Below are 144179 nucleotides of genomic sequence, written 5' to 3' on the forward strand. Positions count from 1 at the left end.
ACTGTGAATACAGAAGACTATTTTAACTTTCTGCTTGAAAGTACAGCTTTCCTCTATATTGTTTAATCATTATCAAAGGCACTGCGACTGAGACAAGTTATTCAGGTGTGTATTTAGCTTTAATATTGCATGACAAAAGGTTAACACTTCTTGGGTAATATTCTCTTTAATCCATTTTTCTAATCAAGACTGTTATATATTATTTTCTTTGATTTCCTCTTGGAATAATACCCCTACAATTCTTGTCTTTGTAAGATTGTTCTTTAAACAACAGAGGGTTTGGGAAATATGTCTTGCTAATGGAAGCCTGTGTTAAAGTCATCCTGTGAAGTTTTATTTCCGTATATGAAAGAGAGAGTTTCTAAGAGTTTCTAATTTAAGGCTATATAGTAAACTTCACTCACGGTCAACTTAATCACATTTCCTGGACTTGATCATCTTGAATTCTAGAATAAAAACAGATATAACCATTCACATGTATTAGCATTGTTTTTGTCATTGCCATGTTTCAGAACATGTGCTACCATACTCTACACAGAAATGTTAATAGATAAAAACACCAACTTTCTGCCAAGCAATTAAATAATGAGGCAATCTAAAAGAAGATGATAATACCTTGAACTGGGGAGTGATTTATTTTTTCCTTGGATCTGAGTAGAGCAACTGCAGAATGCAGCAGGGAACAGTCAGACTACATCGGGGGTTAAAAGATCAAATTAACTTGGAATGTCATAACGTGGTGCTAATTATACCATAGTTAATTAATTTCTATTTTAAACTATTATGCAAATATGCCTTTGTAAGTTTGGCTGGTGTGATGGATTGGTTAGCTATTCCTGTCTTGGCTCTGTGATTTAGCGGTGCGTATAGGTCACAGAAAGTGTTGTCGTTGACACGGATGAATGCTTGGTTCATGTGAAAAGAAGGCTCGTTCTCGGTCTCAGGCTGTGTGAAACTCTAATGCCTTTCACCATCGCTGTTCCTTTCTCATCCAGCTGTGACTGTGCACAAAGTGCGGCTCTGGCTCAAAAGATGGCCGACGCCATCAGATATATCTTTAATTAAATCGGCATAAATCCAGTAACTGTTTGCCTAACTGTGGAAGGTGCATGCTGTTGTCTGCCTAGCTGTAAAGACCATTTCTCGTATGGCCTTTTACACCTGTACAAATAATAAAGGGCTGTTCCACCAGGGGGCACAATTGAATGGGTAGTCTTGTCAACTGTCTGCTCTGGATCTCTCTGTCCCACATTTTATGCCCATGAGGCTGGGCTGTCCTGTCCGTTCAAGGAGTGTGCCCAATTTACAAAGCAAATGTGAACTGATTCTTCCTTCACTGAGGTCAAACAACAGCAAATACTTTACAGAGTCGCATTGGCACAGTGCCGATCATGCCGACAGAATCTGTATTGAGGTGTTCAAGTTTAGTTACAGGTGTTCCGCTTATGCCAGTTGAATTTAAATTTAAATAAATAAAAAGACTATGTAATGAGAAGGCATTGGCCATGTGGCATCTTTCTTCAGTTTCTGTATGCACCTGCATGGTTGTTTATCCCAAGCACACTTCAGTGCATGCCTCAAACACACTGAGGTGTCATCGTCTTAAACCAATGAAAGAGAAAGTAGGTCAGGGCAGTGTATTTTCCAGTAATTGTTTTTCCTTTCCAAGGCTTTTGGGGCATGGCTGACATTTTGAAGCATCCTATATTTGTATTTGTGCGACCGATTCAAGGTAATAATCTTGACATCTACAAATTCTTGCTCTGCATTGTGCTTTGCATTGCGTAGAATGGCTCAGTCTCTAACAAAATACATATCTGATGTGTGACCTGTCAAAACGAGTCATTGTAACAGCATTGTAAAGTGTATTTGAGAAAAAAGTAGCTGTGGGGGTGGGGGGTAGGCACTTCAGGTATATAAAAATAGACAGAAAAGGAGAATGAATTGGAGTTTGGAACAAAAACACCTTTGGGAAGAGCCTGGCCCCGCATAGGAATGCTGCTGTGATAAATGAGTATGTATGGAATACTAATAAGGACTATTGATCAAAACCGCCTTCTCCTCGATTTGGGACACTACTCTTTCTAGCTGAATTTCAGGCAATTCTGTTGCTGGGCCACATCGGACAGTAACCGTGTGCACAGACCCTCATAGTACCAAACACATCCCATGCCACTCCAAACCCGAGGGAGCACCATATCTACTGACCTGTGAGAGCTCTGTGTGTGTCCAGAGAAAGGGAGTTTCAAGCCAGCTGCAAAAATCTTAGACTACTACTGGATACTACAACTAAAAATAAGTCTGGACAAGACAGCTGAGACATTTGTAACGCAGTCCTTTTAGGGACAGTTTCACATGAAAATATTTTGAATGCAGAACAAAGGAAAGGTGGACAAAGATCATCTGAATTTTGTGTTTTAAGTCTCAGGTAAATAAAACTAAAGCTATTTTGTGAATAGTCACCTGATTGTTTTGTTCATTTTTTGGTGGTATTTTAATTTCTCCCGATGCCCAAAGTGTTGTGACACTACCTTGAGAAACCTCTAACAAAGGGGGGAGACACGAAAGTAAGATAGTGGTGACAGATGTGATAATATGAACATGTACCACCAAAGTACACAGGTTCATTACAATTTCATTAGTGTATTTATAGAAGTGTATTTTATTGCCATTATTATTCCTTGCTGATACTTGAGGAAAAGTGTTAGTCAAACATGTCCTGGATGCATTATTATATTCCGAAGAAGAGGCTTCTCGCAGGTTGCAAGTAAATTGTTGGATTAATATACGGACAAGGCTGGTTATTGTCCCAGTAGGTAGCTGTATTTTCAGATGGGATAATGCAGGGAGGTGTGTGTGTGTTTGTATGTTTGATGGGAAGAGTGGAATAAAAGCATATTATAGGATTGCTCTTATAAATAATAATTTGAAGGTGTGAAAGAAAAGAAAAGCACATAACAAAATGACAGTGTGTACAACCTGGCATCCACAAAAGAACATTAGAGTGTGACTCTAAGTAATGTTATTTTTTATTTTATTTAGGTTGTTTTTTACAACAACAAAACACAAATACAGTTTAATGTCTCCAACATTTCACATCATGGGAGCACTGGCCAGCGATGTCAGTTTGCTTCTCACCTATTAGTGATAAGTAGCATTTTGACAAAATGTTCCAGGCTGCACTCATTAGATACATTTTTCCTAGAAGCGTTGTTCAGAGTGTTTCATTAGAAAAGTCTGCATGTCTGTTCGTTTGACTGCTTTGTTCAGTGGGAGTGAGACTTGATAGATTTAATTTAGCTCCCTGATCACTTGGCAACCTTTTCTAGTCTCTCCTGCCACCTCCACACAGCTGAAGCTTGATATCATAAATATACTTAGGAAAAGCTTAGAGGGCAAAAATAAACTTTGTTTTTTTAGAAACAATGACTCCTTAATCCTGTTTTTAGGAAAAGAATAGCCTTTCAAAAAATAAAGACTCTCCAGTATGCATTGTAACGGATACAGTATATTGTAAAATTAACATATACGTTTCTCCCATTACACTCACCCATATTGAGCAATTAACTAATATGCAGCTCAGTACATCAGCCCCTGCACCACTGGGGAGAGATAAAGACACCCTCATTACACATACTCTGAAATGTGCACTGACAACTACATCCGCATTTCTTCCACCGTGGAACTCTGTATTCAACCAGCTTTTCATTCTTGCTGAGCAGATGAGTGACACAACAAAACTTTGATAATGCCCAGACTGGCAATACTGGGTCTCTTGTCTATCAGATTTTCTAGCACCATCCCATCCAAAAACATGGCAGAACTAAAATAAATTATGCGCACACCCCGCTGGCAGTTCCCAAACACAATCAGCTAGTGGTGTAGGGATTTGAACAAGCCAACCTCCAGGCTGTATGGCTCTGTAGTTTCTTCGGGGGAGGGGGGGCACTTAAGAGTCTTTTTTTGAGCCACTTAAGAGTAATTTTCCTGGAGGGCTTTTGACTACTTTAACAATATTGTAGAATTCCTCCGCCTTCACTGAATTTACACAAACACATAACTTTAAAAGAGAGATTATTGCTCTCTGTTGGATTTCTATTATTATCAGTAGAGTGAATATTCACTGGGTTTGCAAAAGTGACTATGAAGAGGATGCAATCAGATGAGAATAGTTTAAAACATCACGGGTCCCTGGGTTTCTTCAAGAGCAGATGAGATGAATCGGCTTTCAAAGTAAGATTTGTGTCGCATTTTTTTTTCTCACTCATGACCATTTTAAATAGCTTTTTAATTTCCTTTCCAGAGCTGCACTCTTGAAATAAAAATCTTTTCACATGCACTGAATACTGGTTTCACACCCTTATAAGGCTGATAATAAATCAGCTTCTGCAACACTCTTAGATATCGCTAATCTGAAAACGAGTCCATTCGCCAACAATGTCTGACCAAGATACCTTTGATAATATTTTAATTAAAATGTCACAAGCAATAAAGAAATCATTTAATTCAACTGAATGTGACAGAGCATGTTTTCATTCTTTCTTTCATTCTTTTTTTATTTGATTCGCTAAAAAAGTCCTGTTTAGTATTCATTGCATGCAGTGTGAACCAATGATTTAAAAGAAAAAATATGGAGAATGCATACTTAGGGTGCCATTTACATCTGCATGCAAGCCTTCCCATGCGAGTTTTATGATATAAAAACATTGTTATATGTATAGTTCATTTCCAATTACATTTGCACAGTGGGCAACCAGTGCTGTTGCCAAGAGAATTAAAGATCAAATATATTAAAACAAAAGGGAAGTGACACACAATAAACACAATCCATTAAAGCTAAGGGGATATTAGACTGTCTCTGCAGAACTGGAACGTGAAACAGCTATGAGATTACCTCTCAGAACACTTATAGAAGGATATGGGAGATACTGTTAGCCTGTTTATGAGGCAAGGACTAGAGATGTGTCACACCGGCTGTATTTTAAGAGCCATGGCAACAGCGGGAAGTGTAACAGATTTGTGCCACCATACAGCAAAGCTGTCAGGCTGTGGTGTGTATTTAGTTTTTTTTCTTATCTGTGTATTATAAAACCTCAGATATAACACTGATACCCCCCCACCCCCCACCCCCGCCCACAGGTCCTTAAACATTACTGGAAGATTGATAACTGTAATTATTCCACAAGGACAGTGTTCAATATATTTTCTGACAGAAAATTGAAACAGAAATAACACACCATGTTCCATGGCAGAGCCAGTTAATTATACGTTCTAATTATGCATCATCTTTAGAGGCATGTAATGCCTGTAATTTCTCAGTCATTAAGCCTTTTGAGATTTCGAAAGGTTTAATTTTCACATTGTAAAGCCACCTCACATCTGGCTACATAAAAGAGGACGGGAAACCTGTTGTCAGGCAAGGCCGCAGCTGACGATTCATCACAGGGTTAGCCAACAGTGGCAAGTGAGCACAACTGTCCGGCTCCGGTTTGGGTTTTGTTGCTGTTGTTGTTTCTGTTAAGTGTATTACAGGCAAGCAGGTACCACTTCATCAATCTGCATGAATTCGGTCTGAGAGTGACAGCAGTGACATTTGGCTCTCTTATACCTTTCATCAAATTATCCCTGTGCAAAACATTGTGAGTTTAGTCTGTTTAATTTAAGCTTGATTAGTTACCTCCCACAACAAGGCTGTTTAACAACTTAGTTTACCATTGTGAACTAATGGAAACATTATTTCCTTCCATTCTCCTTTTTTTTTAAAAAAGCAACTGATACATATTCAAATTATTATGAGAATATTATATGTATAATGATATATTTGAAATATTTGAGCCTATACAGTGGGGGAAAAAAGTGAGAGACAGAATAATAACAAAAAAATCCAGAATAATGCATTGATTTGCATGTTAATGAGGGAAATAATGAGGGAAATAAGTATTTGACCCCTTCGACACAGTACTTGGTGGCAAAACCCTTGTTGGCAATCACAGAGGTCAGACATTTCTTGTAGTTGGCCACCAGGTTTGCACACATCTCAGGAGGGATTTTGTCCCACTTCTCTTTGCAGATCCTCTCCAAGTCATTAAGGTTTCGAGGCTGACGTTTGGCAACTCGAACCTTCAGCTCCCTCCACAGATTTTCTATGGGATTAAGGTCTGGAGACTGGCTAGGCCACTCCAGGACCTTAATGTGCTTCTTCTTGAGCCACTCCTTTGTTGCCTTGGCTGTGTGTTTTGGGTCATTGTCATGCTGGAAAACCCATCCACGACCCATTTTCAATGCCCTGGCTGAGGGAAGGAGGTTCTCACCCAAGATTTGAAGGTACATGGCCCCGTCCATCGTCCCTTTGATGCGGTGCAGTTGTCCTGTCCCCTTAGCAGAAAAACACCCCCAAAGCATAATGTTTCCACCTCCATGTTTGACGGTGGGGATGGTGTTCTTGGGGTCATTCCTCCTCCTCCAAACACGGCGAGTTGAGTTGATGCCAAAGAGCTCGATTTTGGTCTCATCTGACCACAACACTTTCATCCAGTTCTCCTCTGAATCATTCAGATGTTCATTGGCAAACTTCAGACGGGCCTGTACATGTGCTTTCTTGAGCAGGGGGACCTTGTGGGCACTGCAGGATTTCAGTCCTTCACGGCGTAGTGTGTTACCAATTGTTTTCTTGGTGACTATGGTCCCAGCTGCCTTAAGATCATTAACAAGATCCTCCCGTGTAGTTCTGGTCTGATTCCTCACCGTTCTCATGATCATTGAAACTCCACGAGGTGAGATCTTGCATGGAGCCCCAGACCGAGGGAGACTGACAGTTATTTTATGTTTCTTCCATTTGCGAATAATAACACCAACTGTTGTCACCTTCTCACCAAGCTGCTTGGCGATGGTCTTGTAGCCCATTCCAGCCTTGTGTAGGTCTACAATCTTGTCCCTGACATCCTTGGACAGCTCTTTGGTCTTGGCCATGGTGGAGAGTTTGGAATCTGATTGATTGATAGCTTCTGTGGACAGGTGTCTTTTATACAGGTAACGATCTGAGATTAGGAGCACTCCCTTTAAGAGAGTGCTCCTAATCTCAGCTCATTACCTGTATAAAAGACACCTGGGAGCCAGAAATCTTTCTGATTGATAGGGGATCAAATACTTATTTCCCTTATTAACATGCAAATCAATTTATAACTTTTTTGAAATGCGTTTTTCTGGATTCTTTTGCTGTTATTCTTCTCTCACTGTTAAAATACACCTACCATTTAAATTATAGACTGATCATTTCTTTGTCAGTGGGCAAACTTACAAAATCAGCAGGGGATCAAATACTTTTTTCCCTCACTGTACAGTATACAGTATTGTGCAAAAGTTTTAGGCAGAAGTGAAAAAATGCTGTAAAGTAAGAATACTTTCAAAAATAGACATGTTAATGGATTATATTTATCAATTAACTAAATGCAAAGTGAGTGAACAGAAGAAAAATCTACATCAAATCAATATTTGGTGTGACCACCCTTTGCCTTCAAAACAGCATCAGTTCTTCTAGGTACACTTGCACACAGTTTTTGAAGGATCTCGGCAGGTAGGTTGGCCCATTGAGAGCAACCAACAACTTTAAGCACTTGGAGATTGCTAAATTGCATTGGCACTTGGATCCAGGTCCTATGGTCCTGAGGCCCTTGTAAAGGTCAACGGCATTATGAACTCTACCAAGTACCAGAATATTTTAGCCAATAACCTGGTTGACTCTTCCAGAAGGTTGAAACTTGGCCACAAGTGGATCTCCCAACAAGACAACGACCCCAAGCACACATCAAAATCCACAAAGAAATGGTTAATTGAACACAAAATCTGCAATTAGCAAAATCTGCATTTAGCAAAATCAGCACTTTATCTCAGATCTATCCACAAGAAAAGAATAACGCTGTAAACTACAAACGCTCTGCACAAATAATTACCCCAGTGCCCGAGAGCTCTCATTTGAGGTGTGATTTATACATGCACGGCTTCAGGGGGATTGTAGCACCGGTGTGATAAGTCACATTGCCTTTCAGTGTTGTTCCCAGCATGAAAGTCAGCCTGCTTTGGGGAATGACAGTGAAGTTGAACTGTCCAATTACAGGAGGGGCTCCGAGAACAGGGAGGGAGAGAAAGCAGGAGCTGGTTTATCTTCACGGTGCAGCTGGAGGGCTGGCGGAGATGTGCCTCTGCAATCAGGGTTGATTGCAAAAAATTATATATTCGGTGTCGTAGGCAGCTGCTCCGCGGTGCCTTCTGAAGAGACTAGCACAATGTTCCCGCCAGCCGATCCCTTCACCCCGGGCATGTCTCAGAAATAACAGCGCCACTGGAAGGCACTAGCGGCAACACATTGAAGGCCACCACAAAGCTCTCCCACTAGGATACATTTCCTGCATTTCAGATTCACTTTAATCCGAGGCCAGCCTGTCTTAAATGCAGCAACCTCTTTTATTGTGGGTCACATTTTTAATCTCAGCCGCGGCATTATTATTATTTTTTAATATTCCGTCGATGTCGCGCACTGCTGTGCTGCAGTATTTGATCTCAATCCGCCTTCCCTTCTTGGGAAAACAGGCAGCGCTCTGCGTACAGCGTCCTGATGTGTCATAAGGGTGCGGTAAAGCCTTCCATGCTGGAATAGTGTCCCAGTGTCATCTCCCAAAGAGGAGTTTAATATATTGTACTTGATGTTCGGCTTCATCGGCTGTCACTCCCCAACCTTCAAAGTGGACTCTTTTCAGGGAGCACTGACAACTGACACTGTCTGGATTCTAAACTTTAAAAGCCTTGTTAAAAGTTATGAAGCAGCACCGAACACAGCGTAGAATTAACATAGGAGCACTAATTCTACGCTGTGTTCGGTGCTGCTTCATAACTTTTATGCAAACCCAATAAGAATGTAACATTGTAGTCTTCTTGTCATCTTCTTTTTTGTTGCTCTGGTTCTCACTATTATTACAAGGCTTTTGAAGATCACTACGTCTTTAAGTGTAGTCACCAAAGCGATTTTAAGTGTCTTTAAGTGTAGTCACCAAAGCGACTATCATTAGTTCTTGAAGAGTTAAGGCAGCACACTGATTCCCCCCCCCACCCCCGACACTGTGCTGTCTGTCATACTGATTGAACGCTTTTGATTTATCTTCCTGTGACTGATTGTGCGAATTGCCTGTGAGGACATGAGAAATGCCTAACCTCTCTGCTCGGTTATCAGCGAAGAGAAAAACATGCTCCCATTTCATGGTTTCCTGACAGGATACTCTTTATTCACATTGATCTTCCTGACATCCCCTGTTCAGCTAAACACCTTCCTGTTCCGACTTTTCCAATGCCAGTTTTCTTTGAAATTTCAAAGAGAGGGAGAGAGGGCAGACAGCGGGGGTGTGGAGAGGGCAGGCAGCAGGCTAGGGAGAGGGAGTGGGGGTGGTTTCGGGGGCGTGGGCTAGGTGCGGCGAGGCGTTGGGGTCCAGGTGCGGCGAGACTTTGGGGGCCTGGTGCGACAAGGATTGGAGGCTGAGAGAGATGGTGTTGCAGAGCAAACAGCGGACTGGCCTTTGAAAACACAGGACAGGATCTGCAGACGGGAGAGCAGAGGGAGGTTATTACTGCTGCAGTGCACACTGACGCCAGCAGGGGGTTTACAGAGCTGCTTTTCTATTGATTGCATTTCTTATTGTATTAAGATTTTAGGTTTAAAAAATATTCTGTGAAATATAGTAACTTTTCAGCTGGACTACTCAGGTGAGGGTTACATGTATCTCTATCACTCACCATGTTCGCTGTCCACAGGCCCACCGCCATGAGAAGCAGCCAGCAGGCGGGATAGAGCAGCGCTGGGATTGTCTTCGTGTCAGGGAGGACTCCCAGTACAGCGGTCCGCAAGAACGACGCCAACAGAGCCCCGGCAGAGCGGAGCCAGCGGGCCAGAGCCAGCAGTGGGTCTGTGGATTGAGGAGCTGCCGCAGGCACCAAGGCGAGCCGTCCATCTCCCGACAGCGGGTCCGACTCAGGCAAGTACAGGCTCGATTGGAGGCGCATGTGGATCGGAAGGGGGGGCTGCGCTCTGGAGTGGTATAGCAGCCAGGTGCAGCTAAGAATCACCAGGATGCAGACTAATCTAATCCTCCGCAGCATCTTGTCTCGCCAGGTGCGGCGAGTCTTGGAGGCTGAGAGAGATGCTGCTACAGAGCGAACAGCGGACCAGCCTTTGAACACACAGGACAGGAGCTGCAGACGGGAGAGCAGAGGGAGGTTATTACTGCTGCAGTGCACAGTGACGCCAGCAGGGGGGTTACAGAGCTGCTTTTCTATTGATCGCATTTCTTATTGTATTCTTAAGATTTTAAGCTTAAAACCATTCAATTACAACAAGATCCAATGAATAAAACATTCACTACTATGTATTCCCTTCCCAATTTGGGACTTATAAACTCGTGGGGAATCTGCTTGTTTTATCTGTAAATGCAATTTACTTTTGTTTGGTTATTGAACTACACATTTGTCCATATACTGTACTTGAATGCAGGCTCTTCCTATAAGAAACTACAACTCCCAATGTCCTCTGGGGTTTTTAAATACATGCGGAGAGGGACGACCCGCCCACTTCTACTACAGTCTCACTGCAGCGGATGGAGGAGACTCGCCGGCCAGGACTTTTTGGAGCATCTGCTCAGACTATTTCTGTTGTTTTTCCTCTGCGACTCCATTAATTTGGTCGCTCCCACAACGCAACAAGCGCCCCTTCTTACAGACGGTAAAACAGAGGCCGTCATTTTGAAAATACTGCAATTGCCGGTGTACCCGGATTTAAAATGTACGTTTTGTTTTCATTGTTGTTGGTGTCATGTTCTGTTATACTGTTAAAAGTGAGTGTAGATATTTAACACAGTGGGCACTGCCTGAGTGGGATGTGTGTTTGTGTATTCCCAGAAAATGTTCTGGTATTTGTTAATGCTCTTTGAAATTGAAAATCGAATTGATCTTGCAATTCGAGCTGTGAGTTTAGAAAAAGTATGTTATATAAAAAAAACATGTATAACACCTTGTGGCTACAGTTGCGGTTCTGTGAAAGTCACTTCTCAGGTGGATATGCGGCGAGGGTTAGTGTATCTCTATCACTTACTGAGTCCGCTGTCCACAGCACCGCGGCAAGGAGCAGGATCTCCCAAAAGGCCGTGTAGAGCAGCGCCGCCGGGTCCAGGCCCGGGTTGGAGCCGCGGACTGCCAGTGCAGCGTCACGCCAGAGTGACCTCAGCACAGCCTCGGCGCAGCGGAGCCAGCGGCCCAGAGCCAGCAGGCAGAGCGGGTCCTGGAGAGGAGCTGGCACAGGCACCACGGTGAGCGGGAAGGACTCGGAAAGGTTCAGGCCCGGAGGGAAGCAGGGGCCCGGCAGGGGGGGCGGCGCTGGGAAGCGGTGGGGCAGCCAGATGGCGAGGGCACGCTGTGCCCACTGAGCCCCAAGGAGACGTATCTCCTCCGCGAAGGGCAGCCCGAGGTACCACGGGTGCCCGACGAGGTTAGACAGTTGATCTACCGCCGTAAAAATCGCCAACAAACCGACAAACAGCTTCAACAGCAGAGAGAACATGTTGAGCTTCTTCACACCTCAGACGTCAATACGGAAATAACGCGCGTCGGTCTCCGTGCGCAACAGATCTCTTGACGCCACACGTCATAGACCAGATGCGGTTCTGAGTGTGACGTCATGTCCTGACTTCCCTTCCAAAGGTAGTCATAGAAACGCCTTTATATATTATAGGCTACTTCATATTTTTAAAAATGCTGCATCTCAATACACGTTCTCATATTTTTACCAAATGTTTACGATGTTTTACCATGCTTCACCATAGTACACACCATATATTACCATGGTGCACCACACTACCCTTTACTACTTTTAACCACAACTTTATCCTTGGTAAATTATACTTTATAGATTTACTTCTAAGATTTTAGAACAGTACAATATTATCAATAAATGTATTTTACGCTGAACAAAAATATAAACGCAACATGCAACAATTTCAAATCATAGTTCATATAAGAACATCAGTTCATTGATTTTGAATTTGAGTGTCAGAGTGAGAGAGTGACACAGTGTGTGTTAGTGTGTCAGTGTGTGATGCGGTTTGGGGGTCTGACTGCCAGCCCGCACTACATGAACGCACACACACTGAGAGAGGTGTCACATTTTATTGAGCACAGACAGCATCAGAACAGTTTCAACAGCATCACCAGTACAGAGCAGTGTTTAGATTAAATTACTCACACACACACACACACGTTCACACACACTCTCTCAGACACACACACATACACACAATAACATCAGGTAATTCCTGTAAATTCTACACAAAGCACTACAAATGTGATTGACAGCATATCACAGACACGCAGCGTCGAGCATTTTTCATGGTCTGGCTGTTTAAAAAAAAAATTGACACATGTAACAGATTCAGTTCCACATCCCAGCCCATTTCAATATGCCCACACAGGAGATTCAGTTCCATGCAGAGCCTTGTTAATAACAGATCAAAAGCCAGACTTGCATCTCAACAAAAATGTCTAATAGGTTGTAATTGAATCCACTATGCATTTAAATAATATACATAGTGGAACTGAACTGCAGATCATCAAGCACATGACCAATTAGCGGCAGGACTCGTGTAGGGTTCTCCTTCACTATGACAACCAGACATTGCAAGATTTCACTGCGAAAGTCTCACAGAAAACATAAAAGCCTTGATAAATCTAAATAATTATTACATTTTTATTGATTGATTTAATTAATCTCATTGAGAAAACATAATACTGGTATCAAAGAACACAAATACAGTATATAATTTATGTCAAGTCATGTGTGGTACAAAAACATACAAACTTTTCTCATGATTTTCTGACTTAAGTCATACCTCAAGAAAAGTGGACTTTACTTTTCATTCACCTTTCTTTTCTATGTCTCTTCGTGTCAGGCTGTCAGAAACTGTTTTCAAATGGAAGCCTGGCTTGTACAATAACCCTGATATAAATCTGTGTTCATTTTAACAATGAAATCATCAATTTGTTCGTAATGGTTTTGATTCAGTGAACAATATAGTATTTTAAAGCTCTGAGCTTTCATTCACTGTGATGCACTTGTAATGCGCTGCCTGCCCCAGGCCAAAGGCAAACCCAGTCTATTTCACCGCTTATATGTCTCTTAAGTGAGCATGCTAGGAAGTACCTCCATAAATACCACTCCTTCATTCACTACTGTTATTTTGTTCTTAACTGACATTGCTGAGGAGCTGCAACAGGTGAAATTACTAAAACCAAATACCAAACCTGCATTACATTATTTATTTTAAATAGATATGCCCAATCCTGATTTTAAGATGATGACAACCATCAGAAATCAATCTTAACTGGAATAGGTACACTAAATGTACGTTACAAGTCTCAAAGACCTGCTACACAACCTTATGACAAGTCTCATCTTTAGACGCATTGTGTAAGAGATCATACCAGTTCCCTCTTTATTAATCAAAACAATTAACTGTGCTTCTACCCAAGACACGCCAGTGACGCCCTCTCGCCTTGCCCACGCTCTTTCACTTGGAATTGATCTTGCTATCTCCTTATTCTCTCTCACACTGTCATTTAACTCCAAACCTTTCTATTTTATAGGTTTGTAGCAGCATGAGGTTCCCTGATTATTTGCAGGTGCCCAGCACACAGATCAGGTCAGATATACCTCCCAGCACAATACGGCTCATAGAGAATGATATTTTCCTCAAAACAATAAGCAAATTATTATGTAAACATCTGTCTTTCTTCTTCTTGTCTTCTGTATTATTCACATGAGCCAAATTACGTTTTCTTCCTTCATTTTCTATTACTGATAAAGTTTCCATTATGACGCAGTACCACACTGCTTAAGTAATGGCATTTATTTTCAATTACTATGCAACAGTGGAAGCAGCTTCACTGAACATGGAAGCAAATACAATGGGCTGTTTACTTTTAATTGCTCTGTAGGTACTCTGGCAATCAGCACATTTCACATCATAAAACCGCTTCAAGCTGAGAGGCACCATGTTACTCTGCACATGTTAACTGTATGAGTTTTCAAAAAGTTAACAGGTCATGGAAGTTATATGTATGTATATACAGTGAGGGAAAAAAGTATTTGATCCCCTGCTGATTTTGTACGTTTGCCCACTGACAAAGAAATGATCAGTCTATAATTTTAATGGTAGGAGTATTTTAATAGTGAGAGACAAAATAACAGCAAAAAAATCCAGAAAAACGCATTTAAAAAAAGTTATAAATTGATTTGCATGTTAATGAGGGAAATAAGTATTTGATCCCCTATCAATCAGCAAGATTTCTGGCTCCCAGGTGTCTTTTATACAGGTAACGAGCTGAGATTAGGAGCACTCTCTTAAAGGGAGTGCTCCTAATCTCAGTTCGTTACCTGTATAAAAGACATCTGTCCACAGAAGCAATCAATCAATCAGATTCCAAACTCTCCACCATGGCCAAGACCAAAGAGCTGTCCAAGGATGTCAGGGACAAGATTGTAGACCTACACAAGGCTGGAATGGGCTACAAGACCATCGCCAAGCAGCTTGGTGAGAAGGTGACAACAGTTGGTGCGATTATTCGCAAATGGAAGAAACACAAAATAACTGTCAGTCTCCCTCGGTCTGGGGCTCCATGCAAGATCTCACCTCGTGGAGTTTCAATGATCATGAGAATGGTGAGGAATCAGCCCAGAACTACACGGGAGGATCTTGTTAATGATCTCAAGGCAGCTGGGACCATAGTCACCAAGAAAACAATTGGTAACACACTACGCCGTGAAGGACTGAAATCCTGCAGCGCCCGCAAGGTCCCCCAGCTCAAGAAAGCACATGTACAGGCCCGTCTGAAGTTTGCCAATGAACATCTGAATGATTCAGAGGTGGAAACATTATGCTTTGGGGGTGTTTTTCTGCTAAGGGGACAGGACAACTGCACCGCATCAAAGGGACGATGGACGGGGCCATGTACCGTCAAATCTTGGGTGAGAACCTCCTTCCCTCAGCCAGGGCATTGAAAATGGGTCGTGGATGGGTATTCCAGCATGACAATGACCCAAAACACACAGCCAAGGCAACAAAGGAGTGGCTCAAGAAGAAGCACATTAAGGTCCTGGAGTGGCCTAGCCAGTCTCCAGACCTTAATCCCATAGAAAATCTGTGGAGGGTGCTGAAGGTTCGAGTTGCCAAACGTCAGCCTCGAAACCTTAATGACTTGGAGAGGATCTGCAAAGAGGAGTGGGACAAAATCCCTCCTGAGATGTGTGCAAACCTGGTGGCCAACTACAAGAAACGACTGACCTCTGTGATTGCCAACAAGGGTTTTGCCACCAAGTACTAAGTCAAAGGGGTCAAATACTTATTTCCTTCATTAAAATGCAAATCAATTTATAACTCTTTTTAAATGCATTTTTCTGGATTTTTTTGTTGTTATTCTGTCTCTCACTGTTAAAATACACCTACCATTAAAATTATAGACTGATCATTTATTTGTCAGTGGGCAAACGTACAAAATCAACAGGGGATCAAATACTTTTTTCCCCCACTGTATTAAAAATGCAAAAGCAAAACATTTCTTTCTCGGTTTGTATTATTTGGAAATTAAGATGAACAGGTTTAAAAATGTGTGCATTCAGACATAAAAAGTCATAGATAAAGTGTAGTGTAGACAATGGGTGTGATTCAAAAGTCAATCTTAAGAGGTCAAGAGTATAACCTTTATTATGGATTGTCACCTATTTGCCATTTTGTTTTAAATTATTATTATTATTATTGATGTTGTTATTATTATTGTATATATTTCTGTGGTGTTTTTATTGTTGTTGGTTATAGAGTATTGTTTTGGAGATTGTTTAAAACAATGTGTTAGAAATGTCAGGATCAGATACCAATGCAAACAGCTCGATCCAAAATGTGATATGTTTACGCATTTAAGCATTTGAACAATTTGTTTCCGGTTCTGACTTTTCAAATCCCAGTTTTCCTTTTCATGGTGCACAGCCAGTGATTTGTTTTTTTCCATCAGGCTTTTAAGTCATAAAATTGTTATACAAACATGGCATTTTATATGACCTCTGCTACCATAGAAACATTGCTACTGACCCACAATTTTCTTTGTATTGAAGACCATGCATTACAGTGTCTAACTATACACTATATTGCATTAAAAATCTGATCTAATCCTTTAGAGTTCATCTTCGAGCGGTTGCCTTGCAAATTACAGTTTGGATGCTGCTTACACAAATAAATACTGTTGTTGCCTGGATATGATTGGACTAATCTCAGCATGAACTTTCCCAACATGCCTCTGGCCCTAATGGCTGCAATTAAAGTGTCATGATAGGAATATAAATATCAGAATATTAGAGTAGGATGGGGGAATCATGTTGCTTATTATTTCAATATGCATCTTTCTAATTGGCCTTCATGACTTCTGCCAGAAAAAGACAGACTTATCCTTATTATTATAATTCCAGTGTACTTTAAGCCCTGCTAGTTTTTTGGAACATTCTGGGAAAAATGTATGTCAATCATAAGACATAGGTTTGAAGCCTACAGCAAGAAGCAGCAAAGGACACCAGTTCTGAACCCAAGTCCATCTACACAGACTCTGGGGAAAGCCTCAGGGTTTGGAGTGAGGCATGGGGAATGTAATACTGTGAGACAGTTACTCTTTTATGTCATCCCTTTCCAAGTCTTGTGATCTCTCACAATAAACACTGTCACACTTATGGCGTGACGCATCCATCAGTGGGGTTTAGTGTCTGGAACCGCAGTGTGCTGACTCTCCAGTGGTCTATGCTGGACACTGATGGAGACATGCTGGGTGTTCATGATTAACTCATGTTGAATGAAGTTAAGCGCTATGAATATGGAAGTGTGGAAACGACTGCGTGTGATTGTCAAGTGTGGAGCGGCATCGGTAATTCACAATACAAACATTCCATGATAACGAGAAGAAGATACGCACATATTGTTATCGTTTGATTTATATTAGTTTACAATTAACCAATAACATCACATCCAATAGCAATGGGTGAAATTTCAAGGCAAGCCTAATCTTGTATGGGTTCTAATTAATTTTTTCTTTCTTTTTTTTGCAAAGAGAAACTTCTGAAAAGACTGTTGGGGGAGCACATCTAAACTAACATGTTGTATTGCGTAGTGTACTTAAATTGTTACAGCACAGCTTAATTGCATAATTTGTTTAAAGGAAACTAACCTTGTGTAATTACAATGTAACAACACACGTTGTTACACGCAAAAGTGTGGATTCATACAGAATACCTGAAATGAACAAAACTAGTTGTTGGTGCTGCCTCATATATTTTTTTCTCTTTCAAACTTTTCCACTCTTACATTCTCAACTGTCACTCACTGCTATAACCCTCCCACCCTCACAGGAGAGATGTAGCCAGTGTACACATCCTCCACAGCAAGCTCTCACTGTGGCTCCACAGTCAACTAGAAAGCTGTTGAGCTCTTGTGCAGTTAGCCAAACCTGGACACAACTCGGCACATCACAGCAGCACTCTGAATACAGCGGCAGGAATCTGGATCAGCGATCGTAAGATGCTGGCATCCCAGCGGTACTGTGCCCCTCATGACTGCATTGGGAACAGAGAATAGGGTGTAGTGCTCAGTCTGGTAGGGGTGACTAAGAAATGTCTGTTTTCATGCAGCCACACATGAACTACATACACTCACCTAAAGGATTATTAGGAACACCTGTTCAATTTCTCATTAATGCAATTATCTAACCAACCAATCACATGGCAGTTGCTTCAATGCATTTAGGGGTGTGGTCCTGGTCAAGACAATCTCCTGAACTCCAAACTGAATGTCTGAATGGGAAAGAAAGGTGATTTAAGCAATTTTGAGCATGGCATGGTTGTTGGTGCCAGACGGGCCGGTCTGAGTATTTCACAATCTGCTCAGTTACTGGGATTTTCACGCACAACCATTTCTAGGGTTTACAAAGAATGGTGTGAAAAGGGAAAAACATCCAGTATGTGGCAGTCCTGTGGGCGAAAATGCCTTGTTGATGCTAGAGGTCAGAGGAGAATGGGCCGACTGATTCAAGCTGATAGAAGAGCAAATTTGACTGAAATAACCACTCGTTACAACCGAGGTATGCAGCAAAGCATTTGTGAAGGCACAACACGTACAACCTTGAGGCGGATGGGCTACAACAGCAGAAGACCCCACCGGGTACCACTCATCTCCACTACAAATAGGAAAAAGAGGCAACAATTTGCACTAGCTCACCAAAATTGGACAGTTGAAGACTGGAAAAATGTTGCCTGGTCTGATGAGTCTCGATTTCTGTTGAGACATTCAGATGGTAGAGTCAGAATTTGGTGTAAACAGAATGAGAACATGGATCCATCATGCCTTGTTACCACTGTGCAGGCTGGTGGTGGTGGTGTAATGGTATGGGGGATGTTTTCTTGGCACACTTTAGGCCCCTTAGTGCCAATTGGGCATCGTTTAAATGCCACGGCCTACCTGAGCATTGTTTCGGACCATGTCCATCCCTTTATGACCACCATGTGCCCATCCTCTGATGGCTAGTTCCAGCAGGATAATGCACCATGTCACAAAGGTCAAATCATTTCAAATTGGTTTCTTGAACATGACAATGAGTTCACTGTACTAAACTGGCCCCCACAGTCACCAGATCTCAACCCAATAGAGCATCTTTGGGATGTGGTGGAACGGGAGCTTCGTGCCCTGGATGTGCATCCCACAAATCTCCATCAACTGCAAGATGATATCCTATCAATATGGGCCAACATTTCTAAAGAATGCTTTCAGCACCTTGTTGAATCAATGCCACGTAGAATTAAAGCAGTTCTGAAGGCGAAAGGGGGTCAAACACAGTATTAGTATGGTGTTCCTAATAATCCTTAAATGCACTCTGACTAACACTAACGTATTTTACATAAAATAGCACCTGTTCGATGATTTCTGGTTCCCAGACTGTTTTGTAAAAGTGATACCCTTGTATGTAAGAAATAAACTAAAATGTGGTGGCATTTTCCGGTATTACATGGTCAAGGATGAATGTACATGCACGTGTCATCTTTTCATGTTCGGTAAAACTCAGAAGGTTTCCGAAAATTGACAAATATTGTCATAACATTCACACGACAAAATAAATGTGCCAAAATTATGACGTTGTGGGAAAAATTCAATTTTAGGGATTTTGTACTTAATAGACATGCATGCAAAGGGTGTCTTCCCGCATTGTGCATCTATTAGGATGAACACGATACATATAGCAATAGAGATAGTGAAATATAAATATATAGATTTGGCAAGATTTTCAAACTCCTGTGGTTTTTGTTTCATACAGTAGCTATCACATGTCAACAGTCATTAACTTTTTCTTTGGCTCTCCATTACACAAATTTCAACAGATGTAGCTAACATGCAACCAAGGAATATATATATATATATATATATATATACACATTAAAGCTAGGCAGATAATGTGTTCAACTGCCTGCTTGGACAGCTTTGCCCCCTCACTATGAGAATCATTTATATCTGTGATTGAAATATGAAAAAGATGACAGGAGCAGATACACTGACCTCACCGAGCTCCGTAGCACACTTCAACTTTAACCCTTTATACTCTGGTACCAGGCAGCAATGAATCCAAGTGCCCTTGTTTGAGAAGCTGTGCCTTTTCCGACTCCCTGTTGTGTGACGTGTCAGAAGAGTCACACACACCCAGGCTGGGAAGCTGTGTCTTCCTGTATCCCAGCATTCCAGACTGTCCATGTCACACCTCACCTGTGTAGCCAATCCAATTGATCCCTATGAACTGATGGTCTGCAATCCAGACCTGCAGGACCCTAGTACAGTTAATTGGAAAAGTCACCGTGAAATTGCCAAATTTAAAAAACTGGGAATATGTTTAGTCCAAAAGTCTTCATAAAGTCAATGTTTCAGGGTAATGTATATAGTCCGCTGGTCTAGTGCTCTGCAGAGCCAAAGGCACCTGCTGTAAAATGTACGTTGTCTTAAAGGTACAATCTCGTTAAGCTTTTCTTCTTTTTCTTCTTCTTCTTGTTTATTGGACATTTGCCTAGAACGTGTGGGAAGTGCAAAATTGGCATCTGTGATCTCCACTGGAGAGACTTCACTGACTGGCATGGTGCCACGGCTGTTGCTAAGAAGCAGCCAGCTTACAGGCCAGGTGGAGATTCTGTTCAAGTTGAGCTCAATCCTCCAGGGCTCAGATATCTCCCCCTGCTGGGTTTTCTGGAAGAAATAAAGAAAAAAGAATCAGCTAGAAGAGTGAGAACAGAATGTTTCATCTGCTCTTCAATCACCTCCGTTTAGTCTGCACACCCTGGAGAGGACGGTCGGGTCAGTATGGAAACGCAGGAATGATCAGGGAGAAAACCAAACAGCAAGACACAATCTGCAATGTTCTCTGCCCATGCCACGGCACTGCAGACTGCAAGACAGAATGCTTATTTAACAGCATGCCCATCTAATCAACGAGGCTCCACCAAAATCAGTCCCTCTAGCAAACAGGCCAGAGTAGCATCTTTCTGGTGTATTTCAAACTGCCTTCTCAGACATACCTGCATTCGAGCCAAGCAGCCCACGGGAAAGACAAACCCACTGTGGCAAAAGACCAGTCTCTCAGTGTAGGGGTTTGTGTAGTCCGAGGGGATTGACACAATGACAGGCCCGAAGTCACAAGGAGGCCTGCTTCACTGTGTGGGTAAAGAGATCAGAGAATAAAACGTGGAATATTGGAATTGGAATTGGAATATTATCTTAGAACTGGTGATTCTGAATGAAGAAAAATATTGAATTGGAACTATGGAACATTTCTGCAAATGAAGATGCGTATTATTGAATTCACTGCCAGAGAGCATTAATATATTTCAGTTGCATTGTTTTATCTGATTCTACAGTGTGCAATATAGTAATAGATACAATTATACTGTATATGGTATGCTGCAAACTATCAAAATGCAATTGTAATGCAACAATACAGAAGGAGATTGTGTGTCTAAGAGAGAGAGAGAGTCAGTGTGGTTTTCAAAGTTTTCGGCATAGTAAAATGTCATCCCTACATTTCTGAATGTCATTGTAAATGTAAATCCGCAAGAGAAAAAGGAGGTGTGGAATAGATTAATAAAACATGTATTTTGTTTTTCCATTTGTATAATTTTAGCTGATTTGTTTTCAATAGAGACAGCTTAGCAATTATTTTGTTGAACAAAAGCCCAAAAAACTTTGCAAACTGTCATCTAAGTACATGTGTGCATTTCATCTACAGGTTCTGTCACAACAACATCATCCACCAAACTGAATATTCAGTAACATCATATATCATGAATTATGAATGTGCACTTAAAAATATAGAGATAGAGCAAGTTCAATGAAATGGCACATCTTGGGTAAGGGCACATTTATGACTCACGTTATGTGTGTACTCCAAACAAATCTACAGCATAAACAATCTTTTCAGTTCACTCGCTCCTGGGAAGGGTATACTGGGAACTGTGCAGCACCCCCCCCCCTGTTTTCACCTCATGGTCAATAAACAACTCACATCAAAGCCCACAAGCCAGATTGTCTTGTGAAACTGAGGGAGGGAGAATAAAAAGCTTAATGTTGATGTTGTTTTTATATATGAATGTTGTGTGAGGCACAGGAAAGGTTTTATATGCTAGTTTATAGCCTCTCATTGCTTTTTGGAGTCACACATATCAGTTACATTTAGGGTTTCATACAGTGATGTTCTATTGAGAGAAAACAAACAAGAAACAGCATGAATTACATTTATATTTTTAAGAAAGACTACAACATAGAAATCTCTGAATAATGTATGCAACACACAGGGAATTAAACTGCAATGTTAAAGGGATGGGTTTGATGAATTATATATATTAGCTGGTGGGAATTAAAAGGTAGGGCCTTCAAACATTAGAACACAAAAGCTTCCTTGAACCCATTGACAGGATTATGAACACGACAAATGCTCTGTCCTGGATGCCGAGGGTATAAACTCTTGGTCACACAAGCATGCTTTCCACATCTGAGCCTTTCACATCCCCAGTACTGGAGAAACACTACCAGTCAAGCTTTTTCATCTGCCCAGTGCCTAATCATTTATTTTAAACTGTTCGCTGTTTTACATCACGTGCGCAACACCCCGGTGCCCTACATTTTACAGTGAATGCAAGCATGCGAGTCTGTCGATATGCAGTGTGAAGTAGTGCAGATTTTAAAACGCACAAGACGTGGCTGGTTGGATGCAAACCGTGGGCTGTTGCAGGCAGTGGACTGGAGAGTGGAGTTCAGGGATTAATAGATTAATTAAACATACAGCCTCTGCTATTCCTGCATATCCCACTTTCTGAAACTGGCCTTTTTCAGTGTGAAGAGTTTGCATATGTTGGCTTTCCCAGAAACAGGTATTGTTGACCTACTGCTGTTGAAGGGTGGGGTCCAGCCATGATGACAGTGCAGTGTCTTTTCAAGTTCCTGTTTGTATCAGTAGCTCAAGAGTGGGAGCCTGGTCCGTTCATTCCTCGTCTCTTTGATGTAATAATGGGATTTCTGTCAGGGCATGTGGCTCCTCTTGCCAAGCTTGAGAAGCACAGAGGAAGCAGTGCTGGAGGGTTAATTGGGTGTTAGGTAAAGAGATGGGCTGCATGCTTATGAAAAGTGACAGGGGCAGGGACTTTCTTATAGATACATATTAGTCTTCTCAGTTTTATGCAAATATTATGTCAAATACAAATTAAAAAAATAAAAACAATCCCAATTTAAAAATAATGTGATACTTAAAATATGCCTGCACACTGAAAGAAAATAAGGTGTAATAAAAATAGCAACAACAACTCTTATTATTGTAGTGCTCTGGGACTGTTATGTGGAGAGACTGCAGTCTGTGTCTGTCTGTCAGTCCTGTGTGTTGTGGGTGGGGCCGATCGTTTGAGGATCTGATTCAGTGGGCGGGAAACTGTGCAAAGGTTTGCCCTGTGTGGGAATAGTGGGGAGTAGTGATTGGGGATCACAGGGGCAGGGGGATAAATAGGGCTGCCCCAGCTCTCGCCGCAGAGAAGTAGTTTTGAGAGAGACTGAACTCAGTGTATACTTCTGAGAAATAAATCTGTTGCAGAAACCCAGACTCTCTCTTATTATTTTGTATTTGTCATTAGTGAATCCAGTAGATTATGATAATAACACATGGTTCATACTTTTAATATAATTTAGTGTCACAGCAAAGGGTGGGTCTTGATGGCAAACTGAAATCAAAGCAACTGGAAGACAGGCAGGGAGCTACACAGAGCATCTGCAGTTCATCTGAACCCAGCTCGGGATGTGGGATTGATAGAGGGTGTTTTTCTTGGTCAGAGACGCAGAGCCCCTGGTTGTACTTAATGCACAGTGATAGCTGTCCAAATGTTTACCTGAAAGACCGCAGAGAAACAGTGCTCTTGATCTGTAAGGCATAACAAACAGCTCTACGACATCTTCCATGGTTTTGACATCTTGAAACGTCATCGTTGAAGCACATGGACAGTTAAAATACCACACTTTCCCTTTGGTTGTTTTAAAGCGATACGTGGGGGTTTTATAGAAGCAGACTACATTTATTTTGCATTTGTTTCACTTAACATATGGTCTTGCTTTCTGTATTGTACCACAGACCTTCCTGTTTTTGTTGCAATAGAACAAATGAACTCCTATTTGACTATGACCAAATGCATGCCTAGCTCAGGGACAAAGATCACTATAGCTCTCCTGAATGAAAATAAAAACATGATCATGTAAAGTATTATCTGACTGGATTCTGTGGGGCAAATAAATGAGCCGCAGCTCTAAAGTGATCCAATCCACATATAGTCCAGTCCAGATATAGAGGGAGATCATAGATACAATGCCATTCAAGACTCTACATCCATGGAGAACCTGTATAAACTGCTCTTTATTATTCAGCTTCAGCCTTCTTATCTTGTGTGCGCCCCTGCTGGGTTTATAGGCCAGATTTATGAAGCTAGTAAAGAAATAAAGAATCCTAAGGGAGAGAATCATCATTAAACAGAGACTGTACCCAGTGGAAAGGTACATTTTCTCATCCATATTAACATTGTTGCTCCTGTTCATGATCTTTCCTCAGTCCATAAGGAGATCCCTTTAGGGCATGTGGGCAACAAATTAACAACGCTGTAAGCAGGGCACTTACTTAACCTTTTCTGAGTCATACATTCTTCTTTTGAAGAGCAATCTCCCAGTGCAATACAACGAAACCTAACAAATAATACATAACCTTTGCATGACTCTTTCTGGAATCAACATGCTATGTTATCCCCACAATCAGGTGAGCTCTTTAAAATCTTTATAAATGTCTCCAAGCAATTTCAGTTTTTTCGTATTATTATTTTTTTAATTGCTTTTGGTTAATACGCTTCATTCACACCGTATAAAGACAGTACACACATGAGCACTGCGGCAAAACTGATCCTGTCAACTAATATGCACGGAGAGTCACTGGCTGCTCTGTAATTATCAAAATTACCTCTGCATACAAATCATTACATTATCATAAGCTCATGTTCCCATTGTGCAAAGCAGCCAAACTCTGGAGCAAAATAACAGGATGTGTCTCTATTAATATAAAAGGAGGATAATAGGAATTCTACAAAGTACATTGTCATAAGACCTTGTTGATTATTACCCTTTACGTGATCTCTCATTTACTGACCCCTCCCCCGAGCTTCACCCCAGGTGGAGACACTAAAACTAGTTAGTAGAAGCTAGTCTACACTGCAACACAGCCTTTTTTGGTGTACTCCATCGGAGCCTTGTGCTGGTGTCCAAGTGAAATATTTGAAAATGGACGGTCCTTGAAATGCACATGCTGCCTTGCACTGAATTAGCCTTTCCCAGTCATTAATTTTTATCTAAAGATGGAATAATTTGATTAGTGTTTGATAGATGAGAGCTATTTATCCATTTCTTGCTTTTTACGCAACGCTAGAGGCAGCGACCGTGACAATGAAAAGTGGCTCTGGTCTTCGCACAACGTCCTTCTTTAATTCGATGAGCATTCTTCAGCGGCATGGCTTTACATAGCCAGCCCGGGTTTACCTTTTAGCTGAGCGTCTGAATTCCCCACTTCTGCATCCTGTTACCTTCTGAAAACATGATGCTGCTGGGAGTGGAAGCACAATTATCTGCTTTATATGAACGGCCAGGGCAGAAAGAAGAGCTATTAAAAAAGAAGACAGAAAGACAAGGAGTAATTCTTCACTGAATGGGAAAAAAGCAACATGCCTAACTGAGCGCTACGTGTAGCCAGTGAAGTGAAACAGAGAACCAGAGAGGAGAGGTTCATGTCTGCAAGAGAGAGGGAACAAAACATCTCAATGGAAATCTTGTACCAGTTACCAAGAGCATATCATCCCATCAACACATTTAAAGCAAAAGGTCACAGTTCCTGTTGAGGATGGCAACAGCACATTTTTTGAATTAATCCCTAATTGTTGAATTGTTCTTCATATTCTATTATTAAAGGAGAAAATGAGTCAAGAGTTTAAGCTGCATACAGCTACCAGGAACCAAAGAAAATAGATTATTCAAGGAGGAGCAGATATGCGATTTCAAAAGTTAACTCAGTATAAAATTGGAACTCAAGAAGATAAGTGAATTGTCACTGTTCCACTTTACACAAGGAGAATACCTGGAACTTCTAATAACTCACAGATCTCTGTCGTGTTATTGCTCATCGAGATACATCTGTCTGCACCGGAGTCTCACAGCCATTTCCTGGGATTTATGATACATTAAACACTACAACAGCATTCAAGGACTTCACTATAAATGAGATGTTGCAACAGTTTGTAATAGAGATAAATGTCAAGATTAGATAGATAGATAGATGGTCAAATAGTTTTGTTTTTTTAAAGAATGGAACAGATATTCACAGGGAGCTTGTGATTTCTGTGCAGTGAGAACCGTTAGGCGCTATCCGTGTCCAGTATTTCATTTTTTTCTTCAAATCTTTCCCGTCAGATACTGCAATGCATTGTTGGAATTTAAAACTTATTACAGCTGTGTAATAAGCCAACCCCAGGGCCTCAGATTGATTTCAGCGTCTTGATATGAGATTTATTCCGTTCTTAACGATACAAATGCAGCCCCCTGTTGTGTGGGTTTGTGATTTTCTGATTCGGCTATTAAATTAAATGCCTTTTTCCATGTACGTATGGTATCCGTCATGTGTCCCACTGACGTCTTCCTGTAGCTCAGCTGTAGTCTCATCTACAGTCCGTGGATTTGTTCAGCAAGGTTGAGAAGAAGCACTGATTAAGTGATGGCAATGGAGCCCTGATTAAGATGAAGATCACTCTGGCATACGTATGCGTGATTGTCTCCTGAAAGGGGGCGTAATGGTCCACTACACTTTCTCTTAAAGGTGTCAACATTACAGATAAAATGCTTCATAAATACCTCCTAAAATGTAGGCTAACTCTCTGCTCCTGCACTGTAAACATCACCTAGTGCACAGACATATCACACAAGCATTTGGGACTAAAAAGCATAATTGAGTCCCTGAATAGAAATGTGTGTTTGTCCTGAACCTGTTGAACCTCCACATCTTACACAAGACCTAATAAGGTGTTTAAAGTTCTTGGGGTGAACAAGTCTGAATAAAACTGTCAATAACCTCAACATCCTTCTTCACAAATGTAATGGTCAGTGTCAGATTAATGCAAAGTAAACTGCAATGTCGTGCAGAACGTCAGAAAGTCCACCAGAACAAAAACATACACCCTCTTTAGTGGCTCTCGAAAACATGTTCAAAAGACTTCTTAAAATGTGGCAATTGTATTGTTTCTTGTCTGTATTCTCACTTATGTAGGAAATTGTGCTTTGCAAATGGCACGTTAATCATCACAAAAAAATATTTTACTAGTAGGAAATACATGAAGCAAGCTTAGTGAGGGATGTTTTGTTTTTAGTCTTTATTAGAGACAACAGAAAATGAAGGAGTAATTGCTGTTTCTAAATTCACATCTGCTCTCTCTCTCTCTCTCTCTCTCTCTCTCTCTCTCTCTCCACCTGTAATATTCTACAATACAAATCTCATAAAGACAGTGAGTGCTGCTTGTCAGAAGGAGGGAAGATCAAAGACTTTCTCTAAACCCTTTTAAACTTGCATCAGTGCAAATCACGCTGTGTGCTGTACCTGCTAGATTATAAATAATGTGCTTCAATACAACACCGTCTGACAAATCCTATTTCCAATTTAAGTCTGAAGTGAAAATTAATGAATAAAATAACTCACTGCTTTTATTACACTGGTTCCCTGGTAATTAGTACAAAGTTCAACATGTCACATTAAACAAGTTCTCACACTAATAATAATAGTTTGGGATTGTGAGATAGAGGACATGGAAATATAATCAGAGACTAATACTACTGCCTGTAGCTCTAACCTCTCTGTTAGTTGCATATACAGCAGTTACCAGCAGTTACCCCGTATGAAAAGGAAAGCATGGAGTATTTGTTGCTTCTTTATTTTGAGTCTCTTTCCTTCTTAAAAGGTTCATACAAGATGAACATCTGCCCACACACAATTCCACTCCACCTTCGCTGGAGTGGTCAATAACAAGGAAGGTCACATGCCTGGTGTGGTTTGGAGAGCCAGCAACACCTTTTCTCCATTCTGTAATGAATAAATACCCATGGATGGACAAAGATATAAGCGTCCATCAAAACCACAATGTCCGTAGTTGAAAGATGCAAAGAAGAAGAGCAGCAGGCACTTTGCTCAGTCCATCTGAAGATGCTCAACTGAAGTGTCACATTGCTGGTTCTAGTTCATGCTTAAATACCAATAAGCTTTACTGACAGCTGATTCTCAGAAATGCTCAAGCTAGTATTTCCCTTTCAATGTAGAAGTCTACACTCACCTAAAGGATTATTAGGAACACCTGTTCAATTTCTCATTAATGCAATTATCTAACCAACCAATCACATGGCAGTTGCTTCAATGCATTTAGGGGTGTGGTCCTGGTCAAGACAATCTCCTGAACTCCAAACTGAATGTCTGAATGGGAAAGAAAGGTGATTTAGCAATTTTGAGCGTGGCATGGTTGTTGGTGCCAGACGGGCCGGTCTGAGTATTTCACAATCTGCTCAGTTACTGGGATTTTCACGCACAACCATTTCTAGGGTTTACAAAGAATGGTGTGAAAAGGGAAAAACATCCAGTATGCGGCAGTCCTGTGGGCGAAAATGCCTTGTTGATGCTAGAGGTCAGAGGAGAATGGGCCGACTGATTCAAGCTGATAGAAGAGCAACTTTGACTGAAATAACCACTCGTTACAACCGAGGTATGCAGCAAAGCATTTGTGAAGCCACAACACGTACAACCTTGAGGCGGATGGGCTACAACAGCAGAAGACCCCACCGGGTACCACTCATCTCCACTACAAATAGGAAAAAGAGGCTACAATTTGCACAAGCTCACCAAAATTGGACAGTTGAAGACTGGAAAAATGTTGCCTGGTCTGATGAGTCTCGATTTTCTGTTGAGACATTCAGATGGTAGAGTCAGAATTTGGCGTAAACAGAATGAGAACATGGATCCATCATGCCTTGTTACCACTGTGCAGGCTGGTGGTGGTGGTGTAATGGTGTGGGGGATGTTTTCTTGGCACACTTTAGGCCCCTTAGTGCCAATTGGGCATCGTTTAAATGCCACGGCCTACCTGAGCATTGTTTCTGACCATGCCCATCCTCTGATGGCTACTTCCAGCAGGATAATGCACCATGTCACAAAGGTCGAATCATTTCAAATTGGTTTCTTGAACATGACAATGAGTTCACTGTACTAAACTGGCCCCCACAGTCACCAGAACTCAACCCAATAGAGCATCTTTGGGATGTGGTGGAACGGGAGCTTCGTGCCCTGGATGTGCATCCCACAAATCTCCATCAACTGCAAGATGCTATCCTATCAATATGGGCCAACATTTCTAAAGAATGCTTTCAGCACCTTGTTGAATCAATGCCACGTAGAATTAAGGCAGTTCTGAAGGCGAAAGGGGGTCAAACACAGTATTAGTATGGTGTTCCTAATAATCCTTTAGGTGAGTGTATAAAACATGACCCACCAGTGGTCAGACACAGTGGGAATTGGTCACACGTTCAACAGTTGCAGATCCACACACACACATACACTCATACACATAGTTCTACTTCAAGGACCATAGGACGTGCTCCTGCCTCAGACTTGGCTCCTGAGTGGCACACAATCCCCTCAGGGCACCATCTCTTTACAGTTCAAAGTTTTTGTTTCTCCAGCTTTGCGATGAAGCAATGATTTCCTGTCAATTGTCAACAAATGTCAGATATGCTCCGAGAGTGCGTGTCACTTGCCTCCAGAACGCACTACTTTCCCAACCAGCAGTAACCCTTCCTGCATGCAACGACAGACAGAGATCCAACTGCTCTGCTGACAGTGGGACTACGCTGAAATGATGCCGCGGGCGACAGCTTTAAGTTCAGCCAAATCAAAATTTCAATAATGTCATCATGCACAACTTGGTGATAAATATTTCATGTGTGGTGCTTTCATAATTTGCTGAGGGGAAGGGGGGGGATATTTTGTTATTAAAATTATTTTATTTAAAATGAAAAAGTTTTAAAAGTCATTAAATTATGGACGGATAGGCTATATATTAAAAACATAGACTGTTTCTGAGAATAAACACAATAAAAGAGGAGTGACTTCACCTTTTTATTGTTGTTCTCCTATATGTGTATATGTGTATATGTGTCTTAGTACGAGCACATTATGTTCATGTCAGGTTGTGTGTGGAGTGTATTTTATTCTACACCAAATAAGATTTGGGTGCAATTTTAATTTACACTCTCAAGATGGAAGGGGTCGTGTGCTCAGACCGCTGAATTGATTCAAGTTTTACATTCAGCAAAGAATCAATTGTTATCCAATTTGACAGATGTAATTTCCTTTAAGTCTGGAGCACTAATTCAATTTCTAATGTCTTCCTGTGTTGGAGTATTGTGTTTGTTGGTGGAGCCCCCTCACTCGCCTGATAACTGATAGCTGATAACATGAACCTGAACTCAGGTATTTTGTTATTCTAAAAAGAAGAACAATATGTACTGGGTTCTCATATTTTTTGTCCATGTAGAGAACATTGATTATTTATACATTGATCCCTCCTTTCTCTTTTTCACAAAATGCAGGCAATTATCTTCGTTTCTTTCATTTTTCGTGTATTTTCAAAATTCATACACAAAGAGGTACACAAACCTTACATAGTTGCCATTTCTCCTTGTCATTTTCCCATTACAAACTCCTAGGTTTAGATTCCAAATTGCTCATTCTTTTAGGTAGGTAGTGGATCCCAAGTCATTTAATCTTCAGATCTAGAAGTTGTATAATGGAAAAGCAGGCCAGGCGTACTTCAATAACAGGGAAAAACTAAAGCTATTCTCAAACTATTTCCATCTTGAAAATCAACACTGACTTTAGTGCTAAAAGGGAAGGAAAGAAAACAGCGCAAAACAAGACCTTCTCCAAGGACACAACAACTCTGTTGCAAGAACTGAACTATGAATCACATTAAACTGGATAATTTACTAGCAGATATATATATATCCTGACTGAGAGACACTGAGGTAAATTCAAGAGAACCATTTGTCCCAGAAAAGTACACGACAATAAACAATAATATGTTTCTGTTTCATATGGTGAACAAAAGGGGCGTAAAAAAAAATATATCTTCGTTCAAATCACAAACTGTGCCAGCTTTAATAATTCATATTCTTGCCAGTGTAAAACTATGGGAAACAAAAGCTGTATCTCGACAGACATTTCAGCACCACATTTCACAGGGTGAATACTGGCATTGAATTTTAAATCAGTCTCTGAGGCCTAAATCAACCTTTGTGGTTATTATTTTTCACAATGGAAGCCAACCCCTCAGCATGGCTAAACGGTAAAACGCAGGGCGGCGAAGTTTACAGTAACCTTACAAGGAAGCCTGACTCACATTCCCTGGAGCAATGGCGGCTTTGCTGTCTGGCAGAATGGCTTTGAACAGAATGTACCTCATGTAACCTCCTATTTATTTGGAGCTCTGCAATCCTAAAATAAGCATCAGCCTCTTGGGAGCTCAGGAACGAAAATGCAAGTGGTTTTATTACACAGTTACTACGTAGTTGTCATGTTTATTCTTCCACAAACTTACTTTAATTTGTACAAGTTCTAACTAACTTCTAAAATATAGATTCTAAAATGAATATTCCAGAACACATTCCCTCTCCTGACCCCCGTCTCCTAGAGAATGAAGGGCACTGTTTAAAAGTTATGTACCTGTCACTGCAGCAACTGAGGGCACTGGTAAACACACATCTGTCATCAAGTACATTGAGACAGAGCTACAGTTTTATCAGAGCTAGCCACCTCTGCACAAACCTCCCTTTACTGAACTGGATTGTTGTGGGTGAAGAATGCTATAGCTCAGGAAGTGACATCACCTCTGTGTACCTGCTCGTGCTAGCATTGCAACCGCTCAACAGCAGGCCGGCGTGGGAGACCAGTGTCATTAGCATAGCCGAGCTCTTGTCAGTGTAACAAATGGCAGGCCTTGGGCAAACGCAAAGTCAAATTGATGTCGACAGAGGCAGAGAGAGTGGAGAATGGTAATAGCTCCTCAACCTCAAGGACAAAGCATAGTGTGTGCATTTAATGAAAAATGGGGATACTTGATTAACTATTCATATTGTGGATTATGTTCACTATATTATAAATCTCTTTAATTCTCTCAGACACCCCTTCGCTTTTCCTTTGGCATGGTCTATGAAAAGCATCAGCTTGGCAATGTGTATTGATCTGAGAGGACATCTCACAGTGAATCTGCAAAGTTAATCTCATCTCTAGTGATATCGACTGCTCTTCACAATTCCAGATGTGTTTGCTACCTTCATTTCCCAATCAGCCTTAGCAAGGAGGTCGTTCTGCATATTTATCCCCCCAACACACACACACACACACACACACACACACACACACACACACACATATATGTCACTACCCTCCCACCTGCTTCTTGGTTCTCTAGGGCAAGACTAGTGGCAAGACAGTGGCCTCTCAGGTTCAAGCTACAGAATACCTGTCATTATTTCTGCACGGCTTTCAGCAAAGTACTAAAATACATTTACCAGTGGGGTGTTGTCTTGAGCTTACAGTACAATCTGTCGAGAGGCTAATGTTCTCGTTAAAGGTTCCTCATTTTCATCTTACCCTTGGAAAACCAGTGGGTTGGTGAGAGGCTGCCAGCAATTACTTAATGTGTAGAACTTCTACAATTGGAAAACAGCACGGAGATCTTCAGTTCAAGTCCATTAATGAACAGTTTAATTAAGCACATGACAGCAGTTTCCATCAACAGCTTGCTTTAGACCGTAAACCTGATGCTACCCTTGCTTTTTCTACTGTTTTGTTTAAGCATTGTATTGATGTCCAACCGTGGAAAATGAATGAAACCTGTGAGGGGGAACATTTTTTAATAAACCATGAAGTATTACATTCCATAAACAGTTCGTAAACCGTACACTACTGCTGAGGCCAGGAGAGCTGAAAGTGAGTGGAGGTCAGTTTGCAACACACGTCAACACACAGACACAGTCCTGCCCTGCTACTATTTTGGTCTCCTGGGCTAGGCCTTTGTAGACATAGAAGATGGGCTTTTTCAGTTCAAAGTACAGGAGGTCGGAAGCGGGAATTAGGTTGCAGGCTCCAGTCGGATCAGACAGTCCTGACATGCCAACACTTAAGCAATTTTGCTGCGAATGCAGACAGCGATTGTGTCGCCAGAGATTAAGTCTCCAGCAGAGCTGCAGACCTGGGGGATCTGAGCATTTTATCATGGCAAACTGCAATACGAGAACGATGAATGAGGAGACAAGAGCTGTGAAGCACAAGTTGTTATGACCTTTTGAACTTGTGGCAAATTAGCGTTAATCTATTGTACTATTAAACTGATTTTTATCTAGGTTTTTTTAGGGAGGGGGGTTGCCTGATGAAATGTCCATAGCATTAGCTTTTATTATTGAACGAGTCATGCCAGAGAAATAAAGTTGAAACTATGTTCAGACTAGTTCAAATGTTGTTTTCCATCTGTCTATCTGCCTGTAATCATATTTATTATAAATTAACATGCAACTAAGTTGCGGCAGAACTGGGATGTGGTGACAGACTTGCCCGTCATTAGAAACACTTGATCATGTGTGGATATGTGGCTGTGGAGGTGGGGGGGGGGGTGTTAGCAATGCTAATAAATACTGAAAATAAATGAAAAAATAAGCACAAAAGCAAACATTCCCTGTCTCTCTCCATCTTTTTTTGTGCTCGCTCTCCACGAGTGCTGTATATTCTGGTTGACCTTTCCGAAAGGTGAGTCACATGACAGCACATCTCCACAAGCGGAACTTCTTGACATTCCGTCTCCGTGCTGCCATTTCCACAGTGGTTCTCAGACAAACACATTACCTGGTTACCAGCAAACACAGATCTTCAAATTACCCAGCACAATCTCTTCCCAAGGCTGCCTTTGCCTGCCACTGGGTTGTATAAAGATAATACATGATAGGTTAAAACAGGGATCCACACCATACATACAAGTCTAATGATACGATGATTGAGACTTTCATCAAATATCCACAGATAATTTTTTGCTACAACAGCACAGTAAGACATCCTCTTTCATGAACTTGTATTTTGACATTTGTTTTGTTCCCTCTCTCCCTCTCTCTCGCTCTCACTCGCTCTCTCGTGCTTTCTCTCTGTCTTTCACCCTAAGACTCCAGATGCCGGCTGATGCAACAGTGCCATAACAACCACACCTGCCATGCGTGTGCAACTGCCCGCCATCCCAGGAGGAGTGAGGAAGCTGTTGCCGTGTGGGTTCTGGTTATTAGTATTCAGGAAAAAGACGAGACACCGTTTCTGACAGAATAACAAAGGAACTAAAAGCGAGACTCACTCTTTTTTTTCACTGTAGCTGAAAAGAATTTGTTTCCTATAACCTTGAGCAACATTACTCTATTTGCGATTCATCATGCATCTGGTTTATCATCCAAACCATCCAGTGTCTTCATTCTCACTTTAAAAATAACATCTTGGCTATTAAGTTTTCCTTTCTCTGTAAGTTCCTCATCAATAATCATTACATTTAATGTTAAATTAGGCATTACATCTGTTCTAGTTTTGCTTTGTTCTATCGTATGCTTCCAGAATAGGTTGCCATTGAAGACAGAGCTTACATTCATTAAACAAACTTAAAAATGTTCTGCAGTCCTTAAAGTCTCCTGAAATCAAAGGTTAATCAGCACTATATGTCATCAAACCTGAATGTATTTTGTAGAAGGTAATTACACATTGTCAAATAAGCATAAGAACCCCCGGAACAAATGATTGTGCAGAACACACACACACAGGCTTTTAAAACATAGGTGAAACTGTATAGTTAAAACATTAAGTGCGAATTAACCAGAATGGGATCCCTCCAACCATATAATTACAAATTGCCCTTTGGTGCACAAGCTGTACATTTAATTAACCAATCAATTTAAATCAATGCCTGCTGTTTCACTCAGACAGAGCAACTGAGAATTAAAAGAAAGAGTTGCTGAGCCACTGAGTACTTTTCAACAGCTCTGCTTAAAAATAAAAATAAAAAATGTCACAGAAAGTTTTAAATATGTACTGTATGGACTATATAGTGTAAATGATTAATGTTTTTAATGTGTCTAATGTTAACATTTGGTTTTGTGTCTACATTACAGGTCATTTTATAAATGTTTACCTGTATCAGCTTCCACAATACAATGCAGCCATCTCTCTGTGCTGATGTCCTACTTGCAGACACTTCGCACTTCCTGCTACACCTTGCAATGTGATACAGGTTCTCATTCACAGCTTCAGGAGCGTCTCCTAGGATTGAACCGAAAGTGTTTACAGCAGAGGTGATGTATATTTACAGCTCTCTGAAGAACCCTCACCAGAAAGGGGGGAAAAGAAACACATTTTAATGATTTTAAAAACAAAAGGGTCAATAGTGATTGACAGGGGGAAAATAAGTCATATAAAGTAATATATCGAATATGGAAATTGAGAAATATGAGCTGCGCTGTACAATTTCTCTGGCACTGTAAGCTGGGAGATGTGCTCGCCATGCCTATCTGGTCAGTAGATAGTGTTCTAGTTCACATTTGGGCTGGCAGTCCCCGCTAAGAGCGGAGGGATTTATTTTATAAATCGCCACTATGTGATTTTAGAGGTTGACGCCTCATTGAGAGGCACACGTACTTGAAGATAGATTAAAGTGGTTTAAAGGAGAGGTGTCAAGCAATAGGTAGGACAATTATTTTATTGTATTACCCCTCCAACAACAATCTTGCTGTCTATATTCCAAAATGGAAAATTCTCTGTTAGAGGTACAAAATAACCCCAACCCCCAAAAAAGTTCCAATTAAAATGCCATTCACCGCCTTTTGCATTCACCTTTTCCTGTCAAGACAAGACAACAACAAAAAATGTTGTGAGAATCCTGGGTCCCGAGAAAAAATTACTTGACAGCTGTCGAATGCATCAATGCTGTTTGGAGAGAGAACCAGGGGGGAGAATATTCGTAAGAGCTGCCAAAGCCCAAAGTATGAGCCCATTGAAGCCTGTTAACTTAAAGAAGCTAAGAAGATAAAGCGCTGTTTGTGTGTGGGGGGCTCCTGGATTAATACTAAAGTCTTATCCACCCTTTGCTCAGCTGTGTGCAAGCTGTTATGACACATGGAAGAGGATTTGATTTAGTATTCGCTGGCCGTGTTCTTGTTTGTTTATCTGTTTCAGTGCCACTGTACCAGGACACTGTGTGGGGAGCCCAGTCCGTCATCGTGTCATCTGTTTTGTCAATCCTACAATAATTTTGGACGTGTGGCCCGAACAGTCCCAACCCTGCTGGTGGGTGCAGGTCGGCCTGTAAATGGCGCCTAGCATCTGAAAGTGTCTTATCAACGGCAGCAGGCTTGTGGTGCTTTAGACTGTGAGATTGCTTTTCTTTTTTGTTGCCACAGAGCTTTCCCCAGCCTGTGTCTCCCGCGTCGGTGAGCGTTGTCTTTCTGTTCCCGATCTTCCTCGTAGTTGAGTTATTGTGGTGGAGAACAACACAAAGTGCTGAATCTCACTGTTCTCTTCTGCAGAAGGAAAATGATTCGAACTCCTTCGATAGGTTATGGGTTAATCCTATTGTAACACATCAAACCACCTCTGTTCTTGTCCATATTCTTATTCATAATAATAACAACCATCACAGTGGATTGCTTGACATTGAAGACTACAGTATGGGACTTCAGCTTCAACTTTGTCAGCCGGGGATTTGCAATAAATAACCAAACACCAGTGAATATAGACAAGATGTGACAGACTCGACAGGTAAACCTCCCAGTGGCCTCCCCCTCTGTGGGCGGCTGTTGCCTGAGATTGATTGTTACAACGCAGCCGGCCTGCTCTCCTGTAGCGGCCAGTCGGAGGAGCAGATGGTCCAGGGCTCGGCAGAGGAGCCATCCATCTCCAACCAGTTGTCTGCAGCTCCAAATTAAACCTCGGTGCTGACTGGCAGGGTCAGGGGAGGAGGCCACAGAGAAGGACTGAGATGATATCTCTCGTTTTCGTTTTTTTTCCCCCGTTTCTGGCCATGGCTCCTAACAGAGATCTATATTACACCCTTGATTTCGAATCCATTAGTGGAGACTGTAGAGTACTTATCTGTTATGTTCTCCTCAACGCATCTCTGATGAAAAGTTATTTTAAAAGAAGGCTGTGCTCTGGCCTACTCCAGGGCATTTTTCACAGCACTGACACGTGCGATTCTAAATGCCGGCTCGCTTGACATATAAAATCGAAGTGTGTTTTAATCTGCTATTAGAAACAGATAGGAGCTTAAGCTGTAAGAGCTACTGCTGCTACAATAACAGGATGTAACCAGCTGAGCAGACAGTATTTTCCCCTTCAGTGTTGATACTGTACATAAAGAGAGACGAAGAAATCCGAACCAGCGAGTGGGAGCCAAATTTGTCATCATAAATTCATGCACTGCAGTTTATTGCTCACTTTGTCCTCCAGCGCAGTCTCCAGAACCACAATCATTCACATCAACAGCAGAATGGCACAATCCATTTGTGCGCCGTCCTGCTTCAGCAAATTCTGGGTTTTAATTCTACTTTGTGGACGACTGTGGGGACGGTTTTGATATGACTTTGTTTTCTGTTACCTGGAAGTGCTCGAGTCATTGGCTGTCCCGGCACATCAATATATGTAACCTGCGAAAGCAATGCCATTTTTCCATTCACTGTACTCCCCCTAGGAAATTGTAAAGATTTTAAGTCCTAGTCAATGTAGGTGGCGGTGGGTGGGGAACATAACTGCAGGATGCTGTGTCCCTATTTTCAATGCCTGCTTTGAGCACACATAGAGGCCTTTTCCTTACAAACTAGTCCATAATCTTCCTTTGCTTACCCACTAGCTTCGGCAGGTCTCCCCAGACATTACAGCTCACTGGGCTGCTGACAGAGGGAGCTGCGTTAAAGGCGCCTACAGAACGTCCCAAATGCAAAGCCTTCAGTTCTAAGTTCATAGATTTTCTCCAGGAAACTCTGGTATTTTATCCGATCGGAAGGCTTTTTAGTTCCTCTGACTGTAAGTCATTATTACTGGGCCGCCTGAATTATTGATGTGTCTTGGTTAATCCCCTCATTGAAGGGAGTTTTTATGGCTTCATCTACTGACGGCTGTATCCCTACACATTGCTCACATGGAAATGAGGAGAAACTCCACACGACAAACCCTGCAATAAGGCACGGCGTCCCAAAGGGCTGCTGTTTGATTTATGTGGACTAGAGGCTGCGTTTCATGCTTTCCTTGGATTTAATCACGCATGGTTTTCCATTCTGAGCTAGCCTGCCAGCCACAGCAACTACACAGCTGGGGAGGGAAAGAGAAGGCAGAGCACTGGAGGTCAGAGTCTACTTCATTTTGTTCTTCGTCTGTGGCTTCTTAATTGGAAGCGATTGGAGTTTGCAAGTGGTAGTGAAGGCCACACAGCCGGAGAACAAAGTAGACTCATATCTGAGAGCACTGGCAGAGTGAGCTATGCTGCAATATTCACTCCTGATGCGAACATGTGCAGAGCAGATATGACATTAGCCCGCTAGATTATGCATGGTTGTCAACAGATTAAATTATTGCCTGTTTTAAGATGGTGGATGAACTCCAAAAGAACACAGGCCCCCAGCATGTGTATGGACAATCACTGTTAGCCTTGGAGTCATTAACTACTGTGTGTATGGAGCACAATGCAGTGTTACAAGTTATCATTTAGCATATCAGTCTCATATTGTATTATCTACCTCTCTTGCCCTCAAAGCTGCTCTTCCAGGCTAGTCTCCATGCCAGTGTGGTAGTAGAGGTCTCTTTCTGGCTATTATTGGATGATGTTGTTATCCATTGGTTAGAATAGCTGCCAATAACATGTTCTATGCAGTAAAGTAATATATTGAGTCAAGAAACTTGCCTAGGGCTTTGGTTGTTCCATATCACCCTACTTGCACTAGAGGTTGTTTTGTAACTTTTGGATAAGATTTGGAGTTTGCTGTTCTTCTTCAGCATGTCACATGCAATAATACAAAAATAAATCAATTACTCTAAAATGAACTGCTGAGGAGTTTATGAAAAGGCTTTTATGTGAACCTGACATGTAAGTGGGTTCTGCAGGCTGCCCTTTTCTGAGAGAAACAAAGAAAATGGTTTCAGTATTTCGGCTGTGTTTTCATTAGACTGTCTGTCTAAATCAATTTTAACGGGTCAACCCTGAAGCTCCTGTATCGAAGCCAGACACATTTCTAAATAATTCAATCTTGCTTCATTCTTTAAATATTGCAAACTCTGAAATAAAAGTGTGTCCCTCAGCACGCTACACAAGATAAGTGCCAGACCAGCCAGGCATCCGTCATAATTGGTCCTGTGAAAGTAGGCCATGCTTAAATTACTTCCAACTGACTAGAGCTGCTCAAGGGGGTTCGAAGAGTCCTTCTTTGTACTACAAAAACAAGACCAATAAACCTGAAGCTTTCCAGTCCCCCGGTAGCCTCGGATAGCACAGTGGATGATGGAAGTGTTTTGCACAGGCTGCTAAGCACTTACCAAGTGGAACGCTACTCCTGTTAGACAGTCAGGACGAAAGGGCAGTGCATGACCCAGTATGCAAGTGGATACTGGGAAGGTACATCCAGTAGCTCAGTGAGGTGTCTGTGCAGCAGGAGAGCAAATGCATGTACTAAATAACAATGACACGGGGAAGCAACAGATCTGGCAAGTGGAAAGCGTTGTTTGGTTGATATGCAAATGACTCACATACCTTCTCTGATTCCTACTTGTTTGCGCGGCGCAGACAGTTATGTTACATAGTCTTTAAAACTCCTAACTTAAGTTTTCTAATAAATAACACACCTAATAGAATCCATCTGCTCATTAAATATTTGTAAATAGATAGATACATCCATACACAGACAGAATAAGGATGGATGGAGAATGGGGTAAGGTCTGTAGTATCTGTTTCAAGCCAATTAAAATTCACTTAGTGTTGTCTGCAACAGTGCCAGGTTTTCAGATCAGAATGATTTTCAGTCAATTTATTCTCCAGCAGACTGGGTGCCAGGTTACATTTGCAGAGAAATACATTAAAGGATTTGGCATCTCTGGCTTTGTTGCTGTGCTAAGCCCTCTGTGTTAACACCGCTGCTGTACTAATCGGAGAAGAGAAAGAGGAGCATCTTGTACTATTTGCATTTCAGGATACATTTAAAGATACAGATATTTGAACACGTACCGTAACAAAAAAAGCATGTTTTCAACAGCCACTGCCTCAGACTGTGTGTGTATTTTGTATACAGTTCATACTATAGGAATTTAGTGACACAAGTTTCAGCTGGACTCCCCTGCGACTTCTTCACAAAGTCAATATGAAGTGCAGTACAGCTTGGCCCAGTTTCATCAGTTTATCTCCTCTTGGAAACATTGACATCAGGGAGCATTGCCACTCTGCCGTGAGCTCTTTCACGGCTTCTGTTAGCCTGAAAAGATATGTGTCGTGATTAAAAATACAAATAAGAAACATAAGAGTGCTTTTGTTGTCCTTACTATGCTTGACAGCTGATTTTTCCAGCTGGATGAGAAGCCCTTTCTGCTAAAGGAACCAGGATGTAAAGCATAGGCCCTCAACCAGCAACACTTTGAACCCGCCCACAGTGGCACCGGAGAGTCCCCAGGGCCACGCTCTCAGAGGGTAAACAATTCAGCGGGCTGTATATCTTCATTCCAAACATGTGCGGCCAGAGTAAAACAAAATAAACAAGGGGGGAAACCTTCTCCACGGACTGCCATGTTCAAAGAACTGCAAATGCATTATGCAGGTTGACAACTGCAACTGCGAGTCTGTGAGTCTGTGAGTGTGTGTGTGTGTGTGTGTATGTGTGTGTGTCTCCAAGGGAGTTCAGTTGTGGAATAATTATACCAGGCATTTGCACGACACAAAAAATGATCTGCATAGCTTTTTACACATTCCGAGAAAATGCAGAGAAATTGTTATGCAGTGCTGTTTGGATTCAGCAACAATGAGCAAGCAAACAGAAAATGAAAAAGTGCAACAGAAATATATAAAGCCAATTAAGGTGTGGATCAAAATTTCAATGTGCTGGCTTATTGTAACAGATGGTTCTTCCCTCAACATCAAGTATTTGAATATGCAATCAAGTTGAAATGTGCTGCAGACCAATAGTCATAGCGAATGATAGAACTTTAGGGTAATCAATAACAATGTATACATGTGTAATAACCAGCTATTAACAATGAATTATATTACAGGTGTGTTATTTGGAAGAGCAGTTGAGTTTTTCTTCATAAAATGCAATTTATTATTCATAGAGTTATCAATAATATATCTAAGCTTTCTGAATTTATTTTTTAAATATATTCTGTAAAGTCTCTGCACGCTTTATATTCTCACCATATTTATATCATACGGTCGACACAGATGGATACACGGAGCACCCATTTCTCAGGGCAACTTGCAGGGCGTTTGCTGTTTAGTTTTGAAAAACCTCACCATCAATCTGGAGAACGTGCTGATGTCATGGGAGAACAAAAGGGCTTCAGTCAGCGCATGGCACCCCCTGTAAAAGCAAGGAACCACAGGGAAGTAGGGTTTTTCATATTTCATTGCAGTTCAAAACCTCACCTCCTGCCAACGACGTCGATGAGGAACTGCTTTCCCCCTGACAAGAAGGCAAGAAAGAATGTACACTTAATTACTGAGGATCTGTCGACAAAGGCTGATTTGTGAATGGCTCAAACACCATTAAACCTGTGCAGATCTGCCTTCATGGCACCTCGAGGAGAGGCTAGTCTAAGAGAGAAATGCATCTCCCATTCGCCCAACAGTAAGCCGAGTGTGCATCTCTAATTGTTGTTTCCGAAAAGCTGCGGGCTCAGATCTGGGCGTATCAGCCTGGCCACAGCGGAGGGCTGCCTGGTAGAGTGTCTGCCGTGTGATGAATGAAATTCACTCCAGATTAGTTTTGTTCATGCTGCGGTCGAGGCAAATCCAGCCTGAAATGTGCCTTTTCCCACTGTGCTTTGAACACAATCCTCTTCTAAGTCCAGCTCACACATGATTTCCCAGCTTGGCCTACATACCTAACGGCGAGGTGTTTCTGTTCGCTCAGGTTGAAAAACCCAAGATCATGGATGGCTTTTCATTTCCTGCGGGGAGTTTATGAGGGCCATCACAGCCCTTTGGCTATTTCTATTGGTTTAATGCTGTAACAGGTTACAAAATGAGTATGGTTTTCCAAATATTCATTCAGAGCAAATAAGGTCTTCAGTAACAGGCAGAAGAGGAACTGAACATCCAAGGAACAACAGTGCAGATGATTGTTAAGTATTAAACGTGATTGGAAAGCGTGGGGCAGTTAGTAGGGGATGAAAGATAAAAAAAAAAGTGATTACTTTTTAACTCTCTATGGGAGACACTGTGGTTTCCCTAAAATACAGTTTTTATCCACAGATATTCCGACAGTTTGTTTGAGGGCATGCTGGGAAAGAAATGGAATATCACTGTGACACCTTATGGAGACATTTCCACCCTTCACCTTGACACTTTTGCCACCTTTACTTATGAAATTACCAGAACTGTGCATGAGTGTTACTGTGCTTCGCTGTTCATCATCTTTGATATCACCTCTCTTTGCAGGCTGTAACTCAATGATAGCTGTGTATTAACGTAACGATCAACATGGACTTGAAAATGACCTATATAATACAAAATAATGGGTCTTCAGTCACATTCTTCATAAAAATAAAAAAATAAAAGTGTCCTGTAAAGTCTACCATGAGTCTCAAGCATGATCAGTATTTGTTTATCAATCAAGCAATCAAAGGTCAATCTAAAGGAACGCTCAGCCCATTTCAACCCATCAGGCTTAGGGGTTGAGTAAAACAAATTTCTCTCTGGGACGAGTTGAATATCTGAAAGCTGATAAACACTGCACCATTTAAAATAACATGTTATGACAATGTTTCCACTGTGTAAAATTAGTCAATTCTTTGTTGTGTTAAGTGGAGCGAACAATGGCATGTGTTGTTAAATATTAAATGTGAGGCACATGCAAATCCTAAAGACTTAATGGATGAATAGTGTCAGATCTGTTTATTGGAACATTTCCAGATATTAAGACTGACACGTACTGTATTGCTGTTCAAAAATCTATATTCTGTTAAGATACGTTTACTGTATACTTCAAAGACAGATCTTGGGTTTTTTTTGTCATCATTTGCTAATACTTCCGTAGCCACAGATATTGAAGTACACAAAATAAGAAAAGATCGATGGGGTTTATCTGCAGACTTCCATAAAAACAAGCTTCAAACAAAGGTCAGACACAGCTTGCTTTATTTTAGTTTTGTCAGAAAACTAAAGGTAGCACACTCAGAAATACTTCAGGCTTTGCTAAATATTGACAAAAGTACACCACAAAGATTTAAAAAGTATATATTTTTTTTACAGCTGATGAAAAAGTGACATTCTGAAATCTCTTTCATAGTTTTTGCTTCTTATGTTTCGAAGAAAATAAAAAAAAAATTGGTTGCAGTGACGTCTAACTAAAACGTGTTTCTAAATATCACAGGAATGGGGCTTTGGCCAAGCCAGTGTTGTCACATCGCCAGCTCTCACATGTATTTTCCACATTAAAAACGTTATTTGTTCACTATAAGAAGTTCTGCAAATTGTATACAGCATAGATGGACTGTGCAAATTAAAAAAATATCCCTGCTTTTCGCTACAAATCTGGTCACTCTAGTCACACAAACTCCCTCAGAAACATTCAAGGTAAACGTTAACAATAAAGGTGGTTGTTAGTGAAAAACAAAATGCCACTTGTTTGTGGGTTATATACAACTTGGACAAGAATTAGAAATCTAATCTACAGAGACATGTATTGAAATTGTTTGTGTTTAAAATAAATAAATAAATAAATAAATAAATAAATAAATAAATAAATAAATAAATGAGTTTCTTCATCTTCCATTGGTCCTAGTCACATTATACATAGGGCATAGCTCAGAATGTCAATCTGATGTTGTCTACAACAGCTTTAAATGTCATCAATGCTTGAAGATATGTATAAAATGATACTAAATGATTCTGAACCAGTTTTTCATCATAATTATAAACAATTACTTTCTGTTTTTTTATACAGCGGAACATTTATGCACAGCGATTTGAAAACAAACTGCATCATTGTATAATGAGTATCTTTATCCTGGATTCAGCTTCCACAGTTTGTTTGTGTTTGTCTTATATTTTTAAATCAATAGTGCATGCCTTGAATTATGTACTGTAGAAACACTGAACCGTGAATCCAGGTCAGCACTGGTCCAATTTATTCTAAATTGTATCCAAAATGACTTTAAAACATGAATTTCACCAACATAGATCATGCCTTTGTACAAATGCTTGTTATTCATATCAAATACAAAACAGCAATAACAAGAAAAAACTGAAAACATATGTCAGATGACTTAGAGATCATCTCCTCTCACTGCCGGAGCGCTGTGGATCTGAAATAAGAAGCTTGTCGTTGTTTTATTGTCGGTTTTTTTTGTTTGTTTTTTAAAAAGAGTATCTTTGCCGGAGACTCAGTGGCCCTCGGTATTAGGAGCTTTGGCGTCGTGGTCGGCGGCGCCCGCGGGGAGCCAGGGGGAGACGGAGCGGGAGGTGGTCTGCTTGGCCATGCTGTAGTGGCTGATGACAGTGTAGAAACGGCCTCGCGTGTTGGAGTCCTGAGCAGAGTAATAGGCCTCAAGGGAAGCAGGGATACAGCGCTTGTGCTGAGCGACAGAAGAGAGGACAATTACAAACTGACTTCCATGTCGGTTGTGATGATTTCCCCCTGTTTATTTCATGCATTTTTATTAAGATAGGCAGCTCCAGTTAGAAAGATAAAATAGTAAAATAATAAAATGTTTTGAGTTTGTGTGTTCAGTTTATACATTTGTTTATAGAGCGGTTTGTTCATGCACATTATTTACCTGTGTGAAGTTGATTCACTGAATTGAGCAAATTCATAAACTGTATGCACAAATTAATAAACCGTGCACACAATACACCGTGCAAATTACCTAATAAATCATTAGGACAAATGTATAAACCATACTGATGAATGTATAGCCCATACGTTTATAAAGTATGTGCACAGTTATGCAGACTTTTTTCCTGCAGGCTTTATTCTTACATTAGTGTGTTCTGAGCCACTGTTGTGTTTTAATAAGGTGAAATTCAACAGTCACTTTTAATTGTTCCCTGAAAGTAGTACACAGTGGGGAGTATTTGAGGTCTCCTGTGCACATTAAGCAGGTCCCAGCCTGGAGAGACACGGCGGATCACCTACCTTGTACACAAATCCGTCTGGGCAGCTGTGATCATAGGTGAAGGCCTTGTATACCACCAAGAACACTATACAAGCAAGGAATGCCAGGGCCAGGAAAATGAGGATCGTGACCTGCGGACGAAAGAAGGGAAAAGCAGGACCCATCATTCATGGAAACACGTCTTCCCATTTCCTGTGATTGTGGAATAAGGGGCGTGTGCTGCTGTCTGCTCTTGTTTGTTTTTAGATTTGTTTCTTTGTTTTGCATAGGAGGACATTTCAGCTACTTTCGCACAATCTGTTCCCAAACCTGATGTTTTATTTTTCTCTTTAAAATCATCAGGTGCGTGATAGTGAAGCCGCCTGCTGTTCCCTTGTGTACAACTCAGCTAGCTAGTGTAACCAGGGCAGCATTGCTGTGAACGCCTTCACGGTTTAAGACAATACAACAATATCTACCAAATACTTCCAGCTTCCAGATATTTAAATAGAATACAGACCCATTTTAATTAAAAGCACCTACACTGTTCTGAGTTTTTCCACCTTTGCCAAGATCATACAATGAAAACTGCAGTTTATGCTGTTAGATTTGAAAAAAATATGTAGATGTACATACATTTCGTAATGTTTTGTAACCCACTCCCTTTTCTGATTTTCCATTTGCGACAATCAATACAGCCGTTGCGTGGCAAACGGCTCTGAACGCAACACACAGACAGTAATTACAGACAGTCCATTGTGAGGTTTTGCAAAGGCAGGTATGTGTTCTATAAACACCATTAAAAATCTTGTGAATTCTATGCGTGTGTGTGTGTCTGTGAAGTAGAAGCTGTCTGGGATGTGGCCCAAATGACCTTGGTAGGTTGAGACTTTATACATTTCATCCCCCCAGTATTCTGCTGTAAATGAAACTGTAGCTGCTGCACCATTTACAAATGCTTTATAGTCAACACAGAAGAGCCAAAGCCTGGAAGTTTTGTTTCACACCCTTTGATCAAGGCACAAATAAAAGCTTTTTAGCTTGTCGGTTTTTGTTCATGTTTTATATAAAAAAATAACAGTTTTGTTATGGGAGACACAGATGGTCTTTCATGAGGTCTAAAGCAGAACAGCTTAAAAGGCAGTGAATTATCTGTCACTTATCTCCACTCACTCTTTTCCATTTTGGCTCCTGCTGCATCTTAGAACAGAGTGCAGTTTTTGGACAAGAACTAAAAGCAAATACTAAAAGCAAACAGAATATTTTCTGGCACCAAGAAAAAACAAAATGCCGTGTTAAGAAGATGCAGGCTTTCACTGATATCTGTATCAACTGCATAACATCTCAGCCCACAGCCCCAAACGTCTACTTTATCAGAATCTGTTACCCTGCATCACTAAGCCTTTTGTTTTCTACTATCCAATTAAGATGATAAGAGAGGCAAAATAATCTTTAATGACACTAATGTATTAAAATTACTGTCACCTACATGCCCGATTTTGAAACACAACAATTTAATCTGTCAGAGAGCAGTTGTTACCAAAAAAAAACACCACGGTAAGATGCAAATTAAACATTTTTTTTTCTCTTTCTTTCTTTTTAAGTTATACAAATATATCAAATTAAAACTGTAATATGTATCCAATGTGACCTTTCCCAAGGGCTTTATGAATAACATTTCTAAGGATAAAAGGACAGATTTCCTAATCTGTCTTCCAGTAACAAACTTTGGTTTAGTTTGTTTCTAATGTTTTGAAGTTTTGAACATTTTCTGTTTTTGAACATTGTCTATGAATAACTATTAAGGAACAGGTGTGTCTAGGTTATTTACAGATTTTATCTAAACATCTCTGTAGTGACTCCTTTATCTACAATTTGTAAGCCTTGCAATATTTCTGTCACTCATTAATTACTTGATTATTACACTTCTGTAATACATTCCTTTATAAACCTTTTACTGCACTTTTACTAAACCCAAGGTACTGATTCGATTGTTGTAGTCAGTCTGTCCTTTTTAACAAGTCTGGGAAGAATACCCACTCCAGGTGGCTAATTGGCTGATTGATCCTGCCATGAGCCACGGCACGTGGTTCCATTCTCATGCAGGACGATGAGCCAGAACTGACGAGACGCAGTTGCATCAATGAGGGAGTCGGGGCCGGGCTGGGAAGCAAGTGCATCTGTCATACTTGTTTAGACCACTTGCCATGTTACGGGTTATTATATGCACATGAGCACTTTCCTTTCCTGGGGCGACCTCACTGCCTGGCAGCCATACATCCCAATGGGTTGTTATCACCCCGCCGTGCTGTGTTGAAGCAATATTGGTTTCCTAATTGAATCATTGATACCTGACAATAACAATAAAAATCCCCAGTGTTGTCTTGGCTTGGCATTAGTGTAAGATGAGTGTGCAGCCTTCATTAGTGTATGTAACTGTACACATAACCTAAAGTAAATTCTGATTGTTTTTATCAGTAGGGATGTATACAAATGTGTACAGAGGATTTTGTATGTATGCTGGCAATTCTTACCATGAAATGTCCTTTGTCTGAATTAGTGCAGGAATATGTGTATTTGTGTTTTTCCAAGAGGATTTTAATTAAATGGTTTAGTTAAAAGCCACTTATGGAACACAAATCATTTTCTCAGCCTTTCTTTCTTTACAAAAAACAACAACACCTCAATAACAGTTTGTGAGATGTTCCCACTGTGTGGCCAATGTGTGTGTGTGGGGGGTGGGGGGTAAAACATATCCAACTTATTTATTTTTCTTACTTTCAAAACAAAGTGTGGGAAATTTACTGCAGGAACAGCGAGAGCTGGGCCATTGATCTTTTTTTTTTTAAATCTTTTAGACCGGGGGTGGAAGATGGCACTAAACCCTCCAGAGAGCCATGCATCCAATCCATATCACTCCAGAGCACCTCACAATGTGTGAACCCAGGAACCCTGTGTGGTGCCGAGGTGGGAAGCAGGGATATCTGTCATGTGCAGCAAAACTCGAGTTGGCTCCCAACCCCTGCACTTTAAAAGCCTTGGAAAAAGTGTCCTAACTTTTATTGTCCAAGGACAAGGTAAACATCTAGAACTGGATTCATATGTAGCCGCTACATTTCTATAGATTGTTCTGGAGCATATCCTAGGAGCCAATTTATGTGTTTATATGGAGGTATTGTTGTTCTGCTATTATAACGAAACAGATCTATCTACTGTTCACATTGTGTAAGGCCTGACATCTGGCAGCACCAGATCTGGAACATAATTCATATCCAGTGATGCAGACTAGAGCTACCAAGAGCACAGCAGACCTATTTGTCGTACCTTTAGGTGACTCTTTAGAGAGACCTGTGGTATTTATGATTTCACAAATAAAACGGCTTAAAACAGAGAATTATAGTCTGAGCCTAGGCTTTAGAGGGAAGCACGTCTGATTCCCAATTCTATAAGGAATTACAGTGCACTGCTACAGTACACACAAACATGTCGACAATACGTGAGGGGGCCATGCATCATACTTTGTAAGTTTATACTTTTCCAGTACTGCCGGTCCAAATTCAATTGTCAGTAACCTTCATTCAAGAATGGGGGGTGGAAATCCACGTTAATTCGCTGCTTCCTACAAGCTAAACTCTACGTGGGCGTCTTCACATTCTAGAGAAGCGAAGCATTGCCCTATCATATACCTTGCTTGCAATTTGACAGCCTAACGTAATAAAATAATTGTTCTTATTTATGAACTCATTTGCTGCAAAGGCCACTGTGCATTAGATGTCTTTTCATGATACCGTGGGCAGCCCACAATGTTTCTCCTAGAGGTAAAACTTGATTATTTTTAGATAAAGTCAAAAATATCCTGTGAAGAATGCAAACTCAACTCTGGGTTAGCATTCCACATATCTCATACTTCTCAGTGGAAGTATATATCACACCGAGCTTTTCTGTTTATTTCAAAACCCAGAGTCAGAACGAGCATTTCAATAATATGTCACTCTCGGCTGCTGGTGGATGTCTGCATAATTAATTGCTTCCACTGCACATTAAGCTCATTACCTTGTTAGGCTTCAGCAATGAGAATCACTAGCACAGATGAGGCCTGCTCAGTGCATTTCCTTCTTGTTTGTTTGTTTTAACTAATCTTCCCTACTGCAACAAAGGTGTCTGTATGTGTTTTGCAATCAGTCTCCAGACATCAGAGAAAGCGATTTCCATTCATGGCCGCCCATCGCAATAATCCGCTGACTCAGTTCAAAATGCTGAATCCTAAACCACTAAAACCACAGTCTGCATAAATTAGGTCAAAGATCTATTAATACAGACGGCAATGGCATGTTTTCCAAAACAAGGAGGCATAACATCTAAATCTGAAAGTAGTATCCTTGATTTTACATCGTAATTAGCACTGCTGTGATTTTTCTGAGAGCAACCAGAAGGAAAGCAGCCAAAGCTAAGTCTCTCTTGCATCTTCATTTTGCTCTGTGATCTGATCAGTTGCGAGCACCAGAATATTTAAAACAGATTGTTTCTGACTCAGAGTATTAGATTTATTTAGGCACTTCTGTAGCAATGTTTCCAACGTTATTATGGATGTTTTCGTGTATATAATAACAGACACCCAGCTGACGAATATTGAATTTGACTGCAATTCAAAACCTTACTGTGAGATCTGATTCTGTAACATTTTTAAGTTCATCAAAATAGTAAATTGTTTTTATTCATTTTCACAAACATTATGGAAAAGTTACATTACATACCCCCCACCACAACCCCCCCTGAGCAACATACGCCGAATCCGTCCCTTCCTCTCCAAGTACTCGACACAACTGCTCATCCAGTCCCTGGTCCTCTCCCGCCTGGATTACTGCAACTCCCTCCTGGCCGGCCTGCCTGCAACTACTACCCGCCGCTCCAGCTCATGCAGAACCCTGCAGCTCGTCTGGTGTCTCTCTGCCCCGATTCACACTCGCTACTCCACTGCTCCGCTCCCTCCACTGGCTCCTGATACCGGCATGTATTCACTTCTAGACACTGACCCTCACCTACCCCTGTCTCAACCACACTGCACTGAGTTACCTGCAGACCTTTGTATCTCCATGACCAGACCTCTGCGGTTTTCCAGGGCCAGAAGACTAACTCTGCCTCCTCTCCACTCTCTGTCCTCCAGAGCCGCTCCTTCTCATCCCTGGCCCCTAAATGGTGGATTGACCTTCCCACTGAAGTCAAAACAGCAGAGTCTCTGACCTTCTTCCAGCGATTACTTAAGACACATCTTTTCAGACTGTACTTGTAATTTTGTCGTTTATTCTCCTGTAAGATTGCACTTATACAATGTTGTTTCATACTCTTTCCTTTGCATTACTAGCACTTGTATTGTTTATTTTGATTTCCCCTATGCTCCCTCTCCCTTAACTTTGACTTAACATCTTGTCTGCACTTATCAGCTTTTACATTCTGGAATATACACTTGGTATTGCTCTTATATTTTGTAAGTCGCCCTGGCCAAGGTCGTCTGCCAATAAATTAATAATAATAATAATAATAATAATAATAATAATAATAATAATAATAATAACACACACAAACACACGCACACACGTACACACACACACACACACCTGCTGAGTGTTTACTTTCAGAATACAGCTCCCTTCTTGCTTCTTATTGCTATAAGCTATCCTAAATCATCAAATTGGTAAAAGTACGACATCTTATCAAAAGGAGGGAAGGAGGCCAAAAACAGTGCCGCTACTGTTTGTCAATGTAAGCTCTTTAAAACAGAATGTTAGTGCCAATCATATTTAAAAAAGATTATCTTTTGAGTCAAGCCCTGGAGAAAATTACTAATATTTTGTTATCCTTTCAAATCTTCTTAATTTTAATCGTCAACACCGATATGGGCCTAGACTTCTTTAATTTTGTTTTGGGCAAAATACAAAATTGACAATGTGAGTGTGGTCAAGCACATGGTCTGGGGGTTGCAAAAAACAAGTATGTGTTTTTTTATTTTCTCTTTGTTTGCTTTTTTGTCGTTGTTTTGCTGTTGTTTTTTGCTCTACTCTAGGACTCAGAGTCTATATTAACCATAACCAGAAGTCACATAATTCCTATGAGGAAAATTGTATGGGTCACAGCCTCTAATATATAAATTCATTGCAGAGAAGAGGCATAGTAGATATGGTTTTACAAATGTCAAATACAAGGTACGAGTAGGGTAACATCATAGGAAAATGACATTTTTGCGGCTTTTGTCATAGGATATTCAAATTTGTAGATGGGTAGACAAACAAAATGGAAACAAAGCCATAGGATTGTTACGAAATAAAGGGTTAACTATGCTATTCATGACACAAAAAATACTACTTTTTGGGAGATATTTAAAGGTTCACCTTTTATCAATGTTCTATAGAAAAACTAATTGGGCTAAAACAACAACAGTAAACCCCAAATCAGAAAAGCTATGACTAAATTATTTTTTTATTTCAAGAAACCAGAGAGAGAGTAAAAGAGAAAAACAATAAGTTGTAAAGCTGGCAAACTTATTGCACCATTTCCTAAGTTGCGGATGCAGAAAGGCCAGCCAATCTAACACCACCTCCAAGCCTGCTCTCTCACTCGGCACCACGAGCCCACTGGGGCCACAGAATAAAAACACAAACCTACAACAAACAAAAACTAAAAAGAAAATAAAAAAACGCTCTGCTTCTATTTTGCGAGCTCCCCACACACCCTGCAGGCTGCGCCACTCCCGCGGCACTCGCCTTGAACTCACTGGTGGCTCTCACAGCTGATCTTGTACCTTCTCACCAAGCAGATGCCAGAGGGCTCTGTTTCCTTTTCTCATTTGCTTGTTTCTTTTCATCATTTTCAAAAGTCAAAGCGAATCTCACAGCACCATCAAGGAAGGCGGCAGAGTGAGAGTGGGGAGACAGACATGAAAAACAGAAATACTCCAACTCGAATCTGGAATCCTATCTGGTTCGCCGGGAGCCCATGTGCACGGCAGCCGCTCCAAACCCGGGCGCTTCCTTTGATGATTTCAAGGTGCTTTTATGCACGGTACACATGGGCCAATGTGATTGCTTTGTGAGTCGTGCCGTTTTTGGACTGCTCTGTAACTTAGCATTGTCTTCTTTGTTTGATCTTTTTGCTTGTAAGTTTATTTTACTTTAAAGATGACAGATGTTTCTAATGACAATGATTTTTGTTTTCTAGTGAATCACTGCTGCCAGTCAAGAGTAAGCAAATAAAAAATACATAAACCACTTGAAATGTAAAACAGCTTCATAATTTAGTGAAGAAAATGATTCCTGTATTTAAATCACTCCCACTCAAATACTATCCATTTTCAAAACCTTCCCATGGTTAAACAATGCTGTAAAACAATGCTGTTTTTAAAAATTCCCACTGCAAAAAACATGGGTGCGCAGGATATAGAGTAATAGGAATCTGTTAAAATGGACAGAAGGCTGCACCTCCTTGTGGGAAAGAGGACCTGCTCTCCAAGGATGAAATCTGCCTCGTTAGCAGGCAAACATTTTGAAATGGTCCTTGAGATTACAGACTCTGGACACCTTGTAGATGAAAATAAAATACAAAATAAATAACATTTGCTTCTGTCCAGGACCTCAGTTCAAAGTCTGTGAGATCTTTACATGCTTTTCCCTAAATTGCCCTTCATATCTGCCTACTGATATACCAGCTTGGGTTGCACTTTGCATTTTCGTCCTTGATTATTATTTTCATCTACAGAACAATAAAATGCACAGAATGATGCACAGATATTTCTCCATGATGTTCCTTTAATATCCCTCCAGCTTGGTAGCCTTAGTCCATTATCCCATGCATTTTCAGATTATTTACCACATGAAAAACGATTTACAATGTGCAATGCCCTGTGCATATGCCTTCTCAGAGCTAATCTTTGTTTTCCTTCTGTGTGTTTTAATTTCTCCCGTCAGACATTCACCCACTCAGACTGCACAAGATCACAGTTCTCGAGCCATATGTATGCTGTCACTCTCACAGGAGTAATTCCTAAACCTTTCATCCCTCCATTTTGGAAACAGACAGAGGCACATATGCACTAACATCGGGGGGTACAAACAGATGAGTGATAAATAAATAAATTCAAAAGAAAAACTGAGGGAAAGAAATGGAGTCATGTCGTTGATAAGACAGCCTGACCTATAAACAAACAGGCCACATATTCCTTTAAAAAGGCAAACCATGAGAGACACAACAGAAATTAAGCCTGACTATCTCCATCAGGGTACAATGTGTCAGCATGCTGACAATGACGCAGGTCTACGCAATTATGTATGCATCTTCACTGTACAAAGAGTAGTTACTATCTCTTAGTGAGAGGAAAATCATGTAATTTTATGATTGCATTTCAAAGTATGGTAATTAGACTTAATTAGGCCAAGCCTATCTGGAAACCACACAATAAAGGGCAGAAAAACACATTTTCACTCATAATTAAGAATCTACATGCCTGATCCTTATGAAAATGTAGGAATACAATCTGGCCTATAATTATGGATAACACATTAAAGAGCTGTAGTAATTAGAACTATCAGAAAGAGGGGGGGAATTGGCAGAGGAAGTATACCATTGAAGCCCATAAAGCATAACTGCAGCAGGTCAAATCTCTATGGCACTTTTTGCAAAGGCTAATGACATTTGTTCTGTGACAAATATAAATGAGCGGAAACCTGGACTTCTTCCTTGTTGGAGAAATGCACTGCTAATGAGGCTCAGAGGGTATGCAAATGGGGTAAACAATAATTAATTGTTGCTAATTAGCTGTATTATTAGGAATGATGCTATTGAAATAATTAAAAACATTAATGTCAGAAGTTATCCCTTCCTACTATTTCATGCTGAAATGCAAAACCCAAGATATGACATTACTTACAACTGTCATTTCAAACTCTCTTTGCTTCTGAGTACATAAAATTCTCTACTGCTCTTCAGCCGTCATCTATCTGCAATCCACTTAATAGTTCCGATGACTCTTATAATGAAATGCTAGGAATAACAATCCTTCTCTCCTGGAGACCTTTCTCACTGCAGAGGCCTCCTAGTGAGTATCTGCCATAGGAGTCCTCCTAATGATGCGCAGTGTGAAAAATCAGGTGCTCGAGAAAACAGCACGTAACAATTAATTGCTTTTACAACTCCCCCAGGGACTCCGGTGTGGACTAATGGTGAAAACCACCGACCAGTAGTGGAGAACCAAGCACTGCTGAGGATTACAACCCTTCTTCAAATCTCAGCATCTTTTCCATCCCTATGGACAATCTTGTAGGACTCAGACGATTTCGGACTTGTACGTCACTTGTATGCCAGCAGACTGAGAAACTCACACTGCTTCCAAACGGGTTGAAAAACACACCATAGTACATAATCGCTTCACCACCATGATGGCCTGTCTGAGAGTTTCAGTGGGGTGAAATGATTTACTAGGCAGCCTGCAAAGAAGATTACGCACAACTCTGCAGCAATTTGTCCGACTTTTCAACTAAGCCTGGTGGCCTGAAAAAGCTTGATTTGTGATGTTTCATCTCAGTACCCCTCACTCTCAACATTTATGGCAGCTTTAAGAGAAGAACTCTGTGCCATTTTAATTCTTTAATCCAAAGCTCACCAACAGAACACTGCATTTTTAACTGGTTTATGATTATGTTTTAGTCTGTTTACCACATCTGGATTTATTATGGAAAAATTGTTGTGTTTTATAAGTCTCCTGATAATGTCTCATAGTTGGTTTTGTTCAGGTTCAGAATTCTCATTCCTTTTGTTTCCTTTCAGTGGTTTAATTAGATTACAGAGTTGATCTGGCGATATGCACAAACAGCTCCAACCTCCCTGAGCCATTGATTAGCATTTTCAGTGGGCGGTTCACTGACGTTGTGTTGATTGAATAACAAGCGGTGGGCTGCACCAAATGCAAAATGAGAAATTAATCTTTCATGCCACTGACTTTTCCACTGACCTGCTGGAAATTGGTTTCTCTGGAAGTTTAACTAAAAAACACAGAACTCTTCACAATTAAATTGAAAGCACATAATTATATGTTAACTTGAGGGTAAGTATATTCAGTATTGCTCCCTCAACTACATGCTTTTGTGAAACATTAATTTTGCAGCAGGTTTAAAGGACTATCATTTTTAGGGGTGAGACAATTAATCATGTGTCAATGAAAAGCAATATTTCTCAGTACGATACAATACACCATCTGTGTATCGTGCATCGCAATATTTTTTTAATTTCTTAAATATATTTTATATCATGAGAAATATTTGTTTCAAGTGTTTTAACAAATGGAAACATGGCTCAACTCAATTATGATGATGAGCTTCCCAAACTTGGAGAACCTTTGGTTGCGGAGATGTCATGTGGACGTATACCATATCATGATTTGGAATGTTTCAATTCAAGAGAAGTCAACGAACATAACTTTTATTGTACACTAAAAATGCTCTCTTAATGTAAAGGGAATAAGGGGTATTTTAATGAAAAGAATATTGATATGGTGAAGTCATGATGTAGATAGTAATAGTAGAAAAGCAGCATTTGTTTTTAAAGCCATGAAAGGAAGAAACAAATCTTGTTTTCATAAATCATCGTGGTGTTTCTCTTATCGTAGTTGAATTATCGGGTCCCGTTTAAAAGACGAGAATAAATTCTGGTAGGACTGCTTTAGCAAGCCCTTCGTTTCTCACCCCTGTCATCAAAGCACAAACATCAGGCTGCTATGGGGACACCACAGCGTTTCAGCATGAATAGAATAGCCATACAGTCCTGTTTGTTCTGTATGAACTGCAGACCGACCAGTATCTGTCTACATTTAATGGATAATACATGTATGCAATAACAGAGAGCACTAACTATGTCTACGTCTAGTTTTCAGTGGCATTATAACATATCCTAGTTATGTTATGGTAGTCTGTCTCATATCTGACTTGTGAGTAACTACACTTGTAACAAATGTATCCAGGTATTTTAATGTAATTTATTTTACTGTATGTTAACACATAGATTTTTCTTAATTTCTGACCACTTCTGCAACTGGAAATTACAGAGTAAGTGTGTAACATTACAGGTATCACAAAATCTCCTACCGTTTCTCCATGTATCTGTATTTTTAAGAAGAATACTTCCATGCAGATGCTGAAGGCTTACAGCTCCGTTGTAATATCAGTAACTTTCCAAACAACATCAACACAAAGTGCCCAACTGAGAAAAGTGATCAGCTATAAGAATTACACAAACTGGTCATTAATTAAATGGCAATAGTTGCAAATGGAATGTAAGGTCAATTAATTCAAATATAATGTATAATGTATCAGTATGAGTCATGTGTGCATGGATTGTAATTGCAAATAACTGATAACTGTGCTTCTACAGCAAAGTCATTTCATGGCCAGGAAGATAATAACTATTGTTATTAACAAGCATTTTTAATTTAATGCAGGTTCCTATTTGAAGGATTAATGACCACTTCATAGTATGGCTGCCTGAAGTGATTAATTTCTAATACACACACACACACACACACACATATATATATATATATATATATATATATATATATATATATATATATATATATATATATATATATACATATACAGTGAGGGAAAACAGTATTTGATCCCCTGCTGATTTTGTACGTTTGCCCACTGACAAAGAAATGATCAGTCTATAATTTTAATGGTAGGTGTATTTTAACAGTGAGAGACAGAATAACAACAACAAAATCCAGAAAAACGCATTTCAAAAAAGTTATTAATTGATTTGCATGTTAATGAGGGAAATAAGTATTTGACCCCTTCGACTTAGTACTTGGTGACAAAACCCTTGTTGGCAATCACAGATGTTTCTTGTAGTTGGTCACCAGGTTTGCACACATCTCAGGAGGGATTTTGTCCCACTCCTCTTTGCAGATCCTCTCCAAGTCATTAAGGTTTTGAGGCTGACGTTTGGCAACTCGAACCTTCAGCTCCCTCCACAGATTTTCTATGGGATTAAGGTCTAGAGACTGGCTAGGCCACTCCAGGACCTTAATGTGCTTCTTTTTGAGCCACTCCTTTGTTGCCTTGGCTGTGTATTTTGGGTCATTGTCATGCTGGAATACCCATCCACGACCCATTTTCAATGCCCTGGCTGAGGGAAGGAGGTTCTCACCCAGGATTTGACGGTACATGGCCCCGTCCATCGTCCCTTTGATGCGGTGCAGTTGTCCTGTCCCCTTAGCAGAAAAACACCCCCAAAGCATAATGTTTCCACCTCCATGTTTGACGGTGGGGATGGTGTTCTTGGGGTCATTCCTCCTCCTCCAAACACGGCGAGTTGAGTTGATGCCAAAGAGCTCGATTTTGGTCTCATCTGACCACAACACTTTCACCCAGTTCTCCTCTGGATCATTCAGATGTTCATTGGCAAACTTCAGACGGGCCTGTACATGTGCTTTCTTGAGCAGGGGGACCTTGCGGGCGCTGCAGGATTTCAGTCCTTCACGGCATAGTGTGTTACCAATTGTTTTCTTGGTGACTATGGTCCCAGCTGCCTTGAGATCATTAACAAGATCCTCCCGTGTAGTTCTGGGCCGATTCCTCACCGTTCTCATGATCATTGAAACTCCACGAGGTGAGATCTTGCATGGAGCCCCAGACCGAGGGAGACTGACAGTTATTTTGTGTTTCTTCCATTTGCGAATTATCGCACCAACTGTTGTCACCTTCTCACCAAGCTGCTTGGCGACTGATAATTTATTTGACAGTGGGCAAACGTACAAAATCAGCAGGGGATCAAATACTTTTTTCCCTCACTGTATGTATATATATGAAGCACAGTTTCTGAATGGGGGTTTCTGAATATGTATCTGTCCTCCAACATTCTCCCACACAATGTGTTCCTGTATACTACCACTACGTCCACCTGCATAGGAAAATTGCATTCCAAGCTTACATAATATACTGTAGCAAGTTGAGTTTTACTCTAATATTTACTCTTATTATGTCCTGCAAATTAGTATATTTTCAAAGATGACAGATTAGGTTAGTGAAGATAATATATATATATATATATATATATATATATATATATATATATATATATATATATATATATATATACACACACACACACACACACACACACACATACATAATGTTAGCAATCTATCTTATTTTCTTTTAACAAAATGTAACCTTCATTTAAATCATATGACTGTTATATATTTTATTGGTAAGGACGTAGGTACAGTGATAATATCAGGGTAATTTAGACTCTTTCTTTGTCAGCCTGCAAAATGATTTGTATCACTACAGCCGTAACTGTTACGTATGCTCACATCAGCAATGTACGGTAATGTGCTGCTGCTCAGGTTTTCACGAGACTGAAAGGCGGACAAATTTGACAAGACAAGATTTGTGGATAAGAGAGCTTCCCAGGTTATTCTTTCTTTTTGTCTTCAAGAATAATATTTGATCAAAGAAACCCGCAATATATTAAGGCAGTCTCTAAAATCTCATGAGAAATTAAAAAGAAACATAATAATAATAATAATAATAAAAATAGTGAGAACAGAATACTTCGTCACTCATGAATGATACAATTGAGATATCTCTGGCATACACTGCAGAGAAACCAATATCTGACTTTTTTCATTGCAATCTGAAAGTCATTGTTATTCACTTTAATCTAAGAGCTGGGAAGGCGGCCGCTGAGGGGAGGTCCTGACCAGGCGAGTTAAAAGAAAGATGTGAATAGAAAACAAATAAACACACAATAAAAACAATGTAAATACCTAACCCACCCCCACACCTCCACCCCCACCTCCACCCTCATCTCTCTTTCTATCACCCCCCCTTCTCTGACAGGCGGATAAAAAGGGAAAAAAATACCCTGCAGGGATCTGGACTTATTGTTGCGTCTGTCAGCTAGGTTGCTGATAGCAGCGAGTGTAGGTCCCCTAAGGTTAAAATCTAACCTCCTCCTCTCCTGCAGCTTCGAAAAATTCGCCCCATTTAGTTCTGCAGAAACCCACAAGTCTTTTGATTTAAATGCTTCTCAAGACTACTTTGAGGGCTATTAGCACCGGACCGCACAGGACCGCACAGTCTGTGGGTTACACACATGGGCAAACGCTGAGGGCCTGGTGTCACTGGTCATACATAACCTGATTTTGCTGTGTGGCTGTTACTCCTGGAACAACATTACAGAGATGGTTAAGGTTAGACTTAGGACTCGGTCTGGGTTATGTTGTTCCAGGAACGACAGTTACACAGCAAAATCAGATGCTGTCACGGGTCACACTGTGCTGCCTCACCCAGGAATGTGACACGGACTTCCTGAAGAGGAATTGATGGAGTTTCAAATAAAGTGATATATATTTTTTTTTAATTCTGTACTTTCAGCCTGATCAATCCATCCATGAAATCTGTGAAGAAATGTCTCTAGTTCTTGGAATGTGTGACTTATAAAAAGTAAGACAAAAAATTGAAATGGAATTTAAGCAGAATTCCATAGAAATAACACCAAACTAGTTAGTCACCAGAGGCTGACCAATCAGACAGCAGCTCTGTTGTATGGATGTTGTTCAACAGCAGCAGTCAGTCCAGCCTACCTGCCCCCCCCATAGGTTAATTAGCTGAGCAATTTCACCCCTGAGGTGTTGCACTTCTGTGGGGGTGACGTGAGTCCTCTACTGCCTGGGATCCTTTGGGATGAGAGTTGCTATAGAAACATGAAGCATTATTATTATTATTATTATTATGAGGCCATATTAGAGGTGATTGAGCGATCATGACCGTGACTGCGCAAGTGACACTTCATTCTGAGGAACTGTGGGAATAAAGTGAAAAGCCCAATTACTTTATAAATCTTTTTTCTTTTTTTAAACCTGACAGTTAAAATTGCGACACGGCGTTCAGCCTAACGGAAAGTGAAGACAGTCAAGCCGCACAAAGTCCCTCCTCTTGTTCTGCAGTGCGATATTTTAAGTGTGTTCAAAGAGACTCAGAAGACAGAAGATTTGAAAAACAACAACAACAACACAGATCCTTTTATGTTAAACCTGGTTGTTGATTGTTGACCAGTTTGGGTCTATAGAGAGTCACCCTTTCTATTGAGTCGTTTGTTACAATGAGGCTCCACGTAATCAAGCAAAATCGGGCAGCAATCAATCAGCAATGGAGCAATACAGACAAGCCTGTTAAATCTGGTCAGTAATGTAGACCATTTTGCTTTATAATGTGCAAAATGTAACCCGTGGGTAATTACTGGATAATTGCTTTTAAAGGCAATTACGAACATGTATCCTCGTGAGTTCCCTTTGTGCCAAATTCCAGCTCAAAATGCCAGGATGTTTTCAGCGAGGCACAGCCATATGTCCGATGGTACACAGACCAGGCACTTGATCACGCCCCAAGCTTGGAGTGCTCTTTACACCAGCCTGTGTTTTCAGGGCAACAATGCTTTGCTTCCACAATAGAGCCATCCAAGTTAGCTAGGCTGTTTATCCTTATTTTTTTCTGTGATATGTTAATCAGTTCTGTTGCTCTACTTCAGATATCATGAGACTGTTTTCTTTCCACTTCTGTTTTTTTGGTAAATGTTTAATGAAGACAATATTCCTTTTAGTCTGAGGAAATAACAACTGGGGGAATTCCCCTACTCTCACTGGCAGCGAAGTCAGAAAATAGAAAAGGGAAATATCTAATGATATTCCGCAACTCATGCAAACAATCCAGCTAGCTAGTCTACCAGCATTCACAAACGCAAAGAGGTCTGTCTGATGAAGCTGACACTCAGTCTTGACACACGCTGGGCATCTTAACTTCCACATCAGGTTATGTCTGGAAGAGCTTCCTGTGTCAGAGAATGGGGTTTGACACACTAATGAGTTAAACAGGCTTTCAGCAACAACAACAAATAAGCAGCAGGTAAGATGTTTTGTGCTGGCTGGCATCCCTTTCTTCACATATGACCATATGATCCCTGAGACTCGGGCCCAGATTAAATCAAAACATCCAAACTACAAATCCTGTGTTTTATAGGGGACGGGTCTTGTTTTCCATCTTGCTTGTACCTCATGGATGCCTGCCACTAAGTACTGGGATTATCATTTGCCACTGGTAGGTGAAACCAGGTGTTTCTTCATTCCTTCATTATTATTTTGCCTGACACATTAATCCATTAAACCCACTGATACGGTTGGGCAAAGTACCTTGATCAGGAGGTAGAACAGCAGCTTAAGTGGTCTCTGTTTGAGCCCTTTTGTAATGGGGGCTGATGTCTGCATCACAGACAATTAACTAGTGATCCAAACTTTGTGAAATGAATATGGACTCAAATTGGAAATCTTATATATTGCTGTGAGTTGGTCTGCTCTCAGCTTCCTGTTTCTAACCTTGACGTTTGTTTTGGAACAATAATGCAAGAAGCCAGGTGGTTAAAAACACAAATTAGTAGTGTGGATTTCTCTCATTTATCGTCAAAAAGTCCCACTAGAGATGCAGATAAAATTGGTGCAGGTAATACAGATAATATGACATTCCACTAGTTCTGTGTGCTAAGACATTGGTGCTGGCCTATCCCACGCTATACATCCTGCATTTACCAACATAGTGATCGCCCCACTATGTTCAATCAAAATAATTTCAGATTTCTAGGTCAAGGCTCTCACAGTGACTAGGTTTTTCTTCCCATTGCTTATCTCAATATACACTCACCTAAAGGATTATTAGGAACACCATACTAATACTGTGTTTGACCCCCTTTCGCCTTCAGAACTGCCTTAATTCTACGTGGCATTGATTCAACAAGGTGCTGAAAGCATTCTTTAGAAATGTTGGCCCATATTGATAGGATAGCATCTTGCAGTTGATGGAGATTTGTGGGATGCACATCCAGGGCACGAAGCTCCCGTTCCACCACATCCCAAAGATGCTCTATTGGGTTGAGATCTGGTGACTGTGGGGGCCAGTTTAGTACAGTGAACTCATTGTCATGTTCAAGAAACCAATTTGAAATGATTCGACCTTTGTGACATGGTGCATTATCCTGCTGGAAGTAGCCATCAGAGGATGGGCATGGTCAGAAACAATGCTCAGGTAGGCCGTGGCATTTAAACGATGCCCAATTGGCACTAAGGGGCCTAAAGTGTGCCAAGAAAACATCCCCCACATCATTACACCACCACCACCAGCCTGCACAGTGGTAACAAGGCATGATGGATCCATGTTCTCATTCTGTTTACGCCAAATTCTGACTCTACCATCTGAATGTCTCAACAGAAATCGAGACTCATCAGACCAGGCAACATTTTTCCAGTCTTCAACTGTCCAATTTTGGTGAGCTTGTGCAAATTGTAGCCTCTTTTTCCTATTTGTAGTGGAGATGAGTGGTACCCGGTGGGGTCTTCTGCTGTTGTAGCCCATCCGCCTCAAGGTTGTACGTGTTGTGGCTTCACAAATGCTTTGCTGCATACCTCGGTTGTAACGAGTGGTTATTTCAGTCAAAGTTGCTCTTCTATCAGCTTGAATCAGTCGGCCCATTCTCCTCTGACCTCTAGCATCAACAAGGCATTTTCGCCCACAGGACTGCCGCATACTGGATGTTTTTCCCTTTTCACACCATTCTTTGTAAACCCTAGAAATGGTTGTGCGTGAAAATCCCAGTAACTGAGCAGATTGTGAAATACTCAGACCGGCCCGTCTGGCACCAACAACCATGCCACGCTCAAAATTGCTTAAATCACCTTTCTTTCCCATTCAGACATTCAGTTTGGAGTTCAGGAGATTGTCTTGACCAGGACCACACCCCTAAATGCATTGAAGCAACTGCCATGTGATTGGTTGGTTAGATAATTGCATTAATGAGAAATTGAACAGGTGTTCCTAATAATCCTTTAGGTGAGTGTATAAAGACTTCAACATTTGTATGGGACCAAGACATCAGCCTTCAAGCCCTCATCTTATACTGAGAAGTAATCAAATGAATTCAGACTGGCAGTCACAGCCTCACGTCTGCAGGCTGCTGACATCCTGTGAAACACACAAGCGCTGATTTATTTCTCACTGGCTGTCCTCAGTCGGCCTTCACCAAAAGTCTAACCCCTAAATCTACAGTTCTTACTCATGTAGATTTCATGTAGATTTCGTTAACCTGCCAATTACTGTAGAAAGTCACTGATGAGACGGACAACAAATCAGAGCCATCACTTCTCCCTGTGTGTGCCTGTTACCAGTTGCAGGTCTGGTTGCCTTGGCCTCTGAGATTGAGACCCTCAAGAGAAAAGTGTTCAAATAAAGGGTACAAGTTCAGTATTGAGTGTGCCTGAGAGAAACTGCCATGCTGTTGTTCTTGTCTTTCCACTTTGTTTCTCATGTAGCAAATACTTCCAATTATATACTATGCTGTTCTGGTGAATTTAGCAGTTTTCTGACAGATTTGCTGCTAAATGAAAGATTAATATGGTGGCAGAACACAAACTGAGCTCTTTAATTAGGTTAAGCTGTGTTTATGATAGTTATACAGTAGTATTGCTCACAGATACCATCATTATAATCCGTACAGCAATTTGACGTGCAAAACATGGCATTCCAATAACTTGTGGTTTTCAAGATGAAATCTGATATAATTAAAAGGATGGAGCTTTCATCCAGCATATCTATGGAGCACAATACTGTGGAGTAATGGAAAACATTTGGACCTCCAAATCGATTGGTTGGCCATAAATTGAATGGTTCCTGTAATATAGCTGTAATATATTGGCATGATAAAATTGCAAGAGGCTTCTGCCATTACAATACTCTATATAAACCCCCAGGATTTCTAATCTCAATATTTATTTATTTGTGTTTTCTTGTCCCCCATCAAAAGGACATAAAACCACTGGCCTAATCTTCTGTGTTAGTAATGGATGTGGATGTCAGATAACGTCAAGGTAATTTCATTATCCCATGATTCTGTGATATTCACTTAACTAACTTTTACCTTCTTCCATCAATGGACAGTGTAATGTAACTTATTTTTTTCACATTTGTATCTGGCATTTGATTGATTAGTAAATAATTGGTATTCAGTGTTAAGAACACAAGAAATCTGAAATCAACTACTCCTACATATTCCAAACACAAACCTTTCCAGGCAAAATTAGACAAGATTGTCCAGATAAATACAAACTTTACACAATATATTTTTCAAATTCAACATACATCTGCACCTTGTGTGTTTTTAATTTTATTATTTCAGCTGAAAATTGGAATCCTACCTTCAGTCTTTCTGACACGCCATCGTTGAAGCTGATGGTGAATTCTTCAATCTTTGGCACCTTCAGTTTGCCCTTATTTTTTTGGTCCGTCTGGTACTCAGTTCTTGTTTTAACAACAACCTACAGAGATAACACAACATCAGTCTGCAAGCAAATCCACATAAACAACAGACATTTTCACTGTGAGTAATCTGATGACACGGTCTCAAAGACATTACTGTCTGATTCCAATGATGATTATTACGTTTGAAATTAATCCCAATGGGACCATTAAAAGGACAATACATTGATATTCACTGAACTGCATCAACATAATTGCTTTTATTTTAAGCTTCCATTGTTTTCATTTATACTTTCACAAAAGTACACACACAAACACAGATAGATAGACAGATAGATAGAATGTTTTTTCCATTTATTATTTTCCCCACCCCTGTGATGAGTATGAGTCACAACATTCAAATCAGGCAGTCTAGCTGGCGTCATCAGGTGACTGCCAGGATGCATCACAGCCAAACATCTCATCTCCACTCTGTACCTCAGGGGACCAGAGAAGCCATACATTAAACCAGCGATTGTTTTTCCTTACCTGTTGACCTGGTTTCAGGAGGGATATACATTAAGGGATTAAAAATGTGGTTTAAATAGGGCAATTTATATCTTCATTATCTTTGGTACGTGTAATTTACTTCATATATTAAAATGTTAAATCTACCCAAAAATATCCTTGAAAGAAACACTTGCAGAGGTAAATTCAAGGTCATTTGTTAATTGCCTCCACTAGGAATATACATGTTAATATCCTCCCACCTACGCTATTTTAATGATTTCTGTACTTATGCAAAATGCAGTTGATTCTCTTGGCCAAGCTCTTTCAATCTAAGCCAGAAAGAAACATAAAGATACATCAAGGAATATGTTTATTAAATGTTTTCATTCCAAGCAACTTCTATTTATTTGTTTGATTATAAACTTGCAATCAATACACTCTAACCTTGACCTAATCTTGACCTAATCCAAGAAATCGCTATTTCTAGTCCATATCTATTAATTTAATCCTTCCAGCAAATTATATATCTGGTGGTTTCCATTTCTCTTAATACATAGCGTTTTTTTACATTTGTACTTGAGCAACTGGAAAGTGTTATTATCATTAAGTGTTCCTTTTTTTACCATAAATGATAAATTGCAATAAGATTGTATCTGACAGTGATGATGAAGGAGCTCTGGGGAAATTGAATATTTCATTTATTCATTTAACTAATTGCTAGTCGACTCATAACTCAACCAGCTGCTTGCCCATATCAATTGGAAGGTTTTTCCTTTGTGACACCCCAAGCAAATCACTGATCCCAGTGAGAGGCATTTTAAGGCAGCTGGGAGTAAACAATCAGGTCAAATGCACAGCACCCCCTCAGCAGAAATTTCTTATCAGAGGAAAATAGACCTCCCCTTCAGACAACACACCCTACCTAGAAATCCCATTCCCCATTAAGATATTAACTTAAGCCCCCACAAATTAGGCACACGTATGTCCACTATCATGTGTTACAGATTGGGGAGGGTGTTACAAAAGTAACACATGGCAAGATGGGCGAAGGAGCTTCATGCAGTTATCCAATACTAATGTTAGCAGAAACTGCAAATAGAATCTGGCTTCAATGAAAGTGCCCAACGTTTCTGTGGCTGTAATAATCACAGAAGTAATAATACTTGCACCACAGCAGTTATAACTGATGGTGCTGTTTTTGGGGGTGCAGAAGTGTCATCAATTAACCTTGCGATTCTCACCACTACCACAGCAGGAGTCGAGAAATAAAGATAAGTTTAGAGTTGGCACAGCAGTAAACATGAATAAATGGAGAAACACTTGGTGATTTTCAACTTGTAGAGCAGTGCAGTTTTTCCATTGGAAGCACAGCTCACTTCTCAGAGATAGAGGCTTCCAAGACAAATGAGAAATACAGCACTGCCCACTGCAGATACAGGGTTTCCAAGAATAATTAATTCATACATTCATGGCATTCAAACCAAGGCTTCCTGTAGTCTTAAATGCATCTTAATCTAAAAGACCACTAACTCCTTTCTTTGAAAAATAATAATAGATGAAAAAAGCAAAAATAAACCACAACTTCTTATAATTTATTTAGAACGTTCCGAGTAGGTGGGGCTGGTAACCAGGTGAAGAATTATCTTTCAATCCCATGATCATTACAGTTGAGGTACCAGCATTCTCTCACACAGACACACAAGACACACATCAAATATGTCTAATCACTTTTTCTGGTTGTTTTTCTTCTAATATTCAGTGGTCTACAAATCAGAGGTTTACAAAGGATATCCCTCTATTTTTTATTTTATTTTTATTTCACTTGCTATAGTACACTGAACAGCCACTCAATAGCCCATTGAAATATGGTGATTTTCCTTGATAGCATCCATTCACAGAACTCATTTCAGTCCAACTGGATTTATAGCCAAAGACTGCTGAGGCAGAGAGGCGGCTTGTAGTGCACTATAATAACCCATATTTGGGTGTACTGAACTCTTCTATTTTTCCTGACAAATAAGCATTAGTCTCCTCTAGAGATTAGCCTGTGTAGTATGACAATGCAATCTAGTTAGCTTGTGTGCTCTCTAAATGCTGCTCACTTTACAGGAAAACCTAGCACTCCTCTGAAAGCCCTAGTCAAATGTTGTTGTGTATCATTCTGTTGGCTGCTGCACACAGGAGAGACTTGGAGATGTGGATTGTCTAGAAAAGGTTCTTCACCTATAAGCTGAAGCTGCTAATCACTCAATATAGAAATATAAATATACGAATGAAGGAATGGATGAATGCATGAATGAATATTTCTATACTGGCACTCACTTCAGCTCATCATAAATATTACATTAATGCTGCATTTTATACACTGCGCAGAGTACTCTTACTGTATACAATGACAGAATCCCAGTTTCTTTGGCATTTAGTCCTAAATGATTAAACACCTAGGTTTTCCCTCCGGACTCTGCAAACTGTGTAAGAAGCCGAGCAGGTGGAGGTTTCATCTTGAGACTGGTGGGGGGGGGGGTTCTCAGGCACCCCAGGAAACAAGGAGTTTTATTCATCTGTTTAAAATGTCTTGGTTCCTTTTGCAGGATTGCAACCATGAAAACGGTTTATGAATTTCAAAAAAGGATTAAATGTATACATTCCTTCTAACAGTAGATGTTACTATGTTTTTAAGCATGGCATTACACATATAATGTATAGTGTGTCTTAACAAATCCATAACTATGAATAAGCAATGTTAAATGTGCTATATCAAAACTATTAATTAAACTACATCACTAAGCCTTCAAGCCAGTGTGGCTTTAGGAAGTCACAAAGCACTAGTAAATTAGTGAATTTAGTCAAATGTACATTAAAAGATGAATACGGACATGAACACACTCATACACATGCATATTCATGATCATCGGGAGTGAAACAACGCAACACACCCCATCTGTGAAATGCTGTTAGGTTCTATTAAGACCCGTTAATGACTCTACCTCCTCCGGGAATTGCTTGCATTCATACAAAGGGTTAATATAAACCCCATCAACCTGGGGTGGAACCGGGAGGGGGGGCATCTCGCAGGGGAGATCTTGACACCGTCTGCTTGTTCAGGTCTTCCCTGTTCAGTGCTAAACTCAGCCGCGATTCCAAGCGAGCAAAAAAACTATAATTGATCAATGTGAGCATGGGTTCGTATTCAATGCATAATAAAAGCCCAGACGTAAAAGCCCTAAAAGTGCCCCCCAGCAGCAGAGCCCCGGCGCTACCTTGTCGGGGGCGGGGTACTGCAGGTGATTGACGTCCAGCGGCGTGATCAGCGGGACGTTCTGAAAGCCATCCTCGACGCTGGCCGCTTTGGTGCCTTTGTCATGTAAATTACTCCCCAATTTCACCATCTTCACAAATCCCCAGTACTTCACTCCTCACCCTTAAAAAAATAAACCAATAAATCAATTAGATTCAGAAAAAAAAAGGTTTTTACAGTTTTCCAGTCATCTAAACATCTGACATGTGAGGCTGCTTTAAAAATGTAATATACAATTGAAGAAAATTGCAATGCAGAAAGGGAAATATTTTAATTTGGATCACCCTGTTTTCTTATTGACGCCTTTACCTTCAAATGTATGTTTTATTGATACGGTGGAGGACGATTAACAGATGTATTTCTGTTAAGCAGACAATAATTACTATTCAGGCTTCCCACACAGCCCTATATATACAAGAAAAACAGTGTTTCAATGCTGATTTATGGAAAATGTACTAACAAACCCCTAAAGTGACGTACAAATCACTGCAAACAAATAAACAAAGCAAAGTTTATCTTAAGCAGCGATGCTGTGGAAGAAAATTGGCAAACAATTACAGTACAATTATTAACGCGTTTTAATTAACACTGGTGCAACAGTCAAAAAGGGAACTCATACATGTTGTAAACAGGCATATACCTGAACTTAAAATCAAATCACTGCAGTGTGTTTTATGTAGTAATTACACGTTTTAGCATTTGTCTTAGAGGCATTGTGATGCACAACGCATTGTCTACAACTGCATCTGCTGCGCTCCATCCTTCACACACGCACCAAAACATCATACCTATTTCTGTGACAAACAAAAGATAGATGTGCATTAGAGATACTTACTGGAACTGAGAGTCTGGATAGCCTGCTTTCTTTCCCTCCTTCTAAAACTGGGTGTATTTGATCTCTTCCTCTTCACAGAAGACGCAAATGAAGTAAGCGGCAGCAGCTTGAGCTAAAACACCCAGACTAGCGGTGCTGAGGAGACTGAGAGCAGGCGGGCAGAGCGCTGCTGAACACGACAGTCCGAGGCAAATCCAGCAGCCCGGCTCAGCGCCACTGTGCGCGCTGTCCGCTAGGGGGCTTCACATCTGAGCTGAGCGGCTGCGTTTGTTTCCCACATGCGATGATAATGTGCTATTTTTTATTGTTGTCTTTTCCGCCACCTGCTGGTCCCAGTCTACACTGTCTGTTCTTCAATACACCCCAATGCAAAAAAAGAAACCATGCAACACTGGCATCCTTCTGTCAGCATGTATCTTGATCAATGTGTTGGCATTTTAAACTGATGAAGACAAATGGCGAAACAATTGATTCCAAGTTTACTTTATTTCGACATAACTGTGTGCCTGTGTAGAAGATGTGTTGAGAGGAACTGTAATATATATTGTTTTATGAATCTTCATTTTCTATTATTTAATTTCTTCGTTTTTTTTCCAACACAGCAATATTTTTGCCAATTATGTCGTGCCAAAAGCAGTCAAAGTGATTACTACGACTTCTACTACTATTATGATTACTGACACTTTCACAACACAATTGAAAACAATTTTATTTTTTTATTTGCATATCCCTAAATCCCAACAGAACAATCCACTGAGTATATAAGTGAATCTAACAGATTACATACAAGATCATTAGAAAATATATTTACACATATTTCTCTCTAAGAAGAGAACACATACATTCATCGTTGTTTAACATGACAATATTCAGAAAATAACAACAGAAATGCAAGAACAGTATGTATCAGAACAGTGAGAAAACATGAACCAGAGCAAAACGACTCCTTTTGCATCAGATTCTACTACTTCCGTTCCCGTCAACCCACCCAAACAGAGGTCCTTCCTAGTTAAGCAAATAAACAAACAAAACAATATTTAGCACAGATACCTTCTGGCAGGTTGCATCGCAAAGTGTATCTCATCAAAATCATTGGCTTACATCAATCATTAAAGATACAATTAGTGGGAACGACTGGTACTACAAACAGAAATCACCCATTATCATCACATCTTATTGCATCACAGGTTATTGAAGTTAACTGAAGAATTATACAGTGGGGGAAAACAGTATTTGATCCCCTGCTGATTTTGTACGTTTGCCCACTGACAAAGAAATGATCAGTCTATAATTTTAATGGTAGGTGTATTTTAACAGTGAGAGACAGAATAACAGCAAAATAATCCAGAAAAACACATTTCAAAAAAGTTATAAATTGATTTGCATGTTAATGAGGGAAATAAGTATTTGACCCCTTCGACTTAGTACTTGGTGGCAAAACCCTTGTTGGCAATCACAGAGGTCAGACGTTTCTTGTAGTTGGCCACCAGGTTTGCACACATCTCAGGAGGGATTTTGTCCCACTCCTCTTTGCAGATCCTCTCCAAGTCATTAAGGTTTCGAGGCTGACGTTTGGCAACTCGAACCTTCAGCTCCCTCCACAGATTTCCTATGGGATTAAGGTCTGGAGACTGGCTAGGCCACTCCAGGACCTTAATGTGCTTCTTCTTGAGCCACTCCTTTGTTGCCTTGGCTGTGTGTTTTGGGTCATTGTCATGCTGGAATACCCATCCACGACCCATTTTCAATGCCCTGGCTGAGGGAAGGAGGTTTTCACCCAAAATTTGACAGTACATGGCCCCGTCCATCGTCCCTTTGATGCGGCGCAGTTGTCCTGTCCCCTTAGCAGAAAAACACCCCCAAAGCATGTTTCCACCTCCATGTTTGACGGTGGGGATGGTGTTCTTGGGGTCATTCCTCCCCCTCCAAACACGGCAAGTTGAGTTGATGCCAAAGAGCTCGATTTTGGTCTCATCTGACCACAACACTTTCACCCACTTCTCCTCTGAATCATTCAGATGTTAATTGGCAAACTTCAGACGGGCCTGTACATGTGCTTTCTTGAGCAGGGGGACCTTGCGGGCGCTGCAGGATTTCAGTCTTTCACGGCATAGTGTGTTACCAATTGTTTTCTTGGTGACTATGGTCCCAGCTGCCTTGAGATCATTAACAAGATCCTCCCATGTAGTTCTGGGCTGATTCCTCACCGTTCTCATGATCATTGAAACTCCACGAGGTGAGATCTTGCATGGAGCCCCAAACCGAGGGAGACTGACAGTTATTTTGTGTTTCTTCCATTTGCGAATAATCGCACCAACTGTTGTCACCTTCTCACCAAGCTGCTTGGCGATGGTTTTGTAGCCCATTCCAGCCTTGTGTAGGTCTACAATCTTGTCCCTGACATCCTTGGACAGCTCTTTGGTCTTGGCCATGGTGGAGAGTTTGGAATCTGATTGATTGATGGCTTCTGTGGACAGGTGTCTTTTATACAGGTAACGAGCTGAGATTAGGAGCAGTCCCTTTAAGAGAGTACTCCTAATCTCAGTTTGTTACCTGTATAAAAGACACCTGGGAGCCAGAAATCTTGCTGATTGATAGGGGATCAAATACTTATTTCACTCATTAACATGCAAATCAATTTATAACTTTTTTTAAATGCATTTTTCTGGATTTTTTTGTTGTTATTTTGTCTCTCACTGTTAAAATACACCTACCATTAAAATTATAGACTGATCATGTCTTTGTCAGTGGGCAAACGTACAAAATCAGCAGGGGATCAAATACTTTTTTCCCTCACTGTATTACTAGATCGACAACTTCCAGTCATCTTTCAGACTAAGCAGATCTGCAGTTTTATTATCAGATTGTGATCTCATTATCGTACAAACACAAACACAATGCCGTGAGACACAAAGCAACACGTCTCCTCTTTTATTCTCTTTTATATTGTTTTGTCTCAGGTTAAAGACTGCAATCCTGGAACACAAACAGCAGAGCTTGAGTGTCAAACAGAGGACAGACTCAGCAGCTCCGCAGGGGACCAGCCAGCAACAAGGAGCCCCTGCCGTCTCCAGAGCCCACACAACACTGGCTGTGGTCAGCTAGGCAGAGCTCCCAGGCAGTCGGCGCGGGCTGCATCCACCCCGGCATCTTCAAAGGGCCCAAGATTATTAGACTCTCATCAGGGTTCACTAAATCAGATGTGCCACTCAAGGGTGTCTCTTTCCCAATCAAATACACTTTATTCATATTTTCTGGCCTTTTAATTAAGCCCACTAATGGTAGATACCAGGCACAAATCTGACTGTAAATAGACCCTCTTGAGTCTTTACTTACATTGGAAACTGTCTTGGCATCATGCACTTCCACTGTTCTGTGATCTGTGGATATAGATAAATAATATTAATAATAATAAAACAAACAGTTGAAATCAAAGCCACACCCATGCAGTGTAACAGGGCACTGCTGATGTCTTCACGCTACAGTACCTGTGTGGCCAAGCTGACTGTTAGTTATCAGCCTTCTTCTAATGCATTCATTTTCTTGCAGCATTTTAGATATTGTTTTGAGAACAGCATGTTTCACTCCAGGCTGCAAAACGAATACACAAACAACTGTACAGTTAGTCTATTAACAAGGTTTTCATCCATTACTTTGGCTAAACGTCTACTGCATTAGTATATGGACTTAGTTTCATATTCATAATACATCTTGCAATAAAATGAAAGTTTATTAAAAGGCATTAAGCAAATGATTATTGTACCACTCTGCAGCAGAGCTGGTAGATCGTAACTTAATAATAATAAAAATACATATTGAGAATAGGTACACTCATGAATGCAATGTTCATTTCACGATCACCTAAGTAATCACAATAATCATTTAGCTCTGTTTCATTACAATTAGACATAAGCTTGACAGAATGTCTTTTCAGCTAGGCTGTTGTTCTCAGTACCTTCTTTGTGGGTGTCAGATCTCTTTCATGTGGAAAGCTGAAAACATCTTCACCCATCTTGCAGCGGCTTGCTACAATATGTACAAAAAACAACTAATCAGCATAGAGAGAGAATTATTAATATTCTGGTGGAGGTCTGATAGTGTCTATTTGCAAAGTACAAGCTGGCATACACACACTGACACTGACAAACACATGACACACTAACAACTGACAAGCACATGACACACTGACACACAGACCAATGGTGCAGAAGTAAAATATGGGCCAAAGAAACCACTATTGTCCCCTACAGCACTGTGTAGTCTATATAGCATTTCTGTGCTCAGGTATGACATTTGTGGGTCAGGTATGTTACTTATTGCTCCCGTGGGACATTTTTTGGTAGCCTATGACACTTTTTGTCCTGCATGGTACATGTTTCCTCCCGTGTGCAATGTATGTGTCACGTATGGGACTTCTGTTGCCATATGACGCTTATTGGCTGCCTGGTAACACACTTGAACTGTCTTGTATTTGTATGTTAAAGGAGATATTATGTAGAAATTGTTTAATTAGTCTTGGGGGGAATCCTCTATTTTATTTTTTCAGGATTGTAGTGTTATATAATACATTGTAGTGCGGTTTTCTGTAGGACAGTGTGGTACTGTCTCACACATACTGCTGTATATTATAATCATTGCTTATGATACAGGCTACAGTACACATACACCGATCAGCCATAACATTATGACCACCTGCCTAATATTGTGTAGGTCCCCCTTTTGCCGCCAAAACAGTCCTGACCCGTCGAGGCATGGACTCCACTAGACCTCTGAAGGTGTGCTGTGGTATCTGGCACCAAGACGTTAGCCGCAGATACTGTAAGTCCTGTAAGTTGCGAGGTGGGGCCTCCGTGGATCAGACTTTTTTAGCCAGCACATCCCACAGATGCTCGATTGGATTGAGATCTGGAGAATTTGGAGGCCAAGTCAACACCTTGAACTCGTGATTCATCAGACCAGGCCACCTTCTTCCATTGCTCCGTGGTCCAGTTCTGATGCTCACGTGCCCATTGTAGGTGCTTTCGACAGCGGACAGGGGTCAGCATGGGCACCCTGACTGGTCTGCGGCTACGCAGCCCCATACGCAACAAACTGCGATGCACTGTGTGTTCTGACACCTTTCTATCAGAACCAGCATTCACTTTTTCAGCAATTTGAGCTACAGTAGCTCGTCTGTTGGATCGGACCACACGGGCCAGCCTTCGCTCCCCACGTGCATCAATGAGCCTTGGCCGCCCATGACCCTGTCGCCGGTTCACCGCTTTTCCTTCCTTGGACCACTTTTGATAGGTACTGACCACTGCAGACCGGGAACACCCCACAAGAGCTGCAGTTTTAGAGATGCTCTGACCCAGTCGTCTAGCCATCACAATTTGGCCCTTGTCAAAGTCGCTCAGATCCTTACGCTTACCCATTTTTCCTGCTTCTAACACATAAACTTTGAGGACAAAATGTTCACTTGCTGCCTAATATATCCCACCCACTGACAGGTGCCATGAAAACGAGAATATCAGTGTATTCACTTCACCTGTCAGTGGTCATAATGTTATGGCTGATCGGTGTATAATATGTATACCTAAATAGCGGCCTACATGCTTTTACTACAGCTACTAACTTAATTTACATACTATCACTTATCTGCATACTACTACTCATTAATATCTTGCATACTATCATACAAAATACATAGAAGCCTGTTCAGAAAAGTAACTCGCATACTACCTTTGAATATCGTATTAAATTCTTCTTATTGGCATAGTTAATAATAAGCATGGGCCCTTACTGGGAGCACTTAAGCAATATTGCTGGCATCCTACCGTGCTTTCCTGCATGTCTTCCCTGGTCTTGGGGATCCCTGCTGTCCTCCCTGGCCGAGGCCCGGCTTCTGCTCTGCGTTTTCACACAACCCAGCTTACGTGCGTTTCGCGGGAAGACGAGCCTCACTTTGAATTTTCCTTTACTCTTAGGGTGTTTTTTCGGTCGTTTAGCGCCCATTCCCGCCTCAGCTGGGGTTGTGGTGGACAGGACAGGGGACATATCACGCTGTGAACTAGTCTTCCGGGGAAGGGGAATCGTTTTGTTGGCTGTTTTTTCTGCACGGTGTTTCTTGTTTGCCCTGGCCTTTCGGGTGGCGGTTTCTTCCGTCTCATTCCGGGCCTCTTCTTCGCGGTTGAGCGGAGCCGGAGATGCGGCCTCCTGGACCGGGGCCCTTTTCTTGCTTCTCATCGCGCCCCCGGTTTCATAAACGAAGGAGTCCGAAGAGTGTCTGCCAAACTGGCCAACATACACCACCCTGAGCGGCTTGGGTTTGGTTTTGACCATTTCACACCTGAGCCTCTAACGCACTATCTCCATTACATAGTTTCTCCGCAGTTCCTGCTCTCTTCGGATTGGTTAAGGAAAAAACGAGTTTAACTAACTTCTCGCGGTACTTGACCACAGCGCACGTCATTCAATATGAAGCGACACTGTCCCCGGATTGGTTGACGTCAGGTTTGTGGGCGGGTCTTGTCTGTTAGTATGGGGGGAATGGGGGATTTTTCTTTTCATCTACAGGGGAGTTTTGAGAGAAGGGATCCGGCTGCTGTGTGTGTGTGTGTGTGTGTGTGTGTGTGTGTGTGTGTGTGATGTGTGGCCAGCATTGCAAACATTTCACATTGAATTACAACGCTCACTGACAGTGTGTATCTTGCATTTGCAAATGAATTGTAAAGACACGCACGTATATCATTAGCAATGGCATGACATTTTGCGTCCTTGTGGGTCTTACATCCTGGCGTGAGTGCAGGCAAACGCACAGGTCTGGATTGTACCGCCTCCCACACAGGAACAGCCCACGTGTAATTTCAAAGCAATCAGCGTAGGTTGAGAGACTCATTCTGGTGTTCAATGTGTTCATGCCTTCATTTTGTGTCCACATGGCTCTGAGACTGAGCCCTGATCTGACAGTGACGAGACACTGACTAGTGCGCCACTTACATTGATCATTGTCACATATCTTATTGTGTGAGGCAGGAGGAGAGAAGATCACCTTTGATGCAGTTGAATCAAGTCAGTGGCAGAGAAGAAGCTCGGGTCCCAGCTGCTGCACAATTGTGTGCAAATCTCATCTCCTGCTCATGCACAACTGCGCAAACGCACACACTTCTCTCAAAGTAGACAGTCGAGTCATTTAAGGTTTTTAATGTGGGATGTTTTAGCTGCATGACTCACACAACCTGATACCATAAAATAAAAAATAAATCTGCACCAGGTATAATTTCTCCATAAGTTATGAATGATGAAGTAATATGAATAATCATACAAAATATGTTAACACATAACATTGTTATAATAATTATATTATATTATTATATTAATATTTTTGATATTTATTAGGCAGTCATTTGTTCAATAAATAAAATATTTACTGGAGAAGTTATTAACTATTTCGCTTACTTTTGAAGTGATCAGTTTAATGATTTTACTGCAGTTCAGATGGATACACTTTACTATCTTACTGTTTTTTTGTGTTTGTTTGTTTTTTACAAATCTGTAATGTTGTGTGTCTAATTGAAATGATTTGTATGCTTAGTATACATTTCAGAATTTGATGTGATTTTCTGTTGAAACTAACCTTGGAAATTAACTGAATCCAATTAACAGTGCTGCCTCCATACAACCACAAGCAAGAGAATCAGACTCCTATATTTTTTCCCTTTCAGCAAATCAAATCAATTGAACGCATATGCTGAATCTATTTACTAACCTGAACTTAATCAATTAATGAAAGCATTCAGTTAAAGCAATCGAACTGGCCCTCACTAGGTACATGTGGAACTTGTGCCACTAGAGGGCGCTTTACAGTTTTGACTGTCGAAAGCAAAAGATAAAGCTGTGTGCAAATCAAATCAATGAAGTACTATATTTTAATAAAAATGTGAACTTAACACATATTTTGAGTCTCACTCCTTGAATCAGACATCTATATTGGCAAACATCTGTCCCCGCTCCCTCTCCCAGAGGCTGCTGTACACACTGCCAAACTGTATTTGCTCAGCAGAACCTTTGTTTTCCCTAACACAGAAAGGATGCTGTCATCAGAGCTTTTTATCTCTGCCCTGTGGAGGCTATTATCTATGTCAATTTCCTGCAGACGGACGGGCAACCCACCGTCAACTTATGCCGCAAACCTTTCACTTGGCACCACAGTGGTAGACACACAGCCAGGATGACAGAATCACATGGAGACACAGGGAAGCATGGGATTTGGAGTCCATGTTGGAAATCTGAGGAGCAAAGGTTAAGGTTAATGCAAAGAGAATACAAGTACATCAGAACTGGATGTACACGTGACCCTTATGCAGCCTAGCCAGATTGAAATGGACACGCATAGTAAAAAGTTCACCCCCATTCTTTTTGGTTTGAAACTATTCCCTATTAGAACATAGAACATAAGAAAGTTACAAACGAGAGGAGCCCATTCGACCCATCGTGCTCGTTTGGTGACCATTAATATCTAATGATGCAAGGATCCTATCCAGTCTATTTGTAAATGTTCACAAACTTTCAGCTTCTACCACATCGCTGAGGAGTTTGTTCCAGATTGTGACGACTCTCTGTGTGAAGAAGTGTCTCCTGTTTTCCGTTTTGAATGCCTTGAAGCCCAATTTCCATTTGTGTCCCCGGGTGCGTGTGTCCCTGCTGATCTGGAAAAGCTCCTCTGGTTTGATGTGGTCGATGCCTTTCATGATTTTGAAGACTTGGATCAAGTCCCCACGTAGTCTCCTCTGTTCCAGGGTGAAAAGGTTCAGTTCCTCAGTCTCTCAGTAGGACTTTCCCTTCAGACCTGGAATAAGTCTGGTTGCTCTCCTCTGAACTGCCTCTAGAGCAGCGATATCTTTCTTGAAGTGTGGAGCCCAGAACTGTACACAGTATCCAGATGAGCTCTAACTAGTGCATTGTACAGTCTGAACATCACTGCCCTTGTTCTCAATTCTACACTTCTGACAATATACCCTAACACTCTGTTTGCCTTTTTTATTGCTTCCCCACACTGTTTGGATTAAAACATATATGGATCACCCTATACATTAGAAAATTTGCTTGACCCCTAGATCATTAAACTGATTAAGACATGTATTACAGTGGAGCAATTTAAATAAATAACTGAAAGAAGAAGTAATTGAAAGGCGAGTCCAAGCGAGATGGCCACATTAAATTCCAGGCCACCATGTCACATGACCTCATTATCACTGTGTATAAACGCCAGGTGGCAGTGTTGAGCTGAGGATTAGTTGAGAATACTGGCGTGTCATTGTAAAGGTTTTCGTCATAGAGATTGTTGCAAAGACATTCTAGGCCTCTTTGTTGTCCGAATTCCCCATTGTGAAACAATTGTCAATCTCATAGGCGAAACATTATATTATAGTCCCGGATAAGGGCGTCTGCCAAGAAATAAAAATAATAATAATAGTCACTTCACTTAGAAAGGACGTGAAATATTCGATTTTAGATTATTGAAATGCAGAATAATATTTTTTTTTTTTAAATGTGGGTACTTGGGAATGATCTATGCAAAATTAAATACATGCTTACCGTGGTAGGTAACAGATCAAAGGGTTTCTAGACTCCAAAACTTGATCTTGTTCCGATTGTATTTGATGTTTCAGAATGAATGTTTTATGTCTAGAGAGGATTCTAAATTGCTTTATGCATGCCGAGATAAAGACAGCAAAAATTAAATTCTCTTACACTAAAAATACTCCTGACCTGATTTAATTCTGCAAAGCCAGAGATGCTTCAAATTAAATCTGAGTTAGAACTGCTGGAAGCTACTGTTGTCTTGCACTGTTACACAAAGAGTCAAACCCAAATATGTAGTAGTAGAATTCAAAGGGACTTTTTCCAATTAAGATTTCTGACTTGGAATGATATGTGATAAAGCCTGTAGACATGTTTTTTTTTTTTTTAAGACACTAAGAAGGTGGTCTATTTTAAGAGACATTCAACATAATATGCATGTAGAAGTAATTACCTGAACATTCTTTAATTACATGCATTTAGTTAAATTATAGTATGACAGGCTCTGTCAAGCTTTTCATACTATTTGAAGACACACTTTTTGAATAGGTTGTTTATTATACTTGTTTTTTGTTTTTTTGAAGGCGAGGGTACACTCTAACCAACAACAGAAAAAACGAAGAGGTTAGTCCTGAAATAAAGAGAATGATCTGAAACTATACACTATAAACCATTAGGGCTATGGCCTGAATTCAATTCAAATAACCCATCTGACAATCACAAATTAAAATTCCAGTCATTCAGGGCAGTTTGGGGTTTGCATGGAGCTTCTTGCATCTAATCAATGGAAACCGAAGCGCTAGCTTTCAGAATGGTGCATCGGTGGGCGTCTCCAAGCATGATTCATTCTAGGCCTCAACCGAATCACTCGAGTCCCCCGAGTCCAGTTTAAATGCCACTTTACTGCATGGATAATCATTATTGTTAGTAGTAGTGTTATTATTAATACTAAAAGTAGTTTATAAATTAGAACTACAATGTTTATTATAAATACATTTCCCTTTCTAGAGCCAAAAAGATGAATGATCTAATCAGTGAAATAGGAGTGTATGAAATTCCCTTAGAAAAAGCTATTGCCAACTTTGATTTTCCGATCTACTAAGGAAGAAAACGCTGTACTATAAATTAACACTCTGTCCAGTTTTTCACAGTTAAGTTTTATTCATTCAACATTTCACATTACAAATATTTAAAAATTATGCATACTGTTATAAATAGTTGGCTGCAAACAATTAAATAACATTAGATTTTTTTTTTTTTCCACACTAGCACTTCTACAGACCAACTCTAGAAATATGGACATTTGTATTACATAACTTAATTAGAAAGAAAAATACAAAAATAGGAACTTATAAATGTGAAATGACATAAAAATTAAGGTGATATCTTAAGTAAAAAAATGCTATTAATAAATACAACAACCTTCCCATACACAGTTAAAAACTATTGAAATTTTGCCATTAAGTAACATCATTAACAGACAAATATTTAAATATCTTTTCCTTCTGAAAATGTGAACCATATATTGTTGAGCACAATATAGCAATTAGTAAAAACTAGACACTTTAACATATTAAAAGCTTCACCTCAAAAATATAACAAAAAATCTGATCAAAATTATAAAAATGAATTATACATTCCAATTAAAAATATACCAATTAACTGCTAAATACATTTTTGACCTAATAATTACAATGCTATCAATCACAGTAGCTTGAAAATAAAGTAACAAAATAAGCAAATGAGCACAAAACTTTTAATGTTTTAAAAATAACTTCAATTATTTATATTAGTACAAATAGTTTGATTTCTTTTTTCTCTTATTTTTTTCTATTTTTTTTTTTTACAAACACCAGCATGAAAAGGATTACAATAACAGTAGAAAATGACTGTGAAAAACATATTAACATCATCTTTAAATGTCTGCAATTAAAAATGGCATTAAAGAATTACATTGCAAAGATTATTTTCTGAAAAAAGTTCAAAAAAAGTATTGCACATAACAACTCGAAGTTAACTTGCAACATTTACCACATTCAAGTCTTAAATCCCCTTTTGTGAAAGGTTTAGCTCTTCAACAGAAAGGGGGGTGTATTATCAAGTCTTTCCAACAGTGTCCTATAAAATGCTCAAATCCTGCACTGCAAAATTTATTTTAGAGTTTTATTTTTGCATTCGGCAGAGGTCTGTGTATGGAGAAGGCATATAGAGTAACACATGGGGGTCCTTAAGAAATTAAAGTTTATAAACACGTCGGTATCACAACCACAACAATAATTTTAAAAGCTAATTCCTGTATTTATTTATTTATTTTTCTTCATGCATGCTAAGGATTACAATATGAGCTAGTTGGCAGTTCAAGAATATATATTTTAAATTTAAAATATTTAAACACCTAACATCCATTCTTGTGATACGAGGTACAGCCTAACATTTACCAAATCCGTATTGTTTATATATTTCAGCTACCATTACTGAGGGAGCCTGAAAATTGTTACTTTTTTATTTCTAGTATAGCCATGTGCTGAATGCATGTTTAGAAATATTGACATTAGTTTAACGACAACCTATTCTCGTCATGCTTTAAGATCAGATTTATTTAGTTTTTTTACTTTTAGTTAATACAGAAACATCTAGTGGAAAAGATATAAGATCTTTAGCAATACACTTTCGCTCTCTTCTCTGCAGATTCAAATTCACAACACCAGTGCACGCTTATATAGTTAAAAAGTTTCCTCAGCACTGAAATGTATAAAAAGCAGAATCGAAAATAATATATATTAAAATCATTCGATTTTTTTTTTCTTTTAAATGAAGTTTACCATATATGCAGATCTCTCAGTAACAAAAGTACAAAAGCTACCTTTCACAATGTGAAAAATTGAGGTATTGCAAAAAGGAGTTTTTTTCCATTTGTGAAAAATGTGCCTAAAATGACTGTTGGAAAAAAAGATATAGAAAAGTAGTGCATAATAAATGTTTATATGTGCATGACAAAATAATTTAGCTAGAAAACACTGTACCAAAAAATCAGCAGGCCATGTATAAAAGAATCTTTTTTTTTTCTCAATAACAGCAAATTCTTCAAAAAGTGTTATACTACTAAAATGTTAACCCACCACACCCACAAACTTAAGTCATGGTAGCACTGGTGTAACAGTACACCATCAAGCCAAAACAAGGATCATTTCTCACTACTATATTAATAAGTTATATTTCAGCACTAAAATCCCTGACAAGTTATATGTAAGCAAATTCAGATACTACTGTAATTACCTACACTAGCGTAAGCTTTTGTTGTCCAAAACCTGTTCATAAGCAAGCTAATGCAGCTTCCTCCAAAATATTCAAACTGTCTAGCAACAAATGTCTCCATTTTGACCTTTGGAACTTAGTGAATTTATTATTTTGAGAAATGCCTCTTATCTCTTTAAAATAATGAAGTTGTACTGGTATCTTTCAGGTCTCCGACTGCTTTAACAATTTGAGGCCAATCTTTGGTTTGCTGGAGCCCATCTGAACATCATAAGAGAGAGGAGAGAAAAAATAAAAATAAAATAAAAAGGAAACTAACAAAAAGATGGAAAAAAAATAAAATAAATTAAAAATCTAAAATAAGTAATGAGTCATCCCTTGCAGTTGCACAACCATCTTTGGCTGTAGTTCCCTAAAGTATCTAGGTATTACCTTATTACCTCTTTATTGCAGTCATCATTTGAGTGAATAACTTGCAAGTGGCTAGAAATATTAAAAGCCTACCTGCTGAACATGCAGCAACCGGACTATTTATTGTGCATCACATGCTATACGTTAGTTGCAATAAAACATGCATTAATCGTGTTAGTTGACATTGGTGATACAGAAGGGTGACGGGGAAGGCGGGGGGAGTTCAAATTTCTCTTAATCGTATGTTTTCACGTCTCTCTCACGCGCACGTTCACTCTCCTATGGTTTGTGTGTTTTCTGCGATGTATAAATGTCAACTAAAAACAATTGAATTAAAAAATTAAAAACCTGGGAAAGTTGCATTAATGCGCACTGGCGAAGGGTTCGATTTGAGCAGTTTCCGATAAGCACTGTGCTTTACAGTTTATGGTGGGTTAATAAAATAACTTTGTTTTTCTATTTTCAGCATCGGCTAAAATTTCAACACAGTAGCTATACTTTTTTTTTTTTTTTTTTTAATTTTCAAGATGAAGACGACAATGTTAATTTCTAACCCTGCCAACATACAGAAAGAAAAAAAAAAACACTGGAAATGCGCTTCTAAAATAGGTACCTTTCGCTGATGCCTTTTTTCCCTTTGTCTCTTACCTTGGATAACTTTACAAGGGGGAAACAGCTTGTTTTCTATACCATATTCAATACATTAGCAGCAAAGCTTGAGGTATTAGGTTTTGCTTGTCAAAATGGAGAACAAACGCTAACAGCTGTGATGAAATTAGTATTATCAAGTAACCTTAAACGTTGGGATGGTTTAAAGAAATGCACGTACTGTACTCTAGGAAAAGGAAACACCAGTCTGCAGCCATTATTTTTAAGCCAATTTTGATCAAGCTTTGGTTAACTACTGGGAGAATTTATTTCAAATCTGCATCTTAAAGTAAAGAAATAAGTGCACCCTTCTATAGCAAGAATCCTTTTGTAATCACAAGCCAATTGGTTGGAGCTACACTTGGTTTTTCTCCTTGAGAAACCAGTTTTAAATTGAATGATTTCCAATGCCCAGTCCAGGTTGAACTGTGAGCAAATGCTTTTTTTTTTTTTTTTGTTACAGTCGTATCAGACTCTGAAACATATGAAAGAAAAATAATTTGCATCATACTATATGTAACGTGAAACGCACACCCAGCACTGGATACAGAGTGCACTTTCACTTCACTTTTAAAGGGGAACTTACACATACAAAGATTTAGACGTGTTCTACTTTCATACATTTCATAGGTATAGCACCCCAGAATTGGGTCTGGAAGTTACACATTAAAAATGCAATTTTTATTTTATTAACTGAAAGAATATAACTCTTAATGCATTAGTTTCCATGTGCACAAAAAAAGTAAAAAAAAAAAGTCAAAGAAAAAAATGTTTACCCCATTTTCTTTCTAAATGTGTTCACTAATATAAAGAATTCCAGTTTTCAAATAACTTAAAAAAAAAAAGTAAAAAAGATAAATTAAAAACTAAAAATTAAAAAAGGAACCAGCAACAGAAAAGTGCATTTATTTAGTATGACATTTGCAGCTCAAGACGACGGTGCCTTTTCAGTTCCAGCGGAATGAAATGTGCCGGGGACGATCCCCCCCCTCCTTTACCAGAGGCTTGTGGAACTCCCTGCCAGCGCGGGAGTGGATAGCAGCCCAGCAATATTCACAGTAATACTGAAGACAGGTTACATTGGCACAGAAGAACGGGGCGAACTTCCCACCACAGCGGGTCCCCTGACATTCATCGCACAGCTGATCGTCGAGGACATATGGCTTCACTTCCACCTGGAGGACAGGAGAGAACCACGGACACCACAGAACAGGACAAAACACACAGCTGGTTAACACTCGGCTGGGTCCAAGGTTACTTAAGCTTACTTTAAACAAATAGCCTAGACTTTGCACAGCAGCACCTGAAGATGCCACGAGCAGCTGTACAACACTCAAGCTTATAACACCAGCAGTGGGTAATCGTGGCCATGGTGCATAGTCTGCTAAGCTTTTGTAGGAAACCGATAATGAAATGCATGAACTATGAACATTCGCATTCAATTACAAATCAAAGCGACTCCACATTTTAATACAGTCCTTGGAGAACTTTAAAAATAAAAATAATAAATAAATAAAATCTGGAAAACAGCAGCGAACTACTGTGGCAATTTTACATAATAAGCAAATACTTGGTCTTGGGAAGATCTACTGGTTTCTGCCTAGATAATTTCTGTGCAATGCAAAATATATTCAACTGCAATTAAATAAAGGAATATTCTGCACCCAGGGGATAAGAGTTTAATGTATTGGAAAGCAGTGCTTCAATTTTCTTCGACACTTTGTATATAGCAGGAGTTTGTGGCATTGTAATGAATTCTGAAGATAAATTAAGCCATTATTTCACCGTGATGAATTCTACAGTAAAATAACTGAATTCAGGAAGCAGATGAGGAGTACAAGCTGATCAATATCTGTCCGTGAGAGAGACGTAATTTTTACAAAAGTGTTAAAGAAAGGCCTGCATGCGTGCCTTTGACTTGCAATATTTGCCTGGCAGGAAATATCTGATCTGATCAATTAGGTCCCACGCAAGATTAATGTGAAATGCCGGTGGAACGAGAGACTCGATACATTGTTCCTATTTTGTCTAATGAACCAAGCAGGAGAGAGACTTTCCTGTTCATGTAAACAAAAATAAAGAACCACTAAATCCAGCAAAAGCCATGCAAACACATTTCAGGAGATTCCAACATACAGAAGAGAGCAATCTACCCCTCAGTGCCCAGCTGTTACTGACAGACAACCAAATGATAAAAGTAGCTGGATCATGCCAGATCGCATACGGCTCCAGAAAATAAGAATTCCTCGTCTAGTCACACACGCCGATAGCTAGAGTGACTACAGAGCCCCTCCCATCATATCTTCCTGCCATCATGTCTGAAGCCGCCCCTGTAGCGAGCCTGTGCTTCTCACATGAGTTTGGCCTGCGCTGGTCTGCACCAGTGTCTGTCCGTCTATCTGTCTGTGCAAGTGTGAGAACAGCCGGGCCGTGGACAGGAGCGCTGCACTCACCCGTTTGTCGATTTCTCCGTGCTGCAGCTGCACAAAGCGCGCGCTGATAGCAGCAATGTAGCTCTGTTGATTAGAGAAGGCGACCCGTCCGGCTCCTTTCGGGTATTTGAGCTCCGGGTCTGTGTCGATCCCTGCGTAGCAAACCCCTCCATACAATCGGTCCATAATCATGGCGAGCTCCACTGAAAGGTGAACCACATCAAAAGACAGGAATCAACAGGACTCTCGACAGAGGTCACACACTGTGTACACAAACTTCCTCGGCCACAAAACCAACTCACTGTTCAACTTATTCCATGTTAATGATCACCGAGAAGAGGTAAACTAATTGCACCTTGTGCTTGTTAGCAAAAAGAGCTGTAGATATGAATGTCAAAAGGCCAATTTCATTGCATACGTCTGATGCCGATTTAATCTCATTAAAGTTCAAAGGCATACAGTGCAAAGCGTGTTTGTAATGTATGATCAGGCTAAAGCTTAAACTGCTCAGCCAAAAATAAATAAAAAGACGCTAACCTTAATGAAGCCTGACGTTATTCTGTGTAATGAGTTTTAATGTATAATGAAATTACTCCCAAACAATTGCAGACATGTAGTGCAAAGCAAATGTCCATTGAGATGCAGAATCAGAGCAGGACTTACCTGCGCGCAGCGGTCGTGGAACACCACCAACAAAAATAGTCTTCCTTGGGTCTAGAGGCTGGGAGCCATCCATCACAAAATCGCTGTCATTGAGATTCCACGGGCGAATCTGAACCTGTCAGCACAAACGCAGGGTTAGAGTACACAGCAAATCAAAGGAAAAACAGAACAGCAGTGTGAAGCCCTCCGTGCCAGAACAACAAGTCTAGAACCCAGATTGATCTACTTATAGGAAAGACACCTCTTTTACCCCCAAAAAGATGAGAAGCAAATAAGCTTACTGCACTAAATGCATTTCTATTGTAAATGTATATATATACACATATACATATAAATGAAAATAAATAAAAAGAGGACAGAGGAAAGAATGGCTGAGAGAAGAAGTTGATCACTGGATTGACCCTTACTGGTTTATCTTTAATGGTGGGACTGGAGACGCAAAGATAGAGTTTGCCATCTTCCTCAATACAGGCGTCAATCAGGGCCTGGACAGAACTCTCATCTTGGAACAGAAGGAATGCATAACCTGGGAAACCAGCGATGAGACAGACGTCAGACACACAAGGCCTGCTCTCACAGCTAAACTGAGGTATTAGTAATTGATCCGGCTCACTTCTGCAAAGCCATCCAAAAAAAAGGTTTAGTTTAGTTTCACTGTGACCTATAAAAACTGCTGATTACCCCAACATCACTTGGTTTCTATCTGGTCATAAATGGTTTGGGGATTTTGACAAGGTGTTAAAGCCTCGTTTACGGATTGCTTACCTTTAGGAGGAAAGTAAGATTTGCTCTCTGCTTTGTGAGGCCAGTCCACAAAGAGATGTCCAAAGCGCCGGAAACTAGCAGTGATTTCATCTGGAATGGAAAATAAAAATACAAATGCATATTATGATATAGATAAAATACAATAACTGGATCCTGTCTCAGGTAATGCATGCCAATGTTAAAAGCAGTCTACATAATCCATTTGAACACTCTTATGATAGTATTTTAAATTGCTTTATTGTGATACAAGGTACTGGAGAATAAATGCATACAAAACAAAACAAACAAAAAACAGATCAACTGTGCAAGGGCAGCAAGATGAACAAAAGCACTCTTAAAATGCACACGTCATTCATTCCTGTGGTATGATTAAGATCTCAAAGGTACCGTTTCCGGGGATTTAGCTTTTCCAGGATATCTTTTGAAATTTCTATTACAGTTCTATATTTAAACTCAATCCCACTGTCGTTCTACTTTACTGCGCACATATAATTCAAAATCAGCGCTCTATCCAGAAAACAATATTCTATCTAAGACCCCACAACCCTGCTGCAGTACAGTCCTCCTTGCGGTTATATATATTTAAAAAAAAAAAAAAAAAAAAAAAACTAAAAAACTAAAAACCTATCCTTCAGTATACCTACCCTGGAGGAATGAGACAAGTTTCAACATCAGTTTAACTGGAGTCACAGTGATGTTGTAACGACTGTCAAACGCAATGCAATTTCACTATTTTTGTAAAGGTATGTGCAGATCTACAACCGCAGTGTCGTAATGAACACAACTGACTGCATGCTGGCATATTGTATTGATCGATACTTCAAGCCCTGAACAATGAAAAGAAAGAAAAAGGGAACATTAAGGACAGACACTGGTGACTGTCCCGTCAGATCCAAGTCTTGTCCTAGTCCCCTACATTTTAAGTTAAGGATATTTCCATCTGAGACACAAAGTGCGATGTACAAACTTGTTCTAGCCGATGTGCATTAATGTACTTCATCATAATAAGGTTTATAGAGAGTTAATAGGAAGCACAACGTATAAATACATACATTTACTTCATTATTTCAATCTATCCGCAGCCATACCTTCATCGATGTCTGGAGGGAGGCCTCCCACGAACACTTTGCGTGAGTAGCGCTCCACACGTTCCCCATTCTGGTGGGGAAAGCAGTGCGGGGAGCCCAGACCAGGCAAGCCCTGCTCAGGCCGATCGTCATCCGGGAAACCATCCTCCATGGGGAATAGGGAGGAGTGTCCTGAGAGAAGACACCACCGCACATGCTTAGTGAGTACACAGCTCCCACAAAGAAGCCCTCATTCCAGGGTGGGAGTAACATATCCAATATAGTTAATAATTTTTTACATTTTCCATTAAGAGAGAAGATGGATTTTTATAATTAACTGTAAAACCCTGCAATGTATAATTACCTATATACAGTTAATGAAACCAATACATTTCTGTTGACCACTATGCAATGAAATGTGTAGTGTTTATGGTAAACCCAGAGGACGGAGGTGGAAAATGAGGTGAAGGAGTTGAACAGGATTTTTAGAATGTACTATTAGTGGATCATTTTGGCTTGGATTTCTAAATTGTTTTTATTGGACACAGTTTTTTAACCCTAACTGCAGTAATTCTTGGCATTGTGTGAATGCCACAGGGATTTCACTGGCTTGAGTTATTTACTTCACATAAAACCCTTATCTTTTACAATGCATTTTCAGCTCTGCCTGTATTTCCACAGAAGCGAGCGTCAGTCTGCACAGCAGGACTCTGAATAGCAAAAAACGGTGGCACTTCTGAGCAAACCCGCTTTCCCTACAGTCCCATAATGATTTCCTCACATAGCGGTAATGCATTTTTACAAGGACTGAACTGACACATCTGCCTGTCACAGCCTCTGCAGGGGTTTGTTATTTAGGGGCGGACATCCTCGGGGTAAATAGCTACAGTGAAAACTGTACCTATAAAGATTAAATACCCAGCTTGTTCACATTAGAATCAGCTCACGGCCAAATTTCCTGTCATTTGGCTTCTGCCAGCATGCAAACAAATCTGTGATTGTCATCTGTACACCTACTCAGACAACCTTATTAATGCATCTAGGGAACAGCCACAACTTTTTCCAAGTGTCTCTTGCCATCAGTGAGGAAGAGAATTATTTATCTCCCGCCATTTCCTAAATGATTGCACAACAAACAGGATACCACTTCACAAGATCTAAGATGCTCTACAACACCGTTAAAAGGGTGATGACAGAGGATTACAAAGTGCTATTTTCTCCACTGTCTCAAAGGCTGTGTTAAGAAACAAAAGCGATTTTCCTTCGACAGAACCTTTGGCGTCTTTTCCCCCCAGTTTAACCTTGGCTTTCTCGAATTACTCCCATTTCAAACCGAAGGGAGCAATTCACACTGCCACAGTGTATGTTACGTGCTTGGCTTTTAGGCCGATCCCTCTGCTTCCCTATTCTACTGACCTTGTGATTGTTTTTGGTATTAAGTTGCTTACCATTATCAAAGCCCCAGCTGTTTAATGCGTCGCCTTATTATTGATTAAGTGGGGGGAATGAGAGAATGAATTCTATAGTTTAAGCACAATAAGCCTAAACTGGCTGTGACACAGCCTTTGTCTCAATTTCAAATGGGTTCATTCATAAGAATCTCACACTCAAAAGTGTAGGATAAAATAAATGCATATTTAAAAAGGTTTAGCTGAAGTCGTAATCAATTAATTGTAGAAGACGGAATTTTATCACTAATCGTAAATAGCTTTGGATAAAGGCGTCAGCCAAATTAATACTGCTCTTGTGAACAGAATTGTACTGTATAAACAGCACATACAAAGCAACAATTCATGATTTTTGTCTCCCCCTCCCCTCCCCCATCCTAATAACTGAAGTGCTTTATCTGTTCACAGACTGCTTATCTTGTGTCAGGAAAGCAAATAAGTAGTTTTTCTTGGAATTCTAGTTCATTTTACCAGCTTAACTATTTTCCTTGAAGCATAAAGCTTAATGTCATAATATGCACTGAAGGGTTTAGGGAATATTAAAAAATCTAAGTTGTTGTGCTCTTTATTTTTTTTTGTAAGTTCAAGGATTACCGGAAAGTTTGTCACCACTGTTTTGTATATGTGTCAGACATTATTGCCTCTGATCGGTCTGTAACATGTGACCGATCTCTTCCAGCCAACTGAAACATGGCACCGTCTCTCAAACAGGCCATTAAGGTGAGCTTCCTGGATTGTATTATTGCACTGCTTCCATCTCACCCTGTTCATGTCATTAAACTGTCTGCAGACACCATGAGAATGAGAGTGACTTCAATTAGCCAATGAGGTGCAAAGATGTGAGGAAGGATTGATGCAGTGTTGTGGTTTTTAAAGGAAAAAAAATTAATAATTATATATGAGATTGTGATAAATATATATTCATGCTATTAAACTATTTTTTAAAATGTTTATTAATTTACATATATTTTTTTTTTTTTACCTCGTCGCCTCCCATAAGTCCTTGCTGCTTGTAAAATAAGACAACAGAGCTGGTGAGGATGTGGGCCACAGTGTGGATGTAGTAAATGCATGACTATTAAGCAAATACATCAAAACCTCAATACTTACATCGAAATGCTTCAAACAGAGATCTCAGATTAAAACAACCAACCACAGTACTAGTCTACAACCAAAGTTATTGCTCTGAACTTTTCTGCATTTAAAAGTATAGATTTTCAGCCTTTGATTAGTTACTTATTACAATTATGTTCGCTTGCTTTCACATGAAGGTTGAAATATGCAACATAAGTTGTCTGTCTGTCTTCCAGTCTACTCTCTAGTCACCTACTACTGCAATCATATAAGCTGAATCTATATTGTTACAAAATAAAATGTGAGCACACACATCACACAAAAACACAAAATAATATAATATTACTCCATACCATTGATGGGCAAAGGACTGTCTCCCCCTGGATGCGAGAATCCTAAGCGACCTTTAATGAAGAAAAGGAGAGAGAAATTAATAAAAAAACTAAATAGATAGTGAAGGCCTCTTATAAAATAATTGTGTGGATCTTTAAGTCTCATTTGTACCCCTGTTGCATTTAATCAGAAACAGGCATTCAGCACTAGCTTCCAATCATGCCCAATCGATCAAACCATTTAATTATTTAATTAGCATCAATGAGCTCTATGAGCCCAGCAAGGAATACAAAACTCAAACAACTTAGTAATAGGGGCAGGATGCAGCTCACCCCCCACCCCCACATTGCTGTGCAAAGTACATACTGTACTTTGAGAGAGAAAGAATTACTTACACACATGTTTAAGTATACACATTGCCATACAGAGATAAAGGGACAACCCAACACCCACCCTAATCCAATGCAACCCCCACCCTGCCTTGCTGAGATGACACTGCTGGGTGCCAAGAGAATTTCTCTCACACTGCTCTGAATTGGGCAATGCTCAGGGAGTCTCAAACAGGTGGAGTTCTCGTCTTTCGAGATCCAGGGTGTGGTGGTGTTTTGGATGTGATACAGCCCCAACCAACCCAAGCCAAGCACCCCCTTTCTGACACACCCAAGGTGGCCTTAAGTAATCTTAGGGTGGTTATGTCTCTGCAATTACCTGCAGGGCTGTCTGTACAAATGCTGCAGTACAAGAACACAGTCTCTACAATTTAGCAACCTCATGCAAACTTCCCAATTAAATTAAAATACATACATACAATCACACCCATACTTGTCAAGGAACAACTTCAGTAACATCCACATACTCACCAGGCTACTGTGCTTTTTCAGCTGTTTAGTTTTCTTTTTTTTTTTTTTAACGATCAAAGTTGTTTTAAGGAACTGACAATACACTTGATTTCTGGCCTGGCAAGTCACTCGGCAACAATATACACTGTCAGTATGGCAGCACTTCCCTAACTGACAGCAACCACACAACAATCTTTAAACTTAAGAAATCTGTGAAACATCCCAAAGGTCTTAAATGTAAGCAAATGTATTGTTTTGTATTAATCTGATTAGATGGGCTAGTGGTTCAACAAGGACACATTTCAAAACCTTCACCAGATTCCAATGAATCAACGTTTAGAAAACTCAGATTAGGTTACAGATGTCTTGACAGTCTCTAGGAAGAAAAAATAAACTGTCAATATGGTCTGACATCAATTCAGAGAAACACGCAAAGTGGTATGTATATTGAAATTAGCGTAGTCTTCTCAAAGCTTTAAAAGGGCACAAAACAGCACTTCCTGAGAAATATATATAAAGAATGCTTCCTTATAATTTACATCTCGCCTAATGTATGAGAAGATCTATGACTAATTCTTAAAAGATAATGCAGTTATAGCATAATAATCTTACAGCTGTTGTGACTACAAAAAAATAAATACTTGCAGTCAAGGGTCTCCACCCCCCACCAGAATTTTCACCATATATGGTACTTTAATTGAGTAAATCTATAGCATAGTAGGCACTTGCAGAAAACTGAACTCAGTGTCCCTTTTAACAGCCAGATGGGAAAATAAAAGAAATTCAGAAGCATGGCATTTCCTATACTCCCATTGTCCTCAAAATAATACAATCATAAAATAATCTTCGCAATCTCCTATTCACAAAATAAATAAATCAAGAAAGACGTGACAAACATTAATTGTGGAGTACTACACAAATAATAATCCCGCCAGGGAAATAATAAATTGGTGTCAACATTAAGCCGTAAACCACGACAAAAATAATAATTAACCTGCATAAAACCACTGTGCTAGCATTTAATAAGGGAAACAAGGTTATAGGCTTATAATACCTATATGTAGCCTAAACTATGATATTAGGTGAAGCCATCGTACTGATGTCCATTGAACACCCCTTGTGGTTCTGGTATAAAATGCTCAGTATCTAGAGCATGATGTGTAGTCTACAAATCCGACGTCAGACACACCCACAGGTGCCACCAAATGCTTTCAAATGCTCATCAAGCTATTCACGTCACCTACTGAAAATACAGCTGATGTTCCACATTTAGGATTTTCAGATACAATTAAAGGTACACTGGAAAACACCAAGCAAATGCTCAAATGTAATCGTATGGAATATTCAAAATGTCTGAAAGCGAAGAGCTGGTAGTTTTAGAGTCAGTGTTGGGTATTTTAACAGCATCTACACTAAGTGCCAAAGCCATTTACATCCCTATTCTGATTAAATGGAAAAAAAGAAAATAAACCATTTTGCTTTTGCCTAGCTGTATAGCTGAATAAACCTCACTCATAAATTGCTTTACTATTAATAAGCTATAAAATTACCATTTAACATTCACTTTAAGATAAAGCCACACTACAAGTACATACTAAACACGTTTGACATTTAATTTTTGTATCATTTATCTTTAATGAATGTGGTTGGACTCTCATCTCAAAATTGTAGCAAGGGCTTTACTGATAACACAAACTACTCCATTTCAAATCCCATATATAGCAGCATCCTAACAATGCATGATGTACAGCAGGCCCAATTGCGTTCCAGTGACACTGAAGGGAGTATTGGCTTCATCAAAAGGATGCATACCTTTCAGCGAGTCTTGCTCAGCCCTCATGATGTCAATCAAGGAGTTCTCCAGAGAGTGCATGTTGAAGCCATCAAATGATCTTGTTCGCTCCTGCTGGAGGGAACAAAAGACACCAAGTTTATTTAAAAAGAAGGGTTTGGAATAGGAAAAACTATAGATGCTTATTAAAATTTCTTTCCAATAATTCACATTACTTCACACACAATAAAATAATAAAAGGCTCCAAAGAAATTAAGAAAATACGAATGGTGCCAACATTATACCTGAACAATAATAAAGTGCAATGCTGACATGCACCTTTCGACTCTCACCAGGTTTGGGGCTTTTTCCTTAGTTTGAATTAACAAACAAGTCCGAGGGCAGGGACAACGGAGGAAAACTAAATTCAATAAAACGCAATGGGCATTTGCATTAATGATAAAAAAAAAGTTTCTACCATTACATCATGCAGGATCTGCAAACTGCCTACACTGCACTACTGCTGTGAAACACCTCATTAACTGCAGAAAAGCAAAACCCAGTAAAGAACATTACAATAAGTGGAGGGAGGATATCGCGATCGACATGACCTTTCAATTCCCAGCTAACAGGAGGAAGAGCACAAAGGGACCATCTGAAGCTAACAATGCATTTTTGCTGACGTAATGTGCAGCGTCAGCCCCCTTCCAATGTCACCGTTTTCCTCCGCAGTCTTTACAAGGATAGGATGTGCTGTACAAAATTATGATGAAAACGCACAGCTGTAAGCACTGCGTGTACAAACCAGCACTGTCATGTGCCGTCTCAAGATACACCAGAGAGCCTCAGAAAATGTAAAGGCCTCACGTCGTGACACCACGCTTTTAGTTTTGACTTAAGCCATTACTTTCTCACAATTACTCTGATGTAGGCCAGGGTGAAAACACAGACCTGTGTTCTTCCAAGCATGCATGAAACCTGGTGACCGAAAGCTTTTTTTGGCACTGCTGGAAATAATTAACAGTTTTATGTCTGTGAAGCTAAACAAGGCCTGTAATTGCCATGCAATGCATACACAAATAACACACTTTTGAGAGCAAAAGATCATGTCATGATTCAATAACAATGTAAAACCAAGCAAAACAAACAGACATGCTCAGATTAAGTTTAAAAAATAATTGTATAAGATAAGTCAACTTGTAGAAGATCAGTTCATAAAATGGAAGCTCTACCAAAAGCAAAAGATTAAGATGACAAAACTTATAAGTGTACAAAAAATGTATTCTGTAAGTAATTAACTACAATTATTTTTCTTTGAAACCCCACTGAGATTGCATTTCAGTATTACTCAACTTGTCAAATGAAATTAACTAATAAGCATCCTAAATCAAATGACACTGCGTAAAATATCTGGAGGTTCAAATAAGGATTTTACCCAAGGCCACAAACTGCAAACCTTATGCAACAGGATTGTGCTGGGAAAATTCCAAGTGACATAGGTAACGCTCAACAAAAGCCTGAAGCGTCAGCATCTTGTGAGAACAGATAGGTCCCAATACCATACAACTCAATACAAAAGCCTTTCTGTGTGTACAATCTGCCAAGCACAGGAAAAGGCTCACCCTTAGTTATTACCTTGAATAGTTGTTACACACCTTTATGACCACCACAAGGTTCAGAGCTGTATACAGAGTGGGAACCCAGTTTTCCATACTGTACCTGGGAGCAAATGGGCCAGTGGAGAACCCAGTGTAGTGCAATAACAGCCAACAGAGACAGAAACCTACTTCAACTTCCTAACTTTTCTAACAATCCACACAGTCTGACATTTTGCAACCAGCCAGATCAGCAAAAGTTAATAATAAAACAAAAGTTCATTGTGCTTTTTTCTTGGGGGGGCTGCAGGAATTGGTGTTAATAAAAACTGACAACTTTATTTTTCCTGCAGAAAACCAAAAGCATAAATGTGTTCAGTTAGGAAGTTACCAGTGTTTTTCACATCACCATGTTAGATGTGTAAGCTGCAAGGAAATGGCAGCCTTATAGCTGAAGGCTTCACAGCAACAGCGGACTGAGATACAATGTTACTGCATGCAGCCAATAGACACAGAATATCTTTCATTTGCATAAAAACTACCATGCACACACGACAACTACAGACTGTCCCAGTGAAATCTAGCAATCCCAAGCATGTATGGCCAATGGTAACCCTTTGATTAAATCTTATCTACAGTTGCTAAATGTCTCTATGTAGATCGGCATGGATCATGATTAGTAATTGTTCAATGGGGCTGCCCACTATCATTGATCCAGCCTCCCTCGAAAGAGCACTCTGAATCCACCACTCAAACTCCTGGCACACAGAAATGTTCAGCAAGCTTTACAGCAGTCATTATTTAAAATAATTATAATAACAATTTGTCACCATTAATATTAGCTATTTTACACCTAAATATTCTATAACGCTCGTTTTCTAAAATTAACTAAATTGGTATCCATTAAGAATCGATGGACAACGCACCATGGGAGATTGTCTTTTTAGCCATACTTGGCTCATGAAGTGCAGCTTTTACAAAGCGGCATTCCAATTGTTTCTTTTAAAAAGTCCTTTTAGTTTTCTTTCTTCCAGACTCTTCGCTAAGTAACTACACTGGTAACTTAGTGCTTTACTGAGCTCCTAAGCCTACTAGTTTTCTACTCAGTCAGATTTTTTTGATTTATTTTTTATAAAAAGAAAGATTTTTGGATATATGCCAGACAAAACCTCAGAAACAGCCAACAATGAAAATGAGCAGCCAGCCTGATTTTGTGGTCGCAAAGGATGATTTTGTCATCTGCTTACAAAATCCTGTGTACATGACAGCTCCACGTCACACTGTTGGAACAAGGCTCTGGAAAGGGGAAGGCGAGGCATTTTAACTGGGCTGCCACTGTGTAGAGACACTTGACATTTTAATCATTGGTCATATCTTGTTTTGTTACACCCCTGGTTGTATAGTAAAAAGTTAAATTGCTAGTAGTGGACATTTTTATTCAAGAGGGGGCACAGTGGAATTTCACAGTGGTGCATACAGTGCAACTTAATCATTTAGGTTATGCATGCTTACACACACACAGCAACCAAGCATTGGAGGTTATGAAGGTTACTGTGCCTGAAACATGAGAAAAATGCTGAAGAGCACAAAATAAAGACCTGAAAGCACAATTACTACAATTTGGAAAAGAAAGAACATTCTGAAGTATAACCAAAATCTAGTCATCATCTGTTTTCACAAGTTGCATTATTGTGGTAGTAGAAATTTAGAAATTCAGTAAGCAAATTTAAAAAAAAATATATATAAGTAGTTACAAATGGCAAATAAAGCCATTCAAGACCAGCATCTTCAATGCATTAAGCTAACATTATTTTTCAATAGTGATTGAAAAAAAACACATTAATCCAGGCAGAGGCTGAATATCAAGGCACAACTAATGAAAAAGAGGGGGGATATCAAAGCACAACCTTGTTTTTTTATTATATATATATATATATATATATATATATATAGCTGGTCTAAGTGTTTCAAAGACTTCAATGCTAAAACGGTTTAAAAAAAACATTAATCCTCTGTCCACTGGGAATCAGAAGCAGGGGGTGTGGAATTTTTCCCCAGGAGCCCTAAGATTTACTCTGATGATAAAGTAATTAAAGTAAAGCCATAACACTTAATCAAAACTGTTTCACTACAACATCTGTGACAATTCCTTTTCTAGATTCAAACATGCAGAAAAGCTTTGTATTTAACTGAATTAAAAGGTAGAAAATAGGGAGGTAAAACCCACAACGTGTGAAAGCAGGGTCTGAACTACAATTTCGGTTCTAGAATAAAATCTTAACTGATTACAACACACTAATTTCAGAGAACAGTAGCACATATGGAGCCAGAAATTAGGTTATATAATGATTTGATTAAATTATATCTATTTCACAAATGTAAATTGTACAGAAATCTAATTTTAACCATTTCTTCTTCCTCTCACTATCAACAGCTGAAGAATAACCTGTGCCATATGCACTGGAGTGTACAAATGTGTTATACTAATGTTATTCCTTACAGGCACAATGAAGAGAAGAGTGAATCCATGACTGAGCAGTATACACACAGCAAACAGATGCTCCAGTTTTTTATTTTAAATGTCCCAATTCAGCATTACTTTTTCATTATGCCATTTCTCCAGACACTCAATTTACACCACACAGCATCACGCACAACCAAGACAATCGTAAATCCAATTGTTACGGGTTACGGGAGATTTAGAAACTATGGCTGAATTCAACAAAAAGAACAAGCCTTAAAATAACATTAAAATAAGGGAACAAAAGATTGCTGGTCTTATACTGCAAATGATGCTTGCACTGTATTCATTCCCAACTCTAATCAAATCAAACAACCACTCAGATTTCAGCTAATTCGATGATTATTTCTCACAAGATCAATTCTGGCTTCTGAGGTGCTTGTCCTGTGCAAAAGTTGATAAGCTGAATACACAAGTCATTAAAAAAGTGAATTATTTACTTAAGCAATGATTAAGAGAAGATAACTGAGCTATTTATAATTTCAAATCTGATACAAAAAAAATCCATTTGTATGTTCTAAACATTCCCCCCGCATATGAATTTTCCCCTTCCCAGGTGACCTATTTTGGTCTTTAACTCAGTCCAATCTTTTTATGGTGTTACCTTCCATTTTATGACCTTTCCCATAAAATTACTTAAGTGCAATATACCTTGTCCATCCAGCAAAGACTAAAATACTCAAATGATATCCAGACCATTCATAAACTGCAATGTTAGCACTTAATCTAAATCATATCCTGCCTAGGATTTTGCATGCATGTAAAACTCTGCTGCACAACCAGATGCAGGTGGACTGTGAAACAGAAAGGCAGCTACCACAAGTATGAGAGCAAGAGGCGAGAAGACGAAAGCCCAGCTCTAGTTTAAGACCGAAGCATGGGGGGTAAACTCCAGCTATAGTTTCTACACAGCTTTAATATTATGCACGCAATGTAATGAACTTTTACTAATGACATCCTCTTGAAGTCTTCACTGCAGAGGCATAAACTACCGATGACTGGTCATGTAGTTTTCAGATCTACTTTTAATGGCTCATTGCCATATTAAATCGAAGTCTTCCACTTCCTGGCTCAAAGTTAGAGCATGGCGCAGTAAAAGCTTAGTAAAATTCACAACATGCCTCCACACCCTATAAGTCTTCAACAGGCAAGTCTTATACCCCCCACTTCCGGTCATGTTGAATGCAGGCCGTCCTGGGCATCATCGAGCTGCTTCAGGGGCACTATCCCTGTGGTTTGCAGAATTAAAGGGTAGATTTTCAGAATCTCCCATTTTTAAACCCTTGCCGGTTTTCCAAGAAGCATCTGGGTGCGAGCTCAGGCTTTCACCCTTGCTACAGAGCGTGCTTTACCTACTGCCACAACACCAACACACCATTTCTGCATCGCGTCCCCATCTGCACGTTGCACGCATGGGTCACTTTCAAAGCAGGGTAGCTATTGAATAATGCATTCTTTTCCCCTCTATTTTCATATTCCCCTCACATTGGCAAACACAAGCCCAAACATTTAATACAGTAATGTTTTGGGGGTTGCCATCCTCCCATCTAAGATGAATAAGGACCGAAGGAACAACAGATTGTTTACCTTAGAAACCTGTTCCTACATCCTTCTCAGTCACAATGGGACTGGTCAGAAACAAGCAACACACTGAAAGCTGAAAAAACAGTATAACTGATAAGATGGTTCTCACCGTTACACTCAATTCGCCCCTGGGCAGTTTAGTGTATTATTCTGAAATAATAATCAGACCAACTGAGTCGTCACCCCCTCACCCACAGCACCCCTGCAGTGTATCCCTCCCCAAAATCACTCAAATCATTCTCTCACTTTTTTCTCTTCCACTGGTTAATTATAAATGCCTCCTCTGCTTCATCTGGGGTAGAGCTCAATTCCACCACAGAAGTAAGCATTGCTAGTTTACCACTTATTTTTTATATTGCAAACATGCTTGAATAAGAAAAGCACTAAGCCTCAGGAAAAGTCCAGCTCCCCTGAGCAGGGGTCTGACTCAGGCTGTGCAAAGCAATTACACACATTCATAATTAAAACAAAATTCAGGTAAGACTTTTTATTGTATGCAAAACAGAAACCACCCCCCAGAAAAAATATCCACTGTATTACATTTTAAATGTGTATTTTTCCCCTATACACTCACAAGGGCATGTTACCCAGATGCAGGCACAGGTTTTATGGCATTTGCAGGTGGAGTAACAATCATTAGTCAGATGTTGCTTTCTTTCATGGTGTGCACAGTACGCAAAAACTGGGGGAAAAAAATTATAAATGAAAACGAGCCAAGAAAAATTGATTTGATTCCCCAAATCCCACATTTCAGTTGGATTGTTAAAACTCATTATTTGTTTTCCATGTGCTTTCAGGCATGGGAGATGGCTACATTCATATTTTAAGTCTGAACCAGGGTATAGAATAGCATTGGAGCAACTGCCCCTCCCTATTTTCAGTAACTAAAATACAAAAAAACAAGGAACAACTCAGTGGAAATGTGTTTTAGCATTATGAGCTAAGCATGTCACATGCGTAAACTTGCGTTGTTTTGTTGGTTTGCTTCTTCAGGTTGCTGATGCCATAACGAAATTAAAAATGGAAGCCAACCGACTTTTTGTAACAAGTGGGGCTGTGCAGATGCATTGGAGCTGACATCCAAAGACTTTAATCCTAGTGAGTGTGAAATCCATGGAGGACTAGGCAGGGGGGAGAATAAAATAAAGTTAAAAAAAAAAAAAAAAAAAAACGGGCTCCTGCTGGGAGTTCCTGCTTTGGGGCGAAGATAGTCTCTCAAAATTAATGTTCAGATGAGTCAGAAGATACAGTACTTCAAAATGCTAGATCTTAAGGCTAAGAGGGTTAAAAACACATTTCCTGAATTACCAAAGGGCACTAGTACACACAATACCTTCCTCATATAAGACTGTGATAAATAAGGGTGTGATCCATCACAAGGCAATGCTAACTATTCTCATCAGCATGGCTTTTTTTCCCTTCATCCTTCGCTTTCCTCACCAAATGACTGCATCACCAAGGTTAAGGTCCGACGTGACCAAGAAAAGAAAAGCTGAATGATTCTACAAGCACACCCTACCCTGCAGAGCCACTCTCTCATGCTGCAAGTCAGGCCTTCCTCCTACAATTAAAACACCGATTGCCAAATCCCCCTTTCATACTCGAGTTTAACGCTGCATAATGCCAGTTCTGCCTGTGGATGATCGTTCTGTGCAGCTGGCACTGCTAAAAAGAAAATACAATTTTAAACTTCTCAATGAGTGAAGCATCACTGGCACTGTAATGTACAGGGGGTTTCACTCCCAGCACCCTCAAAGAGAATTAATAACCCCATTGGTAATGCTTTGCATTAAGCTGTATTTTCCCCTAATCAATATGGTACATGGGATTTAGGACTCAGCAGACCAATACAGTTTCAGAGAAATATGCTACATTTTGAAACATTAGAACTATTATAAATGCTAATATAACAAAATGCAAAGGTTATCATTAGCTTCATTATTATTCCCAAATCAATAACTATCAGAATGAATATCACTGCAATGGTCAGTCCACTATTCTGCGTGCGGTCATTGGGCTGCAGATTTTTTACAATCTTACAATTTGCGTTTATCAACAGCATTTCATTGAACGGTAAAAGAAAAACCTGCTGCTTTTGACTCACTTGTCCTTGTCTTTTTATATCTGCAAGACATGGCTTACAGAGCTGGAATGGCAGGGCCACATTAGTCATCCAGCCCTGTGGCATTTAGAGCATACGGCTTTGGTCTATTACTGCAGTGCATCTATCAAATGAGGCCAAGGGAAGGCCTTGCGTTAATCAGATTAGGCCTTTCAGAGTGGTTGGGAGGTTTACAAAAACAAATCTATATGTATAAATGTGAATATACATACCCACAGACATATACATACACAACTTTATTTATTTATTTTTTATGGTGGGGGGGGGGGGTGGTGCTCACCTGAAATGGAAAGATGTTCTCGCTCCGGCTCATGCTCTCTTCCATCCAGGATTTGGGGTTGAAGCCTGGGCTCGTTCGGGAATACTTCTGCGATGGCATGTGGTTGTTCGGAAAGGTCTTCTTCAACGGGGATATGGAGTTTAGGGGTGTCACGCCACCATTGAGGCCCCTGCGGTAATCCCGGCCCTGGGAACCCCCCCAGCCCCCATAACCCCCTCCAGGGCTCCAGGAGGTGGAGGAAGGGGTGGGTGAGGGGCTTTGGTAGCTGCCCCATGGTGAGGGTGGCTTACTCAGATTATTAGCTAAATGGGGCAACTGGCTGAAAGCAGGATTCCTGTGAGGGAAGGGCGGGGGGTGGGGGCTGGCAGGGGACCTCCTGTGCTGTTGGTGCTGGTTGTGGGGGTGCTGGAAGTGAGGGTGCGGGGGGTGGTGCTGGGAAAGGGGTCCGATCTGGGGGGAGAAGTTGCCCCCAAAGCCAGGGCTGACATGGTGGGAGAAATTCTGGAACAGCAAAGGCCCGTTATTGGCAGAGGCGGCCGGGTTGAAGAAGCTGACGTCTTCATTGATGATGGTGGAGGGGGTGGGCGGGATAGCAGCTGACCAGTTATTGAACCCGGTCAAGGAGGAAGAGGAGGAGGTGGTGGACTGGGCTGCAGTCCCCAGCCCTGTGGTCTCCTGGTAATCGAACCCTGTCAGCACCGGGGACTCAATTCGGAGCTTTTCCTTCCCATTACTGCTCTCCACCGTACCATTCTCCCCTTTATTCTCCTCCGGTCTTGCCTTCTCCAGCTCAGATATGATACCTGCTTCCTGGTGACCAGGAGACAGCTGCTGTTTTTCTTGCGTTTCTTGTATTTCCTGTTGCTGCTGCTGGGCTTTGGGTTTTTCTGACCCCAGAATCTCATCTTGCATGTTACTGTGGGCAGCTGCTGCGGGAAAGAGCCAAGCCGATCCAACATTACTGGCGTTGGCAGCTGTGTTGTTATTTATAAAAGCAGCAGGACTTGGGGATGCATTCTGGTGATGATGTGGAGGCTGCAGATGTGGATGAATTCTCACAGGGAAGGCGGACTTATTACCGGTGTTGTTTTGTACTAAGACTCCAAACCCGTAATCCCCCATTTAGGTTATCCAGTAGATTTTCCCCACAACACAGTATTTTCTTCCGTTTCTGTATTTCCTAAAACAAACACACACGAACACACGGAGAGAGAGAGAGAGAGAGAGAGAGAGAGAAGGGGAAAAAGGGCGAGAAAGTTATTTGATTATCAATTCGAGCCCAATAAAACTGCATCAAATTAAGAGCTGTCGACTGGTCCATCTGATCCCGTCCATCGATGACACAAATTAAATGTTTTTAACTCTATGGTGTTCGAGCTGTTTAAAGGGATTTTCAATTGCTATTCAGGACCAGCAGCTTTTCCTATCCTAATTATAGCCTGATGACGTTTCCAAAAAAATACGCCAGCGTTTCCACACATATATTTAGCTCATCCACACGTACATAATTGTGTCTCTCCTTGCAATCGCGTCTGTATTAAGAAAAACATAATACACATTACCTGGTCGTTGTTTTATTGCCTTTTGAAGCAAACACCTTAGCTCGACTGGACCATTTAAATACAGGAAAATTTTGATGACGTCTTCTGTTTGATCAGGATTTGGGCCAGTTTTTCTTCTCCCCCGGTGCAACTGACGCCGAGGATTATATGCACATTTCCGTGGAGGCGATTATTAAAGCCCAAGCGAAATAATTGGACTTTTCTTCAGCTTTTTGCACCCTTGTATTAAAAAAAAAGCGACGAGATCCGCTTCGGTCTGACCACAGTCAATTCAACTGCGGCTCAGGGAGCTCAATGGCCGGCGAGTGGATGTCTTTCTAATAATTCAGACTCATAGAGGGGGACCAAATCCTGCACAAGCTATTTCTGGCCGTGTCGTGTGGGTTTTCTCTCTCAAAGACACAGCCGGAGCTTATTTTCTTTCCCCCAAAAAAACTATTTAGCAAACAAAATGTACGTCATCGGTCGTTCCTCCTTGGGCTCGTTCAATAGAGTTTCAATCGTCTTCCACTCAAATATGCGTCTCTGTCGGTTTCATGTTGTGCTTCGTGTTGGTTTCTTTCGCATGTGCGTCTCTCTTTTCGTCTTCTGTGTTTTGTTTTTATATTTATTTGTCGTCGCTGCGTTTCTTTTCGCCGCTGTCCTTCTCTCCTCACAACCGACCGAAGCTAAATGACAGCCAGACCAGTCGTGAGACACTTCCGGCTAGAGTCCGGCCCCTCCCAGACGCCCCGCCCACAACGCGGCCGGCACGGCGCAGGCCACACCCACTCCCCCAGCAAACGCGCTTTCTCATTGGCCGCCGCTGCCGCAGCCACGCCCATGCGCCCCCCTCGATCTGCGCACTGTACAATCGTCTCCCCTCCTATGAAGGTCAGCCGGCAGAGCATCCCCTCCCTTCCTCTCTCTAGATCCTCCCAGTGAGGTCCACGTTGCTTGGAAATCATGGGGGGTTGTGACGAATTGCATTCGCTACACGACAGCAATCTCCCATCACGAGCAAGTTGTAGAGGAAAGCTCCACCTAAAAAAAAAATGAATAATAAGTTACTGACTTGATCTTCCTGGAAAGGGCAAATACAGCAAGAGGCCTGCTCTGCACTGAAGTCTTGGGTTGCTTCTCAAAGAGGTCTCATTGTAATTACATGGCAGACAATGGTCTATAGGAAATGTACAGTACTGGTTAGCTGTAGCACAGTGTGGAAATGTGTAGTGCGGGCCTGTGCGTGTGTACAACAGCCTACACTGAACAAACTGTTCCCTTTTTTAATTTATAGAGATGTGTTTTTCTTTAGGTATGGCCTAGAAATCTGAAGAAAATAATTATATTTTGTGACTGTATTTTGATTTTTTTGTGGCTAACTCAATTTACTTTTTAAAATATGAGTAATTATGTGTTTTAGGATCTTACAGTTTGTGCTTGTTTGTTTCCTGTGTATTAATCTTATAACTAGCATAAAGCAGGGCTAATGTAGATAAAGAGGGTGAATGCATTTTATTATTTTTAGCAGGGCAATTTACATTTTAAAGAAACCTCTCAAAGCATAACAGAGTTTTTTTAAATGCTAAAAGCTCCCCATGCCTTTAACAAATTACCATGCAGTCATGGCATCAGGCAATATGGCTGATGCAGGGAGGAATCTGAGATGCAAATTTCCTGCAACTTCCTAAAAGTCTTACTGTCCCCCTGTGGCTGTAAAACGCATGTGTGTCTGTGTGCAGGAGGGGGGGATGGTGTGTGTGTGGAGGGGGTGGGGGGGTTGGGGGTGCCGCCCCTATGCATAGATGGAGCACCTGCTTTCTTTTTTCTTCCCATTTTAGGAAACGGGATCAATCTCATTACCAGTAGGGCTGCAAATTGATGGGTCAGAGAGCACAGAGAGTGTCTTGCGCAGAACAGCTGGGGCCATAGCCAGAAATCTCATTAAAGTAAGCTGCTGCTATTTTCAGCCTGTAATAGAGCTTTACAGCTTGATTATTTTCACTGGGGCCAGGGTATTACAATCGCACATTTTCCTCTGAATTCAGCTTTCAGCACCCATTTCTGTATGCAGCAGCACTCAGCATTATGGGAAAAAAGTGGTATTATAATAATAATAATAATAATTATTATTATTATTATTATTATTATTACTTTAATGATGTATTCTATTATTGTCTGTGTCTGTGTTGTGACTGAGACCTTAATTCAAGGCATTTCAGACATAAGGAACAGAGTTGCATTGTAAACCTACAAAGAAAATTACTGTTAAAAAGTGACATAGCACTTTACCAGAAAATGTAGAACAAAACATGGTATACATAAAGTTTTGTGGAGCAAAATGCAGTACAATATCAATGAACAAACAAACAAGGTATAGGTTTTCTATGCAGCAGTCAACACAGGATAAATCACAATAAATATTTTTCTTTGGAAACAGAAAGTGTCAAATCATTCACTCAATTCCTTCTCTAATCTGTAACCATACAGTGAGAAACAAAGTAATCACTGAGCTCACTGACAATTGAATGTATTTTGATTGAATTCAGTTCAAATCAAGTGATTATCTTCTTCTGGTGTGTAGCCTGTTGGGCCGAGTTCGGGACAATGCAATGTTTGTTAATTTGTGATTACCTAACAAGGGATTATGATACCATGACAATTGATTATTCTTTTATAAAAGTTAAAGATGCAATCAGCATGAAATCACATTATTCATCACTTTTAATATAACTCTAATACATTACCTTAATAAAAATCCATTTGAGGGCATCAGCTACTGGTATCGTATGTTATCTCATTGTATTTTATTACATTAATGTCTATTTGATAACTGCAATAACTATCCTTTTATATATATTAGCTTTATTTCCCTAAAATATTAGCTTGCCCATCTTGGACATTTTGATTGGTTCACCCCATTCAATTACTGACAATAAGCACATAATTATAGTAATTTAATGTCCACAGTGTGAAGCATGCAGTAACATTATTTAGTTGAAAACTGGAATTAAAATAAATTTTTAAACAGGCCCCCATTCCCAGCTCAGTAAGTCATCAAACCTTAATGATTAAATTCTCTGTTCCCGTGCAGTGTGTGGCGGCGATTAGGGGCTAATTTGGAGGAACTGAGTTTTAGAGTTACAGGGTGTTATCAAGCACTTTCTTTCAGTATCACCAACCTTTGATCCTTCAAAGTCTCTCTTGATTATATAAACTACAGTATGAGGCTTTGAACATTAATTTAATCAGTCATAAGCTAGAAGAAAGGAGGGGGTGGGTGAGGCAGGAGCAGGAGGAAGAAGCGGGGAGGGAGGTGAATGGAGAAGAACTGCAAAAAAAAAAGCAATTCATAATCCACAGTTACCTGCCTCTCTTTCTTCAAGTATCTCACTGTATTTTAAATCTGTGGCATCCGGTCTTGCAAATGCTTTCTGCCAAGCAGTGTTAAGTCTTTGTTATACTTCCCTTAGTGGAGGCCGAGCTCTTTGCACTGAGTGGAAGGGGATGTGAAAATGCTGCATCACTGTGCTGCTCAGTGTGTCCGCTACAGGCTCGCGCTGGAGGCTGCCTCATCGCGTTTGTGCGTGAAATGTTCCTGAGGTGACCACTCTGCTCTGCTCTTTATTTGTCGAGGACGGACATGTTGTTTTCATGGAATCAGGGGCCTACTGCAGTGTCAGACAGGATTCTGATGATCCCAGAACTGTGTTTTCATTCATCCCATACACACACAATGGCAATCTAATGCTTCCTGACTATTTCCCTGTTCAGCTCCATAATCTCTCAGATATTTAATCATTTACAGTGACAAGAGTGTGGCTGGGCTGCAGGACCATTTGATCATTTTCTCTGAGAGGATATGTCTGTGCCAAAGCAATACAGAATAATCCTGAAAAAATGTTCTGTCAAATAGGTGTGAATACTGATTACAACTGCATATGTCTACATATTCCCAGCTTTTCCCAGGACACATGAAATAATCCAGAATCATCTTCATCCTTATCCAGACCTTGTTTTCAATCAAATGTATTTTACATAACAACTGTGTGGGCAAATATATGAATAAAAAATGTAATACATAAAAAAATCATTACTCCTCCTTGGGCATAATTATGGTGCAATTTAGAGAGAAAAGATTGTATATGGCAACAAAGCCACATTGTCCTTTGCAACACCATGGTACAGTACGTCATACAATATTAAACAAGCACACATAAGCCAAACAAAGCTTTAGGAATCGCCCCCACAATGTTTCCTCCTCTTTATATGGACCTGAAACTTCTGTTGGGCTGTGAGTGACAGCACTTTACTGGGTATTTAACAGTATTTATTTAAGCTTTCTGACATACAGTGTGACGTTTCCCTTTGCCAAGTCTTCTGCATTTTCACTCTTGGCACTGCTAATTTCCAGACACTGTGTACAGTCTCCAGATAATCTTCACAACGCCAAAGGAATGTGACTGAATACAAAACACCTGCCCCACATTTACACAAGTCCCCCTCTGCTTGTTTGTAGTCTAAATCACAGGCTTCATCCAAGGTCCCTCCATTGCAAGCAGGACGAAAGGATGCCATATTTTTGGGTACTGTGGTTTTCTAGGTTTGTGCAGTGTGTTGTGTGGGCTTTTATGCACTGTGATTTACTTTATTTATTTATTTTGTGGTTTATTCCTGGGAGAAATGATTAAATAACCATGTATGGACCTAAACTAAAGCTGTTATATATCTATATCTATATCTATGTCTACTATATATCTATATCTATATCTATATCTGTAAAATACGCATTATGTCCTGTGATTGCTGTAGAATTAATCACGTTGTGGAGAGTACTTAACCGTACTGTCCTTTCCTGTCCTATCCTATTCTATCCTATCCTATCCTATCCTGTGCTGTACTGTACTGTGCTGTGTTTCTTCATTGTGGCTCTCCCAAATTGACGACCCACCTCATTGCTTGGGGATATGAGTCGCTGGGCTACATGCTGATGGGAGCGCATGCTATTGCAGCAGGGACCAGACTGATATTGATGTTACATGCCGATTGACCTATCTCTGCTCCTACTCTGCTGACAGGGCCGAAACGGTTTGGCACAGAAGTGCTGAGTAAGACGCCGGCTTAACTTCCACCAAGTGATGTATGAAGCGTCCTCATCAATAATTTAAATCCCTCCATGGAACAGTATCCATAGAGACGACAGCTTCAATTTCTCCTCTTCTGAAAGGATGGTGTTACTGGCTGGTGTGGCAGGTAGGCTGACATTTCGGGCTTAGAATGGCCCCACGCCATGGCTCCATTCTTTGCTTTGTTTTGTTTTGTGAGTGTTCATCTTTCAGAGCACATGGGTGTGAGTGTGTCTTTGAACAAGGAATTGTGTGGTGAGTGGAGCTCGCTCATTGTTTAACCATAGTTTGCAAGCACCCACGTAATTTAAAAATCATTCAGTATCAGCAGAAACACACCAGGTTGGTCATAGGGTGTGTGTGGTTGGGTTTGTGCCTTTGGTAACTTCAGTTTCTCATTGCAGCTAAATTACTGTGTTAATTCTGCAGATGGTATTTATGTTTAAATATCCGACAAACGTGATACATTTATGAAAACATTATAGAATGAGTTACCTTGCCTTCGCTGTGCCCAGTTTTGATCTCAACAACCCTATTCTTTCTCTTTATTGGTTAGACTTTGACATATTGGTTTGGAAAACTATTATTTACTTTCTTCAGTTCTGAATATGTCCAAAGTGTTGTACAGTCAGGCCCCAAATTGCTCCTTTACATTTATTATTACTCAATTTCTTAGTAGATACCCTTATCCAGGGTGACTTACAATACATCACATTATTTTTACCCATTTATACAGCTGGGCATTTTACTGGAGCAATCTAGGTAAAGTACCTTGCTCATGGGTACAACAGCAGTGTCTCCCACCTGGGATTGAACCCACAACCCTCCACACCCTTTGTACAGTAGAGTCCAGAGCCCTGACCACTAATCCACACTACTGTCCGATACCCACAATACCCCACGTCCCAAATTAGATCTTATTTATGTTTCCATGGCTACTGTTCAGAACACAAGCAAACCAACAACAAAAATAAAAATAAAAAACTTTGAAATCTGACAAGTTTCCTGCAGCTTCAAGTCATCTCTCCAGCCCCCTTAAATGATAACAGAGACAAATGGTTTGGAGCCAAGTCACAGGTCAAAGGTGAATGCTGAGTCTTCCCTTTAGGTCTCTTTATTGCCAAGTATCACAGGGCGTTGCTTAAATTTGCAGAAATTCTTCAGCCCTGAATTGGATGGACTAAGGCTTGGGTTTTGCATACATTGATTTACAGTCGGTCCCATAGAGATCACGTTATACTTATTGACTTCATTTCTTAGAGTTCACTGGTAGGAAGGTATCTATATATAGTAACTAGATAGATAAATAGAAAGAGAGAGAGAAAGAGACAGATGCATACATAGCTGCTAACTGATGGTACAGAACTGTCTCTAGTACCCATGACTTTACATGACACTTTACTCCACAGCAGACATCAGTGTAAGCTGCCCATCAGGTTTCCAATCTTATTCAGGTCTGTTAACCTCCTGTGGCCTTTTACAAAATCAATCCTTAGCACAGCCCTGATCTACTGACCTGCTGTGAGCCTGGAGGGGAACTGAGATGCCCTAACTCCAGAACTCTGCTCAGAGCATCATGAGAGTACATCTATTTATCTATCTATCTATAATCTGTTTATTTGCCTGCGTTCCTGCCTGTCTGTCTTTCTGTTTGTTAAACAGATGTTTGTGTAGATCTATCTGTTGAAGAATAGATCATTTCAGTGTCTTATCGAAGATCTGCAAAAACAGGTGGCCTGTGAAATTCTCTGTATTGGGTATATGTGCATGAGTGAGATAGAGCAAGAAAGAAAAAGAGAGAGAGAGGCAGACAGATGTTACGTGAAATACCTATGAGATATGTATGTTTTACGTAAAACAAAATACGCAATTATTTCTGTAAACTATTGCTTTCAGATTCTTTACGGCTGAAATCACTCCTGGAGATGAGTCTTTCCATCTCCTCTAATGTCTCTGCCGGCAGAGGCACCGAGCAGATGGCCCCGTGTGCCACATCAGAGCAGCAGTCTGTGCCTCTCTCCCCCATCAAACATTATAGCATCACCTCCCTGTGTAAGGACAGACTCCACCTGCACATTAACTCACAGAAAAGCATTCTTCCTCACACACAAACTGCAGAAAAATCCCCGGGCAGGGCGTTGGATATGTTCTTTCTTCCCACTTTCTTCCCACTGAATTGCAGAACAACTCATAGAAGATGTGTGGGAACACTGGTGTGGCGGTGAGATAATATTATTGCAAATTCACATGGAGCATTCTCTTAGTTTCAAACTTAATGTTAAACATGCAGCAAATTAGCAAATTAATTGTAAGAAGAAGAAGATTAATTAATATTTTAAAACCATTCATACACAAATTCTGTACAAAGCAGATAATACAACAGCCAACAACAGCTCCTAATGCTTCCCAGGCTGTACCAAACTCAGGGTTCAAGGTAGGGGGAGGACTGTGCAGGGCTTCTGTCTCTCCATGTCTCTCCACAGCCTCCCTGAGAACCAGCACACCTGCTCCAGGTTCCTGAAGCTGCAGGCAGGTGAAGGAGAGGGGGCCGCAGTGCTCCCCAGTTGAATGAGTGAGCAGCTGTCACTGGGAGAGCTGGGGAGGATGCAAACCGTTCATAGTACCATGACTTGCAGCTGGGTCCACGGAGGTATGTAATCGCTGGTGTGAGAGCTAAAAATAAACTGAACACTGGGGGTCAAATGGGTTAATTTTGTTATATGTTTTATTTTGTGCTTATAGTAGAAAACATAATTGCTGTGAAGGGCTGATACGATGGATCGCAGCTTGATACCATCGTCATGTGCACAGGAAGATGGCAGAATTGGATCACAATGAATGGCCTGTTGTCATTGTGCAATGTGTTCCGGCTCCGATGATGAGGTGAGGGAGAAATAGCCGATTAAAAGATTGTTGTGCATGTTAAAACACTGCATTGTGTAAAGGCCTGGGACAACAGACAAATACCATCAGAGAGAGCTCATCATAATGCAAGAAACCAGGTTAAGACTAAGCCTTAGCTTGAATTATTGCTACAATAGTTGGCTGTGTTCCTCCCATAGTGCTGAAGCCAGAGAGATTGGCATCCACAGGCCCTCCCTGATTTGCCATTCCTGCTCATCCCAGGGGTGTTATGTGGGATTCAGGTCAGGCACTGTTGTCGTGGGCTCCTTGATCTGCACTGCATTATGCTCCGGTCTTTGTGACATCGTGCTTTCAGGTGGTTAGGTATACAAGCCATCGCAGTCACGTCGTGTCCCTGCTGACAGCACACTCTCACCTGATGGATCACAATATATACCGGTAGTCGTGGGGTCCTTAAAAGAGAACAGTGTGACCTCTACAGAACATTGCCGGCAGAGGGAGCGATAATATTGTGTGTGTATAATGCTAATACATGTGCATTCACTAAGGCACAGCACAACCCAATATACACAATTTCTGTGTGTATATATATATATATATATATATATATATATATATATATGAACAGCTCCTGCCCCTGTTCTTCCAGAGTTTCTCTCTCAGCCTGATTACGCTCCCTTCCCTGCACAGCCAGGTGAGTCCATTAACTGCCTGTGTGTGTATCACTCAAAATGCAGGCAAGAGGGTTGCGGCTAACATGGGATTTACTGCTAAACTCCTCCAGCTAACAGAGCTCCAAGCTGACAGCACTGACACACACAACTACACCCCTTCCTGCGACAATTACACACCTCAGGACTCCCAGCATCATGATTGTTTGTAGGTGGCACAACCTGGGGCCCCTCCACTGCCAACCAGGAGATTAAGGAAGTCTATAAAAATGTCAGTTTCAGCACAAGCGGGAACCTTCTGATGGAGTGGGCAGAACAGAGGCTTGGGCTACAAGGCGGGAGGTGGGAGGGAAGCAGCACACAATGTTCAGACACTGTTAGGTCACTCAGCTCAGAGCCCATCAAGTAATTTTATTAAAACACTCCTTTACTGTGTATTTAGAAATGAGCTATTGCTCTCTCTTTTTTTTTACAGAAGGATCTGTGCTGACAACACAACACGGGCATTTCTCCAGAGGGCTGGGCTCACACCTCACACAAGCCCTCACCTCACACCTTCCAAGGAAGTAGCTGATGCCGTCACTGCTGCACAAAGGCTGTAGGGTTGGGGGGGGCGGGAATGCCTTCTTTACGTTTGCAGGCTCTGACACCTTGTCCCCTGTTCCCTGTGAATAAAAAAAAGTATTCAAATCTCAGATGATGCCAGGAAGGGGCATGGCTCTCTTGTCGTTTTGAGAATGACAGATATTGATGCGTTAGATGTGTCAAAATTTGCAAAAGGGATCTTTTACTTGTCATTCCCTGGAGGCAACAACTACTTGACAAAACCAACGCAGTTGCAGGTGGCAGACGAGGCAACGTGTGTCTCTGCTCCTCCGCAGGATGAAGAGAATTTTCCTTCTCCGCTGGGGATCCCACAGTAACTCCGTCTCTCTCTGCGTCGGCAGTGGTTAATTACACAGTGGGGTCTGCAGTCCCCTTAACTCTGCAGGCACATCTGTGTAACAGGGAGTTAGGAGGCTGTTTTCTGCATACCTTGTATTTATCTTTGCATAATGCATAATGTTGGCCTCTTGTTCAATATGTGTCCTCACATTTTATCTTATTTAATAATAATAATAATAATAATAATAATAATCATAATCATAATCATAATCATAATAATCATAATAATCATCATAATAATCATAATAATAAAAACTTTTAATTAGGAAATATTTTTGTTATGGCATGATTTATAGTCCTGGCATCTAACTGTTTTCAATGTTGCGCTAATAGTATTGGTAAAGCTCAGCTCGATCTCAAGTGCAGCACCCCCTGCACAGTTACGGTCATGACCCAGATCCTAATTTTCAGTTAGGTAATTCTGAGGTTTTGCGAAACACTAGCTTTTTACATTGGAGGCATCTAGAATGTGTTTGGGAGCTTTATTTGTGTTGTGGTTGAGAGATCAGTGTTGCAGATATTTGTTGGCAACGTTCAGGGATACTTTTATAATTTCACCATGAAATGCATATTGTGCAGGCAGAGACAAAGTGAGCCAAAAATACACCATGCATAGGCAAAGCCTCCTCTTTCTTTTGCCTTTAGAAACACAAATTAAAGAAGGGTAGCCAGAGCAGTACATTTTAAATAGCAGGGAGCCTTATTGTTGCCTTGTTTGCATCAGCAGATGAAATTGCTTTGAACAATTTTCTGTTGCCTTGCCATGTGGTTTAGTCAGCCTGCTGTTTCCAATCTCCTGGCCCCAGGTCTGTCTGTTTCCAGATATTTAACTCAAAGGAAAGACAAGAGTTCTGGTTATAGATATTTTACAATGTATACACACAAGAAAATATAATTTAAATTTGTGTACAATTATTTGCAGATCATAAGAGGGCCTGAGCAGTCAATATGGATGCTTCCTTGTAAGAACCGAGGCAGAGATTTCTTCTTTTGTTTTATCATGATTATAATAACCAGACCTGACTTCCCACAAACTCATTTACTCTTATTTTGAGCGCAGCGTGGGAGTGCTCTGCAGGGCGGCGTGGTGTCAATTCACAGACAAAGCAGACTGAAATATCTCTGGACACACACTTTAAATTGAATGACAACTGTATTGCTGCTCACTCTCTCCTTTCCACTGGACAACGGAAGCTGCTCTCTTCATTTACTTTTAATAAGTGATTGTGTGCTGGTTTAGTCTGTGTACTTTGGCTCCTTGGTTGTTGTTTTTCTCTCAGTATACAGAAATAGTGAGCTTCAAACTTTGACTTATGAAACCAGGTTTACTTTACATATTAACTTATATGGCACATGTAAACACAGGGCTCCACATTGGTGTGCATGGATGTACGTGTGTCTGATGGTGTGAGGGACATGGGTGGCGTTGCACACTACCACACGTTGTCCCTTACTATGTTGGGAACAAACTTAGAACTTCACAAGAATATTCTGCGCTTAAGGGCTGACTATTAAATATTCAAAAGCAAAATTTATTTTGTGTTTCACAAAAGCTACCATAAACAATGCAAACGCTGACTGCGCCACTCCTCTTTCCGAATAATCCCATTTTACATACAAGCACAAAGAAATGAAAACATTGAGCGAATGGGACACTGCATTAAACTTTAATGCACTGAAGGGAGCCGTACTATGCTCGGAGCATCTCCGCTCTTCTAAACATTTTGCTTTGTAAGCTCTCCTTGAGAAAAAGTAGAAAAAGTAGAAAAAAGTGCACTGCCCATCGCATTATTTATTTTCCTTCAATGTGTGTCTAACTCCACAGTGCCACCTTGACCTGTAAATCTCGCCCAGTCCCTTTCAAATGAAAGGACACAGAGCTAATGCAGTGTAATCAAATTCCTCGCTGAAGGTAATTAGTTCAGCTGATCCTATAACAGAGGAAGCAGGCATTTTGCCAAGGTCTTTTTTGGTGATGTACAGCACAAACAGCAACACGAATGATCGACCAACCGACAATCATATTCTGGAAGAACAATAATAATAATAAAAAAATACCGCACTGGTACAGCCTGTAACTTTGAATTTTGTTTTTGTTGTCATTGTTGCTCTTATTTGAATGTAAAAGATGACTTTGTACTGCTCTGTAAATATTACTGCTCCTTTATTAAACACGACAGACGTGCACCTCGGTGGCTGTGCACTCCATGTGCAGAAGTGGCTCTTGTTTAGACAGGCACACTCACAACACGCCAGCTCAGCAGCAGGGCGATGAGGAGGTCACACAGCTCTGTAGCCACTGTTTATTTCCACTGCGGAGGTCAGCTCACAACACCGAACACTTATCCAGAGGCACCAATCCAAGGGGTTAAAAATGGGAGAAAACTGTAGACTACTCCTTGATTGTGCAGATTAACTTGCTGTAAAGTGCAGGAGAAATTGAAGTGTGTGATGGGGGGGGCTGTACAGTCAGAACAGCATGCTTAGCTGTGTTGGCGTGGATCCAGGGTGTGAGAGATAAATACCCTGCCCTTCTAGCCCCATAGCATGCTGCTCTGGGACGGTGTGATATGCTCAAAACAGAGCCCGACCAATGGGTTTAATGTCAAGTGTCAAGAATTGCGTACATAATAAAACCAACAACTGCGCCACTCAGACACTCCTCCCCTCAGCACAGTTATTTTCCTGACTTCTCCAGCACCTCCAAGCGCCCCCCTCCCCCTGCCATTCCAACTCCATTCGTTTACCATTGTGCATCTGCCAGCGGGTTTAGATACACAGAGGTCACTCCAGTGCAGGGTGACAGGGATAACGTTGTGTTTGCATAACAGAGCTAGTGAGGCTTGCGTGCATTAAACAAGCATGGATTGATTTTCAAAAGTATTTCTCGCATGCTCGCCCAGCAGGATTTTTTGAGGTCGTTCTGGTGTGTCACAGCGATGCCAGCCCGGATTTAGCATCAGGGCCCAGGAAATTGGGAGTGTGTGTATGCGTGTGCGTGCGTGTATGTGTGCGCATGTCTGTGTATGTGTATGTGTGCACATGCGTGTGGTGTGTGTATGTGTGTGATTATATTTTCTTGTTTTATGGATTTTATTCTTTAAATTCAGAAATGCAATGTATAGTTACCACTGTGAACGAACCCAAAAACTAATATATATGCCTACAGCACTGTGGAGAGCAAGTAACAGTTGAATGTACAATATAACTGATTCAAGGCAGTGCTGTCAAAACAAAAAAACAAAATGTGACAATTTTATAGATACTCAGACCTATATGACCTATATGTCCATATGTGTGTGTGTGTGTTGATTTCTAGTTTTTCCTTCGTGGCAAGCTTTTGAGGAAGTGAGCATGTGACATTGCAGATTAGGCACCTTTGCTCACAGGTTGAAACAGCGCTCCCATTACACAATAATACTGATTACTACACCCCCTTCGTGCTCTGACTGTGGTGTACCACTCCTGCTCAGGGTCTATACATAGACCTCCAGGGAGCAGGCGTGTGTCATACACACAGACACACACATCCACCTTCACTACAACGAGGTACTGTTGCTCCTGTTTGTCTGGGATGGCCTGATGTTAGACTTTTTTTGGAGACGGTTTTAGGAAGTGTCGTTCCTCCTCAAAGTCAACAAGATGTTACTTAATTTGTCTCACAATACCATCCTGTCCCACGCTTCATGTTGGATTAGGCCATTTTATTGCTTATTCAGCCCCCAGACGCAGGAGGTCCAGGGCGGTCACAGATGAGCACTCTGCCCAGTAAGCAGGAAAAGAGACTGTGTGACAGCCTGCTGCCACCCTGACAACTTCCATTGGCATCGCAGCTCTGAAGAAAGGCAGGGGCTCCTTCCTGCCAAATATTGGCTTGGTCTTCCGTGAGGGTGTCTCTGGGCTGAGCATGAAAGCTTCATTAAGCGTGTTTGACAACTGCCACAAATAACCGAAGAGTGACAAGTAAGGTTACGTTAATTCTTTGCTGTGGAAGGGATACACGTACAGGAGAGGCAGGTGTGATGTGAATAGCTTCTGGCAGCACTTTGCAGCAAAACAGTGTCATTTTTTTCCCCAATGTTGAACTCCAGAGAATTCTTACATTCACAAAACTGAGTGGCTGGCTGCAGTGTAGATGCCAGGATGTAGGCCCTGGTAACAGAGCTCAGAACACAATGTTCCTGCTGAAAGATTCAGCGCGTGATGATCACATCTGGAGCTGCACCTTCCACAACCTACAGGCACACAGCATTGGATCCTGGGAGTGCAGTGGCCTATATATCTGCATCACAGTACATAAAGACATGACAACAGAGAACATATATAATCCTTCTAAGATACATCTTGTTCAAGTGATATCTTTCCGAATAGGGTGTTCTGATGTTGTGACGCTGGAGAAAGTATGGAATCTTGTTATTGCCAAAAGAGTCCAGTCAGCTGGGCTGTAGAGGACTACTCTGTGCATTTAGAATACAATATCAATATATACTCATATATTATAAATATGTATGTGTTTTCATATGGGCTGGATGTGTGGCAGAGGGCCTGCACACTACCAGCACTGTGAGGTGTCAGCTGCCGCACTCTCCCCTTCCAGACGGTGCATCGCTTCCTCACTCGGACTGACAAAAGCCCCCCCACCAACCCACCCACCCAGACAATGGCGCTGCCTCGCTTCCGGCTCGACTCCTGCTGCACATTCAAAGCGATGCTCCATCACAAGGTCAACTAATCCTCACTGAAGAGACAGCACATTATTGTTTGGTGGGCAAGCTGGCTTAGTGCGCCACGCAAACAGCTGGGCTGGTGTTTGTTCACATCTGGAATGGTAGAAGAGCTGTGGTTTAGGCCTGGTTGTTTGACGTCAGTGCCGTGATGTGGATCAATGTGGGAGGAGCTAAGCTGGCTAGTTTACACATCAAGATTTCTAGGTTGCTATTCCAAAAATGTTATCTTATTGCTTTCCCTACCGCTCAGCATCACATCACATTGATGATCTTTTTCCCAATTTTCCTTATCCCACTTTGCACCCTTACTGAATCCTAATTGTCTCCTGGCTGCCACACCTTCGAAGTTCTTGAAAAACTCCTTCCGTTTGAGATATACAAACAAACAAACAGCCTTACAAACCACCACTGGGTGTTTGTCCTTTCCTTTAGTGTGCCGTTTTACATCCTGTGATCATTAATTAACCAGTCAGTGTTTAGTGTTTGTGAGTCTGACAGATTATGTGAGCAGCAGTTCACCAGAGGTTACTCTGACCATGCTGTGTGCCTTTGCATGTGATCCCCCTGTTCCCATAACTGGATTAGACAGGACAAGAAACAATGAGATCTATACAGAACCAAACATCCACACAGCAGACTGTGTGTTCCAGCCCCTTCGCCCACAACTCCTTCTGAAGGCTACCACTCCACAGAATTGCTAGAAACCAGGCCTTGACTTGATCCTGTCCGGATCCTGAGGTTTCCACACTTCCCAAATCTCTTTAGTTTTTCCTCAAACGCTGACATTACTCCTGAAAAATTAATATGCCCACAAAACAAAAATGTCTTGGAATTTTCATTCAATAACCCCCTGAGGAGGAGGAAAGCCTTTGCATTGAATTTCACATGGATTTTCTTGTCCCATGGCAGAACATTAGACACCTTGACATGTTTTTTACAGACTGAATTGTCTATGAGGGATGCAGCGTAATTACAAAACTAGACTATAAATAATCAGTGTGCCATTATCAATACCCATGGAAGATATTTTCAGTATTTCATTTGAAGTAGCACCCTTCAAACGAGTTGTTGCAGGCCACTTTAACAGGGTTAAAGTTAGTAGATTTCAGATTTGCGTACTGAAGGAAAGTCAATATATAATTAATAAACCGTGTGCACGTACACGCTGATTTAGATTTTAACATTAATCCTCCTTCTTGTGGCCAAAGCTGGATGCTTTGTGTATTTTCCTTGGTACAATTTTTTAGTTTTTTGGAAAACAAGCCTTGACAGGCTGTGCTCTTGTGTCTGAATATGCCTGTGCTCTGCTTTAAAAGCTGCAGACGTTTCAAGGTTATGTTTCTGTCCTCATTGGAGCCATCAACATTTTTCCTTGTAATCCTCGTCACAGCTCAGCAGACCCCCGTCACTGGGCCTGAGCCGCAGGCCGGCCATTTCCCATATAAACCTTCAATGGTTACACAGCACAGGCACAGTCTCTGGCCCCTGCCCTTTGAGGGACACATCCATATTGATGGGTAAATAAGACTTCCCTGTGGCTGTTCCTTCAACGCCCCCTGCTATTCATGTTCTCACCTATGACTCTTCATCATACCCTTCAGATACAGCACACACTGAGGGCACATTTGCAGAACATGCTATGTTGTGTGTGCGTGTGTTTTGTTGTGTGTGCCTGTGTGTGTTGTTGTGTGTGTGTATCTCGTGTGCTGGAAGGCTGTGTGTGTGTGTGTGTGTGTGTGTGTGTGTGTGTGTATTCTGTTCTTCCTCAGCTCTTCAGCGTGTCTGTGTCAGATAAGTCAGGAGTAGCTGGATATGGCTCGGACACAGGACATCGTTACTTTGACGGCAGGCTCTCTCCTGCCCCCCTCACTACCTTCTCTCCCCTCTTTTTCATTTCACACAGCATACCCGGGATTCCTGCGCGGGTTGTGCAGGGGGACTCCTGCTGGCGTCGGGCTCCGAGCCTCTGCCCAGCATGGGCTGCACATGCTCTCACCATGTGACTGTAAGCCGTGGCCATGTGAGCAGGAGAGGGGTTGTCTGGTGTGCCTGCAAAATACAACAAGGCACTGCGGAAGGGAATACACATACACAGACAGAGTGGGAGTGGCTGGGGGGTGGAGAAGCCTGGCCCTGCTGGATTACTTTCTTACATCTGTAAAAACATTAGACGGAACAATTACATTTTAATTTCCATTGCTGGTGTGCACTGTACATGTGTTGGGTGGTCAGGGATATCGCGCTTATCATATATACCCTATATTTGCAATGCACTGTGGTGCGACATGTCATGCATTTTATGACTGCAAGTTGATTAATACTGGGATATCTTGTTGTTAAAGGTCTATATGGGGCATAGTGAGTCAAGATTATTATTCTGATACACACACACATACGGTGTTTCTGAATGACCAAGACGCAACTGACACACACACACACACAGCAAATTACACGCCATGACACGCGTGTCCATCCACACTCCTCCACCCACGCACGATCCGATTAGAAAAATGATTACAAAGCTCAGCGCAGCCACACTCGAGATGGAGAGTCGAGAAGCAGCGGCGTGGAGCGAGGGCTGCCTGTCAGACTAACAGGCTCAGGCTCCAAGCTATTAGGCACAGCCAGTGACGCAGGCAGAGATGGCGTTTCATTCCCCACATGACCCTGTATTTAAAGGCTAAGAGAATCTCATCTAATACTAAGTGAGCAGGGTTTACAAGGAAGCCACTGAGGAGGAAAGTTTGTTACTCAAGTGCCTCAATGTAACATTTGTATTTATTTTTTCTTTTGATTGTTGTTTATTTTCTCTCCGTTATCATCACCTTCCTACAATGCTATCATTTCCCTGCCTTATTTGTCACATGAATTATCAGGGGGTATCTGGAGTTATAATCTCTAGGTGCTTTAAATCATGCCGAGAGTTACCACAGTGCAAACTTTGACTTGGTCGTACTGACAAGCCTGCAGCCTGGTCTGTTAGGCAATCCCCAGCCCATCACCCCCCCCAGCCCCACTCCGCGCAGTGCAAGCATTATTGAGGGTAAAGTTTAACAAGCAGCACACGTGAATAATCACTCGCTGTTCCTGTTTCCACTCATATCAGATCCGAACCTCTGTGTTCCACGTTTAACTAGTCATGTGAGGTGTAGCCACTCTGTATTATTCATCATGATTTTTCCATTGTAATTGTTGCTCGTTGTGTGTGCGTGTGTGTGTGTGTGTGTGTGTGTAAGTGAGTGTTTGTCTTCATATGTGAGCCACACACAAATCTGAATCCCACCCCCTTACCCCTAGCACAAAATCAGAGCTCCTACTAAAGACCATGGTTGGATAGGGGACAAGCAATCAGCAGCACCCCAGATCACACACCGCACTGAATCACGCGATCTGTCTTCTTGTTGTTTATTAAAGAGTCAACTAACAATCACCACATGTTTGTTTCTTGTCAGCCGATGCTTTATGGAAGTGTCCCCTTCCCTACAGTCCCCGTGCTGTCGTTAAGAACAGAAAACACTAAAAGGAAAAAGAAAGAGAAGAGTTAAAAGAAAAAAGAGAATAATAATATAGTGATGCGATTGGGCCTTTTTTTTGTTTTTTTTGTTAGTGTCTTGAGGTTGATTAAGGTTCTGGTACTGTTTCACTGGAGGTCAACTAAAACAGGTTGTGTCTGATCAAAATTCAACCCCCCCCCCACCCCACCAACAGGAGATATGATTGGCTGCGGGCAGGGGGAGTAGATTCTCTGTGTTTTGAAAGCTAATTGATGGAGACAGATAACTTCCAGTTATTCAGCTGATTAAGGCCTTCACTCTTCAGGCTGGCAAAGATGGACAACCTCACAGAAGGGGGCTGCAGCCTGGCTGTGATTGGCCGAGGCAGAAAACACTTTCCACCCTGGGGGTGGGGGGGGTCAGAAGCTGAAAGTGCTGATACAGGCTGACTGCGTTGATCTCCATAAGCGCATAGCGCCACATACAGTAAATCCCAATCCCCCATCCCTCCCCATCACACATCCTGTTTTCTTTTTTTTTCTTTTGTGGGGGGCTTTATTTGTCCTCTATATCATGTTTGTATGTTAGTGCGTGTCACACACTATCACTATTGATTCAAACAAGATTGCTTCTGTGTCGTTTTATATCCTTTAATAAGTGCAATAAATATTCAAACAAACAGTAAGGGATAAATGTATAACCCTAAAGGCTGCACGTTTCTTTATAAAAGGGTACAGAATAACTGAACTGTATATCGTGTCTGCTAGGAATAACACTGCTGCAGAAACAGAGTCTTGGAACTCAAACCCTTGGAACTCCCGGTGAACTGAATACAAACAAACAAACAAACAAATACATCTGAGGCACACAATAATAATCCTGCGTTGTGCTTTGGATCAGTGGGTTGCTGCTCGTTTATCTGGCAGGATGCAAGAGCATGCCATAAATAAGGCAAAGGAGCTGCTGATTTCTCTACAGGGCCATAGATTACACCTGCAAGGAGCCTCCCAGTCAGGAGCTGTCAGAGCAGATTAGGCTCACGGGCCCGGGCTGTTTCTCTGCAGTGGGAAACACCAGCAGCCGGGCTCTGTGATATTGACCCCAGCACCGCCTCAGGCCCTTCTAACCAGACACTCGGACGGTTTCCTGCCTGGGAAAGCTTGCATTGATTCGGAGATCAGTGTGTGTGTGTGTGTGTGTGTGTGTGAGTGTGTGTGCGTGCGTGTGTGTGCGTATGTGTGTGTGTGTGACTGTATGCACGTGCATCTGTTTTTTTTATATTGTTATCTGTGTTTTGTTTCTATTCAGCACAAAAAAAAATCCTATTCATGACGTCCCTCTCAGGGTGGATTGGCGGGGATGAGTATTCTTCTGCGCTCCGCAAACATCCCGCTGCTCGGGTGTCCAGATGGCTTCGGACCAGGACTCTGTGGGACAACACAGGCACACTGCGTATTCCTCCTCTGCCTGGTTCCCTCCATCACACTTACGACTCAAAGCCGCCCGACTTAAAGACATGTAAATAGGAACGGCTTTGCGGTGCCGGGACAAGGATGGGCCCTTAATCTGGGGTGGAATCAAAAACCACACGTCTACATTACCATGCAGATTTAGGAATGTCAGAAAGAAAGTTCCACACCTGCGAGAAGGCCACGTAATGTTTCAATATGCCTGACAGAGACTGCAACTGATATCAAACAAAAGTGTTCATAAATTAACACTACCGAGAGGACATATTCCATCTCTCTCAGTGTGTGTGGTTTATATCATCAAGCCAGTGTTAATATCCAATGTTAATAATACATCCGGGAAACCATTGGCAATTTTTCTTATTCCAATATATATATATATATATATATATATATATATATATATAGAAGACTGATTATCAAACAGGTATATCAAGTCAGGTATTTGTATTTTTTTGTATAACCTTTAGACAGACGTATTCTCCAAACACATACAATAAAGGTCTCAGATTACTCACCACTGGCTTGACGAGAAGGTTAAAAATAGCACAGCCTTGCAGAAAACAGTGCGAACCAGCTTTCAAAATGCCACCAGAGATAGTGCTGCCTGGAAGGCCAGTACTAGGAAATCCACAAGGAAATAATGTGAAACACATCCTGCTGTGTAATTAAAACATAAATATTAATTAAAGCACAAGAAAACAGGAGGACAAGAAGAAGGAAATTAGGTCTTGAGTGAGAGTCGACAGGCCAAGAGATCCTCAGCATACTTTGCCAGTTTGTTGTTCCTCTTATCTATGCACCATGAGCAGTTCATAACATTAAAAACATAATTAATTAAATACAAATCCTATGATATACTGCCAGTTTAAATATTGGTTGTTGGGACTGTGTGGATTTTGTTATCATGTGACCCGACGATTGATGATATTTAAAAAGAAACTCACCCTATAAGTGGTTGCATGACATCAGCAGAGGGGATTGAAAACATTTGGCTTTGTCAGTCTCGGCTCAGTGTTCCTGGTTCCATCAGGATAATTCTAGTCTCCTTCAGCCAGGCCAGACTCTTCGCTCATGGTTCCTGGAAAAGTACTGTTCATGTTTTCTGCAGGTTCATTATGTGTGTGTGTGTACGTGTGTGAAACGGTAAAACAATAAAACCTGCAATGAGCCACTGCTTTGGATTGGTGTCAGGAAGGGAAACAAATCCACCTTATTGTGTGACCTTTTTAGAAAGACATCCACCTACCATCATTCATGGTATCAGATCCGGCTTAGCTGGAGTGTATCTGTCCTCTGCGAACATCGCTGTAATATTTGCATTGCACAGTCATGTTTGCCACGACTTTAATTAAGCTTCTCACAGCTTTCCTCACATCGTCATGCAATCAGCCTGATGCCACAACCAGGGCACCATCGATGGAACAGGATGCCTGATATAGTGGGTGCCAAATTCAGCTTGATCTTTAACACATTGTACCATTCTGATAATACCATCACATGGTGGTGGAATCAACGCTAGGCCTGACAATCTGCATGCAGTTGGCAAGTGACCACTGATCCTTGGTAAATGAGCATTACTCACTCTTCAATTTAGAACATTACCCTCGGGTACAAAATATTTGAGTTCACATTTTTAACACCGTCCACCACAGTCTGACTCCACGGTATGGCCAGAGCAGATTGGTTTTTACAAGACGTCTCTATCAGTAACCTGTTTTTTGGTTTGCTGTGGCGAAGAAAATGCCAACTGCAGAACAAATAAATAAATCAACAAGAACTGCTGTAACTGAACCAACCAGGCTGACGAAGCTGATACGGGGACCACGAAAGCAAGTAAATTGACCACTGAACTGAGAGCTCCATGAATGGTTATCTCTTCACTCCCAAGAATGGACTTAATCATTTATTTACAGAGCACGATCATTTATTTAGTGAATGCTGGGACTCACGGTGAAGGGGAGATTCAGGTTTCTGCAACTGAAAGAGCATCATGGCTCACAGTCCCCAAACACCCTCCCAACAACGCCACCACCAACCCCCACCACATCAGCAGAGCTCTATTAAATTACTGTAATCATATACTGCAGTCTTGGAAAGCAGGAAGCCTATCTCTGAAATGTTTGATCTATCTGTCCTTCACTTGAGTGCTCTGCTCTGCTCTGCTCACGTGCATCGTAAGGAGCCTCCTATTATGTTGATCACTCACAGGCAGTATTGATTCATCGGAGGTTCTGACTCATGTTCTTAGACTGAAATATCATATTCTGTGTATTGACGTTTCCTGCTAGCCTCCACCCCACCAAAAAAAGACTAATTTGGATAATCTGAATTGCAATTATTTTATTATTTCTAACAGTCATGCTGTGAGATGTGTGTAGGCTTTGCTCTCATGGTCTAAACGTCACTGCCTCCAAAACCGCCGCAGGTCCATGTTAACCCAGAGGAAACTGCCATTGACTAAATAAACTAGTGCGCATTCAAGATCAGTGTTTCACCCTGTTACAGTTCACAAGGTCTTATTTATACAGGCATTTGCTTGTGTGTGTGTTCGGTTGTTCGTGCATTTCGCCTGATCATACAGTTTGGGGAAAGAGCGAAATTGGAGGCAGCAGTCCTTCCCTTTATGCAGTGTGGTCTCAAGCAGAAGACCTCCAGCCAAGGTGAACAGCAGTGCTTGAAATCCTTGGCCCTGCCAGCCCCGGCCTACTTCTGAAACCTTCCCACTGCCTCTTCACCGGGGCTCGGGGCGAGTGCCTGGTGCGCTGTGGCCGGGGCACCTTACCAGACAGCCCCTACGCCTTCTGCTACAAAGGGAGCATTCATCCCTGCCTCTATTGACTTAGTTAATATAACCCAGAGGGAAAGTTCAGGCAGACAATCCCCTGCACTGAGCACACAGTCTTGTCCCCACATGTGAGTCAATTACAGCCGTCCATCACCCTCACAGCTGCCCTCCAGCGCTTGGCACAGCTTCCTGCAGACATGGCAATCTCTCTTTCTACATGCAAAATGCCTGCCTTCAACAAGGTCCCGAAAAACAAGAGAATAAGCTGTGACGTCCCTGCTTTGGCTGGCAAGAGAGTAAGAGCACACAGGAACATTGACTGGCTTCTTCTCTAGCATTGCAAGAGGAGGCAAAAAGCATAAGCATAACGTTTCTTACATTGTGGAGTGCAACTCCGCAGTGACGTTGTGAATGTGACGTCACAGCGTTATCATAGCTGCCTTGCTCGCTGTGCCCTGATCTCACCAGACCAGGATTGGGTGGAGTGACAGTGCTAGTTGGGGGGCGGTGGGGACACCTACAGTCATCAGAAACAACTTCAGGTCTGCGTCAACACACAGGCCTACCTCACCCAAGTGACAATTCGATTGAGATTGTGCAGTGATTTTTACCTGTCCTAATTTAGTGTCACAAGATTCATTGTGCCTGTTCTAGTGATGTCCTTGGTTCTCCAGGCTGTAAACAAACTCTCTCCAACAAGGCAGGTCAGTGTGTGGAGGTGGCCTGCAGTGCGTGGGCGGGCACAGCCTGACTGTGCAACTAAACACCTTTCAAACATACCTGGGAGATCAGCTGCGATGTGACCCAATTCCTTTTCCCCTTTCAGAAAACACTCGCACGTTTCCCCCATTAGTCGGAGATTCCTCACTCTAATCTAAAAAGACAATTATAGTGTGTCCCATGCATGTGGAAGGTACCTAGATCGGCCACGGAAGGTTGTAGACATGTAATGAAAGAAGACACAATTTCACTCCTAACTTTTTTCCCCTGCTTTAAACAAATCTGAGACAACGCGGTGGATTTCTGCTTTCCGTGTTCCAGCGAAGCTCCTGTGGATCAGCAAGCACGCCTCGCAAGCAGCTCTGCCGTAGATAAATCCTAAAGGTATGAATGACAGACTTGGGGGGCTTGGGGAGCGGGGAGGAGGGGGAGGTCAACAGAAGGAGCGGCAGATGCCTCAGCAGTAGATGCCTGGAAGCGCATAATTATTCTGATAAAAATAAGCACACAGAGGCACGGCGGAGAAGGAAAGCGTCTGGATTTGGGGAATACCTCGTCAGGGCCGAAATCTGTCGGCTGCAAAAACTATTTTAATTGCAAGGGCTCCTCGGCTCTAATCCCACTCTTTTGCGCACAGAAGGAGTTGGAGTGCACACTGAAGTGCTGTTCCTGCAGGTTAAGAGCGGCAAGGTCTGATCACAGATGCTTGAGATGGAACCCGTGTTTGTGTTCTTGTTTTAAAGCCTTTTAGAACAAAGTTACCTTAAACAGTTGGCCTAATTACACCAAATGCATAAACAACCCATTTTATTATCCACATTAATGTAAAATGCCGGTGACTAATGTTCTTGCACATAATTTCACATGCATATGTACAATGAATGAAGTATCTTGGGAATGATGGTGGTCCAGACTGGGGTGTGTGACAGAAACTGGACGCAGATGCAAACACCTTGCACAGGCACAGCACAGCGGATGGAAACATCTCCATCTCCATCCCAGTATCCCATGACCCCTAACGGGATTTTATTTAAAGGATGCAGGCCACAGATGAAAACAAAATATGTCCAAAATCATTCCTTTTAATTTCCTATACATTTCTGTTAGGGACCATGTATGAAGTTTAATTGTTGTTTTATTATTTCCCCCCCATATTACATGTGCAATTTGTAACATTGTTTTCAGAAAGTGTGAAAATATAATAAAGGTTCAGAAAAAAGGGGGTTGAAGGTTGGTTTTGGGGGGCCGCAAAAGAAACATCCTCGAGGACCGCATTTGGCCTCCGGGCTGCACTAGTCCCACAAGATAGCAGGGTCACTTAAGGGCAAGGCTTTGCAAGTCATCAACCTTAACGTTACATTTATTCCATAATAAAAGTCCTCTTCATCAGCAGGAATCTGTGAAAGCCCGACCCAGTTTCTGACACGCATGTCTTCACGGTGTATATACTGATCTGTGTATTTATTGACTTACTTAAATAAACAGATGCTTCTTAGGCATGAATAGTGGCATTAAATCAACCTCTGTGTAATAATTATGCCACTTATCATAATGAATAGAGGAAGTGATTTACCATCGTGGGATTGGTAGGATACAAAGACACATTCCAATATTGATAAACAATATGAAGGGGGAAAAATGCATAAAAATTCTGTGAATATAACATAAAACTGAAAAACACAAAACATTTCTGATACTATACTATAGTTCTATATTTTATCAATACATGATTAATTCCCCCCAATGTGGGAAGTGAGGGCTGTTGGGAGATTCTGAAGCCCTCTAGTGGGCAGAAGGAATATTCCTGGAGACATTTCTTATTTTTTTTAATACAGTATCATGGTTTGAGCAGTTCTCAGAAGGATGCTGCCAGCCGGCCTATGGAGAAGACCAGCGTTGTACTGTTATGGCTGGCTTTGTTTTTTTTTAATGAAAGATATCATTCACATTCATGATATCTCAGGATGTTCAGTTCACTTTAAAAACAGGCTGCGAATGGTGCTCATCCATGCAGTGCACGCAGTAAAACCCACCAGTATTTCTTCAGAGGACAGCCACAGAACGGCCTGATCGCACGAGCGTGTGCTGCACAGCTTAATGGGCAGATTTCTCCTTCTAATGCTGAATGATGACTGTAATGTTTAATTGAATCAGCATACATTTGCAAACATGATTAGCAGATGTGAGTGTACGTTTTCAGCAGATGAATATAGATAATTTTATCCCTGGCGTGATTTGCATAATTAGGATCTAATGGGCATTGAATCCGAATACTTTGCTGCCAGGCAACGCACATCCCCGCTTATGAGTTGAAAGGACAGCTGTAGAGTTGTCTTGAGGAATAACACACTCCTAAAACACTACTGTAGCAGAAGAGATACACAGGGACAGCAGAAAGGAGCAAGAGAAAATAAACCTACCCCTGTGTCATTTTGCATGATAATTACTCCAGTAGATATAACAAGCAGGAGCGTATGTCAGAGACACCGTGGTGACATTCAAACTTTCTTTGCTGGGAAAAAGTTTAAGAATGAAAACAGTGTAACATCAAGGTGGTTCCTAATTGGTGTGCTAACTTTCCCTTTGTGAAATTCCAGCACTCATACATAAAGTGCATATAAAGGTACACTGTAAAGGGATTCATTCTGACTAGCACCTCACCTTTAGACCAACAGCGTTCATTGTCTTGTCCATACTGTTTAATGTATAAGCTTGTGCGATGGATCAAGCTGAGGGTCTAACGGTGAAAGGTCTTCAAGTCTTACTAAAGTTATACCTATATGGAAACCACATAAATAATTCCATATACATGAATAATACAACATATGGAATTGGACACTTCAGATTGTAGTGCTGAAACCTATATAAGCTTCAATCCACTCTCTATGAATGTATCATGATGTTTATATTCATGTAATTTCATTTTACCGAGTCATATATTAGTCCCGTATTAAAATATATGGGATTTGTCATCTGGCCTTTAGTGTTTGTTTTTATCTGCTGATCACATATGACTTTTCTGCAAGAGGGTTCTTCATTTGATGCCTTGTGAAGCTCCTCACCACTATTATTTATTTATACTTCATGCTGGCAGACTAATATGTCAGAAATGAGAAAAAGAAGCTGTTTAATATCCTTCTGTTGCCAGAGCTGCTGTAGCAGCCGAGGCAGCTGTGTTTGCGATGTGTTTCGCAGATTGTATGAGTAACCAGGGGGCTGCAGAGGTGCCACGCATCAGCCCGCAGCTCCCCAGGGGCCCTGCTTTCACACCCCGGGGCTCCTAGAACCTGCCTGGGCACTGTCAGCACCCTGGTGGCCTCTCAAGAAAGGAAGGCTGATGTTCTCCCACAGGAGAGTAGAGGAGCGGAAAAGGCACTAATACAATAAAAGTGATTGATGGATAGATAGATTGATTGATTGTTCTGTTAAAGGTGGTCTTATTATCACTCAGAGTGTTGTTTTTCATCAAGCATTCCCTGCTGATGTGTGAAGCTAATTTTATACAAGGTGGTATAACAGGAGTTATCTCCTTCTGATTGTTGTGCTGTTAAAGCACTGAGCGATCCACACACACACACACAACTCAAGACCCGTAGATGCAGGGCTCAAGGCCTGACCCCCACACACAGAGCCATGGACGGCCTCAGTACCACACAACATTTTAAATACAGGTCATGTCTTAATACCAGATGGGGTATGCTGAATTAAAGCTAACCCCAAATCAGAGACGGTGTTAAAAAAATGTATTTACAACAAAAACATCCAATGCATTCCCAACCTCGCCCCAGCCTTCCTGTCACATGGTTGCTTAAGAAAAAGACCCAGAAGCGCAAATGAATGTGGGTTTATGCAGGCGCACGGTGAGCGCTCAGAGAAGCAGCTTCAAGATCCTGAGACAAGCAGTCTGTGCTCCGGGAGATTTGCCTTGCCACTAGTGGCTCACTTCCAACAAGTCACATTAGATGAGAAGAAGAAACAAACTGAAACAAACACGTATTCCCAGCGTACACCGAGAGCAGGCCCGAGAAGAGGATTCCTGCTTCCCCTCAGACACACAGCGTTTTTTCTGGCTTTTTTTTGTTATTATTTCTTCAGATAAGTGAGAGCCGGAGAGAGATAGAGAGAGAAAGAGGCTATTTAGTCGTGCGCTTGGGAGAAACTCTCAGGGAATAGTAGAATGAGCAAATAGAACAGGATGTCAAATTAAATAAATAAACCATTGAAGATGCAGAAGTACATACATGTAATTCTAAAGAAAAGGGACGTGGGTGAATTTTAATGCCATTTACATGCTTCTTTGGCTGAGATACCTGTGCGTGTGTGTGGGGGGGGATCTGAGGTTGCAGCTGCACTTTGTTGAGTAGGATATTTAAGTTCTCAGCCACACACAAGTGGCATTGGCCCGTGCTGGTTAACGCCCAGTGATCGCAGAGCAGAACAGCAGAGACTAGAAATCAAAAGTTTTTTATCTGAACTTTCTACATGACCTGCTGTTGTTGCATTTTATTCATAAAATGAATGTGAACTTTAATTGCTTTTCCTTGTGTTATCATTATTCCCATACCCACAGGAGTTTTACTGGAAAGTGTATAAGGCTGACCTTCACCCTTACCTCGGGTCAGCTTATCTCACTTTGTTGTGCGTGTTTTTCCTTAGGGACAACTACGGGAATTGTTCAGCTGCAATCCAAAGAGTGCGGACTACAAGAGGAATTCGGGGCCACTGTGTGAAGCCCTTGCATACCAAAGAGCAAGGTTCCTTGGAAATCTGTCAGGTTTCCAGCCCGGCTGCTCGACCGACACTCTGAAAGGGATGTGTTCTTCATTATGGACTGACGGGCTGAGGGTTGGGCAGGAAGTGTGGAGAACGCAGAGTGTTTTTGGAGACGCAGGCAGCCTGCACTGTCCTGTGGTTTCCCCTTGTTTTGGTTAAATGTTCTTTCATATTGTTTAGTTTGGCGGACAGTTGCGATTGAACCACAGACCATGTTCCGCGTCAACTTCCCCCTGTCCTTTTGTCTGGAGGAAAATCTCACTCTCTCCTTCAGCTGCAACCCAGTGAAGAAACAACTGCAGCCTGAGCCGGTGCCTCTGTGGTGGCTAGCAGCGGAGTCCATTTTAATCTTAAGTTCTGTAAGAAAGCACATCTATTTACTTTTTTTTTCGAGCAGCGCTTTCTAGAATATCAGTGAAGGGGATCTGTCACACTGCTGCAGTGATTTATAGTCAAACTAAATGTATATGGAGATATAAGTTAGTTTCCCATGTCTATGGTAGATGTGCACAGAAGAGAGCATTTCAGTGTAAAATAACAGGCAGAGAGGAATGTGAGCAATGTGGACGTGTTGTACCCTGAAGAACCCTCCTTCTCCTTCTACTTCTGAGGAAAAAGTGCACATGACTTTGATATAGAGAAGGGAGGTGTGCAGCTCTGCTCCTCCTTAGCTAAGCTAGTGCTGTGGAGGGTGTATGCCCAGCCTCCTATATATATATAAGTATCCATCCCTCCATCCATCTACAAAACCGCTTATCTTGGCGAGGGTCGCAGAGAAGCCAGAGCCGATCCCGGCAGGCATAGGCCACATATACACTCACCTAAAGGATTATTAGGAACACCATACTAATACTGTGTTTGACCCCCTTTCGCCTTCAGAACTGCCTTAATTCTACGTGGCATTGATTCAACAAGGTGCTGAAAGCATTCTTTAGAAATGTTGGCCCATATTGATAGGATAGCATCTTGCAGTTGATGGAGATTTGTGGGATGCACATCCAGAGCACGAAGCTCCCGTTCCACCACATCCCAAAGATGCTCTATTAGGTTGAGATCTGGTGACTGTGGGGGCCAGTTTAGTACAGTGAACTCATTATCATGTTCAAGAAACCAATTTGAAATGATTCGACCTTTGTGACATGGTGCATTATCCTGCTGGATGTAGCCATCAGAGGATGGGTACATGGTGGTCATAAAGGGATGGACATGGTCAGAAACAATGCTCAGGTAGGCCGTGGCATTTAAACGATGCCCAATTGGCACTAAGGGGCCTAAAGTGTGCCAAGAAAACATCCCCCACACCATTACACCACCACCACCAGCCTGCACAGTGGTAACAAGGCATGATGGATCCATGTTCTCATTCTGTTTACGCCAAATTCTGACTCTACCATCTGAATGTCTCAACAGAAATCGAGACTCATCAGACCAGGCAACATTTTTCCAGTCTTCAACTGTCCAATTTTGGTGAGCTTGTGCAAATTGTAGCCTCTTTTTCCTATTTGTAGTGGAGATGAGTGGTACCCGGTGGGGTCTTCTGCTGTTGTAGCCCATCCGCCTCAAGGTTGTACGTGTTGTGGCTTCACAAATTATTTGCTGCATACCTTGGTTGTAACGAGTGGTTATTTCAGTCAAAGTTGCTCTTCTATCAGCTTGAATCAGTCGGCCCATTCTCCTCTGACATCTAGCATCAACAAGGCATTTTCGCCCACAGGACTGCCGCATACTGGATGTTTTTCCCTTTTCACACCATTCTTTGTAAACCCTAGAAATGGTTGTGCGTGAAAATCCCAGTAACTGAGCAGATTGTGATATACTCAGACCGGCCCGTCTGGCACCAACAACCATGCCACGCTCAAAATTGCTTAAATCACCTTTCTTTCCCATTCAGACATTCAGTGTGGAGTTCAGGAGATTGTCTTGACCAGGACCACACCCCTAAATGCATTGAAGCAACTGCCATGTGATTGGTTGGTTAGATAATTGCATTAATGAGAAATTGAACAGGTGTTCCTAATAATCCTTTAGGTGAGTGTATATAAATACAGTTATCATAATTTAGTCTCACAGGGGAACTAATTTGCGTTAAACCCCCAACTTCTCCATGCTTGTGTTCATGGTCCCACCTCAAGCCTCTACCACTCCCCAGCTGACACCCAAGAAAGTATGGTGTAAAATAAAAAATAAAAAATATAGCTCCAAGAAGCAATGTAGGGGGCCAAGCATATGTGTAGGGATATGGCATATTTAACATACTTTATGGTTTCAGGCATGATGAGACTCTAACCCGAGTGTCACGCACCACAGTGCAGTGATTTAACCACAATGCTAAATGGCCCAGGCTTCATAGTATGCCAGAACTGCTACAATATGATAATGCTAGTACATGAAAATTGAAACAAAACAAGTTATAAGCAGTCAAACATATCTGTTGGGAAACATCATGTTTAACATGCTTTTGGGTTCTGGATATGGTAAGACTCAAACCCAGGTCTCCAATGGCAAAGTGCAGGGACTTTAGCATCTGTGCCATACCCAGCTTAGTGGACATGTCACCAAAATATCCTATGTCTCTGAGAAGGGATTAATTAGAGCATAAATTCATTGTTTGTAATATGTCACTATTTATAATATGTGTGATATGTTATTCATATATATCACAAGATATATTTTTACCCTGCAATATACTACATTAACTAAAGTATTTTGTATTCTTATGACGAATACATAGACAATATAAAATTGTTAACTATTTCAATATTTGTAAAGATTATTATTAGTTAAATTTGTATTGGTAGTACAGCTCCCTCTCTTTTTCAGGTCTACATGAATGTATAACATATATCACTTCAAAAATGTACAAAAATTACACTTCAGTCCACCTAATGGTTTCAGAGAAGATGATAGAATATTTTTGACCAATCCAATTTGGCTATCAAACCATGTGACGAATCGACTTTCAGATTTGCCCCATTAGCGGTTTTGGAGAAGAAGATGATTGAATATTGTCTAATAATTGTAATTACTACAAATATTGGCACCAAAGGATATGACGTATGACCTCCACATTTTTTTAGGGACAACTTCATATAGGCATCTACCAGCGTACCAAGATTGATGAGTTTCTGTCCAGTAGTTTTCATTTTATTGCCATTTGAAATATAGGGCAGAATAATAATAATAATAATAATAATAATAATAATAATAATAATAATTACATCTATGTGTCCAGAGTGGTCTTGGCTATATAGGCATTGGAAAATTAAAATGCTTGAAAACTTTCACATTTTTGACAAATACTGATCTAACCGACACAGTCGTCAAGAGTGACATCCCCCCCATTTTGCATTTTGCATTTTCATGGGCAGGATCTGATCAGGATGCAGAGCTGAGGACTCCAATCAGCTCTCACTGCCGAGGTGATTTTGTGATTAATTTATACTGCCTATGGATGTTTTATCACCTCCCTAACAGCTGTCTTCTTTACTAATTCATTGATGTTTAATTTCTGTTTGCAGCTACACAGTCTGGGAGAGGATGTGTGCGGTGACCTGGCAGAGCCCTCGGGCACCCGTGGTACGGAGGGCAGCTCAGGTGGGAGAGCTGTCAGCTGTACTGGCACACGATGCCTGAAACAGACTAAAACAGGCAACAAACATGCCTTCCTTCTTGTGGTCCATTAAAGAAGTGTGTTTTCCACCGTGTTTCAAACAGGGAAACCTTCCCACCCTCTCAACTCATGCCTCCTGGTTAAATTAAAAGTCGCTTGCAAAGCAATTTCTGAAACCGCATAATGAACTACTTTCTCAGGGGGTCATGAAATGCATCACATATCCACGTTCTGCACCATTCAAAAAAATGCAAATGAATATATTTTTTTAATCAACTTCTTAACCTGGCCTATTGAGCATCATGCTGTAGATTCTGCTTTTCATTTTTCACTCAGCAGTAGATACACAATAAAATTGCAAGTCTGCAACCTTACACGAACACACACACACACAAAGTTCACCCGTCCTGCTGAGGATTCATCCCTGTGTGCTCTTACTCTTGCAGATCCATTAGAGCTCACTGAAGGGAAAATATTGAGGCTGTTTGTGAACGCATGCATATCACAGCACTGAAGAGGGCACTCTGAAATGCAGTTACAACACTTAACATAATTTACAATCTCGCAAACCCTCACATATTTCCTACAAAATCTACTTATCGTGTAATTCTGCACACAGGAGAACAGTCCTCTCACAGAAAGGCCCGATTACATGGGTCTAGGCAAGCTTTCCTGTGACCTTGACTGATGTCATAGCAATGTAAAAAGCATACAGCTACAATGGAGTTACCGATTAACACATTTTCTGACGTGTCTGAATAGAGAGGTGATTTCACTAAAGTCATTCTTAAAAATCCCCTGTTAATGCACTGCATAAATAAACTGCCTGATTCAATACAAAAACCAACAGAGAGCATCTTTCAATGCGACTCCGTTTTTTTTTTCATATTTCTGATCAAATGGGCCGAATTGTTTTGACTGTCCGAACAGAGAAAAGGGATAATATAAAAATGTCCTTGATAGCAACTAAAATTTGAACAAATGTAGTTGGGCTACAAGTGCTCGTGAATTATAATTCAGTTGTGTTGAGAAATAGACTCACGAACAGAGGATTGCAGAAGACGCGTCTCTGAGGGCTGGCAACACTAAAATTAGATGCTTCTTGAAGTGTGCAGTTGCCTTTCGTAAACCGTATTCCCCAAGCCGTGCTCTTTGAAACATCTTTTTCCATTGGCGCTCACTGTCAGGCAGGTGAAAGCAGTGACCTTTCCGGACTGATGTCTACAGCATCTATTTATAATCACCCAGATTGCCTGTGCTGAAAAGAAGAAAAATTAAATAGTAATAATTATATGTATGTATATACATATTTATATATATATATCAATAGCTTGTGGTGTTGGGCTGTAAAAGCTGTGTAAATCTCACACATCTTGAGAATTGACATGAATCATTCATTTTGACAAAGCCCTGCTTGTTAGATAATGAGGAGCATAGGTAAGAAATTAATCCCCTATTTAACCATCAAAAAAACATTCCAGTCAACCGGTTGCTACTGGCAACTGCAAAAATCATTTGGCTATGTAAATTTGAAGAAGCAACACTGTGGATTGAGAGAATGGGTGGGATTAGCGGGAGGAAGCAGCGTTGGGCTTGGAGGGCTCCCGGCTGGGCTGCTTGTTTCTGAGATCTGTTTTCACTCCAGTGGAGGTGACGTGTAGCCGGACGCTTCTTCTTGCAGAACAGCCAATTGTGTTTTCTGGTGCACATGCCTCGGCCTGGCTCATTCACCCCGAAAAAATCGGCTGCATTTCATGTGAATATAAGCAGTGATGTGAATAAAAAGCCACTCCGGACTTGTCAGATTGAAACAGGAAGATTCTGGTTATGGCTGGTTAACATTTTAAAACAAGAGCACCAAAAAAGGACTTTTTTTTCATATATTTTTATATGAAACATATTCTGCATATAACTCACAGTAATATGACAAGCCTCCCCCTGGCCATGGGTTATAACAGAGGTAATGTACAATGCAGAAGCAGGTGTTTGGTGGAGGGCGATGTGATACTTTGGACAGCAGGGTCTCAGACATCTACCCCAGAGACAGCATCACCAAGCAGCGAGTCTAACACTGAGCTCCCAGGGAGTAAAATTGTCCCTATCACTGATAATCATTGAAGAAAGTTAAGAGGTATAGGAATGTTTGGAAATTCTGCTCTGTGATTGTCTGGTTTCCTCATACGTGATTCATAATAATATATTTAAATACTGCAAATTATATTCTGATAAACAATCAAACCTTTAAGTGACAATTACATGTGTGACAGGCCAGCACTAATCTCACAAGGCCTGTGGTTTGGAGGACCAATCAAGATCAGATTCGATGTGCCATAACCCCACTAAGCTTTTCTCAGTGTGTTTTATTAGTGCAGAAACCCTGGTGCAATTCTCTGACAATCCCATTTCCAATCAGTGTTGTTCAAACGTTTTCCACACATAAATGTGCATGTGCCCTTTGAAAGGAATGACTGTACGAGACATATTTCCACATTGATATCAGGAACTGCCCCATTGTTTTATTCAAATATCATAAGAAACAACATAAAAGATATGCAAAAGGTAACATTATTATGATACAGATGCTTGATGCTTGATACAGTGCAAACACTAACCTGAATTGCAGATAGAGGGAATGAGATATTAATATAATCTTAAAACTGGCATCTCGTAATATTAAATACGCCTTTCATACACATACATGTTTTTTCTAGTGCAACGCAGTACTTTTCAATCATAATTTACGTTGCTTTGTGCTTGACCGTGTTTTTGTATAGGTGCCTAGGCCAGCTGACATGTTCTGGGAAAATGCGGTTGAGACAGAAAAAATCTTGCAGTGCTGAAGCTGTAATGAACATTTTCTAGAAAGAAAGAGGTAGCACAGAGACATCTCTGACCGTGACTCGGACCACTCATTTTATTAGGACTTGCATGGTGCTGTTAGCTGTTTCATTGTAGGACATTTGTGTATTACTGAAGCAATGCGTCCAGGAAGAAAGCCTTGCTGGCTTTGCAGCACTTTGGCAAAGGCAGAGCAGGCTGCCTGTGTGATTCAGCGTGCATCTCAAGAAACTAATCTCGTACTGTGTGCTACATTAACTTACTTATTAGCATGCAGCATGTTCTCTCAGAGTGTAATATCTCTGGCTGGGACTACCCATTCTATTTGTTCACTTTGCAGTAGATCGTTTGGAGTGGTTGTTCCATGAAAGACAGAAAAACAGGCCCTCTTTTTTCACGTCCTTAAGTCCAGCTCCTGTGGTTGTCTAGACATTGCTGCGAAAACTGGCAGCTATGTGACCAATGTGAAGGCAGTCATAATTTGTGGGCCATGAGCTAACGCTAAATGTGTTTGCAGAACAGTGATGAGGCTTCAGCCGTTCTCCTGCAGTAACTCAGCGGAGTACATTATTAATCTGTTCTGAGGACATTCAGTCCATCTGTCTCCCCACCATATATATTTGCAATCGTTTGTAAGAAGCCTTGATGATCCTCCTATTTGTTTGAGTAGACCAAGCAGAAAGATTTATTGATTCCATCATCAATTATTTTACAAAGCTGACCTGGTTGTGATGAGGGACTTGCACAGTGAAGGTCCTTACCACATCTCGAATAGTGGTGCCGCCATGTCAGAGACCCACGCAGGACAGCTCTTTATACAGCTCTAACCTAGGGCCGCTGTGTCTCCTTTGCTTCCGTGCTTCATGGTGGTTCTTCTTGCTCTGGTGCAGGTAGAGGGAGGTCACTGTTTTGCGCTGAGTGTCAGGTAGCAGTGCCCAGGTGCCAAGCCCCCTTCATGACCGAGTTAAGCCGGTCACATGGTGAGGGAACATGTGCCTGTCTCATCGTGGACAGCCTGGGACCCACTGCACATGGCACAGCTCATCTGGGTTTGTAACAAACACGACTGGATTAACTCAGCTGGCATGCGGTTTGCCAGCACCATGTTGCCAGCCTGAATGGGAACAAAATGAATCCTGCTTATGTCACACAGAGAGCTTCCCGGATGCAGAGGTAAGGGAGGCCCCACCGTCACCCCGGCAACGGCTCGGTGAGGGAGTCTGGCAGAGACGCGGACCACTTCGCGTCACCATGGAAACACTGCCCAGCCTCTCTGCTGAGCCCAGGTGCAGATGATGTCATCTGAGGTGCTGATGACATCAAGGGGCAGAATGTGGGACACTGATTCTGAGACACTGGGACTCATGTTTGTGGCCTTAGCATCCAGGAACTCTCCTGCTCTTCATCCTTTTCACCCAACTATGTGGGTGAGGGAGTCCAGTGTCCTCTGTCTGACTTTGGGGTACCATAAATTAAATTCACAGGTAGTGATGGATATCTACTGTAAAGCTTCACTTTTATTTTCCACAGATAATTCAAGTGATTTGTTTCAATATGATCGGTTGACCGAGATTTTCCAAGTGTTCTGAAATGACATACAGGTAAAATGTCTCAACACAACCGGGCTGTAATTTAATCCCAGAACCAAGGAGCCCAAATTCTAATAAACTACAAGCAATATCAATCAGATTCTAGGACACAGTGTTCAGTACTGGCAAGAAGTTAAGAGGATTACACCACACATGAATGATTCCACATTTGGTCTCTTAATGCGTTCATTTAGTTAGTTAGTTGGTTGTTTGTTTTTCTTGTTGGTTTAATTATCTTTTTGATGTTAAATTCTAATGAATTTGGTGCAATACCACAGTCATACTAGAAGGAATACTAGTCTTGAATAGTAACTTGCAACTGGGAAAGTACACTTCCCCAGTCAAAGGCCGCTCCTTAGTTTCTCATTTCTTAAAGGAACGCTTTCATGCCATTACTGCACAGGATAAACAGGCTGAACAGCCACAGGTGTAGAGAAAAGTCTTAATTGAAGCAGGATCTTCCTGAGCCTCTTCTTTGTGAAGACCGCCCTCTTGTGGTTAGCAGTTGAAGTTCACGTGAAGATTTATTTCACGTCTCTGCAGAGAAAGTTGTTGATTCACAGAAGGTCCCTATATCCCTATATTCCTTGAGCTCCGTTTGATACAGAAATAATGGAGGTCACAAAATTAGGTGAACACCAAAGTTAAATGAACATTGTGAGATTCATAATAATTGATTAAAAATGTATGTCAGAGAGTGAGAAAATACTTACATCAGCTTCAATGTCCTCCCATGTCTACGTATGTACCTGTCATCTGTGCCTGGATATAAAAATACACATTTTCCATATTTTAGAGGCAGAGGAATTGAATAGGCAAATATCAACCCCATGCTGCTGTACAGTGTAGTTTGTCATTGTACATTGACTTTATTCCCCGGTCACGTTGCCTATTGTCCTCGTAGGCCCTCCCACCCCCACCCCCAGTGCTGCACCTGTCTCTGACAAGGACACAGAGAAAGTGGGGCGCCGACAGTGATCAAAAGAGAAGACAAAGCCCTTTTGAAGACTAATGGGAAGGATGTCACATGGGGCCAAAGAGCTGAATGAGTTAAACAAGCACAGTGGCAGCAGAGCTACCTGGGATCTGACAGTTGCTGGCCTCACCTGCAGGCCTGCTACTTCTTTCCACTGCGTGTCACCACGGCTCTCCTTTCCAGCTGCCTGGCAACAAGCACTCAAATGTCCGCTATTGACATTACATATGAGATCATTTCCTTCTGGTTCCTTTCAATTAAAGAATTTATACCCCAGTGTTTAAACAAAAGCTCGCCTGCTGTTGTCATCGTCACACACACACACACACCCCCAGCTCAGTGCCGACACACAGCGCTGACTACTCCAGTCTCTCACACAAGGCCACACTCATTACTGATCTGACGGTCAGGTTTAAGTTCCTGTTCTTGTGAAATGATCAGAACTTCACACTGCAGTTAAAAACTAGCAAGTTACCACTTGTTACCGTTACCTATTTTTGTCAATATTTCAGTTTTCTGTCACAATACATTACTTTGCAATACTCCTTAACAATCTACATAAATCAATACAAGAGAAATAAATATAACCAGTTTGCCTTTTTCTCTCCCCCATCACTCTCTGTGACTGTATTTGTGTACGTTCAGACAGACAAAACACTGGGGTGTATTTAAACACTAGAAATGTATACAGCTCTAGAAATAATTAAGAGACCACTGCAAATGTTTGTTAAATCAGCATCTCTACATGTACGGCAGCCATTCCATTCCAGTGTCTGTTGAATTCCAACACAGGCACACCTCATTCTACTGAATGAGGTACTGATTAGATGATCACCTGAATCAAATCTTATTTAACGAGGAAAAGTATAAAAACCACTGCTGTGGTCATCACTATCCTCTTGCAATAGGACCAGCTGGATGGCAAAAACAGTGCTAGCAATACCGCAAAAGTAATTGTTGAAAAGGAAAGTTTTGAGTGAGGAAAAGAAGGGTTAAATTCTGGCTTTACTGGTAGAGGGATACAGTGAGTGTCGGGTTGCTTCCACCCTTAAAATTTCAAAGAAGGCGGTTCATAAGAACAAGGTCAAGCAGCAGACATTGGGGACAACAAAGCTACAGACCGGCAGAGGGCAAAAACGACTCTCCACTGACCGGGATGACCGCCAACTCATTCAAATGTCACTCAACAACTGTAGGATGACATCAAGTGACCTACAAAAAGAATGGCAAACGGCAGCTGGGGTGAAGTGCACGGCGACGATGGTTCGAAACAGGCTGAAGTCGTGCAAAGCCAGAAAAAAGCCCTTCATCAATGAGAAGCAAAGAAAAGTCAGGCTGGGGTTTGCAAAAGACCATAAAGATTGGACCATAGAGGACTGGAGTAAGGTCATCTTCTCTGATGAGTCCAATTTTCAGCTTTGCCCAACACCTGGTCGGCTAATGGTTAGACGGAGACCTGGAGAGGCCTACAAGCCACAGTGTCTCGCACCCAATGTGAAATTTGTTGGAGGATCGTTGATGATCTGGGGGTGCTTCAGCAAGGCTGGAATTGGGCAGATTTGTCTTTGTGAAGGACGCATGAATCAAGCCACGTACAAGGTTGTCCTGGAAGAAAACTTGCTTCCTTCTGCTCTGACAATGTTCCCCAACTCTGAGGATTGTTTTTTCCAGCAGGACAATGCTCCATGCCACACAGCCAGGTCAATCAAGGTGTGGATGGAGGACCACCAGATCAAGACCCTGTCATGGCCAGCCCAATCTCCAGACCTGAACCCCATTGAAAACCTCTGGAATGTGATCAAGAGGAAGATGGATGGTCATAAGCCATCAAACAAAGCTGAGCTGCTTGAATTTTTGCACCAGGAGTGGCATAAAGTCACCCAACATCAATGTGAAAGACTGGTGGAGAGCATGCCAAGACGCATGAAAGCTGTGATTGAAAATCAGGGTTATTCCACCAAATATTGATTTCTGAACTCTTCCTAAGTTAAAACATTAGTATTGTGTCTAAAAATGAATATGTACTTATTTTCTTTGCATTATTCGAGGTCTGGCAACACTGCATCTTTTTTGTAATTTTGACCAGTTGTCATTTTCTGCAAATAAATGCTTTAAATGACAATATTTCTATTTGGAATTCGGGAGAAATGTTGTCAGTCGTTTTAGAATAAAACAAAAAATGTTCATTTTACCCAAACACATACCTATAAATAGTAAAAGCAGAGAAACTGATGATTTTGCAGTGGTCTCTTAATTTTTTCCAGAGCTGTATTTACTTTGAATAGGCACCCTATCAACAAGGCTCACATCCTCATTCCAGAGGAGAATGTGCTATTTATAAATATTTGATTATATAGCAACCGTGCATGTGTGTGTGTGTATGTGTATGTGTGTGTGTGTATGTATGTATGTGTATATATATATATATATATATATATAAATTTGTGTGTGTGTCAGAGAGAGAGAGAGAGAGAGAGAGAGCGTATGTCTGCACATTAGTTTGTACACCTTTAACAATTTCCAAGAATAAATCATGAATTCATCACAGCAGCTTCCTCAATGTCACGTTTAACATGCAGGGGGTATGTCTAGCAGCCGGCCGTGCCCGCGCTCCAGTAATTGCCTGCTCTGTAATGCAGACCTAATTTAATCTCAAGGCAGATCAGTGCATGCCAGCGTGTTTACTATACTCACTTGGTTTTCTTGGTTTCCCTGCAATTTGAGTCGCCGGTGAAATGAGGTAGCGGCCCTGCTAATGGGGGTGTACGTTCACTTTTGTAATGAGACTGTCAAGGCTGTTTGATTATCAGTCCTGGGCAAGGCCTGCTTTTTCTCTGTAATGGAAAGAGAGCATGCTTGCTACATCACAGGCGGATGGGCTGTTCTGTACACTGAGGCCGGATCATCGTTACAGCGTTATCTCCAACTAGGCTGTTGGTTGCAAGCCAGGTAACCAAATAGAGGTCATTATAGTCGAGGCTCATTGAACCGTATTTAATTAATCTCTAAAAAATAAATGCAAGCTCCCATTTCATTTAACTAAATACTTTGTTCTTCTGCATAAGTAAATTAATACTCCATAATGTACAGTAAATAAATGAGTGCTGTGGCTGCCTAGGTTTGGTCAGAGGCAGTTTAACCATGTAGCTTTATTAAAAGCAAAAACAAATACATTATAACCTCCAAGGTGACCTCTAAGTTGTGACCAGTTACATGCCTTTTCTGAAACAAGCTTGTTTCAGGTGAATGAAAAGCAGGTGTCATAAATTCAGTTCAACTTTGCCATTTCAGAGCAGGTTTAATACAAAAGAAAATCATACAGCCTAAGACATAGTTTATCAAGTTGTGTGATACACACATATGTTCCCCTAAACAAAGCCTTTAAATAACAATGGCTTTAATGACAAACTGGGAGCGATTGCTTATGAAATGGGATCATACGTCTCCCTACTGCACTGCATCCCCACGTCACAGCACAGTTATTTATATGCATAGATGTGTTATGCATTTCTTGTTCTACTCTGTTAATTCATTTGATCTGAACATTAAATACTATGACACTAAAATTAAAAAATTGCAGATCATTGTTCCTTCAACGTAATTTGAAATTAAAACAGCTCAAGTGTATTTGTTTTAAAGGAAATGACTGCATTTTGAGAGACTGGGTTGAAATACACACAATATATGTCAAATTGAAGAAAATAAATACATCCAGATGAATAAAACGTCATCCATACTACCGAGAGACTCTTGAAATCAAATGTGACCAGAAACAGGAAGTCAAACCCAAGCATGTACACAGGACTCATGGGACTTGTAGTCTTTCTAGATTAAGCTGTCTGTTTACCCGGAAGTGTGAAAAAACTACAGATCCCAGATTGCTCTTCAGGTACTGCTTTTCTTTCCCTTTTAGCCCATTGTTTTCGTTTCTAAACTTCCCCCCACAGACCCAGATCGCTGTGTTTTGGACGGGGACGTGTCCTGCATGTGACCGCTGCGTTTTTGTCCGTATTGCTGTAGGTCGCCGAGCTCTGAGGGATGGCCGAGGGCAGCGGCGGTGCGGCTAATCTGCCGCCTGGAGACCCGCAGCTCATAGGCCTCATCGTGCAGCACCTCAAGAGCCGGGGCCTCTTCGACGAGTTCCGCAGGGACTGTCTGGCCGATGTCGACACAAAGGTGAGCTGGTGGGGGAACTGGTTGTTTTATTGTATGAGGCGTTAGCTTGTTTTCAAATCCGTTTTCGTTTTCAGATATTGTCTTACGAATCTGTGCAATGTACTGGCTACGAAGAAGACGCGGACATACACCGATCAGCCATAACATTATGACCACCTGCCTAATATTGTGTAGGTCCCCCTTTTGCCACCAGAACAGCCCTGACCCGTCGAGGCATGGACTCCACTAGACCTCTGAAGGTGTGCTGTGGTATCTGGCACCAAGACGTTAGCAGCAGATCCTTTAAGTCCTGTAAGTTGCGAGGTGGGGCCTCCATGGATCGGACTTGTTTGTCCAGCACATCCCACAGACGCTCGATTGGATTGAGATCTGGGGAATTTGGAGGCCAAGTCAACACCTTGAACTCGTGATTCATCAGACCAG

General features: G+C 41.0%; 4 protein-coding genes and 1 long non-coding RNA gene across 12 annotated transcripts in view; 2 read left to right on the forward strand and 3 right to left on the reverse strand.

Annotated features, from left to right (window-relative positions):
- The first annotated feature begins 11801 nt into the window (after positions 1 to 11801).
- On the forward strand, positions 11802 to 17761 carry LOC136762792 (uncharacterized). Its single transcript, XR_010820901.1, has 3 exons — positions 11802 to 11926; positions 13675 to 13730; positions 17474 to 17761. It is a non-coding gene; the product is annotated as an uncharacterized LOC136762792 (long non-coding RNA).
- Positions 17762 to 43136: 25375 nt separating this feature from the next.
- Positions 43137 to 69272, reverse strand: nsg2 (neuronal vesicle trafficking associated 2). Its single transcript, XM_066717021.1, has 5 exons — positions 69080 to 69272; positions 68207 to 68367; positions 64397 to 64516; positions 45153 to 45263; positions 43137 to 44592 (listed from the first exon to the last, which is right to left on the reverse strand). The coding sequence occupies exons 2-5, from the start codon at positions 68333 to 68335 to the stop codon at positions 44401 to 44403; spliced, it is 552 nt and encodes a 183-aa protein (XP_066573118.1). The 5' UTR covers positions 68336 to 68367; positions 69080 to 69272; the 3' UTR covers positions 43137 to 44400.
- A 503-nt stretch (positions 69273 to 69775) lies between these two features.
- LOC136763202 (uncharacterized) lies at positions 69776 to 75452 on the reverse strand. 2 transcript variants are annotated; one of them, XM_066717023.1, is made up of 5 exons: positions 74896 to 75452; positions 73035 to 73105; positions 72568 to 72670; positions 72416 to 72459; positions 69776 to 70084 (listed from the first exon to the last, which is right to left on the reverse strand). In XM_066717023.1, the coding sequence occupies exons 1-5, from the start codon at positions 75398 to 75400 to the stop codon at positions 70034 to 70036; spliced, it is 774 nt and encodes a 257-aa protein (XP_066573120.1). In that variant the 5' UTR covers positions 75401 to 75452; the 3' UTR covers positions 69776 to 70033. The 2 variants fall into 2 exon arrangements, with proteins under 2 accessions (XP_066573120.1, XP_066573119.1); XM_066717022.1 differs by lacking the exon at positions 69776 to 70084 and adding an exon at positions 71872 to 72229.
- A 4451-nt stretch (positions 75453 to 79903) lies between these two features.
- On the reverse strand, positions 79904 to 103693 carry cpeb4b (cytoplasmic polyadenylation element binding protein 4b). Of its 7 annotated transcripts, none has more exons than XM_066717026.1 (11): positions 103011 to 103693; positions 101449 to 102619; positions 93388 to 93481; positions 90757 to 90807; positions 90312 to 90338; positions 87903 to 88073; positions 86815 to 86904; positions 86457 to 86575; positions 86050 to 86164; positions 85408 to 85589; positions 79904 to 84129 (listed from the first exon to the last, which is right to left on the reverse strand). In XM_066717026.1, the coding sequence occupies exons 2-11, from the start codon at positions 102568 to 102570 to the stop codon at positions 83902 to 83904; spliced, it is 2199 nt and encodes a 732-aa protein (XP_066573123.1). In that variant the 5' UTR covers positions 102571 to 102619; positions 103011 to 103693; the 3' UTR covers positions 79904 to 83901. The 7 variants fall into 7 exon arrangements, with proteins under 7 accessions (XP_066573123.1, XP_066573126.1, XP_066573125.1 ...); XM_066717029.1 differs by having other exon boundaries at positions 90312 to 90335; positions 93388 to 93478; positions 101449 to 102628; XM_066717028.1 differs by having other exon boundaries at positions 93388 to 93478; positions 101449 to 102628.
- A 39675-nt stretch (positions 103694 to 143368) lies between these two features.
- bod1 (biorientation of chromosomes in cell division 1) overlaps positions 143369 to 144179 on the forward strand; it is a 2449-nt gene continuing 1638 nt past the window's right edge. The window contains exons 1-2 of the mRNA XM_066717033.1: positions 143369 to 143469; positions 143601 to 143756. Of these exons, the coding sequence (XP_066573130.1) occupies positions 143619 to 143756 (138 nt within the window). The 5' untranslated portion in view covers positions 143369 to 143469; positions 143601 to 143618. The remainder of the gene's footprint in view (positions 143470 to 143600; positions 143757 to 144179) is intronic.

This window comes from Amia ocellicauda, chromosome 11 (assembly GCF_036373705.1).
Source record: "Amia ocellicauda isolate fAmiCal2 chromosome 11, fAmiCal2.hap1, whole genome shotgun sequence".
Taxonomy (NCBI): domain Eukaryota; kingdom Metazoa; phylum Chordata; class Actinopteri; order Amiiformes; family Amiidae; genus Amia; species Amia ocellicauda.

Bases quoted from the DNA above. Each gene is read 5' to 3' on its own strand.
- nsg2 (XM_066717021.1), bottom strand. From the start codon at position 68,335: ATGGTGAAATTGGGGAGTAATTTACATGACAAAGGCACCAAAGCGGCC. The intron at 64,517-68,206 runs GTAGCGCCGGGG...TTATCTCTGTAG, and splicing joins AGTACCCCGCCCCCGACAAG to GTTGTTGTTAAAACAAGAAC. The intron at 44,593-45,152 runs GTAGGTGATCCG...TCTGTCGCTCAG, and splicing joins CAGACGGATTTGTGTACAAG to CACAAGCGCTGTATCCCTGC.
- LOC136763202 (XM_066717022.1), bottom strand. From the start codon at position 75,400: ATGGTCAAAACCAAACCCAAGCCGCTCAGGGTGGTGTATGTTGGCCAG. The intron at 73,106-74,895 runs GTAGGATGCCAG...TACATATTGTAG, and splicing joins AAGACATGCAGGAAAGCACG to CAAGCCGCTGCAAGATGGGT. The intron at 72,460-72,567 runs GTACTGTAGCGT...CTATATCCACAG, and splicing joins CAGTCAGCTTGGCCACACAG to ATCACAGAACAGTGGAAGTG.
- cpeb4b (XM_066717026.1), bottom strand. From the start codon at position 102,570: ATGGGGGATTACGGGTTTGGAGTCTTAGTACAAAACAACACCGGTAAT. The intron at 88,074-90,311 runs GTAAAAAAAAAA...GTCTTCTCTCAG, and splicing joins GACTTATGGGAGGCGACGAG to GACACTCCTCCCTATTCCCC. The intron at 84,130-85,407 runs GTGAGTGCAGCG...CCTGTCCTCCAG, and splicing joins ACGGAGAAATCGACAAACGG to GTGGAAGTGAAGCCATATGT.